At 45.5% G+C, this 129,184-nt stretch overlaps 10 protein-coding genes across 13 annotated transcripts; 7 read left to right on the plus strand and 3 right to left on the minus strand.

The window, feature by feature from the left end:
- Nucleotides 1-18,853: 18,853 nt before the first annotated feature.
- Nucleotides 18,854-28,706, minus strand: orc1 (origin recognition complex, subunit 1). Of its 2 annotated transcripts, XM_026323837.1 has the most exons (17): nucleotides 28,451-28,706; nucleotides 27,615-27,742; nucleotides 26,585-26,757; nucleotides 25,544-25,973; nucleotides 24,892-25,150; nucleotides 23,889-23,951; nucleotides 23,583-23,690; nucleotides 22,792-23,026; nucleotides 22,245-22,351; nucleotides 21,862-21,963; nucleotides 21,491-21,662; nucleotides 20,849-20,956; nucleotides 20,415-20,564; nucleotides 20,144-20,263; nucleotides 19,850-20,019; nucleotides 19,685-19,772; nucleotides 18,854-19,450 (listed from the first exon to the last, which is right to left on the minus strand). In XM_026323837.1, exons 1-17 carry the CDS (start codon nucleotides 28,537-28,539, stop codon nucleotides 19,256-19,258), a joined length of 2,697 nt encoding a protein of 898 aa, XP_026179622.1. In that variant the 5' UTR covers nucleotides 28,540-28,706; the 3' UTR covers nucleotides 18,854-19,255. The 2 variants fall into 2 exon arrangements, with proteins under 2 accessions (XP_026179622.1, XP_026179623.1); XM_026323838.1 differs by lacking the exons at nucleotides 21,491-21,662; nucleotides 21,862-21,963; nucleotides 22,245-22,351.
- Nucleotides 28,707-29,192: 486 nt separating this feature from the next.
- prpf38a (pre-mRNA processing factor 38A) lies at nucleotides 29,193-33,583 on the plus strand. Its single transcript, XM_026323431.1, has 10 exons — nucleotides 29,193-29,395; nucleotides 29,822-29,981; nucleotides 30,431-30,552; nucleotides 30,757-30,842; nucleotides 30,926-31,036; nucleotides 31,156-31,262; nucleotides 31,373-31,399; nucleotides 31,495-31,586; nucleotides 32,076-32,124; nucleotides 33,142-33,583. The coding sequence occupies exons 1-10, from the start codon at nucleotides 29,266-29,268 to the stop codon at nucleotides 33,185-33,187; spliced, it is 930 nt and encodes a 309-aa protein (XP_026179216.1). The 5' UTR covers nucleotides 29,193-29,265; the 3' UTR covers nucleotides 33,188-33,583.
- A 495-nt stretch (nucleotides 33,584-34,078) lies between these two features.
- LOC113140084 (interferon-induced protein with tetratricopeptide repeats 1-like) lies at nucleotides 34,079-36,164 on the minus strand. The gene is made up of 2 exons (XM_026323817.1): nucleotides 36,014-36,164; nucleotides 34,079-35,400 (listed from the first exon to the last, which is right to left on the minus strand). The coding sequence occupies exons 1-2, from the start codon at nucleotides 36,016-36,018 to the stop codon at nucleotides 34,092-34,094; spliced, it is 1,314 nt and encodes a 437-aa protein (XP_026179602.1). The 5' UTR covers nucleotides 36,019-36,164; the 3' UTR covers nucleotides 34,079-34,091.
- A 2,870-nt stretch (nucleotides 36,165-39,034) lies between these two features.
- On the plus strand, nucleotides 39,035-40,955 carry LOC113139925 (phospholipase A2 inhibitor and Ly6/PLAUR domain-containing protein-like). The gene is made up of 5 exons (XM_026323556.2): nucleotides 39,035-39,204; nucleotides 39,436-39,537; nucleotides 39,643-39,810; nucleotides 39,932-40,048; nucleotides 40,593-40,955. The coding sequence occupies exons 1-5, from the start codon at nucleotides 39,156-39,158 to the stop codon at nucleotides 40,808-40,810; spliced, it is 654 nt and encodes a 217-aa protein (XP_026179341.1). The 5' UTR covers nucleotides 39,035-39,155; the 3' UTR covers nucleotides 40,811-40,955.
- Nucleotides 40,956-43,585: 2,630 nt separating this feature from the next.
- Nucleotides 43,586-45,492, plus strand: LOC113139627 (phospholipase A2 inhibitor and Ly6/PLAUR domain-containing protein-like). The gene is made up of 5 exons (XM_026322928.1): nucleotides 43,586-43,741; nucleotides 43,973-44,074; nucleotides 44,180-44,347; nucleotides 44,469-44,585; nucleotides 45,130-45,492. Exons 1-5 carry the CDS (start codon nucleotides 43,693-43,695, stop codon nucleotides 45,345-45,347), a joined length of 654 nt encoding a protein of 217 aa, XP_026178713.1. The 5' UTR covers nucleotides 43,586-43,692; the 3' UTR covers nucleotides 45,348-45,492.
- Nucleotides 45,493-48,135: 2,643 nt separating this feature from the next.
- LOC113139626 (integumentary mucin C.1-like) lies at nucleotides 48,136-50,573 on the plus strand. The gene is made up of 5 exons (XM_026322926.1): nucleotides 48,136-48,290; nucleotides 48,522-48,623; nucleotides 48,729-48,896; nucleotides 49,018-49,134; nucleotides 49,679-50,573. The coding sequence occupies exons 1-5, from the start codon at nucleotides 48,242-48,244 to the stop codon at nucleotides 50,119-50,121; spliced, it is 879 nt and encodes a 292-aa protein (XP_026178711.1). The 5' UTR covers nucleotides 48,136-48,241; the 3' UTR covers nucleotides 50,122-50,573.
- A 1,046-nt stretch (nucleotides 50,574-51,619) lies between these two features.
- trmt1l (tRNA methyltransferase 1-like) lies at nucleotides 51,620-59,428 on the plus strand. 3 transcript variants are annotated; one of them, XM_026323018.2, is made up of 16 exons: nucleotides 51,620-51,680; nucleotides 52,758-53,003; nucleotides 53,434-53,496; nucleotides 53,824-53,937; nucleotides 54,406-54,470; nucleotides 54,982-55,138; nucleotides 55,313-55,436; nucleotides 55,524-55,603; nucleotides 55,885-56,137; nucleotides 56,469-56,681; nucleotides 56,768-56,958; nucleotides 57,379-57,445; nucleotides 57,564-57,727; nucleotides 57,803-57,868; nucleotides 58,681-58,807; nucleotides 58,963-59,428. In XM_026323018.2, the coding sequence occupies exons 1-16, from the start codon at nucleotides 51,620-51,622 to the stop codon at nucleotides 59,147-59,149; spliced, it is 2,178 nt and encodes a 725-aa protein (XP_026178803.1). In that variant the 3' UTR covers nucleotides 59,150-59,428. The 3 variants fall into 3 exon arrangements, with proteins under 3 accessions (XP_026178803.1, XP_026178804.1, XP_026178805.1); XM_026323019.2 differs by having other exon boundaries at nucleotides 55,316-55,436; XM_026323020.2 differs by having other exon boundaries at nucleotides 53,827-53,937.
- A 644-nt stretch (nucleotides 59,429-60,072) lies between these two features.
- Nucleotides 60,073-78,472, plus strand: niban1a (niban apoptosis regulator 1a). Its single transcript, XM_026323016.1, has 14 exons — nucleotides 60,073-60,225; nucleotides 68,410-68,540; nucleotides 68,847-68,975; nucleotides 69,085-69,199; nucleotides 69,291-69,455; nucleotides 69,925-70,040; nucleotides 72,040-72,144; nucleotides 72,269-72,431; nucleotides 72,520-72,707; nucleotides 74,133-74,279; nucleotides 74,655-74,765; nucleotides 75,406-75,513; nucleotides 75,828-75,939; nucleotides 76,029-78,472. The coding sequence occupies exons 1-14, from the start codon at nucleotides 60,171-60,173 to the stop codon at nucleotides 77,270-77,272; spliced, it is 2,889 nt and encodes a 962-aa protein (XP_026178801.1). The 5' UTR covers nucleotides 60,073-60,170; the 3' UTR covers nucleotides 77,273-78,472.
- Nucleotides 78,473-79,128: 656 nt separating this feature from the next.
- Nucleotides 79,129-104,457, minus strand: LOC113139667 (kinesin-associated protein 3-like). Its single transcript, XM_026323017.1, has 20 exons — nucleotides 104,333-104,457; nucleotides 103,025-103,156; nucleotides 102,636-102,781; nucleotides 102,477-102,535; nucleotides 102,161-102,302; nucleotides 100,506-100,605; nucleotides 99,224-99,348; nucleotides 98,994-99,092; nucleotides 98,554-98,732; nucleotides 96,037-96,199; nucleotides 92,198-92,298; nucleotides 89,995-90,103; nucleotides 89,795-89,907; nucleotides 89,225-89,390; nucleotides 88,355-88,480; nucleotides 88,019-88,117; nucleotides 87,504-87,589; nucleotides 85,493-85,679; nucleotides 85,209-85,293; nucleotides 79,129-80,371 (listed from the first exon to the last, which is right to left on the minus strand). The coding sequence occupies exons 1-20, from the start codon at nucleotides 104,371-104,373 to the stop codon at nucleotides 80,281-80,283; spliced, it is 2,349 nt and encodes a 782-aa protein (XP_026178802.1). The 5' UTR covers nucleotides 104,374-104,457; the 3' UTR covers nucleotides 79,129-80,280.
- Nucleotides 104,458-106,968: 2,511 nt separating this feature from the next.
- On the plus strand, nucleotides 106,969-116,566 carry ntmt2 (N-terminal Xaa-Pro-Lys N-methyltransferase). Its single transcript, XM_026322954.2, has 4 exons — nucleotides 106,969-107,378; nucleotides 110,501-110,673; nucleotides 112,917-113,169; nucleotides 113,526-116,566. The coding sequence occupies exons 1-4, from the start codon at nucleotides 107,180-107,182 to the stop codon at nucleotides 113,780-113,782; spliced, it is 882 nt and encodes a 293-aa protein (XP_026178739.1). The 5' UTR covers nucleotides 106,969-107,179; the 3' UTR covers nucleotides 113,783-116,566.
- Nucleotides 116,567-129,184: the final 12,618 nt, after the last annotated feature.

Consider the following 129,184-nt stretch of genomic DNA (forward strand, 5'->3'; position numbering starts at 1 on the left):
TTGCTGTGCTGTGAAGTCGCCCATCGTCATCCTCATGTGCTGCAGTCAGAGGCCACACAAGTACCAGCGCTTTGTGTGTGTGGGCGGGTGAATAGTTGTGATCACTGATGTTGTTATAGTTGGAGAGATAGTAAGAGGTTACACCCTCTCCTCCCCTCTCCTCTCTCTCCTCCCCTCTCCTCTCTCTCCTCTCTCTCCTCCCCTCTCCTCCCCTCTCCTCTCTCTCCTCTCTCTCCTCCCCTCTCCTCTCTCTCCTCCCCTCTCCTCCCCTCTCCTCTCTCTCCTCTCTCTCCTCCCCTCTCCTCTCTCTCCTCTCTCTCCTCCTCCTCTCCTCCCCTCTCCTCTCTCTCCTCTCTCCTCCCTCTCTCTCTCCTCTCTCCTCCTCTCTCCTCCCCTCTCCTCTCTCTCCTCCCCTCTCCTCCCCTCTCCTCCCCTCTCCTCTCTCTCCTCCCCTCATACTCTCTTCCATTGGTCGCCCGACAGTCTCACATCCTCAAACAACGTTCTGCAGACTTTCTCTCCCCCACAGCCTCGGCAGGTCCTTCTTCTCTCGCCCAGTCCCCTCACCGGCACATTCCCTCCCCGCTATCCTCACACCGCAACAGCCAGAAGCCGTCAAGCAGGGAGCCAAGTGCAGCGCAGGGTGAGTGCATGTCTTTTGTCCACCTTTGGTTTAATCTTAAACGAGGGAAAGTCTCCGGGAATCTCGCAGCTCCGGCTGCCCAGGACCAGTTGGGTCAGTCCAGATAGAGGGTCCAGTATGAGGGTTTAACCGGAAAGTCAAGACGCAGATAGAGTCTTAGGGTCTGAAAGAGTCTGGCAGAAAAGTATTAGTTTTCATAATACTCATTAAGTTTGTGCCTGAGCCGGAGCGCGGACCGTGGAAACACTCTCATGTGGGCTCACTATGGTTTTTGGTTAAACAAATACAACTGGACTAAATGTGATGTAAAAACAACAATGTGTTTTTCAGGGTCACTGTCAAATTACTTACTTTTATTACTATTATTTTTGATTATTTATTGATTATTATTCATTTGATTATTTTATTTTATTTTTATTATTTTTATTTATTACTATTATTAATCAAATTACTCACTTCTCAAATGTGGCAGGGAGACAGGGTGTAATGGCTGATGCAGCCTGACAACCTGGTTTCCTGTTTGCTGTGTGTTGGCAGCATGTGTGTGCCCTCTAGAGAATAATGGACTAACTCTGCTCAGTGACACTGTCAAACCACAACGTCCTCAGATGTGGTTTGACAGTGTCACAGCAGGAAAACACAGCTGACAATACGGGGGCATTCCAGCAAACCAGCACAAACCAGCAGGCTCCAGGACCCCGAAAACCGGCTCATATCAATGAAAGGCAGAGACACACCCATGATTTACCTTCTGCAACAGGTCAAATATCTTTAAAATGCAAAAGACAACATGTAACAAAAAATAAACATTAGCTGAACACCAGAAACATCTGTCAGTCCGACACAGGGGTTCCCAATAAACCGACCGGGTCCAACACGGGGGTTCCCAATAAACTGACCGGGTCTGACACAGGGGTTCCTAATAAACTGACTACCCTAACTTCCTTCTTCTCAGTCCCAAGATGAATTTCACCTGCTTCAAATCCCCGGATCCTGCTGCACTGAACGCCACAAAGCTGTATGACTTTGAGGACAATGATCACAATCTCTGGATCAGGCCCAGTCCAGAGGCCCTTCCTGTCTGTTCCTCGCTCCATCCTTCTGGATCCCCTTGTCGAGTCTGTCGCTGGGACCAAGTGGCATTTGCTGTGTGCCAAAACCTGTCGGACAGTGTGAAAATGACAATGGAGGGTTATGGACTCGGGGGGACTCAACGCCCAATAGACCTAGAGAAGACCGGTAAGAAGTCTGACCCCAGTAAGACTGATATGTGTCTTTGCTGTTATTTCCATAAGAAGAATAAATCAGTGGTTAATGAATGAACTAACCTCCTCTCTTCTCTGTTTCAGCCTGTCCACAGCTCATCACTGAGGGTGAGTCAGTTTTTGCTTCTTTTCAGTTTCCTGGTCCCCCAGTCAGTGCTGACAGACGTACTGACGTCCTGTACAAAAGGAGAAATACTCCAGTAAACATGTACTACTACAGTAAACTGGCCAGCAGAGCATCAGCCAATCAACAGAAAATAATTCAAATGGACTCGTTCAAGCAGAAACAACAAATGATGTGAAGGCTGCAGCTTCTTAGACGTGAGACTTTGTCAGGGTTTTTCTGTTAGTTGGCCTGAAACTCTGCAGCAGAAGTTCTCTCTGCTTTTTAACACAAGATCTGCAGCCTTCACAAGGTTCCTGAGCAGCTGTGGTCTTCACTGCTTCCCTCTGTCCAGTCCAAACTTTGCCAAGCTGTAGTACAAGTACCTCTAACCTGTACTTCAGGGCAGTATGGAAATGGCCCCAGGTGGACGTGGGTTTTGTTGATTGGAAACCTGAAGCATCTCTGCATCAAAATGGAGCCAAACTCTTTCTAGTAACAGACAAACGTCGACACCTTCACGTCTTCCTGTTTCGGTCTGTGCATTTTCTCACCTCTCGCGTTTCTGTTTCCTCTGTGTCTGACAGGTGAGTGGAGCTGGGGGCTGCCCCTCATCATCTTCATCATCCTGGCCGTCGTCATCGTCTTGGCGGTGGTTTGCTGGAAACAGAACAAAGGACCAAATGCAGGGTGAGTTTGTGCTTTAAGTGTTTTCTAGTTCAGGATGAACACAAAGTGAATGAGTGCAGCTGCTGACTGACAGCACTGATTCACAGACTTTAGCTCCTTGATGGACAAAGACAGAAACAGCCACAGCCTGATAACTGCTCACTATTAGTGGCTGATGTCCTGACATATTGGCTGTTTCCTCCTCACCTCCAAGTCAAATGTTAGTCTGTGTATCATCATGCTGTGGTTTATGTCGTGATTCTGCTGCTGTCAGATCAGTGCAGAGCAGGAAAATGTCCAGTACTTCCCTCAGGAAAGCAGTGGAGTAAAAGTACACAGAACCACAATGGAAAAACATAAAGTACCTACTTCATTACAGTAAACGTCCTTCAGCACAGGTTGATGTTGGATCTTTTCTGTGTTTCAGACAGCAGCCTCAGGACGACCCTGCTGTGAAGGATCCAATCAATGAATCTCCAGCGTAGATGTTTCTTCTCCTTTACACGTGGGACCATGATTTTTAATCTAATAATAATTTTAAGAATAATATATATCAAATTCATTCATTGATTCACTGTGAATACCAACATCTAATTCTTCTGAATCATAAATAAAGTTAATTAATATTTAAACGTCTCCTTATTTCTTCATGAGCGTTTAAGTTTTCTGTTCCTGTGAATGAGGTGAGCCCATCAGGGGTCTGACTGAGCCCTGGGTCTCTGTGCAGGACAACAAGCCCATAAAGAATCCACTAGAGCTCATGAAGAGGCAGGGTCCTGATCTGGACTCAGTCTGAGACCACATGAAGAGACACTGTGACAGCCTGAATCTACAGAAGAACTGCAGCAACTTCTCCAAAGTACCGGTCCCGTAGATAATATTTGCAAGGCTATCCTCCACCTTTGTGCCTGTGTAACCAGTAAAAGACTTTCCATGTTAAAACGGGACAGAAGCTTATACATTGATCCTGAAACGAGTCCGTTTTCATTTCATCTATTGTACCACTTTGCCTGTAAACACTGTAAGTCTCTTTAAGGGGGTCCTGTCCCCAGTACATTATCATTCTCCACCTTCCTCTATGACTATTCATCTGTGTGGTGGTGGGAGAGGAGCCAGGGTTCATTCTCTATCAGACCCATGTGATCAACGGACTGAATTACCCTCAAACACAACAAACACATTCTGATGGAGCGAATATAGTGTTCATAGATATGCTGTCATTAGTGTGTAATCACTGGGAAATAAGAGGCACTGCTTTTTATTAGTCTGAGATTTAGTCTTTTAAATCTACACAGGGAGCGGGTCCCCTTTCTCAGAGGCAGCCATGTTGCACCGCGATGTTTCTACAGGAGCCCATGTGAGGATTTTCCAACAGAGCAAATGGTCACTGACTTAAACCAATGTGGGGGTTGAATGTTTGCTTGACCCTTTCATGGTATGTGGTTCTGTCTGTTTATTGGTTTAGTGTTTTAGGGTAGAGGCATGTAGATAACTGTCAATTTGTTTCTTTGATGGTAAGAAGACTGAAGCTAGTACCTGAACAAACATGGAGTCTGTTCAAGATTAGTCCACCCCTCTCTTGTCAAAATGTATATAAACTGGTCTTGTAACACAGAAGGGAGAGGACCTGAGATGATTCATCACACTTGTGGTTGTTTTCTGAGAATTAGCAACTCTCAAACTTAAAGAAATTTCTACCACACATGCCACGTTTGTCTTTGAGAAAACAACCTTGTGGTTCTCCCACACGCACAATGGACAAACCAAACACCGGCTCTAAACAGGAAATCATGTGACGATATGGGCGACCATCACCCTCCCTTGTGACTGGAAACAATGGGCTGGGGGACATCCCTGCACCTTTAACTTTCCAAATCTGACACAGTATATTTCCATTGATTTGACCACTCGTGACGATGGCTCTGCTTATTTACACTTCAGCTTTGCACTGAAATCATCGTCCAGCTTCTCCGTGAGGATTTGCTGTTTAATCCGAATCTCTTTGGGTTTTGGGAAAATCATTATGTTAATTCTTCACTAGTTTGTGACACTGAACACAACAATTAACAAACGAACGACGACATGAACCCTTTCAGTCCGGTACCTATGTTCTACCTGCTAAACACTGAACCATGGATCACCTCAGAGGCAGACACAAAAACACAGATAAGACACTTTTACAAACGACCACAAAGAAAGTATTAACAAATAACAAAGCAAGTTAAGTATTGAATCTTGTAAAGACGAGAGTGGGATGCATGAGTCAGCTGCAGATTATAATGAGAGAATGGAAAAAGGTGTGTGTGTGAGAAAGTTGACGTAACTATTAGCATGTAGATTGCTGTGTGTATTGTGAATAAGTAACTGTAAATGCAACGGGGCTTTCCCCAGGGCAGTTTTCTCAATGAGCAGAAACCAGTTAGGATGTGTACGGAAATGGTGTGAAAACCAGTTCAGAAGAGTTTACAACTGAGTGTTGAATGAGCCCCCAGTCACAAAGCGGATCACACTGTGGCACACCCGTGGGCTACATCAGCACAGTCCGGAACAGGGAGCACCGTCGTCGTGACCAGACAGCGTTTTGCAGAGTGTGTAAAGGAGGATTTGTTGTGGGAAAGAAAAACACAATGCAGCATGTACTGAGCAGTGGATTCATGTGAGTGTCAAAGGAGTTTGTCAAGACAGATTCAAGGAAACTCGTAGCTTGTGACAAAACATACACTTAGTTCTATTTGTGTTTAAAACTCAAAGGAGACTGAAGAAAGCTCGTTCACTGACGTTACTTAGTTACTGTCCAGCTGCCGAACACACAGCAGCTATTCAGCCGGTTGTTCCTGCGTGCTCGGTGCGATCCCTTCGGTCTTTTATGAAGCTGTTTGGGCAAACCATCCGTTTTGTCTTTGATTCTAAGAGGTGAAACACTGACATTCTCCATGAGCCTCCTGTGTAGAAGGTTTCACAGGTGAAATGCATGAAGACTCACTGAGCGTCAGAGAAGCAGATATTTAGGAGCCACAGTAACGTTTAAAATATCACACACACAGCTCACACAGCTGCTGTGTCTTCTCAGAGTCAGGTGAGGAAACCTGAACACGCCGTATAATTTATGGAGATAATGAGATCCATGTTCAACGGGCTTGATCTATCAAGTGTCAGAAAACAGATCTGACAACATGAAGTAGCTGCTTTTTAAATCTTTGAAGGAACAATTATTAGAAAAGCTGGAAATAAGAGCAGCAGCTCAGGTCCCTCTGTGCTGAAGGAAAGAGACAGAGGACACACATTCATCTGTGCATGTGCACAGCTGCAACAAATGGGTCCAAAGGCTCCGGTTTGACTCATCAGCGATGAATCCTCTTCTGGGACAGGGGCGAGAGGAAAAGGGCAGGAAAGGACAGGGGGTGACAGGGACACACACACAGTTCAGAGGTCAAATGTGCGACAAGAGGTTGTGTGTCTGAACAAAGAAGCTGCCCTCAAAGCTGCAGGGCACTCCGTTACAACAGCAGCGTGCAGCAGCCAAGAGACGCCGACGCCCCAGGGCCTCAGGACTTTTATGTACAGTAACTACTGTCCTGAAAACACGAGACATCTGCAGAGACTGAAATAAACATCGATTGCTGCAATCTGACACTTCATGTTTTTAACTTAACTTAATTTCCTTTTAGTCCCCCAACAGGGAATTTCCATTTCCACCCACACACACACAGTAGTGTGTTTTATACCACAGTAGTGTGTTTTATACCACGGTTGTGTGTTTTATACCACAGTAGTGTGTTTTATACCACGGTTGTGTGTTTTATACCACGGTTGTGTGTTTTATACCACGGTTGTGTGTTTTATACCACAGTAGTGTGTTTTATACCACGGTTGTGTGTTTTATACCACGGTTGTGTGTTTTATACCACAGTTGTGTGTTTTATACCACAGTTTTATACCTTCATCCTGACAGAACCAAGATCTTCTTTGAAAAGTGAAGTAACTAAAGACCCACAGATGGTCTGCAGACCTCCCTCCACACCTGAGCAGCCTGCGAGGAGGGTCGGCCTCCAGCTGCTGACGGATGGTCCCGACCCTCCGTGGTCATTACACCGAAGCCTCAGAGTGAACCTACTGATTTACTACTTAAGGTGTAGTAATGTTCAGTCAGTGCTGGCTGCAGAGACTCTTACCCTGCCTGGTTCTTTGGGCGTCTGGAGCGTTTGAAGACCATGTAGCACGCCAACCCGATGAGGAGGAGGAAGTTGAAGATGCAGCTGATTTGTTATGGGCAGCAGTACCTGTGGAGCATCTGCCAGACAGAGACAACACCAGAACCAGACTAATGACCTAATTATCAATTCTGTTCCAGAATTGCAGCTGCACAAAGACAAAGTCCAGCAGAGCAGGCTATGACACACAGCTAATAGCAGACTGACACCTCCACCCCCATGTGGGCATCAAACTCTGATTTAATCTGTTGCAATGAAAATGTGTCTGATGATTTCAGTGCAGTGAAACGTGGTGGCTGGTGCTGTGTATGGCCTGACAAATCTCTCTCAGTTTTCCACTCACTCATTCCTGAAAGAGAGAGCTGAAAACCCAGAGGGAGCCATGGTGTCATGGGGCAGATCTCAGTTAGATCTGTGATCTGAAGCCTCCGATCACTGACTGATTATCAATACACAAAGGCGTGAACCAAAACCAGCTCCAGACGTCGAGAACAGCCGTCACTGTTCACAGTCTCTGAAGGAACAAAGAGTCTGCTGGTCTCTGTTTCCACTGCAGCTTCTCTCTGCTCTCAGCAGAGTCTGGAGCTGGTTTTTGGAAAAGACGGGCCTCCCATTGTTGGTGAGGAAGCACCATGTGAGCCAGGTCAGCGGTGTGGCTCCCTGCTGTGGTTTTAATAGTTTTTGGACAACATTGGAGGTCTACGGCTCAGACCCATAAGCTGAACCAGGTTCTGGATTCACACACATTAATTGGTGGTCTCTGGATGGGATCTGGACTCAGTGACACAAACACTGAATCACCTGAATCACCACTGAATCACTGAAGGCCTTTTCTTTTAAATACTGAGGATTCATTTAATGAACACTTACCATCAGAGCCAAGTCTGGGGCATCCTGGAATAAAACCCACGTGATCAGTAACATGTTTTATTTGCCGACACTCAAACCAATATTTCTGCTATTTATCTGAATTCATTGCTGCTGCTGCTGTTACTCTGCAGCTAACGGAGAAATGGGTTCATTCTGAGAAACACACGGGAGGAAAGTTCAAATTTTTCTTTGCTGTTCTACAGAAAGTTCAGAGTAACACAAACCACAGTTTCCTGGCAAAGTCAATTTTTACCTGCTGCTGCAACATCAAGAATCACAAAAAATGTTATTTTGTGAAGAAATGAAGCTGTTCATCTTTGTCTGCTTTTTAAAATAATCAATAAAGCCGGACAAAATAATTTGTTTAAACAATACTGTTACTTATATTCAGCTCATTTTGGATTAGGTGTTAATATAAATTCATGAAGAAAGAAAGAATGAAGTCACTTGTGGCTCTAGCTCTTGCTCACATTGGACTGTGATGACTGATTTGTAGTTGTTATTGAAGTTTCCTGATGCCTCAGTGCAAAGTCAAAGTGAGAGCAGAGGGTCGTGTTATTGTTAGTTTTATTACACAGTAAACTGTTGTTTTTAAACTAAATGTGGACTGAGGATATCTCTATAAAGTGTAATCATCAATAAAAAACAAAAAACACACAGTGTTAAATATTTTTACACATTTCATTGTTAATTTTGACACTGCATCGATTATTATTTGCAGCTCTCTAAGACTTAAACTGACACTAGCGGTGTAAGAAAAGTCAGTTCCAGAGGTGAAGGACTCAGGACAGTGTCTGGATGTGCAACATAAAGAGGAGCAGACACGGTGCTGACTCTTCTCCTAAACTATTTCACTTTGGTTTCAACAGGCCACAAAACATTTTCTCCTGAGCTGCTGTTGACTCAGGACTCACCATCCTGTTTATTAGAATCAATTCTTCATTATAAGGTGGATCACATCAGTGCAATATACTGTGGTATTTATTGATCTATCCATAGATGTCCATATACTGTACACACCTATAGTTTCTGTAGCTTTATAGTTTTATTCCACTTAGTATTTTTAATATTTATAATTTGCTATAATCTGCTGTGTACTTGTACTTTGCTGTTGCCACAATGCAGTTTCCCATTGTGGGACAAATAAAGGTTTTCTTATCTTATTACTATGTTATACTACAAGACTATACTGTGTCTCGTGTGTCTACATGTGCGTGTGTGATATGCTGACAAATAATCGATTGTTAAACTTTCACTCTGACTAGTTTTACACTTGAAACATATTTTCCACGCTTTAATACATCACGCATCAAAATGAGGATGGAGGCAGAAGTCAGTTGGTTATTCACTTTCTGTTTTCACCATTTTAACTCTGCTCTGTGTCTTTTTCCTGGACAAGGCGTTTTCAGACGATTCAGAACAGGAATACCAGTTTACCAGCTCTGCAATAACTGGAACAAAGTTACGATAAGAACAAGAGCAAGAGTTTTGGATTCATCACTGATTTCAAAACAAGTCATACCGGTCTTTCGGGGCGGCCTGACAGGGCCTGAGTAGGCCTGAGTGGGCCTCAGTGGGCCTGAGGGCCGTGGACTCGCAAACTGATTTCTGGGCCCGTCCATCTCACAGACACAGCAGGGCCAGAGGTTCCGACCGGTTCAGCCGCAAATGCGACCTCGAAATATGTTTGGCAATAACGATGCGCCCAGTTTGGCTGCAGAACCAAACCCGGTTTTATTGGTGACAGTCTTCTCCGTGGCGCTGATTTGCGCATCTAAAAACAGAAAGACCGTCATAGTTTCCAGCGGTACCACTGTGGTTCGGAGTCTGATGACCCGGTGCGGCCTGATTCCCACAGTAAACGTCCATCAACCTTCACGACATTTAAAATCATTTCATTTTTACTCACCGATGTGTCTGAATGTCATCCAGATCATCCAGATCATCCAGATCATCGCCTCTTTATTGATCTGGTTTCCGGTGCAGTGTGATTCACATTTTCAATGTGCCCAGTTTGACAAAGACACTGATGTTACAACAATAAATGTACTGTTGTGCCAGGTTCAGACTTCCTATGGATCCTTTCCGAAGACCATTAGACAGGATTGATTAAGTATTGATTACTTTATTGACTATCAAAACATGCTCCCCACATTCTCACAGGAAAATATGAAGTGAAATTCTACTGGGAGCATTTTTTGACAGGGGGAAATATGAAATATAACTGTAACTATAACTGCCCGTTTAGTTCATGTGACAGGGGGAGCAGATCTCGACGGACCAATGTACCCCATCACATTATGCTCCCAGTATAATAAAATACAAGATTTTACTTTGACAGGGTTTTAACTGTGTCTAGAAAAATCCTACCCCTGTAATATGAACCAACATGCTCCCGAGACTCCGACGGTGCTGTCGGCCTTTGTGAAGATGCCATAACACTGAATTATACCTGTAAGGTAGAGGTTCTATAAGTTCTGTCGAGTCGCGCTACCCTATCGAAAAATGCTACCCCTGTAATATGAACTAAATGGGCAGGGGTAGCATGATTTGACAGTCCATTTACCCTATCGAATCATGCTCCCTGTGGTCAAATCTATTTTGAATGTGTCCAACCATTACAGGAATCACACTGCACCTGAAACAAAATCAATGAAAAGGCATGAAGTACAAAAGACTCCACGATGAACTAAAGTCTATGGTAATACACAAACACACATCTGTGAGTAAATTGATCAGACAAAACACAAATGTTTATGCCACTTTACCATGTCGATGATGCTCTTGTCGGGATCATCTTCAGGCGAGGCTCACACCAGGCACTAATCAGCTTCACTTAGTAAATAAACGTTACACTACTCATATTTAAGTTTTTAGTAATAACACAAATACGGTTCATCAAGTATTTATACACACATTTAGTATCCATAGTACACATTTAGTGTACATAGTACACATTTAGTAACCATAGTATATATTTAGTATCCATAGTATACATTTAGTGTACATAGTACACATTTAGTGTACATAGTATACATTTAGTGTACATAGTACACATTTAGTGTATATAGTACACATTTAGTGTATATAGTACACATTTAGTATCCATAGTACACATTTAGTGTACATAGTACACATTTAGTATCCATAGTACACATTTAGTATACATAGTACACATTTAGTGTACATAGTACACATTTAGTATCCATAGTACACATTTAGTATCCATAGTACACATTTAGTGTACATAGTACACATTTAGTATCCATAGTACACATTTAGTGTACATAGTACACATTTAGTATCCATAGTACACATTTAGTGTACATAGTACACATTTAGTATCCATAGTACACATTTAGGGTACATAGTACACATTTAGTATCAATGTCATATGTCAGTCACATTAAATATCAGTACCGTCTATCACAGTTATTCAGATATCGACACAGGCCTAACTTAGACACATACACACACATGCCACGTGTTTGTCTTTGAGATGTTTAGGGCCTGAGTACAGACGAACTGTAACTGTAGCAGCTGCTTATACATCCTTCTTAGTAAACTGGTCAACTCTTACTAGTGAAAGTGAAAGTGACCTATATGGCCAAGTGTGGCGACCCATACTCGGATTTGTGCTCTGCATTTTAACCCATTCCCAAGTGCACACACACCTGCTGCGGCGCCCGGGGAGCAGTTGGGGGTCCGGTGCCTTGCTCAGGGGTCTCATCTCAGTCGTGGTATTGAAGGTGGACAAGGCGCTGGCTGTTCGCTCCGTGCCACCGACAATTTCCTGCCGGACCTGAGACTCGAACCTGCAATTTTCAGGTTACAAGTCTGACTCCCTATGCCCTATCCATTAGACTTGTATCTAATTTTATCCCAGGTCAGCGAGGCTGTTCTTGCTAGAAGCGACTTATACTCTGGGTAAGTCTGATCTCTGGTGAGAGACAAAGCAGCATGAATGAACTCAATCCCAGTCACAGATTATTGACAGACTCCCATACACAACATACAGGGATCAATAAATGACTGTGGTGTGATATTAATGAATATTAAACCACTGTGTTAGGTGTCTATAAGTGCTATAGAAAAGGGATGGATGGATGTTGAACCATCTCACTTCACTCAACACAGACATCTAATACATCCTTAAATATATAAGCATACATTAACAGCTCTAAGTACTTAAGGCATCAACAGTACTCATTACTGTGTACTGATAAACTGATAAAGAGTCAGGTTAGTCAGGTTAACATGAAAGTGACAATATGGCCTATACTAAGGCATCGTGATCTGACTGTGTGGTACATATGAACTGAACCATTTCATTCAGGTTTGTTCCACATTGTACAAATATCAAGAGTCACATCTGTAGAAACAGAAAACTGAAACATGAAGAGATAAGGAGAAGTTGAAATAATTTATTTATGATTCACGTTTGTTTAAGAATTGATGTCGGATTCACAGTCAGCCAATATACAAATTTGATACAAATTATTTTTTAAATTATATTTAAAAACACACTCCATGTGTAAAAGGATCTACATGGTGCCAGTGGAAATTGGACTACTGTTGGTCGAAGAAGGAGAGAAGGAGAGGAGGAAGGCGTGTTCTTGGGCAAAGAGAGAAGAGGAAGGGCAGGAGTGTAGGACTTAGAGTAGGGACTTTGTCAGGGAAAACTAGAGAGTTGGCTGATATGATGGAGAGAAGGTGGATACCTTGTGTGTTCAGGAGACCAGGTGGAAACGTAGAAAGGCCTATAGATTAGGATCAGGGTTCAAGCTGTTTTATCATGGTGTGGATGGAAAGAGGAATGGAGTAGGAGTCATCCTGAAGGAGGATTTTGCTAGGAATGTTCTGGACTCTAAGGAGGGAGAGGTGGATTTGTACAGGTTGGTGAGGCAGAGAGACAGAGATGGGAAGGATGTGCAGCAGGTTAGAGTGATCAAGGACAGGGATGGAAATGTGTTGACAGGTGCCACAAGTGTGATGGAAAGATGGAAGGAATACTTTGAAGAGTTGATGAATGAGGAAAATGTTAGAGAGCACAGAGTAGAAGAGGTGACTGTTGTGGAGCAGGAAGTAGCAAAGATCAGTAGGAATGAAGTGAGGAAGGTGTTGAAGAGGATGAAGAGTGGAAAGGCAGTTGGTCCTGACGACATACCTGTGGAGGTATGGAAGTGTTTAGGAGAGGTGGCAGTAGAGTTTTTGACTGGGCTACTTAACAAGATCTTGGAGAGTGAGAGGATGCCTGAGGAATGGAGGAGAAGTGTACTGATGCCCATCTTTAAGAACAAGGGAGACGTGCGGAGTTGTGGAAACTACAGAGGAATAAAGCTGATGAGTCCCACAATGAAGTGATGGGAAAGAGTAGTGGAGGCTAGGCTGAGGTCAGAAGTGAGCATGTGTGAGCAGCAGTATGGTTTCATGCCAAGAAAGAGAACCACAGAGCAATATTTGCTTTGAGAATGCTGATGGAGAAGTGAGGTTCTTGGATGTAGTGAAGGAGGACATGAGGATAGTTGGTGTGGGTGAGGAGGATACAGAGGATAGGGTTAAATGGAGGCAGATGATTGGCTGTGGAGACCCCTGAAGAGAGCAGCCCAAAGGAGAAGTAGTAGTCCATGTGTAAAAGGGGAGAAAAATCTACACTGGAAATTCATTGATTGGATCCTTCACAGCAGGGTCGTCCTGAGGCTGCTGTCTGAAACACAGAAAAGATCCAACATCAACCTGTGCTGAAGGACGTTTACTGTAATGAAGTAGGTACTTTATGTTTTTCCATTGTGGTTCTGTGTACTTTTACTCCACTGCTTTCCTGAGGGAAGTACTGGACATTTTCCTGCTCTGCATTGATCTGACAGCAGCAGAATCACGACATAAACCACAGCATGTTGATACACAGACTAACATTTGACTTGGAGGTGAGGAGGAAACAGCCAATATGTCAGGACATCAGCCACTAATAGTGAGCAGTTATCAGGCTGTGGCTGTTTCTGTCTTTGTCCATCAAGGAGCTAAAGTCTGTGAATCAGTGCTGTCAGTCAGCAGCTGCACTCATTCACTTTGTGTTCATCCTGAACTAGAAAACACTTAAAGCACAAACTCACCCTGCATTTGGTCCTTTGTTCTGTTTCCAGCAAACCACCGCCAAGACGATGACGACGGCCAGGATGATGAAGATGATGAGGGGCAGCCCCCAGCTCCACTCACCTGTCAGACACAGAGGAAACAGAAACGCGAGAGGTGAGAAAATGCACAGACCGAAACAGGAAGACGTGAAGGTGTCGACGTTTGTCTGTTACTAGAAAGAGTTTGGCTCCATTTTGATGCAGAGATGCTTCAGGTTTCCAATCAACAAAACCCACGTCCACCTGGGGCCATTTCCATACTGCCCTGAAGTACAGGTTAGAGGTACTTGTACTACAGCTTGGCAAAGTTTGGACTGGACAGAGGGAAGCAGTGAAGACCACAGCTGCTCAGGAACCTTGTGAAGGCTGCAGATCTTGTGTTAAAAAGCAGAGAGAACTTCTGCTGCAGAGTTTCAGGCCAACTAACAGAAAAACCCTGACAAAGTCTCACGTCTAAGAAGCTGCAGCCTTCACATCATTTGTTGTTTCTGCTTGAACGAGTCCATTTGAATTCTTTTCTGTTGATTGGCTGATGCTCTGCTGGCCAGTTTACTGTAGTAGTACATGTTTACTGGAGTATTTCTCCTTTTGTACAGGACGTCAGTACGTCTGTCAGCACTGACTGGGGGACCAGGAAACTGAAAAGAAGCAAAAACTGACTCACCCTCAGTGATGAGCTGTGGACAGGCTGAAACAGAGAAGAGAGGAGGGTTAGTTCATTCATTAACCACTGATTTATTCTTCTTATGGAAATAACAGCAAAGACACATATCAGTCTTACTGGGGTCAGACTTCTTACCGGTCTTCTCTAGGTCTATTGGGCGGCCATGACCTTCCATCCTCATTTTCACATGGTCCGACAGGTTCTGGCACACAGCAAAGATCATCTGGTCCAAGCAACAAACAAAACAACTGGATCTAGAAGGATGGAGCGAGGAACAGACAGGAAGGGCCTCTGGACTGGGTCTGACCCACAGATTTTCATTGTCGTGGTTGTCATCATAGAGCAGTGAAGCATTCATTGCTTCTCGGTCCGATGTCTTGAAGCATTGGCTCATCTTGGGTCTCTGAGAAGAAGGAAGTTAGGGCAGTCAGTTTATTAGGAACCCCTGTGTCAGACCCAGTCGGAGGATGTGGTTTGTGTAGTACTGATAAGTGTGCAACCACACACCACCCACAGACCTTTCATTACTACTTAAATCAAAGCTCCGTAAACAGCACAATGTGAAAACTTGGCGATCACATCCTGGGATGAATGTTTGAAGAGTGAATTAACAGACACTCTGGTGGATCATGTTTCGTCTACATTACATGCATCACTAACAACAACTCAAGTTCTGGAACAGTGGGAGGAGACACGTCCACTGACTGAGTCCAGTCTGTTTCCAATCATCTGTCCGCTGACCCACCTCTGCTGTTTTAAGAACGTCTACAGCTGTGTACTACTGAACTAATCACTGAGTCTTGCGTTTTATTGTAGGCTATCTAGAAGACAGGGAGCTGGAAACTACAGCCTCAACGTTCAGGGTGTCTCATGTAAAAGTGCCATCAAGTCCAGCTGAGCACGTTTATTAATGTGGCACCACAGAACCACGTTGCTCGGACTCTACAGCCTGCAGCCGAGTTGTTTGTGTTGAGCATTAAAACCTCAGAGCCCTGCTCCATGACTGAAGACATTTCTCCTTGTAGATGAATGGGAAACATCCAATATCGGATATTGGTACATAATAAAAGCTGTTTGTTTGTTGTTTCCATGGTTTAGTGTTTCTATTACCAATATAAGATAATAATAATATTAACCTGTACCTGAGTTTAACCACAGTAACTTCAGTAGAAGTACCAAACCATAATAAAAACACTCCAATAAAAGCATGTGTCCTGCCTTTAACAGACACTTAAAGAAAGCTGACATATTAATGCAGGAGCATGATGCTGACAACAGACAACGATCAGGAGGATCAGGCAGCAATGGACGACAAACTAATAAAGGTTTGTCCACGGGAATAAAAAAGGGAAACATATGCTTACAGATGTGTTCTCACTTCTGTAAACGAATTTTAAACCCAATACCCACCCTAACTTCCCTAACGTCCCTAACTTCCTTACTGGGACACATGGCTTTCCTGCCACTGAGATACAGCACAATGTGAAAACTTTGTGTGAACCCACTCATCTGTCTGCTGACCCACCCACCTCTTGTTTTATTTAAGAATGTTTACAGCTGTGTGCTACTGAACAAGTGACCCTGAGGCAGCCCATGCCCGGATACTCCAGGTTGATCTGAGCCTGTTTCGAGTAGCTACGTGACACCAGACCGATGTTTTGTGGTCGGTTTTCAACCCACCCTCTTCCCTCTCCAAACCCAAATGCGTAAAGCCAAGCGGCACCCATGGGCGACTGTAAGGCGATGGTCCCTAGCTAAGCACTGACATGTCGGGGTGAGACCCATGAGCCGTGTAGACCGAACAGGTTCGTAAACCGGTCCAAACGGACCCTGCTGTCACTGACCTGCTGCCTGTCGCTCTCTGACCTGCTGACGGAGCAGCTGTGGAGCTAGATCCTTCATAGGCACTGGGACATTTAGCTACTCACCTGTGCTGGACTGGTTCTTCTCGGGACTGTCTATGGACTGCAGGTAGAACTGGTCGGAACTTACAGACTCGAGCACCCGGAGGGGGTGGGGCAGGTCTGCCCTGTTTGTGGGACGGACCATTACAGACACCGACTCTAGGGGGCGCTGTTCTGTGGTCTGAGTGACACGGGCCACTGGCCTGTGTGGCTGCAGTGTGGCCGGTCTGGTCTCTCTAAGATTTTAGGTCTGGTCTGGTCCGTGCCGTGCCGTGCCGTGCCGTGAAACACCCCCAGCGGCCATATTTGGAAACAGCTGCACTTAAACTTTACGTAAAAACACATCAGGTTCCGCAGAGACACAATAATGTCCACGGGGAGAAGGCACCGAGGAGACAGACTGGACATATTCCGGTTTCCAACCGACTTTCGGAGCCAGTGATCCGCCCGACGACGTCCCGGACCCGCAGCGGGAGGGCCGAGAAGCCAACACAGACCGAGGAGGCCATTTTATGTTCCTGTCTCTAGAAACACGACGTCCTCTTCAAAAAACGTCGACGCTATAAAATGTCCAGTTTGTAAAACCTTCACGTTATAAAATGTCCAGTTTGTAAAACCTTCACGCTATAAAATGTCCAGTTAGTGGATCCTCGGTATCTGTCGGTCCTAGTTCGCCCGCACGTCGTCGAGCAGAACAAACCGAGGGGAGGGGGAAAAAGAAGGAAAAGGACGTAGTGACGTGATGGCGTATTCTGGCAATTACGTATCAGCGTGTCTTGAACGTGGCTAACGTCGCCACAAGGGGCGTGTGTTATGTAGCGTCACGCAACACTCTCTCAATCTGCACCCGGTTACGGTAAGTTGGACGTGAGCGAGCCTATCTTCATATCTTCAGTCTATCCCCATAGTTATGAGTGGAGCTCTCTACCACCCCCACCCGATACTTTTGCACTGGAGGTGCAAAGTTGAACCAGTTTAAGGACCTGTGTAAACACCCAGTATAACCGGTGAATTATTCTCCTTGTCAAAAAACCGATTATAGCCGATATGTTTATATTTATTTCATCCTCCTGTATCACAACAGGTGAATACTGTATTTTACTGGTTATACTGGGCCTTTGCAGGGCCTTAAACTGGTTCCAAGGTAATGGGTGGTAATGGACAAGCTTTAGAATATTTTCCACAAGGATGAAATAAATATATTTCCAGGACAAAGAACTGACCCAGGTATTTTTGGCTCAGTGGGCCCAAATCAATTCTGGTATCATGAGCCAAAACATTGATCTAATCATAAACTGGTTTAAATTCGGACTTAAAGTGGGAAAGTATCCCAGACTACCAGTCCGGTGGCACTTGGTCCAGGACTTTGCACAGAGGTTTCTTTATCATCCTGAGTCTCTCCCGTCTGTATCTTACAGTGTTTGTAGAGACAATTAATAAACTACAAACAGGAAAGAGACAGAAGAGACTTTAAATCAGTGAACGAAGCTGCACTTACCTCCTCAGACGCACCCTGTGATGAACGTCTGTGCAGTTATGCTCGGTCGTTCCTTACGTACGTTGGATTCACAACAGTTGGAAATTAAACCTGCGCACTGCCTGTTAGAGTATTAATGTCTACAAAATGAACTGATAGTGGAGGCACCGCCGCAGCCAGTCCTCTGTCACTGAAGCTCATTACAGTCAGATTCACTTTGTTGACCTACGTTTACTCTGAAACGTTCTCACATCCAGATCTACCGCAAACAATCAGCCTTCATCGGCGCAACATGAGATACTGCTCTATTCCTACAACACTTGAACGCCTCACATTGCATGTTGCACGCTGGAACTGTCACTTCATTTTAAAGCAAACCACACTCGTGGTTTCAGTAGAAAAACAAACTAAGACCCGAAAAGCGACAAAGTCGGAGGACACTTTAATGTCAACACTTTTCGCGTTACCAAGTTCTAACTTATAAACGAAGTTTACCCCTTGGTTACTTTGTGGTTTTCCTCCCCTCACTGTTATCTCAGCCTGAGTGCAGATTATTCCATATATACCCACGTTTAGACATTTCTTTATATTATTGAGCTGCTGTTTTAACCAACAGAACTGACTGGTGGAAGAAACAAGTTTAAACCTGAGACTAAAACTGTGAATAGTTCGATGTGCAAATGGAAAAAATCAGCACTTGACAGAGACTGTGACTGATGTCTTACCTGCAGGGCTGTGGTTTTTTGATTCTGTACGAGCAGCAGTGACAGAGACACCCTGATCACCTGAAACCCTGAACCACAGCAGCAACTAACACCCAGAGCAGCTGGTCCCTGATCTTTTCCAAACAAAAATGCTGTTCTTTCCTCATGCAACGCTTGGATTTTTTACTTCAGTGCAAGAAAGAACTAAGTTTATATTAAAGCTGGACTTTTATTGTATACTGAAACATAAAAATTAGACGCACTATATAACATCAACATTGTTAGAGCAGAAACCACACAAACCTCACATTTGAAACAAGAGTCGGGGACAGCTCAATCTCTCCCATCTGAAAAGACCAAAAACCAGACAAAGTCTAATTTTGCAGTAACATGTGTTGAGTCCTGCAGATCTTTGCCTCTGATTCAGGCTGTGATAAAACAAGACGCGAGTGATTTCTGTCTCAGTACTGAAGGAAGTAGCTCCGTTTGTATGACGACTCAGCCTGGACCTGATCAGACCCTGAACCACCAACTCTCCCCTCCATCATAATTCAAAACCCCGCTGTGGTCCCACACTCGTGGTTTAGATAAACAGGTCTGTGGGGCCCCCCTCAATCGGCCTTCAGGGCGTAGAGCACGTCGTCCTGGCTGACGTTGAGGCGGACGCGCTGCAGGACTCCCAGCCGGCTCGGCTCCAGCAGCAGCAGCCTGCAGGCTCCCAGGCGCTGACACACGGCCAGGCCCTCCGACACGCCGATGGGCTGCAGACCCTCCACCCGACACAAAGCCTGGTGCTGCACGAACACCTGCGAGACCAGAGTACAGGACCAGGGTCAGGTTCTGGACCAAACTGCAAATCCCCCACATCGGACCACAGGTCATGAACATTTAGACAGTTTCAGTCAGTTTCTCCAACATTGAAAACTTTAATAAGGTTTAATAATAAAGTCCAGCTCAGTTCTCCAGCTCGTCACAGGAGTTCTCGACCTAAAGTTTTCAATCTGCACTTTTAGCTATGTGGACTCTAGTTTGAGCTTCACCTGTTGGAAAGTGGCCTCCTCCAACCCGAGCCGTCGAAACTCCGCGATGACGGCCCTGAGGAAGAGCTGCTCGTGCACAGACGCACACCTGAAAACACACACCTGTCACTTCATCTGCCCGCGGCCGCCAGCGCACCATTAACGTGAACAAAGGGAGAATCTCACTTGACGGCCGTGATGTAGGAGGAGGAAAACATCTCATTCAGTGCCTCCATTACGTGACTCATTCCCACCAATCCTGTGGCGGAGCGCTCGGCGGCAGAGTGCTCGCAGATCTCTGTCGCCCTACGACAGATGTCCAGGCATCGGCGAGCGTCTCCCGACAGCGCCGCCACCTGCCAGAGGAGAACGACGCTGAAACGTGTGAACGGAGAGCGAACAGAGCTGAGAGCACGCTCAGGTGAGCTGAGAGCACGCTCAGGTGAGCTGAGAGCACGCTCAGGTGAGCGGCTCGCCTACCTTCCTGGACACCAGCTGCAGAGCGTCCTCCTCGAACGCCTTCACCTTGTTCAGCCTCGACATGATGATCTGCTGCAGCTGCTTGAAGCTGTACGGCTGGAACGACATCCGGGTCAATCCCTGCGAACACGCACACACCGGGGTCATCTACAGTCCCCTCCACTCAAAAATACAGTTCCTGGTTCACCGTGAACTCCGAGTCCTGATCAGAGACACGTCAGAGTTGAGATTTGCTGTTTTATGACAGTAAACTGAATATTTTCTCCCTCACCAGCCTGCTGGCCACCCTGTTGATCATGATCCTCTCGGGCAGGTCCATGGTGTTGGCGATGGTCAGCACCACCAGGCGGGCGTGGCGCCGGGTCGGCCAGTCGAACAGGTTGTACATGACGTTCTGCTTCCTCGTCCACAGCAGGTCCAGCTGCAGGCACCAAAACACAAAGTCCAGAGGGTCAGTCTGCTGTGACGAGAAACACTTCATCGTTGTGTTCACGGTGCAAACACAAGACTTGTTAATATGAAAATCACTTGTTTCCAACATGGTCCCAAAGATGTTAGAAACTAAGACATAACATAAAAAATAAATTACACCTGTTCAAAACACATTTTACCTGAGAAAAGCTCAAACCTGCACTGAAACTCCTGCTAAGTGTCTCAGGAACAAACCAAAAGAAATGACCAAGATGGACCAAGTGAGGTTCTTACTTCGTCCACCAGCAGCACGGTGCTCTCCTTCCTGGGCGCCGGGTTACTGAACCTCTTCTCCAGCAGCGAGGCCGCGTGGTCGGCCGTCGCCTTGTGACCCGTCAGCTTCTGCAGAGACGAACAGCTCGGTCAGAGCACAGCAGCGTTTTCACTCAGCGACTGTTTGTTCCTGCCCTTCAACAAACTGTGACATGGATGCATTTGGCCCAGCTTAGCACGAAGACTGGAAGCAGGTGGAAGCGCCTTTTCACCAAAGCTGGAGCCGATTGGAGGTTTGTTATTGTCATTATTGATTAATCTACCCTGCAGTTTCCTGATTGATCGCTTTGTCTATCAAACGTCAGAAAACAGTGAGAGAAGTCTGAGATTCTAACAAACCAAATGAACAATAATACAACTGAGAATCTTCAGTGAAAATATTTATTAATTAAGAAAATAACCAGCTCATTAATCAATAATGAACATAATCAACAAGATGCATACGGGTTTAGATTAGAGAGGTGGAGAAATGCCCTTTGAGTTAAGACCCCTGGTCCTGTGAGCTGCAGAACATTAATGCAGCTTGAAGACACTGACATTTCTGACGCCGCTCAGCTCTGTGAGGTTCAGGTAGAAAAGGTTCAAACTTCCATAACGTCTCACCTGCAGGATCTGGACGTAGGCCTGATGAGGATCCGTCATCTTCATCCCGTTGATCTCAATGAAGGTGAAAGGAGGGATCTCGTCCACGTCGGCGGCGTGCTGCAGGCAGCGCATCACCTCGTGGACTGTGGCCGTCTTCCCTGTGCCCGGCACACCTGAGATATACATACACCTGGAACACAGCGACATGCAGAACAGCTCAGTGGCTGAGGTCAGGACTGAAATCTGTTCTGTCTAAAGAGAACCCCCCCTGACCAGGGATCGATCACAGATGTGGACGAGAAGGAGCAAACACACAAACAGCAGATCTGATGGGAAACAGCAGGACAGTAAGTTCTGGGATGTGGACCAGCCTGAAACTTTGACCTCACCCTCCTGTGCCGTCGATGATCTTACTCTCCACGAAGCTGTAGATGTCCTGAAACTCCTGCTCCCTGCAGGGCAGAGACTCTGGCACCGAGGACACGTGGAGCCTGGTCAGATAGACACACACACTTCAGCGCACAGTTAAATTGTGTAGATGATCTATTTGACTGAGTGTGATGTTCCTTTCATCTTAAACCAAAGGAATCAGGTGAACTAAGAAATCCTCAGGCAGCTGCAGCATCACGTCTGCAGCTTTAGAGCCATTTTTGCAGATTATACTGAATTTATAAAGACTCCAGGTAAACATGAAGAAATCAGACATAAGGGCCTGGCTCTCACATAAACCTGCCTGTAAATGTCAGGTAACTGTTGATCCCCCCCGACTCACCTGATTCTGGCCTCCTCCAGGACATTGCCTGGCTGTCGGGCTGGCAGCGACCGGCTGGGGATGCTGGGAGTGGCATGACGGGGGGTCCGTGGCGTGCTGGAGGTGACCTGTTTGAACAGGAACCAGTCCAGAATTACAACAGGGTGGGCAGAAACAGTGCTGGGTATTCTTCACACAATAAAACCACAAGTCAAACTGTAAATTAAGATATGAAGCCACAAACAGCACATTTCAACATGCACACATGACAACAGCTGCACAAACACTCATGTTCAACATGTCATACACAGCACGTCAGTGAGAAAAGGTCAAATTTATGCATGAATCAGAATTCACTTTCATTCCATCTACTGAATACACCACACTACTGTAAATACACAGACTGTTGTTCCCTGCAGCAGTTTACCATTTCTGCCTTTTTCCCCAATCAGACCTCAGGTGGCAAAGTTAAAAACAACAGCTCCCCCTCCTGGCTGCACTGGAGACGTGCACAGACAACAGCAGTCGCAGCATCAGTTCTAGCACCAGAGTCAGTCTGAACTCTCACCTTCTTGCTCGGAGTTTTCCGTGGCGTCCTGGCTGACGAGCGGCTTTTCTGCTTCGAACGAGGCGTATGAGTCGCAGCAGGTCTGCCCCTCTTCACCACTACTTCATCATCACTGTCCAGCCCTGCATCCTCCTCCTCCTCACTGCTGCTGATCTGCAGCTCCTTCCTCGATGGGACAAACTCATCCTCATCCTCTCCGTCCGAGTTCAGGTCCTGCTGGTTGTCCAGAAGATTCCTGAACAGACAGAGGGTGAAGCTCTGAGGATTGGACACTGGTAATTAAATCAACTTTTGATAACTAACCTGTGTTAAACAACGTGTCTGAGTATTAACGTCCATCAGGTCAGCCTGCACGCTAATGGGAAGTCAAACTGGAAATGCTGATTCCACAGTGGCTGATTAATGTGGGACGACCTTTTGTGGCTATTTAAATAATTAGCATATGGCAGAAAACAGTGAAAATCACAATCTGCCATTTTCTAATTCCTTGTTTTGTTGGAGCAACAGTTAAAACCCAAATAAAGACGGTTTCTAATGATGTAAAACAGAAAAGCCACAAATCCTGAAACTCTAGAAGCTGAAAACAGCAAATGTTATTTCCACTAAGTAGTTTGACTCGGAGTGATTAGTTTGTGCTGATAGTTTAGAGGATAAACTAATCACAGACAGTGCACAATACTGTTTAAAGCACCAATAAAGTGTGAGGAGGAGATGCAACAGATCCCAGCAGATAAACGATAACTAGGCCTTTAGAAAAGCCCAGTCCTGATAGAACCCGTCCCAGCACTCACAGCTGCTTCCTGATGCGAGAGGACACCAGCTGGGCCGACTTCCTCTTAGAGGTCCGAGGTGTGAAGGCGGCTGGCAGAGCCGGGGAGCTCTCATCATCCACCTCAGCCCTGTCGAAACCAAGCGCAAACGTATGACATCAGGCTGTGTGTATTATTTTTTTATCTGAACATGTGACAACAGGTGTGTTTGACCCTCCACTGCACATGAAAGTAGCAACTAAGCTATGTGCAAATATGATTTTCCTAAAAGAGCAGAGGTGTGTTTTCATCGCCCATGTGCCGGGAAAGTGATGATGTCGTACTCACAGCACCCCGAGAGCAGGCTCCCTCTGGGGTTTCATCTCTCTCTTTCGGGAGGGAGTGGGCGCTCTGCAGACACAGAGTGAGATTTTTCAGGTCATATCACTGCTCACGAGCACAGACCACATCTGTCAAAGGTTCATTCAGCGAAACACCACCCACATGACCACAGAAACAAATCACCATGTAAACACATGTGCGAATGGTTTCCAACACGACACCTTCTTGTGCTCCAGAACTCAAACTCCCAGCAGCCTCTGGGCAGCTGAGAGCCCACCCACCCCTGCACTGGTGCTGTGACGTTTACACTGCAGGTTTTAATGCTCGGTCCTGATTTTTCCCTTTTACTCAGATGAAATTTAAAATAATTCCACCTGTTGCTCGAGTAAAGAACAATCAGGACCGAGCGGCAGCACAAGCTCAGCCTGACGCCAGGAAACGTTCAAGTCGACTCACTTCTGCTCTCTGCTGGCACAGTTTCTCCGAGGGGTAGACTTTCTTCTCTTCGGGGTTTTAACCGAGCTGGTGGGCAACTCGGTCTCCTCACCCTGCTGAGGACTGGCAGAGGCACCTGTGTGTGTGTGTGTGTTTTATACAGCTCGCCTCTGGTTTTTAACCAGTTTTAAACACAAATGTTTTTTAATTCAGTGTTAACCAGGTTTATCTCATTTTTCATAGCATTTTTAAACCCATGTAAACCCCTTTGTACCCAGTTTAAACCAGTGTGAAGCCCATTTACACCAGTTTAAAAATTTATTAAAACCAGTGGATCTCTGGTTAAAAATATTTTATAAACAAGTTGGTTGGGGTAAAATAATTTTAAATCAAATTTAAACAAGTTTATTCCAAGTTTAAACTAGTTTAAAGCCACTTTACTCCAGTTGGTTTCAGCTTTAAGCCACTTTCAAATCAATCCTGGCTGATCATGGAAACCAACAGAAATATCTTCAAGCCCACTGACTGGGCCCGAGTGGGCCTGAGTGTGTGGTGTTTTTAGGTGGACTCTGACCTGGTGGAGTCGTCTCTGGCACATGATGGAGGACTGTCCATGACAGAGACGGGAAGTTTGTCGAGGACGATGGTGGACCGTTTCAGGGGGATGGCGTCCTGAGCGGTGGGGGCTCTGTGGGCCTTCCAGAGCGGACTGAGGCTGTGGGTGTGGAGCAGCGTTTGAGGGGGGGAGGAGGACAGCCTCTGGGCCAACATCACGTCCCTCTCCTCATCCAGCAGCTGACCCAGGATGTCCTCTGGGGTCATCTTCTCCGGACCTGAAACAAAAACCTCAGAAACATCAGAAATACATCAGGGAAAAATAAATATTTCTGGGAGCAACAGCTCAAAGTTCACTGAAACTGGAGAACTTGGGACAAATAGTGGAGGAATAATGTATTTAACTAACTGTAGGTAAAATGAATTCTATAAAACGAGCAGATTTGATTGATGACCTCTGAAAAGTATTTGTTTCTAATTTCAAAAGTTGCTTTTTCCCCCCACATTTGAGTCTGGAGTCATTTAGTCAGAAACAGTTACATTAAAATTTTCACCCACAAACTTAAGACTGGATTTTGCTGTAAGTGATATCGATCCCTCAGTATTTGTATTTCTGACAGACCCATTACTGCAGTATCAGCAGTGAGGGCCCCACTGGTTAAAACACTCACTGCTCAGCTCCAGTTTCTTACGGACTCCGGGTGTCCTGGCCGAGGCGTTCCTCCTCTTGGCGCTCAGACACTTTGAGGCCGAAAGTTTGGTGGCCGAGTGCAGGGACTCGGCCTCCATGGCACCAGCCTTCCCCGCGCTCATGGTGGCTCTGCCGTACCTCGATTCCCCTGAGGCCGCCCGATGCATGACGGCAGGGTCCGGAGTGGGCAGGGCGCGGCAAGAGGGGCCTCGAGGTGCCGGCGCAGCAGCGGGTGGCGAGTGGGGAGGGGAGGGGGGCAGGGAGGGTTTGGGATGGGAAGGAGGGGAGGAGGCTGGAACCAGTTCAGGGTCCATCAGTTTAAAACACTTCAAGTCCCAGGCCAGCTTCACGTACAGAGTGTCTGTGTCGTCAGGGTCAGGGAAAGGAGCTGCGCCCTCCAGGTGCTTCACCTGAGGGTCAAAGTTTAAGGGTGATTTCACTCAAATGATTAAACAATTTCTAAATAACATTCATTTCCAATAGTAGTCTATCTCTATATCTATATCTCTAACTTGTGAAGCAAGTCTAACAGTGTGGTGTCTCGATGCCTCGCTATCCCACCCAGAACCTCAATCCACATCAAATGAGACCTTGTGTTGGAGCTGATTTTAAATCTGTAAACTACAATCTCTGTGGGTCTATTCATCACAGCCATAGTGACATAAACTCGGACATAACATCACGGTCATATGAGGTGTCTATAAACCTTATTAAGCAGGCGTTATCACTAAGACGCCTAAGAAACAGAGATCACAGCAGTGTGTTTGTTAATGGCCTGTCTCCTCATGTCGTCCAGCTCAGCTCACTGATAATCGACTTCCTGTCATAATGTCAGTTCAAACCAGAACAGCAGCTGTTTCATTTTTATCTGTTGTATAGATTTTTACATTTTATCACTAAGTGGCAGATTAAACTAAATGTATCTGCCAGTTTGAGTTTGATCTTTGTGAGCTAAAGCCCTACAGCCGCTGCCTCAAAAACAGCTCATAGGTTAGTCCCGCCCGCTCCTCGCCCTCCTCACCTGCACAGGTCTGAGGATGGACTCGACGTCGACCTCGTCGTCACAGCTGCGACCCTGATAGTAGAAGATCTCCTGTGGGTGAGGCTCTCTGCCCAGCAGCTTCAATTTGTTTGGAGGCACCTCAGACACACGAACAAACCACTGAACCGCCGCCTTCTTCTGCTTCCCGCTCTCTGAAACACACACAGGGTCTTCAGGCCCCAACACGATCCAATCCGAGTACTGAGCCTGCCGGAGCAGGTCTCCAGGCACATCTCAGGCACTTAAAACAAAGGCTGAATCTAAATTCTCTTATTTTAACGCTCCTTGTTCAACCTAGAAGTCATTCTAGCCGACCAAGATGAAGGACCATGCAAAACTCTTCTCTCTGCTGAGGACAGAGGAGCGAGGAGGCTGCCTGGAGGAAGATAAACCAGAGAATCCTTTCCTGAAGTCTGATTGAGATTGACAAACCCCTTTACCAGAATTCAGCTGGTGACTGGACCCTGGACCTTAAAGACTGGAGGAGAGGATGTCCCCTATCTAATAACATATGTTTCCTGGCTCCTCTGTCCTTGCACCTTATGTGGACGGGACTAAGCCACAAGGAAAAGACTCAGCTGAAGTCTCAAGTCAGTCAACATGTCCAGTTTGCACTATATCTGTTATACACATACATTATATAAATACTTGATGGTCCCAGAATCTAAAACATGATAAAAACTGGACATTTTTGAGTTTTAACAATGTCACATTGTCCCTACGATGCTACAATAATAAAAAAATAAAGATGCACCTCAATAAAACAATAAATCAATAGTTCGTAAGGAGCTTTGAGAGGTCACAGTACTGCTGAACATATAAAAATAGATGTAATGATTTTAAAATTATCAAGTAAATTAGAACCTATTTGCGTTTTCAGTTACGGTGTCTGTGACAAACTTGATCAATAATCAATCAATAATTTTTAGAAAACAACATGATCATGTGACATCTCAACATGACTCCACCTGAAATCTAAACAGTGACATTAACCTCCGGTCCGACTCACCGTCACCAAACAGCCTGAGGACCTTGGCCACGTAGGGGCTGTCTTCATCCTCCCCCTCTATGAGGATGTGCTGGCCGGTGATGATGAGGGTGGTCCTGGGGAGACCGTCCACGCCGATGACCAAGGAGCTGAGGGACGAGATGAAGAACGACCCACCGCACCGACATGAGTCCAGTTACGGAAACAAAGGCTGGAACTTCACAGTAAAACAGATTTCTCTGGACCCTGCAGATGTTTTTCAGGAGCAGCTGAAGATCTGCTGCTTGTTGTGTCTTATTTACGTCTATTATTCGTGTGTTAGGGCTGAACTGGGTGTGTGTTATATATAAACTATGACAGAAAAAGTTCATAAAGTTTCTGATGTTGAAATGTGCTTTTCTTGAGTTTCTAGTTGTTCTAAAACACACGTTCCCAACATTATTCTACAAATATGATCTATGAAGAGGAGAATCAATGCAGTAAAATGTGATGAACTAAATAAACTTTACTGCCAAAACACAAAACTGAAAGATGTTAAAATGATGGAAACAGCCATTTTCTTTCTATGTGATGAGTTTGACAGAGTCATTGTTCCAGCTGCTGCTCTTTAACCAAATATCTTTAATGAATATCAGCAAAGCTTCTGTCCCATCACTGCCCATGAGTCATAAAAACATATTCCCCTACAGAACAATCGGATTATTATTTAAAGGAAGGTAAATAAAGTAAAATACTGTAGAATAACAACAGAAGAGCCGCTGCAGTAACAGGAAGAGTCACACAAACGAAGGAAAGTGGCCTGATCTTGAGGAAACACCTGACCATACCTGAGAACTACCCAAACCCCCGGTGCTCACCTGTAGTCGTAGGTTTTTAACTTCCTGTTGAAGCTCACAGGTTCCCCGCGCCACCTGTACACGCGCCGGACTCTGGTGAAATATTTCATCCTGCTTCACAAACGTCGGTGACAAACACGGACACGACACCTGCGCTCGGGAATAACGTCTGTCTTCTAATACTTCTCTGTTTTAATCCGGATTAAATGTCGAAAACAGATGAAACTCTACCGACACAAGCACCGACCACCCACAGCATTTCGCGCGAAAAGCTTCTTCTTCTTCTTCTTGTTTCAGTCTATTGGCTTGCAAACCAGCAGGAAGGCGCATGGCGCCACCTAGTGGGGCGGAGTGTTAAGGCCATGGCTCTGGAAATACTTTTTATTCCCAGTTAGTCGAAATAAAATACAAATAAAGATATGTGGTCTCCTAATCCTGTTTCTTGACTTGTACTCAATAATGATTTAAACTCCATTCATGGCCTGCCTCCTGTATTATTCCTCTTAGACTGTCTCCCTCTGTGCTGTAGTAGTAGTATTAGTATTTAGTAGTATTAGTATTTAGTAGTTTTAGTATTTATCTAGTTACCTTGTACTTTTAGTACTTTTAGTTGACATTCACTGTGGACAGCAATGAAATAATTTAATTGTACAGGGAAACATGATTTAAAATCCTTACTGTGCATATGACAAACGATTATTTGAATCTTTGATCCTTAACTGTGTGAATTATCGCGAAAATTGTTTGCGCCGGAAGTGTTTTTTCTACTTCCGCTGACGGGTCACAGGCTCTGCTGTGTCCATGCTAGGAAAGTAATAACATTTTTTTTTATTCCGATGGCGAACAGAACCGTGAAAGATGCGAACAGCATACACGGAACCAACCCGCAGTATCTGGTGGAGAAAATCATCCGGACTCGGATCTACGAGTCCAAATACTGGAAGGAGGAATGTTTCGGCCTCACCGGTTAGTAGCATGTTAGCCAGCGTTAGCTTCCTGTCTGCTAATGTTAGCCGATGATTTATATTTATTTTTTATTGTATTTATTTTTATTTCTCCTTTAATTAGTCTGAAACCTTGTTGAGCAAATTTCCCAAAATATTATCGAGTATGTGAGTCTGATCAAGACTCTGTAGTTCTTCTGCATTGTTGACTTACATACGTATAAATGATAAATATAATGTGTAGTTAACGTGATCAGCTGGTGATTTTATTAATGAGTCAATGTTTCTAAAACATCCACAGATAAAAATCTCACAAGCTGCTTGTTTTATTCCACCAGCTGTCCCAGCCTCCAAATGTTCAGCTTTGGGCCTCCAGCTCTGTGGCCTCAGATTAGTTTGACCTTTTCCCGTTGCTCTCTGAAGTGTAGTGTTGTGTTGTGATTCACAGCCGAGCTGGTTGTTGACAAAGCCATGGAGTTGAAGTACGTTGGAGGAGTTTATGGCGGAAACATCAAGCCCACTCCCTTCCTCTGCCTCACGCTGAAGATGCTGCAGATACAACCAGAGAAAGACATTATTGTGGAGTTCATTAAAAACGAGGACTTCAAGTGAGTTCCCATGTTTTCAACAGCAGTATTACATTCACAAAGTGCCAACACACTGGTCTTCAGATTGAAAACAATGAGTGACTGCAGGTGGAATACCTGGACCTCACCCCCCAAACACACAGGCATGGAAAACATTCAAACCTAAATAGGTTTAAAATTCCACAGATAAATCAACTGGTTAGTGTGAAGCTCTGGAAACATAAATGTAATTGTTTGTTGGATCAAGTCATTGTTGTCTGCATCCCGTCTGTGTTTCACATGCAGTGAAGATTTGTATATTCCTGAAGACATTTATGGTCCTCACAGACGTTTTGAACCCATTAAAACAAAAATATTTTCTCCTCTATAGAGTAAAGATGTGAAGACTGAAATTCTAACCAGCTGCTCATCATGGACCTGCTGAACCAGGTGCTGTGGATTTTTCTCATCACTTCTCTGTGTTTTATTAGATACGTCCGTTTACTGGGAGCCATGTACATGAGATTAACTGGGACAGCGGTGGATTGCTACAAATACCTGGAGCCTCTGTACAACGACTACAGGAAGATCAAGAGTCAGAACAGAAACGGAGGTGAGTCGCTTCGTTAAAAACCTGATGTTTCTGAGTTGAACTGTCAGAGTGACGTCCCTGTTGCATCAGGACTTAAACAGCACTCCAGGTTTATTTAATGCAGAATCAGTTACTTTTGTGTAACTGTATTTACCAGTATATCTCTAGCCCCTGACAGTTACATAAAAGGTCCCTTGTTTTCTTCTGTTTTTTGTTCCGTTCCAGAGTTCGAGATAATGCATGTGGACGAGTTCATCGACGACCTTCTTCACGCAGAGAGGATGTGTGACATCATTCTGCCTCGCCTTCAGGTACCTTTCTGTCGTGTTTGCGTTCACACGGCCGGTTTCACCTGCACACACTGCTCACAGCTGTTTCTGTGTGTGTGTTACAGAAGAGACAGGTCCTGGAGGAGGCCGAGATGTTGGACCCACGGATCAGTGCTCTGGAGGAAGACCTGGACGAAGTTGAGAGCAGTGAAGAAGAAGACGAGGAAGAAGAGAAGGTATGAAGGTTCTTTTCCTTGTTTGGCAGCTATAAAAAAGTGAGTGTGGAGATGTATGTGTCAGCTTGTGGTCCCAGTAAATGGACTTTAAAATGTCTTTTTGTTTGTTTTACCTGCAGCCGGAGCGACTCCAGAGCCCTGAACCCCACAGACGTGGTTACCGTGACAACGACAGACCTCGCCGCTCTCCGTCACCTCGTTACAGACGCAGCCGTTCACCCCGACGGTTTGTCTTCTAATTATCCTTCAACATACCAAGAGAACCATTAATGTAAAGTGTTGTATCAAGTGTCTTTCACTGCTAAATCAAATCCATCGTGTGGTTTTTCCTTCCAGGAGGAGCAGATCTCCAAAGAGGCGAAGGTGCGTCTGCTTTTCTTTGTAATATCAGCTAAAAGCTGGAATTGCTTGTAGTTCGTTCAGGTTATTTTGAATGTGTTGTGTTGTCTTGTACCCAGCCCCTCACCTCGGAGAGACCGGCATCGCAGCAAGAGCCCGCGCCGACACCGCAGCCGGTCCAGAGACAGACGCCACCGCTCCAAATCCCCAGGTAAAGACCACGAGACCAGCTCAGATCCCTGCTGGTCGGCTCAGAAACCACTGCTGCCTGTGGTTGGACTTACATGTCACTTTAGTCTAAATGTAAATGTTTTTCATGTAGTGAACAGTGCCATCTTGTGGCTGCACTGGACTATTGGAATACAAGTTGCAGAACCAGCCTGATGAGCAAAAAAGTCTGAAGCGTTAAAAGATAGCACGTTAACAAGGATCAACAAACTAATAGACATCATATAGAAGATTTATCATGAGGTAAACATCCACGTAGGTCAAAGGTCATAATAACTCATATGGATCACAGGTAATTACAGAAAGATAAACAAACCAAACTGATTTCTGTGTTTCTGTCCTCACTTGCTTTTTGTGATGTGATCAGATTCAAACACCGTTTTCTGTTCACATAAACATCTGTCTAATAATGATTTAGGAGAAAAAACCGTTTGGGACTTTTTCTGAAGTTCTTCTCATTGTTGTGAACCAGGTCACCACAGAAGCCACAGACATCGCAGCCACTCCAAGTCCCCGGAGCGGTGAGTGTTCACATTCACACACTTCATTCTGACAGAATAGACAGGCGTCCTTTTCAAACGGGGGCTGATAGAGTTTCAGCACACACCTTAACTTTTAAGGAAAAAAACTGTTCTGTCCATCCATCATCTACAGCCAGGGTGGGGGGCCTGGAGCCAATCCCAGCATGCAGTGGGTAAGAGGCAGGTGCCCCCTGGTCAGATCAGCAGCCAATCACAGGGCTGACACACACACTCACAATTTAGAGTCACCAACCTTCATGTGTTTGGACTGTGGGAGGAGAAAACCCACACAGACACAGGGACAACATGCAGACTCCACACAGAAAGGCCCCGGGTCCACCTGGGTTCAGACCCTAATCCTGACCTGCATGTGTTTGGACTGTGGGAGGAGAAAACCCACACAGACACAGGGACAACATGCAGACTCCACACAGAAAGGCCCCGGGTCCACCTGGGTTCAGACCCTAATCCTGACCTGCTGCTGGAAGGAGACAGCGCAAACCACTGCTCCACCGTCCCAGCTGAATATAAACATTTTTCTGCACCCCCCTTTATTATTGAAACCGAAACTGTCAAACTTTCTAATTTTGTCTCAGCAGAAGCAGCTGAACAGTAACTCAGTGTGAAATTCACTTTAACAGGAAACTTTGATTCAAATCAGGATCTGTCTTCTCAAAAAAAAAAAAAAAAGCAATTAAGGTACAAATTCAGTATCAAACCCTGCAGCTTTGGATATATGGGCACAGTCTCACCAGAACTCCTTAACTTCAGCTTCCACATGATGTTCAGCTGCAGGTGGAGTTTTCACAGGTGTTCCCATCAGTTCTTTTCTGAATTCCTTAACAACGTCTGGTCCAGTAAGAATCATTGTTCAGCCTGAAAACAGATCAGATCAGATCAGTAGGATGTCCAGGTCACTTTGGCAGCTTTCAGTCGTCTCACGTGATCTTCCTCAGCTGTTGTTGAGTTGTGTCATTTATTACCAGGAATGAGATGTTCATTTGTTTTCTCTCACAGGAGTTCGAAGAAGAGCCACAAGAAGAGTCGAAGAGGAAACGAGTGAACTCTTCTTCTTTTTTTTTCTTTTTTTTACCTGTGAACTGTCAGAAATCTCGACTCTGATGATTCTTAAAATGAAATTTGAGGTTTTTATTTTTAAATGTTAAGTAATTTCAGTTTTACATGTTGGACCACAGGCCTGTGTGTAAGCGGCTGCAGTGCAAACCCTCAGCTCTCAGTGTGTTTGGTTTCTGAGCCCTGGCTCCACCTGACTGAGGCCTTTAAGCCTCCTTCTGTTTCACACCCCCAGGAAGACAAAGGTTGATAATATTCCCAGAGTACACAGACTCACTATTAGAAACTTGTGTAAATATAGAAAAGGTGCTTCTTGTAAACAGTTTTTGTAAAAGTTCCACATTCTGACCTGAGATTTGTTGAAGAAATAAAGACCTGAATCATTTTTTGTGTCATTGTGGAAATTTGATTCCTGAGGAAGACGAGGACCCAGAACTCACCTTTGGTTCTCCTGCAAGACAACAATAACTAAACAATAATGAAGGTGTCTTTGAGTGGTTCTCTGTGTCGTTCTGCAAGAAACTGCCCAGTACGGAGGTTTCGTGGAAAAACGAGAAACACAAGGAAAGATTTCACTGTGTGTTTATTAACTCTGTGTCCAGCTCAGACCAGTTCCCTCTAATATTCAGGTTATATATAGAATCATTACCAGTTTTATTTTCCACTACACCAAACCTACAGCAAAGCAAATGTACAGGTGCAAGAAAAAGACATGACATCGTCTGTAATTTCCTGGTTTTCTGCATCAATTGGTCACAAAATGTGACAAACATCAACAGGCACAATACTTCTAATCAGTTTTCCTAGCATGCATACAGTCAAAGCAAAGGGTGAACAGGGTTTAAACTGAGGGAATCCCCATATTTTTCTCTGGGTCGTGAGGCTGTTAAATACTACGGCTCTTCCAGGTTGGCCAGAAACTCCCTTATTTCTCTGCACATTCGGTTCTTGCCTCTCTCTTGAATCTTCTCCAGGGTTTTGATGCTGTTGTCTCGAAAGAAGGATTGTATTGGCATCGCTGCCGCCTTCATGTGATATTTGACGGACTTGTGGCGGTCCTGTCGATCGAAGTTTAAGTATTTAGCGTAGCTGTTGTAAAGCATCTGTCTGTCTGAGGGTTCCAGGTCACGTTCCAGCAGCTCCTGGTAGATCTGCTCAGCTTTGACCAGGCCGTTTTTGGACTTTGCGTATATATTTGCAAGGTCTATTTTCTTCACAAGTGAAGAGTGAGGGTAGAGAGAGATCAGGTCCTTGTGGAGGCTGATTGCTCTGTCTATCATGCTTTGCTTTGGGTCACTGTCGCTGAAGAAAATGATCTTCCACTTGTAGCAGAGAGCAGCACACCTCTTCAGAAAACGCTCATCTGGGTGTTTTTCCAGAGCCTCCTCAGCCAAATCAATGGCCTCATCAATAGTGTCATGGTGCCTGTACAGCCTTAGTAATGCTTTTATCCCGCTGTCACTGCTGGCAGGATTTCTCAGAACCTTTCTGGCTAACTCACGTGCATCATCTTCAATTTCTTCCCCTCTCTTAGCAAGTTGGCCGAGGTACTGAACAGCCAGGTACAGGTTCTCTGGATCTTGGTCCTTGGCGATTCTCATTTTCTCAAACATGTCAGCATCCAGTTCCTTGTTGCTGTGCTTCAAAGCATTCACCGAGCACAGGACCTGGCTGGTCTGCCACTCCACCATGTCCGGCTGCATCCTGATGGCCCTCTGGAAGTAATCCACAGCCAGCAGCTTTTGGTCTGCCCTGAACTTCATCAGGGTCCAGGCCTTTTCAGCGTAGACCTCCGGGTGCAGCTCGTCCTGGGATGGAGACGGGTATTCACTCATCAGGGCGTCGACCTTTGACAGGTAAGCCCGACTCTCTGCTTCTTCTCCCTGATGGTGGTGCAGCCAAGCCTGGTTCCCGTAGTTCACCAGCAACCAGGGACCCTCATCTGAGCCGGTGTTCCTTATCTGGCGGAAGGCCTCTGCGGCCTTGCTGAAGAATCTGCGGGAGTCATCGATGAGCCCCAGCTGGTAGTGGATGTGCCCCTGCAGGTTGTAAATGTGACCCAGCCAGCGGTTTCCCTCCTCTGTGCCGATGTCCTCCAGCTTGTCCCTGAGACGGAAAAGTTTGGACCTGCTGGGGTCCAAGTCCCAGGTGAAGTGGCACTGCAGGGCCTTCAGTTTGGCCTCCAGACTCTGACTCTGAGCACTAGACGACATGACAGGACATGTTTGGATAATTACCGTTCAGCTTATGTGGAACAAGGAGCAATGAAAAGACAGGAAGGAAATAAAAAGGGAGCAAGTCAAGGAAGTGGGGAAGAAAGGAAAGGATGGAGCAGGAAGCATCGAATAGATGTCAAGGAAATAAGGAGGCCAGGAAGGAAGGAGTGAGGTGGGAAAAAAAGAAAAATAAGGGAACTGAACAGAGAGGAAGCTAAGTGAAGGAGACGAGGAAGGGAGGAAGGAGGAAGAAGGAAGCATTAAATTGACAGCAAGGGAACAAAAAAGGAAGGGATGAGGCTATAAAAAGGAAAGGAGGAAGGAGAAATTAAAATGAAGGAAGGGAAGGATCACTAAATATTAGGAAATAAGGAATGAGGGCAGGAATAAAAAAAGGAAACAAGGGAACAAGTGTTGAAGGAGACAACTGTTTCTGCTTCATATCAAATATTATGGGCTAACGACAACAACAATAATATGAACAATCATCATAATAATGGCTGTAAAGTGGAGCAAAAGCAGGAAACGACAATAAAACATCGTCAGTAATGTCGATAAGTGATAATAACTGAAGCTGCTCAGTAAATACAGTTTCTCACCTCATCGTTGTCCTGATGCTGTTTCAGTGGCTGAGCTGTAAACGGTGGATGTTCAAGCAGCAACTGGAGGCTGGTCAAGGTGGAGCGTTTACTGGGAAACTGGGAACTGACGCGACCTGAAGCGAAAACGTCGGTACGAGCCTTTGGCCGAGCGTGAACGCGCCATAACTTTCGTTTCTCAGCAAACGGAACTGACTGGACCGAAACCAAACTCAGTTACTGCCCTGAAGGTTCCGTTCAGCTCATTTCACCAGAGAAACTGTTTCCCCAAGTCATTACTCAAGTACATAAGTCCAATTCTGATATATTAGTACCTTACCTGAGTATTTCCATGTAGTACTACTTCATCCTTGGACTTCACTACGTGTCAGAGTCAAACCTTGGACTTTTTCCTGCTCTACATTTATCTGATAACTTTAGTTCCTTTTCAGGATCAGATGGATCCAACAAAATGCAGACTGATCATCAAACTTTATTGATCCCTGGGGGGAAATTCCCAAGATACCCAGCAGTATGGAAAGTACTTCAAATTAGAAGTATATGAGGTAGTTAACGTCAGCTACCCAGCGGTATATAAAGTACTTCTAATTAGAAGTATATAAGGTAGTTAACGTCAGCTACCCAGCGGTATGTAAAGTACTTCAGATTAGAAGTATATAAGGTAGTTAACGTCAGCTACCCAGCGGTATATAAAGTACTTCAGATTAGAAGTATATAAGGTAGTTAACGTCAGCTACCCAGCGGTATATAAAGTACTTCAAATTAGAAGAATATAAAGTAGTTAACGTCAGCTACCCAGCGGTATATAAAGTACTTCAAATTAGAAGTATATAAAGTAGTTAACGTCAGCTACCCAGCGGTATATAAAGTACTTCAGATTAGAAGTATATAAAGTAGTTAACGTCAGCTACCCAGCGGTATATAAAGTACTTCAGATTAGAAGTATATAAGGTAGTTAACGTCAGCTACCCAGCGGTATATAAAGTACTTCAGATTAGAAGTATATAAAGTAGTTAACGTCAGCTACCCAGCGGTATATAAAGTACTTCAGATTAGAAGTATATAAAGTAGTTAACGTCAGCTACCCAGCGGTATATAAAGTACTTCAGATTAGAAGTATATAAGGTAGTTAACGTCAGCTACCCAGCGGTATATAAAGTACTTCAGATTAGAAGTATATAAAGTAGTTAACGTCAGCTACCCAGCGGTATATAAAGTACTTCAGATTAGAAGTATATAAAGTAGTTAACGTCAGCTACCCAGCGGTATATAAAGTACTTCAAATTAGAAGTATATAAGGTAGTTAACGTCAGCTACCCAGCGGTATATAAAGTACTTCAGATTAGAAGTATATAAAGTAGTTAACGTCAGCTACCCAGCGGTACATAAAGTACTTCAGATTAGAAGTACTATATATACCCAGCTGATTCAGTCTGGGTTGTGTTCTCACTGATGAGTGAGAGCAGGTGGAATAAGAACCAGTGTGTTTGCTGTCATCCATCCATCCATCATCTAGACCCCCTTAGTCCTAACCAGGGTCCCAGGGATCAGCTGGAGCCTATCCCAGCTCTCTCTGGGTGAAAGGCAGGGGTCCACCCTGGACAGGTCCCCAGTCCATCACAGGGCCACATAGAGACAAACAACCTCACACACTCACACTCACTCCTATGGGCAATTTAGAGTCACCAATCAACCTGACATACATGTTTTTGGACTGTGGGAGGAAACCAGAGGACCTGGAGAAAACCCACACAAGCACAGGGAGAACATGCAGACTCCACACAGGAAGGCCCCTGATGGGTTTCAAACCAGGAACCTTCTTGCTGTGAGGCAACAGTGCTAACCACTAAGCCACCATGCTGCCCTGAGTTTATCATAACATACAGCCTAGCTAACTAACTTTAGCTAAAGTTTACACCGTTGGCCCAAAGCACCGTCTCACACTGAGATACATCTCATACCGAAATATATAAACCAAGAACAATAAAATGTCCGGCTCCATCATTAGCGAGTACTTTAACGCCGCTGTGGAGGTTGCTAGGCAACAGAAACGGGGCTTCGCGGCTCAACGGTATGGACGGGAACAGCTGGTGACGCAAACAGGAAGTCCTCCGTGGACTAGACCATAGACACGTAAAATACATGTATTAATAATAAATACATGTATTTTACATGTCTATGGTCTAGACCGACTCATGTAGGCTCGGCCCAACGTTTGGTCTTTGCGGTCTATGAAGACCACAGAGGCTTTGTAGAAGGATGCAGCCCCTGAACTAGGACAGAGCCAGAAATCCAGACTTGTCAAAGTCTCTTGGGTGAGAGATGAAACTTTCTTCCACCTTTAAAAACCACGTCCATGTGATTTGTTTTTACACCTGGTTTTGAATGTGAGCACCTGGATGACTGAGAACCTTCACGGACATATTGTATAAGATGTTTTTGGATCATTATTGCTGCTGCATGAATGGTTGTGTTGTACTTTAATAATGAACAAGACTTTTCAATTTAGCGTTATTTTGTGGAAATAAACCATCTCAGCGCCTCATGAGCCCTCATGAACGATGTGCAGTGCTGTCGGCGAGTACATGATGTTGTGTATGACAGCATGGTCTGCCTGATGAACAGCTCCACTGAATGCTGTGTACAGATGCTTTGGCAGTTTCACAGCAGGATAGAAAAAGACGCACACAACAAGCAGAAAGTGTCCTAATACAGTGAGAGTAAGGGAGAGTGTCTATTGTCTTCACACAGCCCACCCACTTTTATAGAGAGAGAGAGGGAGAGAGAGAGAGAGAGAGAGAGAGAGAGACGGGGAATTGATCAATCATCCTGTTTTAAACTTGGATACGTTTGTTTTGTCGCACAGCCCTGCACAGCTGGGTATTACTGAGATGAAAACATAAACAGGTGTGGTAAAGTAAACTAACTTGTGTTGACATTATGATTTTCCAAACAACATAAATGCAGGTGACAGTTTGGACAGTCACGCTCTGAAAATGGAAGCACACCCTTTCCATGACAAGTCTATACTCCATGTATCTGTTCAAATTCACCTGCACAGTATATAAAGTGGAGCAGTGGTGATCAGGAGCAGTATCACCATCCAGGAAAAGTCACCTACAGTACTTACCTGTTCATCAGGATGAAGCTGATCCTTTCTCTGCCTCTCATCTGGACGCTCTTCAGCACAGGTACCTCTGCTTATTCTTACACTTCACTCTCTGTAGATACAACACAGGCTGATTTACAACTTTATGGAGCTTTTTATTTCACCACAAATGAATTTTAGAAAGGAATTCAAATCTTTCACGTAACAAGAACAGACACAACTACAATATAATCAGAGATTTATTTGCCATTTGATTCAACGTTTGACTTGTGATGTGAAGATCATTCACTGACTTCTTCTCTCCCTGTTGCAGCTGGAGCTCTGGTGTGTCAAACCTGCACAGATACACAATGTTCAACCACAGCACCACTAACATGTTCCACAGAGACCATGTGTATTACAACTTCTTTTGAAGGTAGTTTGTTCTTCATGTCATCTCCTACTTTTCAGTGAAATACATGTACTGCCAAGTTATGTCTTCTTTCTGTCAACATTAACAAAGTCAACTTTGACCCTGTAGCCACTGCTGCTGGAGCTGCAGTACCTCAGACCTACAAGGCCTGTGCATCGTCCTCCCTGTGTCCAGCCACTGGCTTTCAGACATTATCAGTCAGTTTGGCTGGTTTCCGTGCAATTTTATCTGCTCAGTGCTGCAACTCAGACAACTGCAACTCAGAAACTCTACCTAGTGAGTCCACATGGATAAGTAGCTTGTTAAAGATAAGCAAAGATCTTTTGGCCTGTTTTATTTTATTTTGTGACAGTAAAGTGTTTTCTCCTGCTAAATAAGATTCTGTTTTTCATTCCAGCCCCTATTCCTCAGCCAACTAACACCCTGCAGTGTCTCACCTGTGACGCCACCACCTCTCAGTGCACCAGCCCAGTACAATGTACAGGAGTGCAGGACAGATGCTTTATAGCAACCAGTGAGTTATTATGATACAAAGTTTAACACATGTCTCCAAATATGTTTTATAACCTCACAACATTTGAAATATTACCTTTAAGGTAAATCTGATGTCCTTTTACTCATATTTGTACTAAACATTATTCTACTTCTAATCCATTACATTTCAGAGATAAATATTGGAATATTTTACTGCACTGGATTTCTAAGACAGCTATAGTGACTGATTCATTTACAGATCATTTTACAGAACAAGACAAAAAGTTTATTAGTCTCAACTTGACCAGAAACAAACCATTGGTAGTTATCCAGCCTGGTTATAAACAGAACAATTATTGTCATTGTCTATTCATTAAACAATGATTTTCATTATTATTTTTTATCATAAATGTGACTGTGACACTTGAACCTACAAAAACAGTGTTGTCACCAAGTCCTGGACCTCAGGACACCAGTTTGAATAACAGGAGGGCAGCAAAAACTAAAAGTCCTTGGGGTGTTTAGTGAAAGATCTCAACTGACAACAAGAATTTGTGTAGTAACCCAGTGATTTTTATCTACAGTGACGTATGGATCCATCACTGCTCCAGTCTTGGGATGTGCATCTTCAAACCTGTGTGCTGCTGCTAGTGGCCTGGGTGCCCTGCCTTTCATGCAAAACGTTGGAACCATCATCAGTCGACCAGTTTGCTGTGGGACCAGTTTGTGTAACTCTGCCTGCTCTGTCAGACTGGTCATCATCCATCTGCTGCTTGGACTTCTCGTATTTACCTTCTTTTAGAACAGAAACTAAAGATAAATGACCAATGAAGTGTAATGGAAACATGAGTTTCAGTGATTGATTATTCTTACTGATTATGAATTTGATTGTTTCTTACTGTATTCTTGGTTTTTCAGGGTTCACATTGAATAATTTCCCCCCTTTGTCTCTCTCTCTTTTTTTTTTTTGTCTTTTGGTAGTCAGGTATCCGCCTTGTACAAAACCTGACTCACCATCACACGTATTACCCTCAGTAGCCAATGGTTCGGTAGCCAATGCACATAACATTGATGCCTTGAGTCAGGATTTGGAAAATGTAACTAGTCTAGTCACAGATGTCATGCTTCAATTGACTCACCTGATGCCTATGGTGGCTAATTCTGAATTACAGGACAGGATGGGCTTAGACTACCTGTTGGCTGCTCAGGGGGGTTATGTCATGTAATTGGCCAAGAGTGTTGTAAGTTAGTCCCATCTGATTTTGATAACATGACTGATGTGGTCTCTCATCTGAATAGTCTTCTTCACACACAGCAGTCCAGGGATGTTAAGTACAATTATGGCCCAAAGCACCGTCTCACACTGAGATACATCTCATACCGAAATATATAAACCAAGAACAATAAAATGTCCGGCTCCATCATTAGCGAGTACTTTAACGCCGCTGTGGAGGTTGCTAGGCAACAGAAACGGGGCTTCGCGGCTCAACGGTATGGGCGGGAACAGCTGGTGACGCAAACAGGAAGTCCTCCGTGGACTAGACCATAGACACGTAAAATACATGTGTTAATAATAAATACATGTATTTTACATGTCTATGGTCTAGACCGACTCATGTAGGCTCGGCCCAACGTTTGGTCTTTGCGGTCTATGAAGACCACAGAGGCTTTGTGGAAGGATGCAGCCCCTGAACTAGGACAGAGCCAGAAATCCAGACTTGTCAAAGTCTCTTGGGTGAGAGATGAAACTTTCTTCCACCTTTAAAAACCACGTCCATGTGATTTGTTTTTACACCTGGTTTTGAATGTGAGCACCTGGATGACTGAGAACCTTCACGGACATATTGTATAAGATGTTTTTGGGTCATTATTGCTGCTGCATGAATGGCTGTGTTGTACTTTAACAATGAACAAGACTTTCAATTTAGCGTTATTTTGTGGAAATAAACCATCTCAGCGCTCTCTCCACCCTCAATACCACAACTGAGGTGAGACCCTTGAGCAAGGCACCGAACCCCCAACTGCTCCCAGGGCGCTGCAGCATTGGCTGCTGCCCACTGGCTCCAGGTGTGTGTTCACTGCCACAAGTCACTTCACTTCACATCCAACACTGCTGCACCACATGACCCTGAAAAAAATCTACCACAGAAGGAAAATCCACCTTTTGGGGTGGCCCAGTCAGAGCCCAGACCAGATTTTTATAAGCCACAACTAACAAATAATAAGTGACAAATAATTTGAACAGACTATGTACCATAAAGGCTTACCACTTGTGCTTATTGACGCCATCTGGGGGCCAGTGGTCGGACACACGGAGGATGATGCACAGGTCTTGTGGATCTTAGTTGAGGTAGTTCCAGCTGTTGTTACTGGTATAAGATGAGACAAAGCTTTATTTGTTCCACAGAGAGGAACATGGGACTACAGGGTCAAAGTTGACTTTGTTAATGTTGACAGAAAGAAGACATAACTTGGCAGTACATGTATTTCACTGAAAAGTAGGAGATGACATGAAGAACAAACTACCTAGAATGGAAGCTGTTACACACATGGTCTCTGTGGAACATGTTAGTGTTAGGATTTAGGGGGTTTCTGTGATATGAGCTCAGGTAAGAAGCTTGACCTGAGAGGCTGAGCTTTATCATGATTTATTTTAAAACACAATAAGTGGTTACGGTGAACTTGGCAACATTACATAACTTGAACATGAAACTCATCCAAACTTAAACACACCTGTGAATGGATTAACCCAAACTTGAAACCTGGCTTTGGTTAATACAGGTAGCAAACTAACGGAGGTTGATGAATAGACAACAATTAGCAACCAAGTAACAAAACTAATAGAAGTCTATTAACAGGTAACAATAAGTTCAAAGAAAACAACTCAGATTTACACTTGGTTTGAGTCAAATAGACAATAGGATTCAATACAGCTTCTGGTCAGGTACCTTAGGGAGTAAGATTAGTTTGTTGGGAATCAGATGACCTTCGGACAACAGATAAGGTCCTCAGGAATCAAGTTAGGTCCTCATGAGGCTCTCATGTAACAGGTTAGCTCATAGGGGTCAGGTTGACTTTCAGGAAATAGTTTGAGCCCTCATGGAACGATGTGCAGTGCTGTCGGCGAGTACATGATGTTGTGTATGACAGCATGGTCTGCCTGATGAACAGCTCCACTGAATGCTGTGTACAGATGCTTTGGCAGTTTCACAGCAGGATAGAAAAAGACGCACACAACAAGCAGAAAGTGTCCTAATACAGTGAGAGTAAGGGAGAGTGTCTATTGTCTTCACACAGCCCACCCACTTTTATAGAGAGAGAGAGGGGGAGAGAGAGAGAGAGAGAGAGAGGGAGAAAGAGAGAGAGAGAGACGGCAAATTGATCAATCATCCTGTTTTAAACTTGGATACTTTGGTTTTGTGGTATTACTGAGATGAAAACATAAACAGGTGTGGTAAAGTAAACTAACTTGTGTTGACATTATGATTTTCCAAAGAACATAAATGCAGGTGACAGTTTGGACAGTCACGCTCTGAAAATGGAAGCACACCCTTTCCGTGAGAAGTCTATACTCCATGTATCTGTTCAAATTCACCTGCACAGTATATAAAGTGGAGCAGTGGTGATCAGGAGCAGTATCACCATCCAGGAAAAGTCACCTACAGTACTTACCTGTTCATCAGGATGAAGCTGATCCTTTCTCTGCCTCTCATCTGGACGCTCTTCAGCACAGGTACCTCTGCTTATTCTTACACTTCACTCTCTGTAGATACAACACAGGCTGATTTACAACTTTATGGAGCTTTTTATTTCACCACAAATGAATTTTAGAAAGGAATTCAAATCTTTCACGTAACAAGAACAGACACAACTACAATATAATCAGAGATTTATTTGCCATTTGATTCAACGTTTGACTTGTGATGTGAAGATCATTCACTGACTTCTTCTCTCCCTGTTGCAGCTGGAGCTCTGGTGTGTCAAACCTGCACAGATACACGATGTTCAACCACAGCACCACAAACATGTTCCACAGAGACCATGTGTGTAACAGCTTCCATTCTAGGTAGTTTGTTCTTCATGTCATCTCCTACTTTTCAGTGAAATACATGTACTGCCAAGTTATGTCTTCTTTCTGTCAACATTAACAAAGTCAACTTTGACCCTGTAGCCACTGCTGCTGGAGCTGCAGTACCTCAGACCTACAAGGCCTGTGCATCGTCCTCCCTGTGTCCAGCCACTGGCTTTCAGACATTATCAGTCAGTTTGGCTGGTTTCCGTGCAATTTTATCTGCTCAGTGCTGCAACTCAGACAACTGCAACTCAGAAACTCTACCTAGTGAGTCCACATGGATAAGTAGCTTGTTAAAGATAAGCAAAGATCTTTTGGCCTGTTTTATTTTATTTTGTGACAGTAAAGTGTTTTCTCCTGCTAAATAAGATTCTGTTTTTCATTCCAGCCCCTATTCCTCAGCCAACTAACACCCTGCAGTGTCTCACCTGTGACGCCACCACCTCTCAGTGCACCAGCCCAGTACAATGTACAGGAGTGCAGGACAGATGCTTTATAGCAACCAGTGAGTTATTATGATACAAAGTTTAACACATGTCTCCAAATATGTTTTATAACCTCACAACATTTGAAATATTACCTTTAAGGTAAATCTGATGTCCTTTTACTCATATTTGTACTAAACATTATTCTACTTCTAATCCATTACATTTCAGAGATAAATATTGGAATATTTTACTGCACTGGATTTCTAAGACAGCTATAGTGACTGATTCATTTACAGATCATTTTACAGAACAAGACAAAAAGTTTATTAGTCTCAACTTGACCAGAAACAAACCATTGGTAGTTATCCAGCCTGGTTATAAACAGAACAATTATTGTCATTGTCTATTCATTAAACAATGATTTTCATTATTATTTTTTATCATAAATGTGACTGTGACACTTGAACCTACAAAAACAGTGTTGTCACCAAGTCCTGGACCTCAGGACACCAGTTTGAATAACAGGAGGGCAGCAAAAACTAAAAGTCCTTGGGGTGTTTAGTGAAAGATCTCAACTGACAACAAGAATTTGTGTAGTAACCCAGTGATTTTTATCTACAGTGACGACTGGATCCACCACTGCTCCAGTCTTGGGATGTGCATCTTCAAACCTGTGTGCTGCTGCTAGTGGCCTGGGTGCCCTGCCTTTCATGCAAAACGTTGGAACCATCATCAGTCGACCAGTTTGCTGTGGGACCAGTTTGTGTAACTCTGCCTGCTCTGTCAGACTGGTCATCATCCATCTGCTGCTTGGACTTCTCGTATTTACCTTCTTTTAGAACAGAAACTAAAGATAAATGACCAATGAAGTGTAATGGAAACATGAGTTTCAGTGATTGATTATTCTTACTGATTATGAATTTGATTGTTTCTTACTGTATTCTTGGTTTTTCAGGGTTCACATTGAATAATTTCCCCCCTTTGTCTCTCTCTCTTTTTTTTTTTTGTCTTTTGGTAGTCAGGTATCCGCCTTGTACAAAACCTGACTCACCATCACACGTATTACCCTCAGTAGCCAATGGTTCGGTAGCCAATGCACATAACATTGATGCCTTGAGTCAGGATTTGGAAAATGTAACTAGTCTAGTCACAGATGTCATGCTTCAATTGACTCACCTGATGCCTATGGTGGCTAATTCTGAATTACAGGACAGGATGGGCTTAGACTACCTGTTGGCTGCTCAGGGGGGTTATGTCATGTAATTGGCCAAGAGTGTTGTAAGTTAGTCCCATCTGATTTTGATAACATGACTGATGTGGTCTCTCATCTGAATAGTCTTCTTCACACACAGCAGTCCAGGGATGTTAAGTACAATTATGGCCCAAAGCACCGTCTCACACTGAGATACATCTCATACCGAAATATATAAACCAAGAACAATAAAATGTCCGGCTCCATCATTAGCGAGTACTTTAACGCCGCTGTGGAGGTTGCTAGGCAACAGAAACGGGGCTTCGCGGCTCAACGGTATGGGCGGGAACAGCTGGTGACGCAAACAGGAAGTCCTCCGTGGACTAGACCATAGACATGTAAAATACATGTATTTATTATTAATACATGTATTTTACGTGTCTATGGTCTAGACCGACTCATGTAGGCTCGGCCCAACGTTTGGTCTTTGCGGTCTATGAAGACCACAGAGGCTTTGTGGAAGGATGCAGCCCCTGAACTAGGACAGAGCCAGAAATCCAGACTTGTCAAAGTCTCTTGGGTGAGAGATGAAACTTTCTTCCACCTTTAAAAACCACGTCCATGTGATTTGTTTTTACACCTGGTTTTGAATGTGAGCACCTGGATGACTGAGAACCTTCACGGACATATTGTATAAGATGTTTTTGGGTCATTATTGCTGCTGCATGAATGGCTGTGTTGTACTTTAACAATGAACAAGACTTTCAATTTAGCGTTATTTTGTGGAAATAAACCATCTCAGCGCTCTCTCCACCCTCAATACCACAACTGAGGTGAGACCCTTGAGCAAGGCACCGAACCCCCAACTGCTCCCAGGGCGCTGCAGCATTGGCTGCTGCCCACTGGCTCCAGGTGTGTGTTCACTGCCACAAGTCACTTCACTTCACATCCAACACTGCTGCACCACATGACCCTGAAAAAAATCTACCACAGAAGGAAAATCCACCTTTTGGGGTGGCCCAGTCAGAGCCCAGACCAGATTTTTATAAGCCACAACTAACAAATAATAAGTGACAAATAATTTGAACAGACTATGTACCATAAAGGCTTACCACTTGTGCTTATTGACGCCATCTGGGGGCCAGTGGTCGGACACACGGAGGATGATGCACAGGTCTTGTGGATCTTAGTTGAGGTAGTTCCAGCTGTTGTTACTGGTATAAGATGAGACAAAGCTTTATTTGTTCCACAGAGAGGAACATGGGACTACAGGGTCAAAGTTGACTTTGTTAATGTTGACAGAAAGAAGACATAACTTGGCAGTACATGTATTTCACTGAAAAGTAGGAGATGACATGAAGAACAAACTACCTAGAATGGAAGCTGTAATACACATGGTCTCTGTGGAACATGTTAGTGTTAGGATTTAGGGGGTTTCTGTGATATGAGCTCAGGTAAGAAGCTTGACCTGAGAGGCTGAGCTTTATCATGATTTATTTTAAAACACAATAAGTGGTTACGGTGAACTTGGCAACATTACATAACTTGAACATGAAACTCATCCAAACTTAAACACACCTGTGAATGGATTAACCCAAACTTGAAACCTGGCTTTGGTTAATACAGGTAGCAAACTAACAGAGGTTGATGAATAGACAACAATTAGCAACCAAGTAACAAAACTAATAGAAGTCTATTAACAGGTAACAATAAGTTCAAAGAAAACAACTCAGATTTACACTTGGTTTGAGTCAAATAGACAATAGGATTCAATACAGCTTCTGGTCAGGTACCTTAGGGAGTAAGATTAGTTTGTTGGGAATCAGATGACCTTCGGACAACAGATAAGGTCCTCAGGAATCAAGTTAGGTCCTCATGAGGCTCTCATGTAACAGGTTAGCTCATAGGGGTCAGGTTGACTTTCAGGAAATAGTTTGAGCCCTCATGGAACGATGTGCAGTGCTGTCGGCGAGTACATGATGTTGTGTATGACAGCATGGTCTGCCTGATGAACAGCTCCACTGAATGCTGTGTACAGATGCTTTGGCAGTTTCACAGCAGGATAGAAAAAGACGCACACAACAAGCAGAAAGTGTCCTAATACAGTGAGAGTAAGGGAGAGTGTCTATTGTCTTCACACAGCCCACCCACTTTTATAGAGAGAGAGAGAGAGAGAGGGAGAGAGAGGGAGAAAGAGAGAGAGAGAGACGGGGAATTGATCAATCATCCTGTTTTAAACTTGGGTACGTTTGTTTTGTCGCACAGCCCTGCACAGCTGGGTATTACTGAGATGAAAACATAAACAGGTGTGGTAAAGTAAACTAACTTGTGTTGACATTATGATTTTCCAAAGAACATAAATGCAGGTGACAGTTTGGACAGTCACGCTCTGAAAATGGAAGCACACCCTTTCCGTGAGAAGTCTATACTCCATGTATCTGTTCAAATTCACCTGCACAGTATATAAAGTGGAGCAGTGGTGATCAGGAGCAGTATCACCATCCAGGAAAAGTCACCTACAGTACTTACCTGTTCATCAGGATGAAGCTGATCCTTTCTCTGCCTCTCATCTGGACGCTCTTCAGCACAGGTACCTCTGCTTATTCTTACACTTCACTCTCTGTAGATACAACACAGGCTGATTTACAACTTTATGGAGCTTTTTATTTCACCACAAATGAATTTTAGAAAGGAATTCAAATCTTTCACGTAACAAGAACAGACACAACTACAATATAATCAGAGATTTATTTGCCATTTGATTCAACGTTTGACTTGTGATGTGAAGATCATTCACTGACTTCTTCTCTCCCTGTTGCAGCTGGAGCTCTGGTGTGTCAAACCTGCACAGATACACGATGTTCAACCACAGCACCACAAACATGTTCCACAGAGACCATGTGTATTACAGCTTCCATTCTAGGTAGTTTGTTCTTCATGTCATCTCCTACTTTTCAGTGAAATACATGTACTGCCAAGTTATGTCTTCTTTCTGTCAACATTAACAAAGTCAACTTTGACCCTGTAGCCACTGCTGCTGGAGCTGCAGCACCTCAGACCTACAAGGCCTGTGCATCGTCCTCCCTGTGTCCAGCCACTGGCTTTCAGACATTATCAGTCAGTTTGGCTGGTTTCCGTGCAATTTTATCTGCTCAGTGCTGCAACTCAGACAACTGCAACTCAGAAACTCTACCTAGTGAGTCCACATGGATAAGTAGCTTGTTAAAGATAAGCAAAGATCTTTTGGCCTGTTTTATTTTATTTTGTGACAGTAAAGTGTTTTCTCCTGCTAAATAAGATTCTGTTTTTCATTCCAGCCCCTATTCCTCAGCCAACTAACACCCTGCAGTGTCTCACCTGTGACGCCACCACCTCTCAGTGCACCAGCTCAGTACAATGTACAGGAGTGCAGGACAGATGCTTTATAGCAACCAGTGAGTTATTATGATACAAAGTTTAACACATGTCTTCAAATATGTTTTATAACCTCACAACATTTGAAATATTACCTTTAAGGTAAATCTGATGTCCTTTTACTCATATTTGTACTAAACATTATTCTACTTCTAATCCATTACATTTCAGAGATAAATATTGGAATATTTTACTGCACTGGATTTCTAAGACAGCTATAGTGACTGATTCATTTACAGATCATTTTACAGAACAAGACAAAAAGTTTATTAGTCTCAACTTGACCAGAAACAAACCATTGGTAGTTATCCAGCCTGGTTATAAACAGAACAATTATTGTCATTGTCTATTCATTAAACAATGATTTTCATTATTATTTTTTATCATAAATGTGACTGTGACACTTGAACCTACAAAAACAGTGTTGTCACCAAGTCCTGGACCTCAGGACACCAGTTTGAATAACAGGAGGGCAGCAAAAACTAAAAGTCCTTGGGGTGTTTAGTGAAAGATCTCAACTGACAACAAGAATTTGTGTAGTAACCCAGTGATTTTTATCTACAGTGACGACTGGATCCACCACTGCTCCAGTCTTGGGATGTGCATCTTCAAACCTGTGTGCTGCTGCTAGTGGCCTGGGTGCCCTGCCTTTCATGCAAAATGTTGGAACCATCATCAGTCGACCAGTTTGCTGTGGGACCAGTTTGTGTAATTCTGTCCTAACAACAACAACTACAACGATGACCCCAAAAACAACAACAACCACAACGATGACCCCAAAAACAACAACAACCACAACGATGACCCCAAAAACAACAACAACAACCACAACGATGACCCCAAAAACAACAACAACAACCACCACTGCCCGAAAAACAACTGCTGCGGCAGCAACAACCATGTCAGCAACACAATCAGCCACAACTAAACCTACAAGTGCAGCCTGCTCTGTCAGACTGGTCATCATCCATCTGCTGCTTGGACTTCTCGTATTTACCTTCTTTTAGAACAGAAACTAAAGATAAATGACCAGTGAAGCCACCAAAATATTCTGGAAGCATCTTTAACGGGACTTGGGTTTACTGCTCACTGCTGTCCTTCACAGTTATGGGGGCAACAAAATTCAGTTTGTGGAAAAGTTGAATGGAGTCCTGGTGAAGCTGACATTAACTAGTAAAGCACAGAAGGTCCTGACATGCCCTCTCTTGGTAGAAACTATTTACTGCATGACAGCTAATCCAAATAAACATCATTTCTTATTATAAGACCGGTGGTTTTTAAGGGAACTGTAACTGTAAAACATATAGAATACTGATTAGGGACTATGTACTTAACTGTCAGCAGGCCTGTTTATGTCTGTTTTATTTATCATTGTTTCCTGTTTGTATCTTGCTTTATGAAGAACTTGGTGTTGGCTGGTTTACAAATGTCACATAGAAATAAACTGTACTTCTTTCAGCACAAAAAGACTGAAAACAAACTTTTGTCTTTATAACTTTAATGTGACTTTTGTTCATTTTTACTCATCAGGCTGGTTCTCCTACCTTACTCACATTTTATTAACCCTTTGACCACAGCAAGACTCCCAAAGCCCTATTAGGCCTCTAATTAAAGATCAAATATTTAGGTGGTAACTTTGCTCCAGTCTACATTTGACATTTGTTTACAGCTCCACTATATGTCCAGGATTTCTGCTCAGTTCTTCTGGTTAGATTTAAGACTTTTCAGACCATGTCCAGAGCACACAGGATGTTTCACAGTCTGTCATATGAAGGATGAAAGCCTGATGAAAAACCAGTGGGAGCAGTTTCTGGAGAAACAGGATGTGCCCTGTGGAAATAAATTTCTACTTCAGCAACGTCCCCATATTTACAGGAACAAGAAAAAGTAAGCTCCTGGATTTCTGACTAAAATGCTCAGGAAATGTGATGTGGTCTTCACTAAAGTCTCAAACATCAACAAATTCAATATTTCTAAGTTGATAAAACACAAAGGTGAAAGGCAGGGGTCCACCCTGGACAGGTCCCCAGTCCATCACAGGGCCACATAGAGACCAACAACCTCACACACTCACACTCACTCCTATGGGCAATTTAGAGTCACCAATCAACCTGACATACATGTTTTTGGACTGTGGGAGGAAACCAGAGGACCTGGAGAAAACCCACACAAGCACAGGGAGAACATGCAGACTCCACACAGAAAGGCCCCTGATGGGTTTCTAACCAGGAACCTTCTTGCTGTGAGGCAACAGTGCTAACCACTAAGTCACCATGCTGCCCTAATCTAATCCTATAATGTTCACGCTATAGGATCAATACCAAATGCACTCAATCTGACCATATCTGCTGATGTAATCCTACGGTGGCAATCACGCACACGCACAGAACGTGCAGACGTGTTTATCAATGTTTTCTTTTAACTAATAATTCACTTCATACTGACGTTTATAAACTACGCACTTTACGTAAACGCCGTACGTCATGACGCTGCCCGCAGTTTGTAATGGCGGCGCTTAAAGAGGCGGATGCTGCTCAGCTACACCAGGAGGACGTCGGTACCAAACGTGAGTAAACCGCCGCCGTTTGTCGCTTTTCTCTGACGGTCTGAGCGCAAAGTGCGGCAGAAATTAGCGTCGAATCGCTTTCAGCGCTGTTGCGGGAATTCACGGAGAATTGGAGTTTTTAACTGCTGAACTAAACAAGGGCCTCACCGCGGAGCTCCGCCATAGGACCTAAACAGTCAACAACAACAGCGTCAAACGGGCCGTGGCTAACGGTAGCTAAACCGTTACCGTTACCGGACACCGACATTGGCGTTAACGTGTTCGCCGAGGCTTTGTCAGGGCTAAATGTGTCCGTGCTTCAGTTCGGGATGACACGGTCTCATCACGGAGCTGCACTACGGGACCGTGGGACCGTTTATGACCCGGACGGAAACAAATGAAGACCTGAAATAAATTATATCAACACCTGCATCACAAACGTCAGTTCATTTACTGCAGCCAAATATCTGTTCACCTTTCTGGATCCATGTGGTCTGAGATTTACGGTAACGTTACTCACTGTCGGACTGTGAGAAACAATATGTTTCTGTTTTTAATTTTCTATGGTAATAATTCTGTCTCTGATAAGTTTGTTTACTGTAAGTTAATTCTCTTTACTTGGCTCTTAAACTTTGATGTTTTTTGATATTTTGAGTAGATGGAGGTAGATTTGTTTTTTTTTTTGTATGTGAGTGTGACTAATATATTTATTTATTTTTAACGCTGAACAGAGCAGGCCGATCAATAGATTCACTGTTTAATATCTTTGTCTGTCATGTTTATTTATTGTGTTGTAGCTGTAGCTTGTTTGTGTTATTAATAGTATTATTTTATCCTATTACAGTTTGTAATGTAAAGACTGAAATAAAGCTGCATGTCTTTATTTTTCCTGATGTTTCAGAGACTAAACAATCAAAACTAAGAATAAACACTGATATGAATGAATGTTCCTTGAAGCCTTGACTCATGAGTGTGTTTTTGTTTTGCAGCACTGGGTGGAAAGGAACCAGTTTAATCTCACTTCACTCATTTGTCACCACAGCCTTTAACAACCTGTGTGGCCCAACTGTGAAATATTTATTTCTTTTGTCTGTGCAGGTGATGCTGCTGCAGACGGGGCTGCAGACGGGGCTGCAGACGGGGCTGCAGACGGGGCTGCAGTCGGAGCTGCAGTCGGAGCTGCAGACGGAGCTGCAGACGGAGCTGCAGACGGGGCTGCAGACGGGGCTGCAGACGGGGCTGCAGACGGGGCTGCAGACGGGGCTGCAGACGAGGCTGCAGAACGGGCTGTGAAGGATGGAGCTGCTGCAGATCATGATGGCAAAACCTCCACCACAACTGCTGGTAACTTAGTAACAGCTGAGGTGACAGCTGCATTCCTTTATTGACAGTGGATTAAAGGTTTCTGATAAAACATGTTCTTGGGGGCAGTCGTGGCCTAAATGGATAGGGACTCGGACTTGTAACCTGAAAATTGCAGGTTCGAGTCTCAGGTCCGGCGGGGAAATTGTCAGTGGCACGTAGCGAATAGCCAGCGCCCCGTCCACCTTCAATACCATGACTGAGACCCTTGAGCAAGGCACCGGACCCCCAAGTGCTCCCCGGGCGCCCATTGGCTGCCCACTGCCCCGGGTGTGTGTGCACGGTGTGTGTGTTCACTTGCTGTGTGTGTGCACTTGGGTTTGGGTTAAAAAGCAGAGCACAAATTCCGAGTATGGGTCACCATACTTGGCCAGTTAAGTCACTTTCACTTTCACTTGTTTCCTGCTAACAGAGAGACATATCTCCATCCAGACTAAGCTGGAGGGCCTCGAGCTGCTGGTAGATCTCAATGGTGGTAAGTTCAGTTCTTCAGCGAATCTTCTATTTCAATTTTTAAGTTGATTAAATACACTGGTGACATAGAAGAAGACTCTGTGGACATACTGACTCATTCTCATGCAAAAATGCCAGGAATTATTTAAGGTTCATTTGCTGCTATGTCAACAAAATATCTATAAGGTTTGGATTGAATTACGATGTCATATCTTCTTTAGAAAACTGTAATGTTCACTGTAATTTAACATGTAGTTTTGGGCATTTTTAGATAAATAACTCTGATTAATTAAGAAAATAGTCATAGATAATGGGAATAACGGTTAGTTGCTGTGTCCTCACTGTTCAGCAGGGCGGAAGTCGTGTCCTCTGTGTCCGGAGGAGAAGTTTAAAGCCTGTTACAGCCACAAGCTCCGTCGACACCTGCAGAACCTCCACTGGAAGGTTTACGTGGAGTTTGAAGGTACAAAAGTGAAGCACGTCATCACAGTTCACTTGTGGGGTTTCAGGGTTTGCAGCAGATGTTGAACCAGCTGCAGTCACCAGAGCATCAGGCAGGTCCAGCTCTGATGCTGCTGGTAAGGCCTGTTGATGTCCCAGCTCATCTCAAACATACTGCAGGGGTTTGAGGGTGGGGACTGTGCAGGTCAGTCAGGTCCTTGGGTAACTCTGCCTGTTGCTGTGACAAAATAAGCAGCTTTAGACGTTTCTCATTGTTTTGGTCATTTTCATAGTTTAAATGTATAAAGGCCTAATCCATGGGAACAGCACATAGGCACTTGTCCAAATACTTTTGACCATATTTTATAGAGGGTATGCACAGATCTGGAAAAGTGAGTTGTGCTGACACCTGAGGCCCAGGGAATCAGAGTGACTGTGGAGACATGTATGAAATCATGATTCCAACAACATGACTGCTGCTGTGTGACAGGTCAGAGGATGTGTATCTGCCACCTGCCCTGCAGGAACCTGAAGCCCAGCCTGAGTGGAGACCAGGTGAGACGTCGGACACACTGTGTGTAGATCATGTTAGGGTGGAGCACCACAGACACACTCCTTACTTATTATTTTGTAGTAACTGACTCGTTTGTTTGGTCCTAGTTATAAAGAGAACAGCATTTTAGAGGCAGTGCACTTAGTTAGAACCCAGTTATCAATTCAATAATAAAAGGGTTCTTATTATATTGGCTGGGAGAGTTTGACAGGCATGTTACACAAAAACCAGACAGCAGGAGTTTGGTGCAGCAGCGGCCTGAGTGGAAGGAGGACGACTTAAATGTGAGCACAGGAAATGAGTCCAGTCAGCTTTATGTCTGGGGTGTGTGAGGACCGGGCTTTGGAGAAACATGACATTTGAATGTGAAATCAGAAATAATGCTGCCAAATATAAAGACCCATATTACTGACATAACAACAGCTCAGTCGGATGTTGTGGATACGGTTGGGGACACTGTCTGACCAAAGAACCAGCTGAAGTGATTATGTTTGGTTTCTGACCCCTCCCCAGGTGTTGGGGAGACACGTGGCTCACTACCACTGTGTGGTGTGTTCTGTCACCATCGCCAGAAAGACCGACATGATCAGCCACCTGAAGCGCCACGTCAACAAAGGAGAGACTGAAGCCAGCTACTCAGTCAGCTCCGACGTCCCGTTTCAAGAGGCGGGTAAGGAGCATGACCGTCACCATCAGGTGGACACAGTGTTGACGCAGGGAGATCAGGGGAGAGGATCCATTTTCTGACCATTTTGTGCAGCTGCAACTAACGTAACAGGCAAATGCATAACAATCATTAGTGGTAAGAGACACTGTGATAATCTTTCTTTATTTCATGTGTCAGCAGCGCCGACAGGTCAGGCCTATGAAATCATGAAAGAACTTGGAACAAATGTCCAGCTCCTCCCGAACCACACCACCCCGCAGAAGAGTGACACCTACTTCAACCGCAAGATGAAGAGCAACAGGTCAGCAGGCACAGGAGAGCAGGTCTTCTGCAGCTTTATAGCAAAATCTCTGAGCATCTGTTGAAACTGGGTGTGATGCTGTTTCAGGCAGCTGGTCTTCTGTTCGCTGGCTGTTCTGGCTGAAGAGAGAAACCCGCTCGAGTGTCTGGATGCTTTTGGAGCCACAGGTGGGTCTCTGTTGACCTATTGTTCTAACAAAACACACAGCAAAGGTTTATGTTAAAAACTATTAGTTTCATCAATCACACAAGGAGCTGGAGAACATTAGAACCAATCAGGGGCGTCGTGTCAGAGTGTAAACCCCAAACAGTCAGCACGGTGAGGACCGTTCTGTTGATTCTTACACCAGCACTAACAGACAGTTTCACCACATCTGCTGTAAAGTAAAAAGTCCAAACGCACGAAAACTAAACCTCCGTCTTGTGTCTGCCGCTCCTCTGCCTGTCAGGGATCATGGGCCTGCAGTGGGCGAAGCACCTTCATAATGCCGTCAAAGTGACCATCACAGATATCAGCGAGACCTGCATCAAAATGATCAAAGAGAACTGCAAGCTCAACCACATCAGGGTGGAGGCAGGCTCACGAGGGCCCCGGGGCCCTGACGGGGCCGGCGGCGACGCAGAGGCAGTCCCCATCACTACGGTGGAGGTCGCCAAGATGGACGCCAATGTCATCATGCACCTGCGGCCTTTTGATTACATGTGAGACAGTGTGTGACGAGTTCACCTTCAGACAAAGCAGATAATTTAGAACACACATGATGTCGCCTTTATTTCAAATGTCTTTCTCTGCACTTCTGAACATTCGGACCCTTAAATGTTCAATGAGATAATTCACCAGTAATAGTTTCAATACATTATGATGACGTCAGGTCTTTGAATGAAAGTGGTTTTATGGTTGCACATTATTTAGCACTGACTGGATTATCAGCCCAGCACTAACTGTAGTGGTTTACAGGCTGAAGGTCCTGGACACTTGGAAACTCTGTAGACGAACGTCCTGACTATGTTGTTTGTCTGTTGAACCTTTCAGCCACTTGGATCCGTTCGGTACGGCTGTGAACTACCTTGACGCCGCCTTCAGAAACGTCCGTAACCTGGGCATCATCTCGGTGACGTCCACAGACACCGGCTCCCTGTACGCCAAGTCTCCCAACGTCACCCTGCGTCACTACGGCTGTCACATCGTCCGCACCGAGTACTACAAAGAGCTGGCTGCACGCATGGTGGTCGCCACTGTGGCCAGGTAGAACTTCTCCTAGTTTTTACTTTGTATTAATGTGGACGAGAGCTGTGAGAGCACGATGCTGATTCCATGTGTGTGCTGCCCAGAGCGGCCGCACGCTGTAACAAAGGCATCGAGGTCCTGCTGGCGGTGGCGTTGGAGCATTTCGTGCTGGTGGTGGTGAGAGTGCTCAGAGGTCCCGTGCAGGCGGATGAGTCGGCTAAGAAGCTACGGAAACTGGTCCACTGTCAGTGGTGTGAGGCACGGGTCTTCCTCAAACAAGGAAACATGGTGGACGGTGAGTACTGCAGCTCGGCTCGTCAGGTCCGAAGGAAAAGTTCTGTTTTCGCCTCTTTTCATGCAGTAAACTGGTTATCGGGTGTTTGCTGATACAGGAGCTGATCACACCTGTTCGAGCTCGACTGCAGCTTCTCCCGGAAACATCCACCATATCAGATAATGCCAGTATAATGCACACTAGTCGAGTTGACCGAGTTTTTCTGGGTCCTACTTTTTATTATAACTCGTGAAAAACTTTGGGAACCTTTAGTCAGCAGCTTCCTCACTGGCTGCAGAGACAGAATCCTTGGCACATTTGCTTTGACTAAAACAGAATGAAACTCTGGTCAGCATGCTTGGCTTCGCATGAAGCTGTTGCTGTTTCCACACAGAAAGCCAACTCTGCAAAGTAAAGCACGTCCTAACTTGTTTCTTCCAGACACGCTGCCCTGTAACTGTCACGGGAGTCTGCCTGGGAAGACGGCGGTCCAGCTGGGACCACTGTGGTAAACCTGCACATAGACATACACCTGCTGCTGTTCATTACATCCACCATATTGGTACAGGGAAGCATCCTGCTGGTGTGTCCACGGTCCAATTGTCTGTGTGTGTGTGTGCGTCCAGGTCTGGGCCTCTGTTTAACACGGGCTTCCTGAGGAGGATGCTGTCGGCAGCAGTGCAGCACAACATGAACGACATCCAGCCGCTCGTCAAAAGTCTGATCTGCGAGTCCGAGTGCACCACCCTCAAGGCGTCGGTCCACGGGCCGACGGCCCTCACCAACCAGGGTAACGGTCGACAGCCACGGTTCTGCTGTGATCTGTGTCTGAGCAAACGTGTTCACAGTGTTGTCTCCTCTGCAGTGGAGTGTGGCGTCGTCATTAAGACCCTACAGAGCGGAGAGGAGTCGGCTCCTGCTGAGCACTCTGGTGAGTCGGACTCTGCAGTTCTGTGTAAGTTTGGAGTTGGACTTAAGCCCTTAAAGAGGAAGTCCACAGGTGTGTTTTAAGCTCCAAACTAACCTTGGACTAGGTGTGTGTGAGTGTGTGAGTGTGTGAGTGTGTGAGTGTGTGTGAGGGTGTGTGTGTGTGTGTGTGTGTGTATGTGTGTGTCTTCATGTTGTCTCTGTAAAACACTTTGGACTTCACATGACGTTACATTGTGCTGTCACATAAACATTATAAACAGTGTTCTTACTTGTTCATGTTCTCAGTGGGATCCTGGTGATGTCACAGTGTCCTCTGCTCAGTTTCCATCCACAGGATCTAAGGCCCAAACACTGAAGTTGACGTACTGTATCACTCCTTCTGTCCTCCAGGGGGCAGTGCAGGCCAGCTATGTTTGACTGATAAGAAAAGCTAAATGTGAATCTTTAACTTCTCCCATTTAGCCTTAAATTTCTTCTTTTCCTTCCAAAAAGGGAACTTGCTGTATGTTTTAGATCCACTTGTTCCAACACTTCACTGAAGCTACAGCGCTCCATGTTTTTATGGCTGCACCTTAAACCCTTTTCTACACGTTCCCACATTCAGCACTTGGTGTCTCAAACTTTAGGTGTCTTGTCCACTAGCAGCTTAAAGTCTGTGGGTCTGAGCAGAGGGCTGGGGGCTGCAGCCGTGGGTGGAGCAGAGGGCTGGGGGCTGCAGCCGCAGGTGGAGCAGAGGGCTGGGGGCTGCAGCCGTGGGTGGAGCAGAGGCTGATTTCAGGTGTTTGCCATAAGCTGAGCTGAGTTTTCCTACAGGGAAGAGGAAGAGCGGAGAGGAGTCTGCCACTGTCGTCAAGAAGCTGAAGTCTGACGCGTCTCTGGAACATCCGCCCTTCTACTACAGCATCCACCGCCACAGCATCCGAGGCATGAACATGCCCAAGTGAGTGACCTCCGACCTCTCTTTCAGCAGTGTGTGGCAGGTGGTGACTTCCCAGAATGCACCGTGCTGGCTGCTTTGCCTGGAAAGTGAACTCGTGCTTCAGCTCTGAGCACAGACATGAACCCAGGAACATTTGATGTTATTTCTCTGCACAGGTTGAACAAGTTTCTGCAGTACCTGACGGAGGCCGGCTTCAGGGTGAGCCGCACTCACTTCGACCCGACGGGGGTTCGGACCGATGCCACGCTGGAGCAGTTTAAATCCGTCCTCACCAAGTACAGCGTCCCCACCTACACGAAGGCCACGGCCGCCGAGACGAGCGTGAACGCAGAGAAACTGTGAGACACCTGAGAGGAAACAGAATCAGTCAGTTTGACTCTGCTGCTTCTTCACGCTGAGAAACACCGACCGCTTTGGCCTGGAACACGGACTCTGGGGTCAAACCAGAATCTTTGTTAAAACTGAAGCACAGAGGAGCTAGTTAGGTCTGCCACAAGCTTTTTACTTTCTGTCTGGTGTGTTGATTTTATTGCTCTTATAAAAGAACAATAAAGTTTTATGCTAAAGCCTGAATCTTCCTGATTTGAGTCCGAATCAATAAAACCAACATGTGGAACTTTGTGTCTGTTTGCTCCATTTGTAGTGAGCACAAGCTGCTGGCTCTGACTGGGGCTGCAGGTTTTCTTAAAATGACTGAAACTATATTGAGAACTGATTAGTTTCATATGTTTTACATACAAATGGCTCCACATTCAGCCTTATTCATGTGATGACGTGGACCCAAGCACTTTGACCCCACGACTGTCTCCTAAACCAGTTTATTATTATTATTATTAAAATAAAATGATGTTTAGTTCTGACAGTCACTGTATAAACCACACACAAACCTGCATTTCATGGTTGGTAGTTTGAAAATGTGTGAAAATGTCAAGTCAGACTTCAGCATCCGTGAGGGGGGGCAGCAGTGGAGAGACCTGAGGCCAGGACAGGTGGTTGACAACAGGTGACCTGGTACCTGTTGGTGTGGATCCAGGACCACGAGGTTACTGTTCCTGTCTCTAGATAATTAGAAGTCTGACTAATAATCAGATCAAGGTTGACGCCAGAAGCCAAACTGGGATTTTTCTTTGAGTCCAAAACTTTTCAGGAAGACCTGAAGTGAGTTAGTGGATTTCATCACTGCTGTAATTCATCCCAGAGCTTCATGGTTTGGTTGAGCGTCACTGAATGACACGGAGGAGGAGGCGTGTTCCTCTTCCTCCTCCTCCTCCTCCTCCTCCTCCGCACGGGAACAGACCGATGTGACGGTGTTTGTACCTGAGGACGGAAGCCAACGTGTGGATCGTCTCCCTGCAGCAGCACCATGGGGAACTCGCCGTCCAGTCTTCTGGATGGAAACACATCCACCGTCATCAGAGGTAAAATGGACGCTCGGAGCGCGTTTGGAGCGACGCGGCAAAGACGCGCGCTCTCACCGCGTTTCCCTCAGCACCGAGGACCCGCAGCGGGCTCTTTCTCCTGGTTTGTGCAGGAACTTCCACTTCTCTGACCGGGAAGCTTCGTGTGTAGTTCTCAGTGTCACGGAGAAGTCAGCACTTGGATCAGAGACGCGCGTCTTTGTCTTTGCGCTCCAGAGACTCCGTCAGTCTCAGCGTGTCTGGTTCGGACCCGGTGGCTTGTGTCGTTTTTGGCTTTAACCTCCCGGTAACATCTGTCGGTTCAGGGGAAAAACAGCCCGTTTCTTTTAACTCAGCTTCTTTCCAGGGATCTGAATGTCAGGCGGCGGAGAAACCGGCCCGGCTGGTTCCCGTCTTTCACAGAAACAATCTGCCAAAATCAGCGTCGCGTTGCGGGACTTTGTCTGACAGAGTACACTCAGGGGGGTTTCATGCTGATTGTGGTCTTTTCGGCCCCGTTATGCGCAGGGCAGATCAGGTCTCTCCAGCCTTTCTGGTCCGGCAGGGCCATCAAAGAGTGACAGGTCTGTTCCCCCTTTCTGCTGCTGGGCGTGTGCCGGGGTGGATGTCTCGTCTTGTCCTCTCCAAGACGTTCAGCTCTCACACTCACCGGGTGCATGAGGCGGAGGGTGGTGTGGGCAGGTGCAGGCGCAGGCGCCAGCACAGGTCGTGAAGAAAGTTGCAGCAAAGGAACTCGGTGTTACAGCTGAGCCACTATCGTCCAAATCTGACAAAGAACCAGTCGGTCGTGCTTTTCTGCAGCTCCGCGCAGGATGTGGCCTGTCGCTGTGGTCTGGCAAGAACAGTGGAGCACCTGGACCTGTACACAGCTTTGAGCTGAGAGTCTACTGTTCCCTGCAGTCAGGACCAGATCAGCTGGGCCCATTCTGGGTCTCAGACCAGAACATGTGACACTGGTCCTCTGCAGGGCAGCACCCTCAGATGTTTTCTGTTAACTTTAGAGTTAACTCCTCTGTTTAACTCAATCTGAACCACAGATGGACCTGAGCGTTAGTGAGCGTCAGGTGTTTTCAATAGTTTAATAGAAAATAGATTTTGCTGAGTTTTATGGTGCATATTTCTTTATTGTGTAGCAGGAAGGAGGCCAGAGAGTTGGTGCCCCCACCCCTCAGCCTTAAGAGCTTCCACAGGTCCAGGCTTTTGGTACCGGTCTGCCCCATCAGAGATTGAACAGCATCCGGGGTCAGGGTCAGTCCAAGAGAGAGAACAAGTCCTGAGGATGGAAATGCAGAGAATCTGAAACTAGTCCTCGGGTCTGTTGTTATTGACGCTGTTTTTATTGACACAGCTGTTGCCATGGATACAGTGTCTGGTGTGTTGAGAGCAGAAATGGAAAAATCAAATCACAGATCTGAGGAAAATTGAATTCTTGTGTATCTGACTGGATGTTCGGGACATGTATGTGTTTGCCTCGTCACTTTTTCCTGGCCTGAGCTGCGACTGTGCATGTCCGCCTGTCAGGCTGCAGCGGCTCCAGTCTGGGTGGAGGGTGGAGGTCTGGTGGTCTGTACGGGGGCGTGTGCTGAATATTTGGTGGTGGGACTCAGGCCTGGGTTGGGTGAAGTGGCTGTATGATCCAGTTCTCTCTGTCATTGGTCAAATCAAACTGGCCTTTGTGTCGAAGTCCACCAGTGTCTCTTGACGCCTCCAGCTGTTTGTGTCTCAGACCTCAGGGACAGGAGGAGCAGATTAATGCAGGTTCATCAGACGCAAAGTCAACTCAGAGATTTTAAAACAAGACGAGAGAAACAGACTGAACCAAAGACATGAAATATCAAGTCTCTGTTAAATGACTGGATGTTGGTTTGAACTCTGAGCCTGTAGTCAGCAAACACTCCCTGATGCAGTTTGGGTCCAGGCAGGTCAGGGATCAGCAAGTAGATCGTTAAAGCCAGTTGTGTATTTAAGTGAAGCCAGAGCAGGGATCTGAGGACTGGACTGACATGGTTTGGAGACGCTACCAGAACCATTTTATCCTCTGTCGGTTCTCCCAGTGTCCATGTTCCAAACCGTCCGTGAGGAATGTTCAGTCGTGCTGTTTGGTTGTTGACGTGTCACTGTGGTTTTGTCTTTGATCCACATGTATATTCTGCTGTACGTCAGTTTGGTGCTTTTACTCTCGTCCTCCGTCAGGGAGGGGTGAACCTGGGACCTGTAACGTCTCGCTGTAGTTGGTACCGATGGCCCAAACAACATGTTGGGGACTTTCTGGGTGGCGTGTTAAGGTATATTAACACTCATGATGTCTGATGGGGAGTGTTTGAAAGAGTCTTGGCGTCTTGTATCGTCCGTTTGCAGGAGCTACAGTTGCAGCTGTGTCTTTTTAATGAAAAACCTTCCCCAGCTCCAGCTTGTCATTAGCGAGAAACCAGCGGAGTTTCCCTGATTTTATTTCCAGTTTTGGAATAAATCTGAGGAGAGCAAAGGACCTAGAGACGCAGAAATGAGATGAAAATATAACCTGCAGCTCCATCTTTAAACACTCGATAATGAGGTTCTGGAGGCCACATTTCTCTGATTGTTCCAACATGTGTCTGTGGAGTTTGAAGGATTCTCAGTGGATATTTTCCAGACTGAAACCTCATAAACAACAGTTTGAGAGGCGTAGCTTTGCTCTGTGGTGATATGAAAATGTGGATCCCCAGAAAAGAAACTCCAGACCACAGGTACAGAAGAGCTTTACGACGACGGTCCAGACGTTTGCTGAAAACTCGAGCTGTGCATCATCCACATCTGGAAGAGCCATGATCCATGTTCGGCCGTCACATGTTTTGGCTCTGCAGGGACAACATCTGCTCTGCTGAGCTGTTCCCTTCAGGCCGGTCCTGGTCCTGTTTACAGGCACCATTGTCAGTTTGGTGGCTGCAGACTCATGGTTGTGTCCGCTCCGTGTCCTGTGCAGTGGTCAGGCTGGAACACTGTGACCACAGGGGGCGCTGTGGTCAGGTGGTGGCTGTTGTTAATGTTTCATGATTTCCGACGCTCACACACACGCTGCTCAGTGATTGGTCGGCTGTGTGGAGGTCGACAAAGGGCGATTTCTTCAGTACGTCCATGTGAACGTTTGTCAGGAGGAAGTGTCTGAAGATGTGCAGCGGCTTCTCTCGGCTGACGCCTCTTTGGTTCTTCATTTCTCTCCCCTTTAAAGACTCAAACATAAAGAATGTCAGGGGTTTAGCCCAAGCACCAAATCCTAACAGGGGCCATCAGAAGCTGTGACTTTCCTGTACCTGGATCCAAATATTCAGCCTGAGATGGTGGGTGAGTTATTTGGTCCAAACAATGCAAAGACTCATTATCTCACACACACACACACACACACACACACACACACTCACACACACTCACACACACTCACACACACTCACACACACTCACACACTCACACACACACTCACACACTCACACACACTCACACACACTCACACACACTCACACACACTCACACACACTCACACACACTCACACAGTTTCCCCTGGCAGCTGGGACACACTGCTAACCTCAGCTAAAGGAGAGCACAGGACGTGAAAGTGTCCCTGCTGTCACATGCCAGTGTGTTTGCAAGTTTCCTGAGGGCCTTAAAAGACTCAGCAGAGGACCTGACTTCATGTGTCAGAACTGGGTGTGTGTTGTCCACACATGTATGAAACACAGGCAGTTTATTCCCAGTAACACAGGCTTCCTGAAGTGTCGGGACCATGGCTGCAGCAGCGTTTGTTTTTGCTGTCAGCCGGCCATTCTCCCTGCTGCGTCCCTCTGCCTCCAGCTGCCATTACACAACCGCTCAGACATTCAGAGGAGCTGAGAAACTGAGACTTTCCCCTTTTTTAGATCTGAATCCTCCTCACAAAGAGAGGAAACTGCTGCTCAGGCTCTGCTGGGAAGAAAGCCACCTGTTGTTTGCTCAGCAGCACCAACACTGAAAAGTCTGCTGTTTTTCACCTTTTCACGAGTCTCTGTCTCCACATTAAAGACAGAGAGAGCGACTATGAAGACCTGCCCTGTGGTTGTATAAACACGTACTCTTTAGTCCAGGAGTAGTGGGATACAGACCACTGCTGTGTTTCTGTGCATGTGTGATAGACTGGCAAACAGCTGCATTTAGCCGTAGCTGTTCTCAACCCTGTGCAGCGACTCCAGCTGTGGGACAGTGTCACATCTGTGTCGATGGCGTCGGTTTGCTGATGTTATTTCCAACTCTGGGTGTTTCACGTCAGGTTTCTCTGTGATTTGTGTATCTGTGCTAAGAATAGTCCAAATAAAACGTCTCCCCGCAGCACTGGGCAGGACAAAGTGACATGATCAGTGATCGGTCGTTCAGGCAGAAGTTCATGTGGGTAAAAGCAGAAATGCCAAACTGGGCGTCAGAGTCTTTCATTCTTTCGTACGTCACCCAGGTGGGAGGCATGTGATTGTCAAACAGGCTCTGCAGCTCGTAAAAGTCTGCGGCCGTCTGTCGTTATTGACACTGAGCATATTGAAGGCAAGACAACAAGATCCCTGTGTTTTCCAGCACAGGCCTTATTTGAGTGTGTCAGCAGTTCTGAATGTGTGTTTGTGTGGTGCCAGGGACCTTTTGTTTTTCCATCCTGTTTGTTTGGGAGCAGGAAATCTGAGCATGTGTTCACAGAGCTCAGTCATGTTTGGAGGTTCTGCTCCGGGCTGGAAGTGATGACAAGGTTTGCATGAAAACCATCAGGACTAACTGAAATGTCGTCTTGATGGTTAGTCTTCGGTCTGGACGCACGCTGAAGGTGGAAGAGCAGGTTTCTCTGGTGAAACCAGGGTTTGGAGCCTGCGTCACCCCACATACCAGCGTACGCCTCGTGTCTGTGTTCATGTTGTGGTGAATAAAGTTTGTAGGCCTGACGTCACATCTGAAGACATCACTGTGGGTTCAGTGAGGCTGTCATTGGTTGTCGTCTTGACCATAATGTGTCTCAAAAGCTTTAACGTGTACTGTTTGTCTCTGGATGCTGGTGGACACAGTCACAGAATCACTGAGTCAAAAACATGAAAGTCTAAAAACAGTGACCAACTTCAGCTAAACTGGAAACTTCAGTGTGTGTGTTGCTGAGACCAAATCCCATCCAGAGACCGACAGCAACAGTAAACGTGGTGTTCTCAGATTCAGAAAGAATCAACTGGTCCCTGTTTCCACTGCTCCACTTCGCAGGTCTTTACATTTCCCAATGTTAATGTGCGAATTCAAGAGCGAAAGGTTGTCGGACCCTTGGTCCTGTTGCAGACTGGATGCAGCCGGTCTCTCACCCAGTGGATGAAAACTGATTGGACGCTGCTGGATAATAGCGCGGCTGTTCCTGCACAGCTGGATGGCTCCGGGTTCTGACTCTGTTTAATGCATTTGCATTAATACTGACCATTAACAACTCAAAGCAGCTTCTCAGTCTGTGACGAGCAATTCAAGCTGGCTCTTTTCAGGCAAACACCTGTCTGTGCTTGAGTTGCATTGTGGGTAATGTAGGAGAACACTGGACTGAACAATGTGACAGTTGCAGTGATCCACATTGTTTGTACAGTTTTAGTATCGGCTGTTTTAGATCAGTATAATATATTATACTATAATATTGAATGAGAATGGGCTTTTTGCACCACTTTAATGGTCAGTTCTCACTACATGTACAGAATTACATTTTTTTAGACAGTTTTTTATATCTCAGTCCTTTTCTTTCCAGTTCTCTAACAAGAGCTTTTTAGATCAGCACTGATTAAAAGCCATAATTATTTAGACCAGCATAGTCCTTCACGTTTAATAATCCATAATCTGAGATTGTGGTATGTGGAAGCTTTCCACAGGCCGCCTGAGGTGTGTCTTATTATTTATACCCTCCTCCGGCCACATTTCTCTGTGTGCATCACCACGTTGCCAAAAAGAGAATATAGTAAACAGATTTTACATAAACATCGAAATCAGTCAGACAAGCCCCAAGCAGTATGAACCACGATGAACTCAGAAGAGGGGTCACTGAGACGGAGTTCCTGGGTTAGTGAAGAGAACGAGGACGTTCCAGCAGAAAAAACTCGTGTTGGTCAAACAAGCTGGCAGCAGCTGCACATAGAGTCTCTTCAGGCTGTGGAGCTGCAGGTTCCACTTCCTGTACAATCAAACCTGCTGCTTTTAGGATCCTCCCCTGAGGTTCAAAGCTGAGTGGATGCTGCTGAGCAGGAGCAGGTTCCATCAGTGCACCGACAGTCCCAGTTGCGGTCTGGGTGTTGCCCCACTGGAAATATCTTTTGAGTGATTCACATGGAGGAGAAGGAATGAAGCAGTGCAGGCAACGTATGTAGAGACGTCATGTTGGAAGGGAGTGAAAGCCTGCAGACTGTTGTGTCTGAGCAGCTTAGCCAGTGGGTCAGACTAAAAAACCACCAGAGACACCCTGAAGGTCAAGAGACATGTTTATTATTTATGCAGCTAGTATTTGGCTCCACACACCTGACCTCATCTCTTGAAAAGCCTGGATCCAAAAGTGCAGCTGGTAAAAACATCTGTCTGCATTAGATGAACCAGTAGGATCCATTTGACATATTATTCATATTTGACATATTAAAACATGAGCCTCCTGTGCTCAGGGTCAGGGTTTTTAGATTTATTATGTGTGGACAGTGTTTGGACACACGACCACAACACGTTTCATTTGCTTCAACCTTTTTTGAAAGTGAAACTGTGGGATCATCGATGTGAGGTCGTGTCCATCAAATCTGGAAAAGCTTTATACTCTGGATGAAGGACTGTAAGGTCCCCAGAGAACAAAGTTCTCCCCAAGCACCACGACTGGGGCCGGAAATTAGAGTTTAGCTGATCAGTGTTGGAAAGGCCTCGACCAGCAGGGACACAGGACCAGCTTTTACGCCGAGCATTGTTAGAGCCTGAGGAAAAAACAAGGAGCTCCCCTGAGATCCTCCATCAGCAGCTTCCAACAGCAGCTGCACCAGAAGAAAACTCCAGTCTCCTTTTCCAGAACTTTCCAAAAGTCCTGAAATGGTTTTAAATAGGACACACACATGGACTAAGGGGATTCTACACCGAAATTATTTTTTCCTGTTATAAGTCTGAATTTAAAGATCCAGTCTGTTTCACTCCCGACTGTTTTTCCCGAACATCTTCAGTCCAGACCTGCATTGCGATGCAGGATCTGTTTCCACAGTGACCCGATGCTGGTTCTGGGTGATAATGACATTGCATTATTATTTTTATCCATTCAGTGTAGGATGCGTCACTGAGAATCTCCTGTATTTGATTATGAATATTGAGAATTTCAAGCTGGTGAATAGTCATTGAAAGGATTTCCTCCCTGCTCTGTCTCTGGTGGATGTGATGTGGTTTGCAGATGTGCAGGGAGATGACAGAAAATGAGCAAATGTCTCTGGTGCCTCTGACTTTAGCGTTAGTGTGTCTGTGAGCGAGGCTTTGTTTTGTTTTCCCTAAGAAACTGAATCTCGTCGTGTCAGGAATCTGGCCTGGTTTAGCAGCAACAGAGCGAAACCTGAGAGCAGCTTCTTTTCATGGGAATGTGCTGCCAGGTGCTGCAGGCTGACGGACCACAGGGGGGACGGGATCTGCCGATGCTGTCGAGTCTGACTGGACTCTTGCACTTTGGACAGAAATTAGTGGCATCATGCAGACAGACACAGAAAGCAGCCTGAGTGACCCGGTTCGAGGATAATGCAGGGGCCACCTCAGGGACTGAGTGAGACCATCTGGTTTGTTGTCCGGGCTGGAGGAAACTTCAGCGTGTCTCAGGTTTGGTTTGTAGGGAGCTCTGGTGTGTGTGTGTGTGTGTGCGTGCGTGTGTGTGTGTGTGTGCCTCCTTTTCATGCAGGAGAACTTGTGGTAATGTTTGTATTTGGATCTTTGCATTTGAGAAACATCAAATTTGACTTCCTGGTTCATCTTTCACCTTTTCTCTGTAGCAACACACCCACAGTGGTACAGCCCTGACTGGCAGTCTGACCGCCAGGCTGACACACACCCTGGTTCTCAGAGTCCAGCTCTGATCCGCAAACCCAACACAACATTTTAAAGATCATCTGCTGAATAATAACAGAATCTATTCCTGCTGTTTTTCTCTGTGTGTGTGTGTGTGTGTGTGTGCATGCAGACAAGGCTGCGGCGGAGCTGAGGGACTTCAGTCCGTACTACAGGAAGCAGGTTTCTGTGGCTCGCTTCTCACAGGTGGAGGACGAGCTGGGGCAGCACAAACAGAAGCTCGCCCAGCTGCTCAGACAGAGGGTAGGTCTGAGTCCACACAGTCACACTGTGGTTCCACAGTTCCTCATCCAGTGTCAGTGCATCCAAATCAAACCATCAGGACCACAACACGTTTCATTCAACTTTCAGCCTGAAGAAGTCTGACAGACACTGGTGTGTGTTCACTGCTCTGACGTTTCTCAGCCTGCTCGACAGACAAACATGGTGGTTGTACTGTTGTTATCATGGCTCAGTCATTAGACCGTAGGTTTAGCAGCTGTTCTGATGGGGGCTACTCAGGTGAGACTAGAGCAGATCAAACCTGGTCCTTGCTTGTGTGTCCGGCAGGAGGCTCCGCAGGAGGCCAAGGTGCTGTATGAAGACGCCGTCTTTTACTTTGACGACACCAGGAAGTGGAAGGAGAGGTACGTGGTGGTGAGAGCCAACTATTCCCTGGAGTGTCACGACAGCCTGCAGGTGAGGGGGGCAGGCCGAGACCAGCCGAGACGCCTCTGTTGTAAGATCAGGGCCTCACCTGCCTCTGTTGTCCTCTCACCTCGCTCTTCTTCTTCTGTCCTCTGGTCAGAGTTTTGTTAAAGGGGTTCCTGCACGCTACCTGCTGCTGCCCACTGGGGGCACCGTCCTCACCACAGAGGAAGAGTACATGGCCGTGGTGGACAAGTGTTTCCCTGATGATGCCAGTAAGTGAAACTTAAAACTTAACAGCATCAACTTTGATGACAAAGTATTTTCAGAAACGTGGAGCAGCTTTTCACAGGTTTTCTGTTTCAGATGTGAAGGATGACTTTGGACCTCCTCTGACGGGGATGTCGGATCAGTTTCCAGTCTACCTGCATTTGCCCTACAGGAGGGACTGGTACTTCTGCTTCACACAGCAGGACGACCAGGCCGCTTTCCTCTCCATCCTGTCCGACTGCATCAGGCACCAGAACCAAGGTAGGAGCTTCCCAAAGGTCGGGGCAGATTCGGGTTTTATCAACAGTAAACACGTGAAAGAAGAAGGTTTTTTTTTGTTCTTCATCAAGTGAAATCCTGGGATAGTTTGTCGTTTATTCTGCTTTCAGCTTCTCCAGAGCAAATATCAGCTGGTTTTTATGAGCATAGATGAAAATCTTTGGCTTTGGACTTCTGGACTTTAGACTTTGCCCTGAAATCAGCGTTTGATGCTCAGACACACTTTGCTCACGTACATTGGTTTGAACCAGTTGCCATGGCAACAGCCTCACCACACAGAGCCGAGCGCATTGACAAAGCTCCACGTTTGATTCGGCTGTGACGCACCGTGTCTGCGCTTCATTCAGGATTTATTTCTTGGGTTTCTGTGCCTTGAGATGATTTGGTGCCACGCAAATAAAACTGAATTTCTTACCGTGTTTTAAATCCTGCATGTGTTCCTCTGTGCCAGACTTCCTGAAGAGGACGACGTACGAAGTGCAGGCCTTCCTCAAAGCCGTCCAGCTCTACAGACAGGACAAAGGCAAACACGAGGCCTGGGACATGCTGATAGGAAGTGATGTCAGGGTACGTACCATCCTGCGTTTATTCTGAGAGGAACAACAAACACACAATGATTAACAATCACACTGTGTAGACACTACACTTCTAACAATAACAAAATGATGCAATCATGAGAAAACAGCTGAGTCAGGATGTGGTTAGCCTAGCTTAGCATAAACACTGGAGGCAGAGGGAAACTGTTAGCATGGCTCAGAAACACACTCAGACATTACCATCCTGACTGCACAAACAGAAAGGAACACGATTCCTCACTGTGACTGTGCAGCCTCCTCAGGTCGCTCTCATCACAGTGAGGTTGCCAGGTTTGTTACCTTTATGTCTGCACAATGAGACTGGATCTGGCAACCCTCGAGCTGCTGCACAGATGTGCCGGGCGGATGGATACACTGTTTGTCGACTTCCATCACGTCTCTGTCCCTGAAAGTACAAAGCTCCACTGTCACATTTCTGTTTGTTCATGGATTAAACCAGATAAAAAGTGCTGACTGGTGCTGCAGGAAGTTGGACTTTTAAACTTTAGACAGAGCCTGGGCCACGTTTTCCTGCTTAGTTCCCCTCCATGTTATAAGCTGCAGCTCCAGTCACTGACTGAGCTGAACCCTTCAGCTGTTCCTTTCAGGCCTCAGAGCAAATCAGACAGAAAACATGTTCTGCTTAAGAAAAAAAAAGATAATTGAAGAAGGAAGGAGAGAAACTTTTCTCCTGTTTCAGCCTTTAATTTTTCCTCTTTACTCTCCACTCACTCACTGATGAATCTCGTCTGTCAGAGATAAACTCGATCTTGGACGTAAAGATTCATGGAACAGATGTTCAGCTCAAAGGCTAAAACATTTGTCAGTGGAGCAGCAGCCTGTGGTTTTTTCCTGTAGACAACCAGACGTGTGTTCCTCTGTCTGCAGCAGGCCCACGTATACAGAACGACAGAAATCATCTCGCATCTCGTACATCTGGCAGCTGATTTCCTGCTGTAATGTCACTGACTGCAGTGTGATGTAACGGTGAAAGGTGCGTCCAGATCATCCACAGGCTGTTTGCTGTATTTATGCTTTAAAACACCCGAGTGTGTCACTGAGGAGCTTGTGTTTGTCCCAGTCATCCTCACGCTTCCTCCTTCCCCCCCCCTGGCTCCCTGTCCCCCTCGAAGCAGGAGTCCTCCCACATGATGACAGTATGAGTCCACCATTGTGTTCGCTCACATTGTGTTAGCTCAGAATCAGCTGGAGGTGAAAGGATGTTGGATTAGCTGCAGGAAGCCTTTACTGCCCCCCCCCCCCCCCCCACCCACCACCACACACACACACACACACTAGTCAGTTCCTGTTGTTCATACACAGAAACTCACCATTTTTTTTCTTGCACGTCGGACAGTCAGCGCTGAGAAATGAATGGAATGAGTGAAATGTGGGCAGCCAAGTTTCACTGTCTGACACGCAGCTGCAAAGATCAGACGTCAGACAAACAGTGATAGGGATTAAAAATGTGTGGGGGGGGGGGGGGGGGGGGGGCAGCATCGACCCCAGGCTGTAATCTGAGCCAGTCATTTATTTTTGACCTTTTTGTGGCTTGTTGAAAAGTGTTTTTAAAATAAATTGATATATTATCATCCCCAAATGTTTCAGGATTCAGTTAGTTTTTTTAAAGCTGTAACAAGAGCCAAGATATATCAAATATTTTTGTAATTTTCTCATGAACCACTGGGCTGAAAGAAAAACCGGTCTGGCACACGTGTGACGATCTCAGTCTATTTTGATGCAGATCCAGCTCCCAGTTCTCTCATGTTTGGACCATGTTACAGGACTGGACGACCCACACAGGCCCCAGATTTATTAACCGTATATTGAGCAGATAACTAATTAGATAATAATTCACATGCACAGTATTAACGTGTAAACTCCCTACAGCAGCATGGAACCTTTTACTTTACAGAAAACAGACACTTCAGGTCTGAGCAGACGCCACCGACCCCACTGGCTGTTTGGGTCACGCCTGTGTGTGTTTGCAGGTGATGGCTAACCTGGTGATGGAGCGGCTGCTGCCGTCTCTCAACAAAGATCTGCTGCCTCGTCTCAAAGCCAAGAAGACGGACAAGAAGAGAGTTTGGTTTGCTGTGAGTTTCTTGATGCCAAAACTAAAACACCTGGAGCATGTTTGAGTGGAGAAACCTATTGGACTTTATTGATTAGAATTGGTTTTAATAACTTGTTTGTGGTCAATGCACTGATTGTACTCAGACGGTGGAGGCGGCTTACATCCTGGTCCAGGAGCAGCTGTTGCAGGGAATGTCAGAACTGAAGGAGAAATGTCGGGCGTCAGTCCGGCAGCAGGAGGTGCTGATCCACTCCGACATGGACCAGATCCTCAGCTGCAGACGGCACCTGGAGGAAAAGATCCGAGGTAACGTTCCCATTCAGATCAAGGGACAGACGTGCAGTGGCCTCCTGTCCTCAGGCAGCAGGGATGACCAGCTGTTTTCCTTCTGCAGCCAAAGTGTCTGAGCCGGCGGAGAAGCTGTGCTCTGAGTCCGTGCAGCCGTACCTGGGCCCAGTCCTGGACGAACTCATGGAGCCGATCAGCTCTGGCTTCCAGGAGGGACGGCAGCTGAGTGAGCACATGATGGACCAGGTGTGTCAGGACGTCCTGGCGGGGAAAAAACAGGACTACCTGAAAAAGGTTTGTTCAGATTTACCTGCCACAGTATCATAGTATGAGCTTTTGGTCTGATTCAGTGCTGGCATCCCAAACCTGGGCCAAACTAAGACAGCAGCTAGTACTGCTGCTTTATTATTATGGTCCTCACCAAAATTGGTTCCTTTTTCCTTTGAGACCAACCTGCTGGATCCTGCGATTGTTGTGTTGTGTTGCCTGTGTGTTCAACGCAGCACGTGGTGAAACAGCAGTGACTGTTGTTGACTCTGTTGTTGGTCCTAGATAAATGTTTTACACCCTTACAGCCCATATCGAGGACTTTACAGTGTGAGTTTAAAACCAGGACCCGAGGCTGCAAATGAACTAGATGCCATATTTCATCTGCTGCACAGCAAACAGAGTGTGTATCGTCCCTGTTATATCAGCTGTGTGTATCATGCAGCGTTATGAGCACTGAGCTAACACTGGGTCCACAGGACTTGGCCCTCATGTCACTCTGCAGCTCACTGAGCACCTCCCATAGTCCGACTGTCTGAAGAGGACACGTCTGTCTGTTAGAAATCAGTTTGTAGACAAATTCAAGAGCCTGCCCACTCTGCTCGTTAGCAAATCAACCAATTTCACAAAGACTCAAATAAACGAACCTGTCAAAGTACGAACGGAACGTAAAAGTTGAATCTACAGCAGGTCGACCTCGTCATCAGGGAACCTGTCAGTTCACTGTCCTTCCTTAGACGACGTTCGGGCGGTACCAACCCCCGCAGAGTGGGATCCCCCAGCATGCCCTGCAGTCTGAGAGCTGCTCTGACCCAGCCATCATAGTTTGGTTTGTCACTCAGATCCTGACGCTGCTTCCAGCACTTTAGCACTAAATGTTCACCTGCTGCCTAATATGCCCTTCCCACTGACAGGTGCCATTGTCCTGAGATTATCAGCATTATTCACTTTACCTGTCAGTGCTCAGACTGTTACGGCCGACTGCTGCACATCGGTATATTTGTCAGCCAGTAACAAACTGCAGTGGGCTGGGTCGAGGTGAACAGTTTCAGTTATGGCCTCAAAGCTCCAGGATCTGCCAGGTCCTTGTGGACCAGGTGAGGTCCTTGGACTCAAACGCTGGAATGGGACCTTGAAAAACTACCACTAATAAAACCGCACTGAGTTTTCACCTGCAGTGGCTTCTCACAGTCCAGCTACATGGCCAAATATTCAATTCAATTCAATTCAGTTTTATACAGCACCAAATCACAATACAGTCATCTCAAGGCACTTTACAAAAAACTAAATATTGTTTTTAGACGAGCCATAAATGAAGCAGGAATCCAAACAGAGAGCTATGTAAACAAGTCAACCAGTGTCTGACAATCAAAACACAGCTGCTGCATCCTGGACCTCATTATTTCTCCCTTACGTCAGACCTTCTGCTCACCCTCCCTCTCCCTCCATCAGGCTCTCTGTAACATGGCCAGGCCGAACCTGCTGAGCTGCTACCAGAAGATCAGCTCCGTGCAGGAGAAACTGCAGCACCTGCAGGAGAGATTTGGTTTCTTCAACATCACCAGAGTGATCCACAGCGCTCAGATCGACCTGCAGCAGGTACAGTGCACGCACACACACACCCCTGTCCAGGAACACGGTGTATTCCCGCCCCCATTAACCACCGATCCAGTCACACATCTGGTCAGATCAGCTCCATGTGAACAGTTCAGGTGGACTCTCTGATCAGGATGAGTCCAGTCCATGTGACTGCAGCCACAGACAGAACTCTTACTCACTTTCTCCTCCTGTCAGGCAGCTGAGCTCAACGTCTACGATCCACCTGTGACTAATGTTTCGTCAGAGTCAGCAGCCTGACTCGGTGCTGAATCAATCTCCGCTGTGTGAACACATGAAGAGTCAGATGTGGGCTCTTAATGTTTCACACTAATGAGATTTGAGGCATGTAAACCGGACTGTGTGTTTCTGTTTCAGCTGATGGAGAACGCAATGTACACGTTCGAGCAGCTGCTGTACAAAGCCATGCAGGACCACCCAGCCAACGCCGGCTCTGCTACAGAGAAGGCCAAACACAGAGTCCTCAAGGTCAGACCGTCGTTCCCAACGCGAGGTCACCTGCAGCCTCTACCTGATTATGAGATAACATTGTATTTGTGTTACTGTGAGACACTGATTTAATGTGAGCAATGAGAAAACGAACTGGGATCCAAGAACCACGAGTCACAATTTTAAAAATGTTAGTTACAAACTGAGCTCAGGGACAAAACATGTGCAGAGATATGACAATAACTCTGAACCGTTTATCCAGAGACATAACTGGGGTTCTGTATAATCCATATGCGGGGTGGCTGTAGCTCAGGAGGTAGAGTCCACCAGCTGAAAGGTTGGTGGTTTGATCCCCAGCCTGTCCACATGTTGAAGTGTCTTTGGGGAAGAGACTGAACCCCACGTTGCTCCTGGTGGCCCCTCCACTGGTGCACTCACATGTAAATTACAACAGCCAGGCAGCACAGGTCTCCAGATACCTCAGTGCCTTTATACAGTCACATACAACACCATGAAAGTCAAATCTCAGATAAACCTGAACTATTTTTTATCTAGTCCTTATCTCAGTGTAACTGTGGCCACATCACTGTGATGTTTAGTTCAGAGTAAAACCAGGACAATACACTAACTAGTACAGATGTTCTGACCTTGGACTCCTCGTCTCCCCTGTGTCCTGTAGCAATACGACTATGACAGCAGCACAGTGAGGAAGAGGATCTTCCAGGAGGCTCTAGTTTCCATCACTCTGCCCTTCATCAAGAAGAACCTGGCCCCCACCTGCAAAACTGTGAGCCTCACAATTATGCACCAGTGACCAGACGTACAGAAATACTCAGTGCTTAAAACCAACTGTAAACCAGTATATACACACTCAGTGAAAAGCATGTGCATGCTGTTGTGATAATAGTAAGCAGGTTTTTACTTCAAATAAGTGAACATAGACTAAATATTGATTTGAGAAATGGCCCATGGATGTCCTGAAGTATACCCATCATGCGTATGCAGTTGTTTTGCTTCAGTAAACACAAATTTGCTGCCTCACCTCCTGTTGTTCAGCCCAAACAAAGCAAGTCCTGACCCATGTGTCTCGTCTCTGTGCAGGAGCTCCAAGGTCTGGAGCAGTTCATCTATGCAGAATACTCCAACTTCATCCACGTTGAGAACGTTTACGAACACATCCTCCTGCAAACTCTGGACAAGGAGGTCACCAAAGGTACAGTAGCTGCCAGTAATGGTGATGAAGAAGCGAAACACACAGAGCAGGTCACGTCTGATCCTTCCTGTTTCCTCTCTGTCCTGCAGTGGTTAAGGAGGCGGCCAGCCTGAAGAAGTACAACCTGTTCACAGACAGAAGAGACCTGGTCACTCAGTTCAGCACTGTGAGCATGTCCTCTGTCTTCAGCCCAGAAACCCCCGCCATGGCACTCGCCTCCCCTCTCAAGTCCTCCTTTGAGCCCGAGCCTCCCTCTCCTCTTGTGGTCAACGGCGTGTCCTCCAAGCCCGACGAGCGAGAGCAGGAGAAGGAAGAGGTTAAAGTGGACGGGATGGTGACTGAGACTGAGGCACCTCAAGGAAACGCTGAGCAAAAAGAGATCGTTCCAAGTGCCACTGAGGAGAACGAGATGCCTGCACCCACAGCAGATGAAGTCGTCCAGACTGTGAGGGCAGATGCCCCTGTCGCATGTGAAAAAGCAGACCCCAGCACGCCAAGTAAGACACAGGAATCTAACGTAGCCCCAGAAACTGTGATCCAAGAGGAAGTGATTTCAGTCAGGACAGCAATAGTTGAGACAGCTGCTGAGCCTGAGACGCCAAGTTCAGATGCTCCAAAAGAAAATGTGCTGTCAGAAAGTCCCAGAGCTGCAGAAAGAATAAAGACAGATGCAGAGAAAGCAGCAGCACAAACCGAAGCTCCTGCACCGAGTCCTGATCCGAAACATCAAACCGTGACCACTCCAGCAGAGGCTACTGGTTCCCAGCCTGCAGCAGCCGGCAGCAGCCAAGAGGGACAGTGTGAGCGCTCAGAAGTCAAGTTAGAGGCACCATCTAGTGGTGAAACACCTGTAGTCACACCTGGAGATGCCAGTCTGGACGTGAAGGGAGAGGAAGCAGAGCCGCTTTCCAGCTCAGATCCAAATTCAATGGACGTGTCAGTAGGAAGTCACTCACCCGTCTCAGATGTGGAGTCCATGGAGGAAGCCAAAGTGACACAAAGCAGCGGGGAAGAAGTGCCAGCGGCCTCTGACGCGTTTGAGGCTCACACCCGTAAATCACCTGTGAGCTCAGACGACAACAGCACGAGTGCTGAGCTGTGTCCCCAGGCACAGGTGGAGGCTCGGGGCCCTGATGCTGGAGCCAGTGTGAAGATGGAGGCTGCAGGTCCTACAGCTGCTGTGTCTGCTGAGCCCGTCGGAGAGGAAACCCCGAGCAGCACCGGAGCCCGGCCGCCCGACTGCATCAGGCAGATCCGTGACCTGGTGGTGGAGGTGATTGAGGTGGAGGAGCCGGTGCAGCGCTATCCCACTGGAGTTCCCACAGAGGAATAAAGCTTCATGAGCACACCTGCGTTAGAAGACACATGGACCGAGTTCTTCCAGCCTCGTGAAGGACCAAATAATAAATGATAATTAGAGATGCTCTGGTCTGCCAAAGAATAGAACTGTGGCCTGTCTGCTTCAGAGAAACCATCACCAAAGCTTCCACCAACCTTTACACATATGCATGAAATTATAGTAAATTATTTATACAAATCAGTATCAATGCCACAGATCATTAAGGCAGAAAGCAACACATCTGTTTCATTCAGTGAGTTTGATTTTTTTAACATTACAGTTAATTTAGCACCATATTGTTTGACAAATCCTGGATCTAAACCTATTTTATGACTTGTGCCAATATAACCTATGATTCTATCTTATTTTGAAAAAATAATTTGCTTGTTTCATGAGAGTGGGCTGTGAACATCGATATTATCATGTGGTTAGCTTAGCATAAAGACTACAAGTAGGGGGAACAGCCTGGCTCAGTCCAAAGCTTTAAAACTACATCTCCCAACAACTCTCAAGCTCCTTTTCATGCCATAAACACTAATCATATGAAGTGTATAAAACATACTAATATGAAAAGTAAGTACTGACTATAGCTGTTTTCCTCTGGCATGTAGTAAAGTATGAAGTATTACACATTATACTTGAGTAATGTACTTTACAGTACGTTCCATCAGTAGTCATCAGAGCTGCTGCACCTCAGACTGAACCAGGCTGAATGTTTCCCAATGCTAAGCTAGGCTAACCACACCTTGATTCCAGCTGTGTCCTCACCTGAGAGGAGGCTGATGTCCATCTCTAGGCTTCATGACACGATTCCAGCAGCGTCACAAGTTCATGCGATTTGAAATGGGTGAGTTTAAAAACATATTTTAAAGTATCAGATCACTGAAGCTGAAGGTCTTGAAATAAAAGCACACAGACGTAGTAGCTCACCCTAGTGCCTGTCCAGGACCTCCATGCTGTCCCAGACCTCACAGTGAAGGAAACCAGGATGTGGTTACCATAGAGACTGATCTGTCAACACCTGTGCTCCACTAAGTGCCTTTTACCTGTTGAAGCAGCTTCCACACACAGGATTAGTGACAGTTTGCAGCATGAGTGCACAGAAATACACGTGAACACAAAGTGGGCCCCAGGTTAATGCTGGTTAATGGAAACAGTGTGGAAATATGAATAAAATAAGACTATTAACAAACATGACTTCAAGAATTCTCTGCTTTGAATTTTGGGAAAACACCACAAATGATAAACAGTTTTCTTTGCCAATAAAACAAATACAGCATGATGCTTTTTATTATTTATTCATGGTCCACAACAACTTTAACCAGTAACAGAAAGTGTACTGAGAAATATGAAAACCCTGTAAGTAGTCCTACATCTGTGACACATTAAACACTAAATACACTTTGACTACAATAATAATCCTTCCAGTTATTTGATATATTACCACAGAAGAAGTGTGTTTCATATTTCAGCAGGACAGCCGCGCTCCACGCACATCAAGGACAAGATAATGAATTTAGAAAAACTGCAGCAGACTCTTTAACATTTGTTCATATTTAAAACACATTTTTCAAGACAAGACAATAAAGGCTGTTAACATTTCATCTTAAATTACATTCACATAAAGAAACACGACTGATCCTAATCCAGTGCTAGGGTTTCCTACAGTGCACCGCAGTGTTTTCAGTTAAGAGTCAATGTGTGTGCAAAAGCAAAACAAGAAAACAGCCACTTTTCACTTTACAGCCCATCATTTTCTAATTATTTTCTAAAGTCACTCCTGAAAAGAACTGAGACAAAGGAGTGAGGCCATTCTTAGTTTCCAATTCGATTTGTTTTTGATGAACGAACCTGCTAAGCTGCCATGCATCTACTTTAATATGCTCCAAATTACATTAGAAATGAAACAAAGTTTACCACCTGAACAGTCTACAGTTTATTATTATTATAATAAAGGCCAAAGGACATAGTCATTTTCAGCAGACGTCCTAGGAAGCAATTAGAAAACACTGACTTATGTCACCAACACACAGTGTCCTGCTCTCATCTCAGGTGGAAGTCAGAGGTCATTCTGATGGTAGAGATCACCACACTTCCCCAGATCAATGTCTGAGGTCAGAGGTGAAAACAGCGTTTAGGTTTCAGACAACGAGCTGCCTCCACACTCCACAGAATATTCTCTGTTAAAGGACACGGCAGGAGACGTCCTCTGGTTTTTTTACAGTTAAATCTCAGGTGGAGCCAAACTAACAGTGATGGTATCCCAGCAGGTCCTGATTCCTGTGCCCAGAAACTAAAACCATCAGTGAGACATCACCAGCACTAATGTCCCACGTACAGTGTCCTGCTGCCAACATGACTCACTACAGACCAAAGGTAGATTCATCCACCACTGAAAATAGTCCCCAACTAATGACCTGTTTCCTCCAGTTTGTTTAATGAAAACCTACAGTGAGCAGCTGCTTCAGGAAATTACTGAACCTATTTTAAATCAAACTATATTTGTGATTTGCACCTTCTGAAAGAGACCAACACAGTCAGTTTGGCTCTGCACATGGAATTTGCAAGAAAAATACAGAATAACACCAGATTTTCTTTCAAAACCTACTTCTGTGGTTTGCTTTTTGCCTAGAATAATAATAGTGAGTCATTACATTAGGCAGCCTGTGGTCAAATAGGAACATTCAGTTAAATTAAATCAGATTATTCTTAACACGAGTCAACATTACCCTTTGCTATTATTTACAAAATGTTCTGATTGGATTTAAAGGCTTTTGTCAACATATAAGGTTTGAGGTTTGCAGCACTACATATATTAATCTATATTAATAAGCCACATATTTTCATTTAGAGTATTTAGTAGGATTTTGCATTCTTAAGACAAGAAAATAAATATCTGTAAAGTCTTCAGCTGGGTGAGATCCTTCCACTTGCTCCCAGCACATATGATATCAGGAAAACATGCCGCATTCACTGGATCAATAAGACCGTTAGAGGCAGGTTTACCGAGAGGCAGTGGTGTAGTTGCTGAAGAAATCTTCATAGGGCCGGAAACCGTAGGCACTGAGTGTTACGTCCTCCTGGTCAGGCACACTGGGAGGGCAAGAGAGGAGAGACGGGAAATGTAAACAACAAACTACCTTACCTCATAACATAAAAACAATCTCTGATAATGGCACAATTTCATGTTTTTAAACCCTCGATTTGAATTAGTGGACATACAAGACCAAGACGCTTCAGTATTCAGAGACTAGAGGATGTTTGCTTAAAGCTGTGAAAAGCAATTTTATTATTCACCATATGTTGTGTGACAAAGATAAAATAAAAAATATATAAACAGGATTCTTAAAAACAGGTTCTGATCAAGATCATATTGCAGAGTTTTGTAATTTCATAGATACAGTTTATGATTGTAGGAACATCTGACATCAGATCCATTCTAGACAGCAATGTTTCTCCAGCTTCATGTCAACAGTTTGGCCTTTTCCCTGTTTCAACATAATACCCCTGTGCACAAATCCAGATCCTTACAGAGAAGGCTCGCCCAGGTTGGTCTGGATGAACCCCCTCCAACACCTATGGGATGAACTGGAACAGTGACTGAACCAGACCTGATCACCCAGCCAGTGGTGAGGCTCCGCTGCTGACTGGGAGCAAATCCCTGCACCAGGTTCAACACCTGAAGCAACGACTGAAACCAGCTCATCACATAATCACCTGCTACATACGGAGGGAAAGACTGGCGGTCAATATAATGTGATGTGCAACCACACATTTAACTGTATAACAACACACCACTAGGTGGAGCTCTGACACCAGACATCGCTTGAGGAAACCCCCCACCCCAGGGTCAGACCAATCCCTCATAGCACTGGACAGAAAAAGAAAAGAGTTTGTTCAGCCCATAAAAACTTAATGTAATATTCATCTGCCCTGATGCAGGTGTTGGACATTCACAGTGAGTCTGAGTTACTGACTGCTAATGGCTGCAGGGGTAAACATCAGAGCAGCCAAGCCATAAAACACACAGAGATGTCAAAACACAACGTGGTGACGAAGGTGAAGGCTGACGGCCAAACCTGGAGGACCTGGCTGCCCTCAGCCCGGCAACAGGGGCCTGTTGAGGGGGCCGATAAAAGGCCTGTATCTCCACCGTACACATCAGTTACTATGGGGATGTGGACACAGAGGGAGGGGGCTGATTTCTTGCTCCATCTTCTGACCAGCTGCTGGGAGCTTGTGTCTGGTTCTGGGGTCACGGGGACGAGCTCGGCCACCTCGTCAGGACAGTGCGGCTGATGGATAAACTGGACTCTGATGGATGATACCACGCCCCACAGATTAGGGGTGGGGGGGGGGGGGTTGTGCTGCGCGGCCTGCCGTCCTCTCCCAGCCTTTTAAAATACGAGCTGTTTGCTTTGCCCCTGCAAGCGCCTATAATGACGTGTTGTTTTTAGCCAAATCACTTCCAGCGATCAGTTACACAGCTTGCAGCATATCCCAACCCCCCCCCCCCACCCACCTCGTCTCCTCCTCCTCCGTTTTGCATTTGCCCCCTGCCACCCCTCCCAGCCCACCACCATCTCCTCTCCGGGCAAAAATATGTCTTTTTCCTCTCCGCACGCTACGGCTGTCAGGGGGGATTTGAGAGGCAGGCTAAAGGAGGAGGAACACTGGAGCTCTGAGTCACACCATCCGCCCGCCTGCTTGTCTGCCTGTTTCTGTGGCTGGCTGGCTGGCTGGTTACAACCCCGCCTGCACTTCCAGGATCTGTGCAGGACCTGATGAATGCTGAGGCACAGTCATTGTCCTGACACACACACACGTTTTCTCCAGGTAGTGGCCGGGAGAGAAAAAATGCCCTGCAGAGATCAGGGCCACTGGTTGTGTTTCTCAGTGAGTCATGTGCTAATGATTTTTGACTGATTGTTTGGTCCATAAAAGAGAGTGAACAAAGGCCCATCAGAACTGACCTTTGAGGACCCTGTGGCTGTGGTAGAGTCCATGTCCCAGGCCGCATATGTCCACAGGTTGTCACCAGCTGACATTTGAGTCATTTCATAGAAAAACTATTTCCTGTAACTGGTGCATGTCTTTTTGTTTCTGTCCAGCTAATCATCTGCATCTCTTCAGGTTTAACCCTTAGTGAGTGTCTGCACGGCCAGGTTAGCAACCAAAAATCACTGTCACGTTGACGACTGATATTTCAGCTCGTTTCCCACATGGATTCAGACCTGGACATACAGAACACAGAGGATACTAACAAGACAAATGGGGATGTGTGCTGGGAAACCTCTGCTGTTCCAGGTCATTGTTCCAGGACATGTCTGAAATATTTCTTAAAGTCCAGCAGGTCTGGACTGCAGAGAAGTCTCTGAGCTGCTGTCAGCGGTTATATTTCTCATTATGGACCATGGAAATCGACCGGTCTGCCACCTCATTCACTTTATCTGTCAATAAAATGAGGAGCGGGCAGGTGGGGGTCAATAAGACAAAGGGGTCCAGTGTTGCCACAAATGTTGATCTGGTCCCAGAGGAGCAGCTGCAGGAGCTTCAGGCTGAGCAGCGGGGACGCGTCCCATCCCACAGAGAACACTCCTCGGTAGTGAACAGGAAGGGGAATTGGGCCTTTTTCCTCATTCAGAGTGACCCTGTGGTCGTCTCTTTCAGGGCCCTGACCTGGTCCTGCTTTGATCCTTCCCTGCTGTCAGTGCTCAGGTTACAGAACCTGGTTCCCCATCTCCATGTCTCACCTGATCGTCACATCCTGACAGCCTCGATTCTCCGGTCTGTCTGTTGGACACCTCTCTAACCGACTACCTGACGTCACTTCTCTCCAACCTCAGTGCACAAAACCGTACATTTGATCAGAGCAGGAGACACGCCTCACCGATTAGGTCGATGCCAAAATGTCTAGCAATTAGTCCCCCGGCACTAAAAGCACAGACAGACTAACAGAAATACATGACATCACAACAGAAGAGAAGTCAACAGTGTCAAACTACACTACACACTTCGGTAAAACTGTGAAAACATTAACCCTCCATTAAGAACTGCTGCATTCACTTCAGCTAATACACTGAAAACTGCTGCCATTTGTCTGGAAAACCAGGACAATCCAAAACTATCAGTCCAATAAGTCCCAACATCAGCATAAAGCAACTTTAACCGCATAATAACTTTAACCGAATTTGATGTCTCATAAAATGTGTATTTCTGAATCACCAACCTTTTGCTGCTGGTGTATATGTTGATACTGATGAGGCCGATGTATCAGGATCTCACTGATGTCTACACAAATACCAGTCAATGCACAGTATTAAGTCCATCTCAAAAAGGCCCCATTCACACCATGTTTCACACATAATTTCAAAGAAGAGACTGAGCTGGCTTTGATTATTGTGTTAACCTGGATCACTCAGAGCACAGCGGCCAAATTAAAACAGTCTCTCAGACGCCAATTCCCCCCGCGCTCGCAGTGTATTTAAAAGGTATCAGTTACAAAGGCGAGAGAGAGAGAGAGGGCGAGTGACAGAAAGAGAAAAGAAGCAGAGCGAAAACAGACAAAGAAATGAGCGAAGGGAACACAGATCGGGATTTCTTTCTAAGTCGCTGCCCTCTGGTCGGGCTGACTGTGTCAGGGATTCAGCCACTCGCGGTCGGCAGCCAAGCTAAACATTCCAGCTGGTGAGTGGGGAGAAAGACCATCGCCACAAGCTTTAATCGCACGCAAGCAGAGGTTTGATAATAAATAAGACAAATTACTCCCAATAATCTCTGTATTTCCTCAGCTATTCGTCATCTCAGCAGCATATCGATTTAGCTGCTGCTTGATACTGAGGCTAAAAACAGACACAGTAGAAACTCAAATTCTGTTGTAGTGATAACAGGACTGATTTCTAATTCCCAGGCTTCAGTTTCAGGTTTCACACTGGAATGTCAGAGGTGGAATGGGACTAAAGCAGCTGACATGCTGCTGGAGGGAGACTGTACGAGAGAGAACACGGAGACAGTGAGACAGTCGGAGAGTGTTTGCTCTCAAAGCTGGAGTATTGCTGTTGAGGGTGGAGCAATGCCTTGTGGGACTGGCGGGGGCTGTTGACTCAGGCTCGGCCCGGTTCAATAACACAGATCAGCGAATAGTGATTCGGAATAACAACAAATGGAGAACAGCGCTGGCTGGTGGACGAGCAGAGCTGAAGGTAAACACAGTTCAGTGTTTCCGCTCTGCCACAGCCGCCGGCTCTGGACGAAGACAGCCTGACCTGCTGACAGCCGCCATCACATACGCACATTTACAGTCGTGTGTTTGCACTGCCTGCATGGTTGGGCCTCAGGTAGCTGCTTTGGACTTGGCCCCTGAAGCCCAGAGGCTTGTGAACACTTAATTCAAACACAACAGTGACAACATGATATATTGTTGAGGCGTTGGCCGCTGGTGGTCAGATATAAACCAGCTACTGCAATTATTATTTAGGCCTTTTCCCCATTTCCCTTTTAGAGTATTTGCATAGTTAGATTGTTTATGATGCATGTGAATGAATTATTTGTGTTTGCAAAGCAGCAGCCTGAGCTTCCACATAAAGAGCATTAAGTCATTTTGATTAAATAAACTTACTGAACCTTCCAACCATTGTTTTTTTTTTTTTTTGTTTTTTTTTTTAAAATCAGCAAAGAGCATCAAAACATTTTCTAATTATTTTTAGACAGTGCTGAGACTGGGAAGCAACATCTTTGGCAGCTAGAGCTAATGAAGAACCTGTTACTCAGCCAAAGACTGTTGGTTGAAGATAGAACCGTCCTGTATGTTGTGGTATTACGGTTAAATAAACTGCTGTGTTTCTGTATTTGTATCTAATTTTACACATTGGAGGCTAAACCTAAACAGATCTAATAACATTGATCGACAGCATTGATCATGGCTCAGTACCTGTATCCAGTCTGTCCCAGCTCTCGGCTCTGGAAGTCCATGCAGAACTCGGGGCTGATGGCACCGTCTACGGAGATGATCCCATCTGGAAGGAGAGAAACAAACACACAGTTTTTCTTACGATCAAGCAAAACCCAAGAATTTACATGTCGAGTGAAACACACTGTGCTGCCCTGAAAAATGAAGTGGAATAATGCCTTTAATAAATCAGAATAAAATAAAAACCTTAATCCACAAAACATTAGTATCACCCAGACCCCATGGGTCTTTAAAGCCCTCAGCACCTGGGCTGTAGAACAGGTCCGGTCTCTCCAGTAGGTCTCTGTTCCCAAAGGATTCCCCGTCCTCCCCGTACAGGAAGGGCTCTCCTGTTTCATCCATCTGACGATTCTCCACCATCTCCAGCCACTGGCCATTGTACCAGCGGAACTTCTCAGTCCGGATCTTGTTTCTCCACTCCTCGTCACATTCCTGGAGCGGTGAGGAGGAACAACCAGAGAAATGTATCTGCAGATCAGTGCTAAAACATTCAGCAGGTAACAGCAGAGCTCAGGCTCAGTGTGGTGAATGTCATTACACAGAGTAGGGAAAACTACTGGGAACTGACGAGCACCATAAACCCTGGAAGTTGGTATGAAAAAAAAAAAAAAAGAACAAAATATATTTTCAGTGTGGTTTGGAAACACCTCAGCTTTTCCAATGTGACAGAAATAGTTAGATGTGAGGATTGTCCATTGAAAGTGACTCAGTGTCTCTGGTCTTCTGGTCTGATTGTAAGAAGCGTCTGTCTGAGGTGGCAGGAGGAAACATTCTCTCTTCCTACTGCAGGGAAGGAAAAAGTGACACTTGGAGAATAACAGGAAAACTGTGTGTGTCTGTGTGTTATCTCCATCTTCTTCACTACAGCTAATAAAAACCTTCGCCCAGCAGGCTCGGTCGCTCGCGTGCGTAGCTCGGCGGAGGACGACCAGGAGGGTTGTGTTTTCCTTTCCCTGCAGAGGCTGAAAGGGGGAGCGATAAAGGTGGCCTTTGAGACTTCGACGGCCCGGCCCGAAAGATTAATCATTCAGATGCAAAGCAGAGCCCCGGAGGTCCTGACAGCCACCCGAGGCCAAGGGCTTAAACGGGCCTATTGACCCTCCTCCACCAGCTCCCTGCTGGAGTCGCACTCACGTCCTGTCACTGAACTGATTCACCAGCACCTGAAACAGCATCATGACTCAGGTGTTGACTGAGCCATTAGGCTCTTAAATGTCTTTGAACCTGACTAATCAGTTATTAGCAGCTGAGCTCATTACTGAATGAGCTCATCACAGCAGGGGTGAGGAGATGCATTACAGTGGTGATGGTGCTTTCAACATACCTCTCTGGAAACACAGCCAGGCTAAGAATAGCGCTGTGAATTAGGTCTCTGTCCCAGCTGGAGGACCTACAAACCTTCTCGTGAAGCCACGTGTGTGTTTGTACATGAGCAGGGCCACAGTGATCAAAGGCGAACCTTTCAGGACTGCTCAGTTATGGCGTGTGCTGCCAAAAGGATCCTGCACAGCTAAGGAGTAATGATTGTGTGTGTTTGCGTCCACAGCTCTGCTTTCTCTCCCACTCTGCCGACCAGCTGCTGACACATTCCAGAGCCCGCCGGCCGCTTTCATGTGGTTCACAGCTTAATAGGTCTCACTGATAATTTCAATGAAACACTTCCTTTGCCGTGCTACTCTGCCTGGTTATAATCTTCAGCTAATTATGCTGATCTGAGGTCTGGCAGTGATCACACACTGACCACACCTGTCAGTCACAAGGTGAGTCAGGAATTCATCGGTTAGTTAAACGCCGGCGTCAAATTCGACTAGAGCAGATGAAGAGACAGGAAGGGTCGTTGACTGCACGAGACAATCATGTGCTGACTGAAAGAAAGATCTACATTTATAGTTTCAATGGAAACAACAATGAGCTGGGTGAGAACACAAATGCTCTGAATCTGTGTGTTTGCTAATAGACAGGTTCTACTGAAGGTTTATCTATCTCACGTTCTCACTGAATGACTTGCAGAGAGAGACTACAAACAAAAAGCCTGCTGTTTAAGATTTCCAAAGTTGGATTACCAACCAGACGAAGCAGGCAATTACACTTAGGATCTAGACACCCATATTCCAATATCATCATCTTTCTTCAGTATTTCATTCCCTCTTAGCCCCTTAACTCCTACAGCTGGTTGAGAACATCAATAATTAACTGATCACAACAAAACAGATTCTCTGGGCGAAGCTGTCTCCAAGTGAAATGCTGGACACTCACAGCGATGATGTCCAGCGTGTTGTCGCAGACTTTGCGGATCTCTGCGTTGTTATCGTGCATCAGGTCGATGAGGTAAGCAGGAGCCTCTGGGATTGTGGGTCAAGGGATTTAAATGCAGCATCAATCATTTTCTTGTTGTGCAGGTGAAAGGGGACTCAGAGACTGACACAGGTGCCCTGTGGCTGAGGGAACAGCTTTCTATATTTTCAGGAGTGTGTAAACCAAAAACCCCCGTTACAGTCCTCACACAGAAAAAACATCAGAGCTAACTGACTGTAATTTGACACAAGCTGCCAACAACCACAACTAAGTAAAATTACAGGCAGCTCATAAACGAACCCAGAGGGTTTCAGAAAAACCAATGGAGGGGCGACGGTGTTGGCACGATAAGAACATGCACTAAAGACTGAACAGCACAGTTTCACTGTGACTGTACTAAAAGCTGCTCACACAAACACTTTATGTCTCATCTCACAGCAGCGAAGCGTCGACGTTAGAAAGGAGCAAAAGGATACGTGTGTCTTTGATGATAACGTCCCTTGTAGCTTCGTGAAAAACCATCTGGTAGAAAACATAGAGAATCTGACACACAAACTCATCGTCCTCCTGCTTGGCTGAGACGGAAACAGGAAGAAGGAAAATATGCGGATAAGACATCCCAGAAGATTTTATACAACTGTTTTTCACAGGCTGAGAAGAACAAACAAACTGATCAACACAATCACTTATAATCAGTTCACTCTTTACTATAAATACACAATTTGGGTCATGCTGAACCGACCACGAACCATACTCGACCCTCTGCTTCACAAAGCTTGTAAACCAGCTGAAGTGCAGCATGTTGTTCTCACCGTTAAGCAGAACGATGAGGGCAGGAATGATGCCGGACTTGGCCAGCATGGCTGCACACGAGTCATCCGTGGACACAGTGCCGATCATAATCACCACCTCCAGGATGAGGTCATCCTCAGCAGAACCTGACATCAGGGAAAAGAGCAAGTCGAGTGGATGAATATGAGCAGAACAGAGAGCTGAGCCAGGGAGAACATGCACGTTCAGGGTAAACATCTGCATGGTCCTCAACACCTGTAAGACTTCACTCTCTTGACCTCTATGTCTTAATACCACTGCATACATAAAGCTCTTACTCATTTGTACTGGATGATATGTATTTTATTTTTAAGGATTCGTAGTGGCTCATTTCATAATCAATGAGTGGCTCACATGAAAGCCAATGACGCCATGGGTATCATCTCAATACGTTTTATTACTGGCTAAAGGTGGAGTATCAAAAACAGTTACCGAAGGAAGGAACTGCTCTTTGCATGTTCACTTTTACTCCTCAAAGATAAACATATTAGAAAAGGTGTTTTGGCATTGGAGCTGAAAGTCTTTCACTGCACTTTGAATTCAGCTTAGATAAAGACAAAAAGGAAGAGCCAGGGTTAGGAGGTCAGGGGTCATCAGTGGGTGAAGATAAAGTCCAGACCCTAATGACTGCTCTGTCTTCATATTGTGCATGTCCACTGACATTTCACTGATAGTTAGAGAAAGTAGTGAGAGGTTAAGACAGGGCAGGGCAGAGACCTGATCTTTGGGTTTAAAGAGACAGATGAGAAAACTCTGGCAGGCTTATCCTGCATTTCTGACCCTGTGTCTTCTAATAAGGAATTTCACGGTTTTAAAAGATACTGTTGACTATTGGAAATAAAAGCTGGTACCTGGTTTGAGTCGGTTCTTCAGGTAGGGCACTAGGTTGTACTCTTTGAGCACCAGCTCCCAGTCCAAGTCAGGGATGGTCAGGTTGGCCAACGTACCCAGACACTCGATCACAAACTCCTCGGCTTCCTGCTCACTGATCTGAGCCGCCAGGTCTCCGACGTGGTCCTACCAGCAGACAGGGGACCGAGTGTGGATTAGACAGAGAGACTGTTCAATAGCAATAAAAGCTGATGTTCCCTGACAGGCCTGTGCCCTGATGATGTCCACATTTTGGTAAACCTATAGTGATGCTGCATTAGCTGCTACCAGCTCCTGTTTGCACTGCAACCACTGCACTGAACGTGATAACTGTAAGGGAAGATGTGAAACTGTAAAGGTGGTCTGTTATATGATTCCCAAGCATTTGCTATTAATAGACTAAGATGGACTGGTTCCATCGGTTTGTGTAGTTTAAGATGTTCTGTGTTCAGAATAATAAATACAACAATCAGAAACTATAACAAAAATGCTGAAGGTATTCTCTGGAAACCAGAAGTGTTTTATGTTTTGGTTCTGGTTTAAATACTGACCAGAAAGAGACTCTTGGTGGGTCCATTGTGCTGAGAAAGGTTCCTGATCATCTTCATCACCAGAACATCCTTCAGTTTCACAGCACGCTTCATCAGCATCTTCAGACCAGTGCCTAGGCAATAGGCAGGAAGATATAAAGGTCAGAAGGTTGGATCAAAATGTCTGTGTCCATATCTGTGTCTTCGCCTGGTGTTTGTACCTTCACACATGACCTGGGCGTTACTCTTGTTAGCAGCCAGGTTGATGCACAGGGAGATGAGCTCAACATCAATCTTCTCCTCGCCACGGTCAAACACCATCTTCATCAGCTGTCAACCAGAGGATCGAATGTAGTTAACCAGTTCATTCCTCACTGACACTGAAGCTAAACTACTGCACAAGACGTGTCAGCTCATCCTATTAGAAAAACATCATCATCATCATCATCGTATCAACGTGTTTACGTTTGACGTTTGTCCTCGTCCATCCTGTTCATGGATCAATTCAAACTAACCTCTCCATGGCAGTAAGAAGGTAACCTGTGTTCATGTGACCAACGTGTCACCTTAGGAACTTCGTTTGGTCAAATTTAAGTTTTTGTCCAAATAAAAGAACAATTCATATGTTTCGACATACTGTCATATGTGTCATGCAGAAGAAAGTAATAAAGAGAAAGAGTGGGAGAGATAAAGGGAAACGTCATTCCCTAACCCCCGGTGCTCCCACCTCCTCCTCCCTCCCTGTCTGTGCGTCTCCCTTGTGCTGATTTAACATTAAACAGGAAAAGCTTAGAGCTGGTGGTGGTGGGGGGCAGAGGTGCACTGCTTCCCTGTGAGGACTCAGGAATCAGAGAGAGGAAAAGAAAGCCTGGGCTGGGCCTGGGTTAGGTATCACATACCAGGGGCCCTGGGCCCCAAATCAGCCCCGTCTAGACTCTCTGGCACCTGCCTCTACTTATTTACCACAGACATCCACCGGAGGCCCCATCAGTGCCACAGCAGCACACTGCAACACAGCACCTCCACCTCTATAACCGCTCCTCCCTCACCGCTCTGGAAGCACCAAACTGTGACCCCATTAAAAGGTGGAGAAGGGGAAAGGGGCAGGTCAGTCACTAGCCTGAGAAAGTGATTAAAGAGAGGTCTTCAAAGTACAGCATAGGTGAGAGAGTGAAGGTAAAGCAGCTTGTGAAGGATGCGTTTTTACAAACAGCACAGATGCAGGGACGTGTAGGAGGAGATAAGAGGTCAGGGAAATGTGGGTGGATAAAGGAAATAAAATGAGACGTCTCAGAAAGTGTGAATATGCTGCACAGGCCTATTCTGCAAAGATCTCCATCAACACTAACACCAAAGTGTTAATTACAGCAAACATCTGTTGGACAAACAGTCTCTGCTGCTGAAACCTTTACTCTTTAGCACGGACGAACCCCTAATTCAGTTTTACAGAGTTTCTGTTGTCATCACACTGAGCATAAAATAATTTCTCTCTTTGCTACAGCCTCAGTCAGAGCGTGGCAGTCGAAAGTTGGCTTCTTAATCATAATGCCACAGCCTCTCATTTTGAGTGAGAAGGCATAGATCATCCTTTTCCCAAAGCTTTGGTTTGCTGTTGACACTAAAACACAAACCCATGATTATTCATATGAATCCACTCTGGACACTTCTCCTAAAACTCAGTGTTTCCGTTATGAAAAGCTGATTTAGTGTGAACAAACAGGCTACATGGAGAGGAGAGGTACAGCTCTACGTTTACGACGTAGATGGACAACATTAGAGAAATGAAGGGAGCAGAGAGCAGTGAGGAGAGAGTGAGCAGGCCCAGGGGCAGGGTCAGAGGTCATATCCTGGTCATGCTGTTAGCCTGTGTCCTTTCTAACACAGGAGACACTGATTTTCAGATCTGCTGCTGACGTGACCTCCTGAACAAACAGCCGACCCCCTGACCACATCTGGCCAGCATTTACACCCAATCTCAACAAACAAACACAATGCACATTCAGCTAATCACTGATGATGACTGACCCGGTCAACTCAATCAAGAGAGAACTCGGCAAAAAAAGTTACGACTGAAAGCTGAAAGCAAGCAGCCTGAGGAGGTGAAGGCATTAGGTGTAAAACGACTTTTCTGTTTCAGTTTCGGTGCTCATGTCCCACTTCAGCACAGATAATCAAGATGTTACTATGTGGAAGAACTAATAATGCTGCAGGGATGTTTTCTGGACTCAGTGGAAAGTAAAGGAGAAAAAACAGAGTTGTCATCGCAGTGAACATGAAGACTGAGCAGAAGTCCTCTGGTGGTTTTGGTTCCAGATGTGGTTTGTGTCTCGCTCTTTTTCTCATGCATTATTCCCAAGTCCCGTTAGCTGCTGATGCTAATGTGTCTGTCTTGGTCTGCTGGCGGCGTACATTAGCCAGCCTTACCTGCGGTATGCAGTCTGTGTCGGCAAACATGGACTTGAATCTGTCGTCCATGCTGATGTGGTACAGAATGCACATGCTGAGCTGTCTCTGGCCGTCGTCAGCTGCAACATAAACAGAAGAGGAGGTGGGAAATCAATGGATGAATGACTGGTTGTGCTGTAACACACTCTAGGACGCCAGTGGCCACATCTGGGACAGCTGTGTGTTTTCTGAAAATATTAATGGGCTGAATGGCCTTTTTAACAGCGGTTGCTGATGGAGGTCCGTTGGCAGAGGTGCAGGATCAGCACCAGTCGACTGCAGTTTGTCTCGGCAGCTTAGCAGACAAGGAACAACATTTGTAGGTTAAACATGGAACTGAACCAGGCTGAAGACACAAAGATGCAGTTTACACACAACTAAATATTGTCACATAATTTAGGGATAAGTTTGCTGCTTTTTCCTCACATTGTATTCCTCTATAGCTCTCCATTATTAAAACTTTTTATTTACCATGAACAAACAGTAGTTTCTTTCCACTGCAACACACACACGCACACACTTCGATCGAGTTCTGCTCACCCAGTTACCAAAGCACCAAATGTGGATTGATCCGCCACTAAAAATTGTCCCCAGTTATTGAAATACTTCCTAAAAACCAAACAATATATTTAAGACACGTTTTTAACGACTTGGATCTTCGGTAAGAACCAGAGTGGTTGAGGCTGAGAGCCACAGACAGACCAGGGAAGTCCAACAGTATTGAGAGATTAACTAATTCATTCCTGGTTTGGGACTGCAAATGGGATTTGCTGACAGTCAAACATTCAGAAACATCTCGTTCTCCCACTGGAATGGTGTTCATGTCCAGTTTATGCTCTGGTTTGGTCACCACCGGAGCAAAAATATCTGGTTGTTTAGTAGCAGGCGGGGAGTGTGCAGTGGGTGTTACTGAAGCTGGTTCAAATAAAAACTGCAGCTGGAAACACCAACACTGCACCAGGCAGCAAATGTGATGTAAAACCGGAAGTTGAAGCTTAAACGAGGATTAAAAACGTGACCCGAGCTGAGGTGGGGTGGTGACTGTTCGTCTTTCACATGACATAATTTAACCCATGTTTAATATTAAAATGCAGATTAAGGTAACCTTAAATATTAATATATTATTGTGCTGTTAGCAGAACAGACTAAATCCTCTTCTGTAGTGGAGCCAGAAATTTCACCATCTACTTAGAGAAATGCTAAAGGAAGAAAATGTTTAGTGTAACTTAAGATTTGTCCATTGAAATGAGCTCCCTTACAAAACACTACCATAACTCCCAGGTACTGCAGTATTTAGAGCTTATACAGCTCCAGCTGCAGCAAGCTAGAGATAAAGACAGAATGGAGTGAGTGTTACAACGTTAGTGAGCCCAGGACCCTTATGAGTTTGACCTGTGACCACAGCTGGGGGGGCTGGAGGACTGGAGGAGGAGCCAGCCAGGAAGAATTAATGGAGTTCGGCCTGGACTTTAACCCAGGACTGTTTATTAAGTGAAGTGTTAAGAGAAGACATCAATGGACCAGGACTAAGCAGACCTCCTGTAATGCCCACAGCCTCCAAAGCCCCAAACCAGTTCAGGTAAAACTGGAGCCAACCATGTTCGGTCACGGCCCATCCAGGGAGCTTTATCGGGGACTATCAGATCCAGATGTTCTCAGTGAACCTCTAGAATCACAGGAGGGAGAGAGGGCCGAGGAGAGACGGCTTCTAGCTTTAATTAGGAAAACAGGAGGAAGCATCAATTTTACTGCCTTTAATAAGTTAAAGCTACATTGCTCCGGCCGTGCAGCCTGCGATTGGCCAGAACATGTGCTTCTCATTAGCAATCCTCTCCCTCAACCAGTACTGTAAAGTGCACATGAAACAACCAAACACACACACACACTCAGCTCCTCCAGACCTGCCGGGCTCCCTCACTCTGCTGGTAGGAACATGGAAGATCCTTTACGGGCGAAGAGAGAGATGCCATTAAATGTTCAAAAACGCTAGTAGGGTTGGGGCAGCACAGAGGAAAAAAAAGTGTGTGTGTGTGTGTGTGTGTGGGAGGGGTGGGGGGGGTTAAGAATTAACTAGACTGTTCATGGGCAGTTAGTGGAAGAGCTAAACTCTTGCCTAATTTAAAACTGCCTAACCTTCGTGAAATTGCACCCACACACATTAAGAGGCGCCTGGGCTCGGTTTGTGGACAGCACTCCTCCATTGTCACTACATTTTCTGAACAGATAAACAAGCTGGGTTTGGTCTTCTAGACATCACGCACAACATAACAGGGTAAAATGCTTTTAAAAGGGTCGCCACCCCCACACAAGTCTCCTGATTCGACCTGGCAATCTAACAAATGTCAACACACACCATCCAACAGAAGGTTGTGACGAGCAGCAATGATGGAAATAAGGCTGCAACTATTAATGATTGATTAATGATGAGTTAAAATAAATCTAGTTCACATCAACACTGGCACCAGGTTTGAAGGCTATGAAGAATCACATGCAAAGTCTCAGTTCACTAGTTTTCCTACAACATGGACAACATGTCTACTACAGCAGATCCTGCACCACTTTGTCACCTAAACATTTCCCTACAAACACAAACCAGACAAACTAATTTTACCAACATTACAGAAGTAATATCAACTAAAAATAATCAAATCGATCAATTATTTGTGTTTAAGACATGATCAGAACTGTTAAGGACCCACAGCACCGTTATTCCAATGTTATGTTTAAAACTGTGGTCATGTGGAACATCATTGTACTTTGATTTGTAGTGTTGGTGCAGCACATCTTAAGGATATGCTCACGCTGGCAGGGTTGCTTGATACCTTAAAGTGCTGGTTTTTAAAATGACCTTTTATTGACTAGCTTACTGACAAATTCTGTGTACACTAGCTGTAACACACTGAAGACGCAGATGTCAGAGAAGAACGGTCAGCTGGATCGACGGGGAGGCAACGGTGAAGTCGAGGCACCCGCTCCACTTTCATCTTATCATCGGGGTCGTGACCTGGGGTCAGGTCTGGATGGAGAGAGTGGAGGCTGACAGATCTGCCTCTTCCCTGTCTTCTCTCCTCAGAGATAAGAGCAGAGTGCTCGTGCAGAGTGTGTCAGTTGAAAGGAGGACAGCTGGCAGCCAGAGCGGATGATTAACGACACCTCAGCTCACATAAAGAGCGAATTCCACACAGACGCAAACACACAAATACAGGCAAATTCAACCATGTCAGACCCATGAGCAGGCGTGATATTTCAGTGTTAACTTATATTATGTGTGCGCCTCACTTCCTGACCGAGCAACTCCCACCCCCCACTTCCCAAATAACAGCCTTGGCTAAATCTCTGAAGACCCCTCCACCTCTCCTACAAAAACAACATTTGTGCAGAGGCTCTGGCATGTTATTCTAACAAATATATTATATTAATTATGCGTGGTTACCCGAGCCTCCCTCTGAGAGGCTTCAAAAGCCCGTCAGAGATGCTGCTGACCATGTCACATGACCCGGCGGACGAGACGACGCTCCAATCGCACGCTTCAGAGCTTACAGGAAGTCACTTCTCTAATGGTCACCAGAGGCGGCGTTGTGTCTGGGTGATGTGTGAAAGCTGCACATACACCTCGGTAATAACAAATTAGAGGACGAGCGTTTCTCACGACATGTCTGTTTCAATGAAAACCTGATGGAACGGTTCTCCTGACCCAGAGGCAAATACAGACACACAAACACAATGAAACATTATAAACATATCTGCAGGAGGAAACACAACCATAAACAGCGGCAAAGCTCATACACGATCAGTACCAAGCCGCCGGGCAGATTTACCGAGCAGCGAGGAGAGTTTGGGAACGAAGCTGGCCCGGACCATCTGGCTGCGAAGCGACGTGTCGAAGGAGAGGTTGAGCAGCAGGCGTAAGGTGGTGCTCAGCAGCTCCTCGTGCTCGCAGGGAACCAGCTGAGCCAACTTCTCCACAGCTAATGTTTCAGCCTGTAGACAACACAGATGGCCTCATTTTTTAACCGCTCAACATGAAGAGTGGGACGATCTCTGATAAAACAAACAATATACAGGATACCAAACATGTGCTTAATCACAAAGGAATATTGACTATTTTGTTAAAAATCTGCTTTTTGCTGGCATTAAAAGCCAACTGAATGCCTGTGTTGTTTTAAATGAAGACAAGATGATGGTCTATTCCTGTTCTCTCTCTCCCACCATCTCCAACAATCAATGTCAAAGTGTTTCTCAAACTTATTCCTAAGAAAAACACCAGAAATTTCTACTTTTTTTGTTCTACTTCAGAAAACAATACAGGAAAAAACATGCAATTTAACTTCAAGTCCTGAGGCCAAACGTCAGCACTGTCTCTGGTTAAGTATTTATAGCTTTAACATACAACATGAACTGTAACACTTGCACCACATATATCCTGTAGTACCTCATGTATTATCGTGCCTTCAGTAGTTTAAGAATAAAATGGAAAAATCTGATAAACGTTGTTGCACTAACTCACATCTTGTTGGTTGTAGTCCAAGAGTATTTAGTGGTCTGCGATCCGTCTCGTAATGATGTGGTTGGATTTGGTGTTTATTGGTCATTCACTGCAGATAAAATGTAGCTAATGGCTCACTGACGTGTAAAGCATCTTCTCCTGACATTAATGTTGCTGCACATGGTTTCTTAGAAACGTTAAATAAATACACTGTGATGTAAATGGATTTTATTTTGTTTTCATAAAACTATTTGGGGCCTTGAAAACACAGTGATGAACAGAAAATTAACTTGATGTTATTTTCCAGAAATAAATGAGATCTGGGCAGTAACTACGTTACCTAAACACAGTCATTATGTGCCAAGTGATAAAATGACAACACTCCCAGCATTCACCTTTGGAAGCCGGGCGTTCACAGGACCCGCAGGCAGGTGGAGGTGTTGAGCTGATGACACCAAACGCAAACACATGACTGCTGACTCTGTGCAGGGACCCGGCCTGTGATGTGTGAAGCGTTTTTAGTTTGCAGGCACATGCTGTCGCTGCGACTGTGCTCATCAGTCCAATGCTGCCTGCCTCCCCTGTGGTCTCCCTGCAGCCACACATCATGGTGACGCAACCTGCTCCCAGTTAAAACGCACTCACTGCTACTGTGTGCAGAACCAGCTCCAGTCACACCATCACAAACCAGACCCTGAGCAGCGTAATCAGCTGCAGCTTGTGTCAATTACCACTGACATTCCCCTTCTATTAGTGACAGCAGCAGCAAAAACGCATCACACTGTGTTCGAGTCTTATCTGATTAGGGGAAAGTCACAACATGTTTGCTGAGTAAACAAAACCTGATGGCACTCTGTGTCATTACAGTGTGTGAACAGTCCTTTTTAATTAATTTAACAGTCGTCTCCTTGAACTGAAACCCTTTGTGGAAAGTGAAAAACTCATCTGAGTCAAAGTGTGGAAACGGCCATTTCCCTGCTGGACATTTCTCCAGTGGGCATAACCCCCTGAAGCTTCTTTACTCTGAATCAAAGATACAGTGAAGGGGAAACAAGGAGACAAAACCAGTTCCTAACAGGGTCTGGCTTTGATAAAGACCCACAGACAGAATGAGATTGGAACCAGGTGGGGCTGGATTAGGCAAAGTTGGGGTGGTGAGGTTCCTATACGAGCGCTGTGGGACACGTGGCCAAGAGTGGACCCTCTAAGCATTTTTTAAATTGAAACTCGATAAGCGTGGTTTCAACTGGCATTTCTACAGAGTAGCAGCTATTTGTCAAACGGACCTTTGGAGGGTTTTACTACCAAATTAACAATCTGTTCCCTTTAAACACGACTAAGTTTAAATGTCAAAAAACAATGATATTAACACATTAATGAAAAATGGCCCAATTACACATTTTTATTCTTATATATGTTTAGATTTAAAACTGGACAGCTCAACATTAGACCCATAACTTACGTGAGAGTTAAAGAAATAAACGTGACACCCAACAGCCTCCACAGGGATTTGCTCCCATGCAGACACAGGAGCCTTAGTGAGGCCTGGCTTACAGTCGGCATTCGAGTCGATCATCTTCATACTAACTTCTGATTTGCAAAACACTAGGGGAGGCTACTAAAGCTCTCATGTCCTGCATTTGTGCAGCACTAATGTTTAGATGACCAGCACAACTAAGGGACGTGGACACGTGGAGCCATCATGCGCACACAGTTACCTAACTGTGTGCTAACAGGTGTCAGTCAATTCAGTTATTTAGATTCAAGAAAAAACGGGGGAAGGAAAGAGGAATCAAAGAAACATTTAGTGTAACTCCTCTCCCTTTCACTTCACCCTTTGCTGTCTCACCATGTCGTTCTTGTTCTCCAGAAAGATGGACAGCTTCTTGAGGAAGGAGACGACCATCAGCAGCAGATCCCCGTCCTCCCGGTCAAGCAGCCGAACCAACATATGGACGATGTTTCTGTTCCTCATCTTCAGCTCAGTGCGAGTGTCTTCAGCCAGGTTCAGCAGCAAACACAGAGCGACTGCAGGGTCACACATGACACACACATCGGTCACTTAACTGGACAATTCAGTCGTTACTGTGCTGGTATTTTAATATTTTGTGTTGAACTTCTCATACATTTCTGTTCCCTCTGGTGATTTTGACTGTGACCTGATTTTCCAGAAAATGCACTTTAATCACGACACAAATCTCACACACAATCCCAGCCCTACATGGTGTCATGACGAGTTGCGGGTTAACGTCTACATCCTCAGATGTCTGATTGGAAAGCTGAGCGTACCCCTGAGAAGCTGCTCCTGCTTGATCAGAAGGCTCTGGTATTTTCTCAACGATTTCTCATGTTCTTTCTTCAGATTTTGGTTCTCAGATAATTCTTCATGTGAAATCAGTCAAGGAACTCAAATTTACCATGCTTTTCTGATTTTCCATCAACAAACACACGTAATACCCTTAACATCCTCTCCTTTACATAGAAGGAATAAATTCCCCTTCAGTCAGATGAAAGGATATAGGCCTTCTTCTTCTTCTGCAGCTCGTCTTGCCAGAGGTCATACCTCTTCAGCTCATGCTCGATGATGTTCATACACAGGGCCCCAATCTTGAAATGTGTGACCAGGCCATGAAACTGGGAGAAACTAGAGAAGAAAATTAGGAGAGAGAGAGAGAGAGAGAGAGAGAGAGAGAGAACATAGTTCCATTTATCCAAAAGTGGATTTCTAGAACTGAAATCATATTTGGGACTCCAGCTGTGAGCTGTCATTAAAATGACCCAATCCATCAGCCCTGAAGTAGTTTACAAAGTAAACTGTCAAAGTCGAAACACATTCAGTCAAACAGTATGTCCTGCTTGACTTATAATCAGCCCAACCTGAACCATTTCACAATCCAAATAACATAACACGGAGATGGAGATGAGCCAAGAATGACGATCAGTTTTCAGACGAACACGTCCTCTCGCTGCCTAAACCAGCTCTGACAGACATTTATGTATTATTCTAGCGAGGGCTAATTTTAGTGTTTCCGATTCCCCAGTTGGAGAGTGAAACTTCAGTACGAGGTACGCTGCCAAAGGTGGAGGACTACCGTAAGAGAGGGAGTGCAGTGAAAACAGAAGATACCAAAGGCACCTGACTGTAACGGACAGACAGCCGACACTTTTAAAACTGAAATCTAGACGTGCTCCACACAAGGAGGCAAAATGTTTTGACTGCCTTTACCTGAACTGGTCATGTGCCTCCAAAATAAAAGACTATGCACAACTTGCCAAAAGTATGTGGACAGAGCTTTGATGACTGTTTGGACTGAAACACTTGCTCCTGGTTTGCACTCTTTGGTTCCACTGAAGGGTCAATTTTAATGTTACAACAAACAGCTGCACTTTAGACAACTGTTACTGCTGTTTCTTTTATTTTGTCCACAAAATCCATATCAATTAGGCTCAATCAGAAACATCTCTCTATATATAATGCAGTACCGTTATAGAAATTGTGGGAATGAAGCCCCAAAACAGCTCGGGCCCCGTTTATACTTCAGTCACTCCCTCTATATGCAGATGTGATCACTGGTTTGACCTGCATGTCCATCTTTGTGCTGCACACACATGAAAACTATAAATGAAACTTGAGTCCTTAAAAACTGTGCTATTAGTGCCAATGGAACAAAAAGTGGATTAGCAGATTATGCTGTTATGCTACAAAACCACGGGCACCTTAAAAACCACTGGACACTGTAACTTTAGAACAAGAGACAAATTCTTCAGGCCTTTGCATGAACTAAGAGTCTCCTGGTTTACCTGGAGAAGCAGAAGAAGACGTAAATGATTGTTGTTGCCAGGTCCACACTCTGCTTCCAGTCCTCCCTCAGGACTCTGGCCAGGGCTCCAAGGACTGTCTCTGACCATGGGAACACAAACCAGGAAAGAAAGAAAGAAAGAAAGACACACACACACACACACACACACACACACACACACACACACACACACACACACACACACACACACACACACACACACACACACACACACACACACACACACACACACACACACACACACACACACACACACACACACACACACACACACACACACACACACACACACACACACAAAAGAGGAGTCAGGACATCCAAGAGCAAAGAGCCTGTGTGCGAAAGTCAATCAGAGTCAGGCCGAGCAGAGACGAGTGCAGCTGGAGGTTAGTTCATGAAGCGTGCGGGAATGCGATGAGGTCGGCGGCTCCTGGGGATTCTGAACTATGGGTGCTTCTCATCATAAAGACGTGCGTCCCAGGCTTCGTCTCCTCTTTCCACACTGACCCCACGGCCTCTCGGTTCACACGCACACTCGGCTCTTATCAACAGAGGACCGCTTGATGCGGCGCGACAGACAGAGTGAGCCGACGATGCTTTATGACAGAAACAAATGAAACTGCTCCATCTCCTGAAGTCTGCAGAGGATGATGGCTCCGTGCTGTTGTTGAAGAAACAGCTTCATTGTCATGGAAGGGAGCAGAACTGGATATGAGCTGTGTTTTCATTCCATGTCAGTGAAGACAGAGCGGACAAGCTGATAAAAGTCAGCAGATTCTACACTGCAGCAGTTTTAAGCTGCCAATCTACCGATTTTCATCCAAACAGAGAAAAGTTGAGTAGTTACAATACTGTTGAGATTTGCATTTAGAAAATCAGTTGATTTCCAGGAAATAAAAGAGTTCCAAGTATGGCTACATTCACTTTACGTGCTACAGAAGATGGATGTTTCAGCAGACGTGTGAACAAACCAAACCAGATGTTCTCAGATCAGATCTGGGCCACTTGCATATGTGGTCCCAGATCCGATTCCTATCCAATCTGTGAGTGTGCGAGGATCAGAACCCATGTGTCTTTTTTTACATGTCTCACTCCTCTGTTCAAACAAAGTGAACCAAAAGAGACTCCACATGTGAAAAGACGAGCAACTATCAGTACCTGACACTAACTTTGTGCTCTCTCTATCTCTGCACCTTTTGCAGGTGTCACTGGTCCTGGAGCTGTATATTGCTGATGTGCCGTTATTGGCCCCACCAAACTGAGCCTGGTTCTACTGGAGGTTTCTTCCATTAAAGGGAGTTTTTCCTCTCCACTGTCACCAAGTGCTGCTCATAAGGGATTTGATGGGTTTTTCTCCATAATGCTGTAAGGTCTTGACCTTACTATGTAAAGGACCGTTAGATTTGGCATTAAGTAAATAAAATTGAATTTAATAACAATTAAAAACATCAGAAAACACTTCAGGAGTTCATTTGTAGTATGAGTTGGAAAGATATCAATGGTAGCAGGAAAAACGTCAACATATTGTCAGATTTCTACTGTGTTTCTTTAGAAGTTCCATGTTTTCTCTGTAATTCGACCCAACTAACCTTGTGGTCAAAGGACTAACTGCTAACCACTAAGAGAACAAGGTACCATTCTGTATGAGTTCCTCCAGGTTGTCTGGGTTTCGAGCCAGCTGGAAGATGAGTGTGGCTCCTCTGATCTTATCCTGGATGTCCTCATACAGTAACTCGATATACTCATCGATGCTGCCGATGCTCGCCTCCTCGTCGAGCTGGAGGAACAACGGTAAAGCTCAGTGTCAAGATGGGGAAACTTCGTCAGTCCGAATGCTGTACAGCCATTACTGGGACTCAGGACTTATTACAGGGCTGTTGTATTCTGCTGCATTAGTTTAATCTGCTGTACCTAATAAACCGAGTAAAACCACACGTCTCTCAGTTCATACCTCCACTCCTGTGTAAGGCTTGAAGTCACGAGGTGAGATGTGTTTCTTCTCTTGGTTGTCTGTGAAGGACAAGACTGAGCATCACAAAGAGGCTTCTGATGATACATTAATTAGAAACCCATCACTGCTGTTTGGAATTCACAAAGGACTACTCTGTACCATTTGACTGTTTGCGGTTTTGCAGGTAGAAGAGGAGCTGCTCCACCTCGCGGAGTTTAGACGGATGAATCAACCGACATTCTTCCACCACTTTCCGAGCCAAAGAGGAAGTGTCTGTGTTTGCATTTAAGCTCCTCAGGCGAACACTGAGGGCAGCATGTACACACAAACAAAAAACAGAAAAACATGAGCTCCAGGTTTTCAGACACTGGATCAGAACACCAAACTCACACCATGGGATTTTGGTTATCATGCTACCATAACTTGGTTAAAAAGGTTATCTTTCTCATCCTAAGGGAGTTAAAAACATCTACACTGCTGTGAAGTTTATTTACAGTACTGGAGTCTATTCTAAAATCCTGTATTTCTAGACCAAATGCTTTTCTTACATTTTCTGACACTCTTTGCGTTCTCCGACCATAGGGTCCCCCAGCTCCCCCAGGATAGTTGCCTCCACCTCATAATGAACAACAAGGGCTTTCTCTGTGGGGTGGACGTCCAGAGAACAGACCTTCACTCTCCTGTGGGCCACACGGACAGAAAATAAGCACAAACTCAAAGATGTGAATCCAAAAACAGGTCTTCTGATCTCCCATTTGCCCAGACCACATGCTTTAATGTCTGGGGATGTTTCGTGGTCTGGGCTGGGCCCACTGTTGCACACTGCATGAAACCTCTTCCAGGTTCTGTATATATGCTTGCACCAGACACTAAGACAAATTCCTAGTGCTGTAAAGTGTTCTTTGCTGTACCTGGCAATAAAACTGATTCTGAGGTTCTAGTTTGTGGCTGTTTGATCATGACAACACCCTGAGCACAAAACCAGCTCCATGAAGAAATGGCTTCCTGTTTATTAGAGCAGATCTGACAGACATAAAACCAGTTCACCCCCTGACCTCCCTCAAATACCGTCTAAGAAGCAGGTAACATGATCATGTGATCACAGGGTCACATGATCTGAAACGTTCATGAATTTATAATTTTACTCATAATTCGTGTTATTGTCTTTAAATCATCACTGACCAGCTTTGACTTAAAGAGTGTGTGTCGTTATTTCTCTTCTTTGACACAAACAGCTGTCCTTTGGTAACAAATTAACAGATCGATTTATTGATTCACTGATTGATATTGTGAAGCTATAATAAAATAAATGACATTCTGGATTATTGTTCGAGGTGAGATGCGGGATTCAACGGCTCCAAAAACCCATTACAGGATATAACGCTAATCTGATTTTTTAACAACAACTCGGGGACAAATAACTAAATAAAAACATCTACTAAGCCTAAAAACTCCGCTAACACGCAGTAAAGGTTGTTTTTAGCCAAATTTACCGACAGGAACACGATGACAAACGGATTATTAGACGATATCAGCGGTTCTGACGTTTGTTGTTTGTATCAAATCACGACCGAACCGCGGCCCGTTAGCTACAGGTGCAGCGATGCTAACGTTAGCTACAGGTGAATGCTAACGTTAGCATCGGTCTGAGCAGATGTCTCTCGTTGTTCCTGCGGAAATAAAATCATTCATCATAAATTCTGCTCGGTTTTATTTGCACCTTCTCGTTTAAATGACCCGTCGAGGGATTCGGGACCAGCCGAGCATCTCGCCGGTGTCTGTTTATGGACCGGATAGCTAACGCTAACTCACCGTGACAAACCCGGTAAAGCGGCTCTCGAGCCAGCAGCGGTTACCTTTTCAGATACCGGGGGTCTCCGGGCTTCAGACCGTCCATCCTACAGAAGAAACAACAAACTCATCGGGTTTATCTGCTGCCACACGGTGACACGGGCCGGATGTTGTTTATCTCCCGTTGCCGTGGAGGCTCCTCAGCCTGCAGGGCGGACTGCTGCCCCCTGCAGGGCGGGAGGACGAATAGCTTCCTCACACTGGGAGAATCACAAATTAACTGACATTATTGTCTGACTGTGAACGCACCAGCATACTATTGATAGGCTAATCGATCGGTTCAGCAAAAACGGCCTTATTATCAATACAGAAATCAGAGCTCATATGAAATTTTTTACGTAAAAGTGCAAATACCTTCAAATTCTACTTTTAGGTAGACTACAGTACTTGCATAAATGTACTGAGTTCCTTTCCAGCACTTTCAGCCAGATTGTTGTTGTGTTTGTTATTGATGAGGTTCTGCAGTACTGCCTGGTCTAACAGACTCCACTCAGAATTTCTTCTGAGGATCAATTTCCAACAAACCTCTTTCTCACAATCTAACCAAGCTTGCGTCTCTTCTGACTGTGCATGTGGACAATACCATCTGCACCCTAATGTGTGATTTAGACCTAACCAGCTGAAGAATTATTTTACCCATCAGTTTATTTTGCTGCTTTGACATCAGATAAGATCTGTAGTGTCATGCCTGTCTGGTACATCGAAAGGAGGATGTGTTTTGTGTTGCGTCAGTTGTGTGTCTGACTGAATTTCAGTGTAAAAGTGGTGAATTTAAGCAGCTGGACAACGAATAAAGAAACATTCAAAACCAAACTCTTCAACTATGAAATGCATGTTCAGCTAATACTGACATTACAAATGTAAAGTTGTGCTTTCGTTGTGTGTGCAGGTGTGATGGATGACGTGGCTACAGGGTGAATTCACAGAGGCCAGCAGGGTGAGTCAGGGTTAGGTTAACACTGAACTTGATCTGAAGTAAGTTAAAAAGGATCTGTCACCTTCATGCAGCTTCATTAGCCTTATTATGCACCCTGATACTGGCAGCAGAAGTGGATGGATTCTCACGACAGTTCATGTTTTATAACTTTTGTTTACTGCTTAAACCTTAACACGGGGCACAGTAAATATTTTCTAACACACTTTACTGTTCTGGGTATTGGTATTTTAAATGAAAACAGAATATGATTATTCCCCGGGGAAGACCCAGGACATGCTGGAGTGAGGAACGCCTGGGAGGAGGCCTGGGAACGCCTCGGTGTCCCTCCGGAAGAGCTGGAGGAAGTGTCCAGGGAAAAGGAAGTCTGGGTATCCCTGCTTAGGCTACTGCCCCCGGAACCCGGCCCCAGATAAGCGGAAGAAGATGGATGGATGGAAGGAAGATAATTTATTATTACTTATTACAAGAAAACTTCAGAAAATATTAAATGATTTTCTGTTTTTGAAATCAGCTCAGAAATGACATGAAAAATGACTTAACATGATCAACTCCCCATATGAACACGCTTTGTATCTAGGTATTTAAAGTGAGAAACAAACATCTGACCCATGCATGGACCAGTGGAGGTGGGTGGCACCTGGTAAACCTACACTCCATTTGGCTGTCTCTGCATCAGCCTTTTTACACCTACACGACAGCTGATGTCACCTCTCTAAATTTAGCCTGTGACACACGATGAGAGTATTATTTGTGTTAGGGGTCACAAATATAACTAACTGAATGATAAGGGGAAGTGCTGCACAGTGATAGAAAGGCACTGAGTACATTTATTGTAATTAAAAGCACAGTTTTGAGGAATTTCTACTTTACTTGCGGTGGCATTTGTTGGGGACTATATAATCCACATTTAGTCCCTAGTGATATTTTAATGGCAGCAGAACCTTAAAGTGTGTGTTCATGCTAATGAAGGAACATGTATCTCAACAAGGAAGTTTTCTAAAAGGGGAAAGTCTGGTTGGACCTTTACCGGCATGCACCTTGTTTGTTACACAAACAGAAATGTAAACATATCAGTTTTTGGTTTTGGGAGGAAGTTAAATACTATGACTGTATTTTTCCACTTTAAATTGAATCACACTGTGTTCCACGCTCTATGCTAAGCTAGGCTAGTCAGGTCTACATCTGTACACTATGGAGAGAGGCGTCAGTCTTCTCATCCGACACCCTGAAACAGAGTCAATAAAAGAGTTTTACTGTTTCCTTGAAAGATTACCTTTCAACTTTTATTAATACGGAGGTGGTTCAATCTGGGGTTCAGCAGCACACAGGGTGTTTCATTTCACTGAAAGCATTTTACTTTCAACTTGATTTTTACTGTTTGGGTGTTTCACTTTACAGTTAGATAAAGGGCTGCATTCTCCACAAATCAAAAGTAGTGTTTGGGTCTGCAGATGAGGGGATAAGGTTCTGCTGTCTGAAGATCTGTGGAGTCTTATGGGGAAACATAAGAAGATGCTAATTTTGGCTCCACCTTATAGATCTGGCAGAAATGGCTTAAGGTCAGATGCATGTACGCTCATGTGCTGCTGGTATTTGCTGCCTCTGTGTGTGGCTGTTTGTCCTAAAGGTCTTCAGACAGGAGGTATCTCCCCCGTCCCTCACTCCTCCGAAGTCAGAGCCCCAGCAGTGACCTGTAAATCTGGCGGGACGTCCTGGGCGCTGCCCAGTGTAAAAGATCTGTGCTGGTCACTTGCAGAGACGTGTTTAACACTCGGTCAGACAGATATAGCAGCAGCTGGAGAAACAGTGTCCCAAACAGGCAGCGTCAGTCACAGCGCTACTCTCCTCTACCGTCGCTCAGTCAAACGCCAGCTGAGTAACAGCATCGCTCTGAAGGTGCCACATTACGGCCAAAATGGAGATTTCACTTAAACATGACAGTGGACGCACGTCACCCAACTTAGAGCACAAGGGTGCTCACCAGGCGTTCAGGGATCGCTGGAAACAGACGGATGACACCATGTGCCGCCACAGCATGTCCTTCCACCTGCACCACACGCTGAGGAGCGAGTTCTTTGCCAGCTACCTGTACCTGGTGGAGAAGATTCCTCTGGGTAAGAAGAGCCCCACTCAGACCTCACGCAGCCCAAAGGCCGAGATTTACTGTCTTTTCCTGACCTTTGACTCCAATAAGGAAAGGGCACAGCTGAACAAGCATGCTGGTGGTTTTGCAGCAAATTAATTTACACTGCAGCTGACTATTATCTGAAACCTGCAGTTTTTAAAATATTTACTTCATATTGTGTCCCTTTAAGACAGCCACTGGCCTTCATTCATGAAAATCATAGATTCTTTCAACCTGCACCCCAACAGCTGAAGTCATATATTCTTTATGACGTCCTGCAGGTGAATCTTGATGTGGAGTCTGCACTGATTTTAAATAAAAGCAGACTCGACGTTTGCTGGTCGTTTTCATACTGTAGAGAAATGAAAGGCAGGAAAGTCCTTTGACCTGCGTCCACGTTTGGAAAATGATTAGCACTAATGGAAAGTATTCACAGTATTCAGTGTTAAAGTAGGACACAGTGATGCAAACTACCGATGCCTGAAGTTTGGTCTGACCTGCAATTATTACTATTTTCAATTACAAGTGTGTTATGCAAGTCTGCAGTCTGCCTCCGATTCAAGGTCAAACACATAGAATCGCTTCAAATGTTCATTTGAGAATATATATGAAGATATTGGAGCTTTGTAAAAAGGGTCTTATGTATGAAAAAGCAGGTGCAGCCACAAGTGTCTGAAGTAAAGTGCAGTTAAGGTCCTACATTTTCAAACTGCCATAGAAACGCTGGTCAGAACGGTTCATAATAACCTGCTCTGGTGTAGAAAAGAAAACTTACACTGATGCACAACACCACAAAGAACTAGTCCGACCTACCAGCCTGTGTTCTAGTAGCTGCCATAACAAAATATGTCTTTGGTCTCACTGGAAACCTCAGACATGTTTCACTGGGCAGCACAGTCAAATCTGAACACCTCACCACTTTAAAGCACAGAATGAAATACCATTTTTTCTTTGAGCTGATAAAAACTGTAATCAATAACCAATAAAACACAGCCTCACAGCCTCACTCTTACACAGCAAATAAAAGTATTTTATAAAGTGTTGAATGTATGAACAGGAAACCCCAGTATTTTTCCATAATGAATAATAAAAACAAATCTTTATTGTAAAAACCACGAGTGGGCTTGGCCTGAACACCATGTTTGAACTGCCGGTGCTGGTTTTACTGGTTCTTACTAAAATATGCATCATGTGAGCAGTCGCAGTGTGCTGGGTGCACGGGGCAGAATGAAATTTGTTGGTAGCACTCTAAATAATTTCAGAGGTTTAATAACAAGTAAGCTGAGCCTGCATCTTCCATGTGTTTTGGTTCTCAGTGAATTAACAGGCCTATAACAAGCTCTAACAAGCGCATTGTGACCGTACTCTTCGTTGTTGAGGGTCTTAAGCTCGAGTCAAAAGATTCCTCTCCGGGTTTTGCACTTGTCTCGGTCATGAGACCATAAGCTGCAGAAACAGGAGATGCTGTCCTGCTGGCCATTCTGGCTCTAAGACTTCATAGGCCCATTAATGGGATGGCACGCCAAGCAGGAAGGCATTAACTCATGTCAGCCAGTGCTATACATGACAGCCATGACAGCTTTAAATGGACTGGATTCAATATTTATCTTTTCTTTGACAAGCAAAAGGAGTAAACCGGTAATAAAGGTCAAAGGTCAGCTTCTAATGACTCTGAAGGGGAGAGGTAGGTGGACATGTTGGCGCTGGATCGACACGTGTTTGGCAGGCGTGTGCCTTCGCACTGTATCCCCTCACTCGACGTTTCTATACTTACCCGTCCACACGACATGACGCTGCTCCAATCGAACCTGACGCCCTGACAAAGTCCTTCGACGGATCCTAACTAAGTGGCGTTTGCCTGGAGAGCCAGGGCGTCGTTTGTCTGCTTCCACACCTTGTTTTTAGTGGGACTTCCAGGTGGTGAGTGATTCAGCTCCTTTCCTGGCTCTCTGCCTCTTCCTGATGTTTCTAGGATGGAGGAGGGAGTCTGGCTGGAACGGATCCCCCAGCTTAACGTTTCACTCTGGTGTCATGAATTCTGCCACTGGAGATCCCTTGACAAGCGGACACACATTCCCCCATGACCCCCAACCTCCCCGGCACTCCAGCCCCCTACGCCAGGAACGTGTCATGTAAGCCTGTGGAAATGTTGCGTTCATTCTGCAGGACTTACTGCAACTCAGCAGAACGTGGGTAGTGACAGGCCGAGATAGTCTGAGCTGGAACAGACGCAGCTTAATATCACAGTGTGGAACTGATTCTGGATTACAGAGGAAGAGTGCTGTGGTTCTCTTTCCAAGCTTTCTGGTTGTTAGTTTAGTGAATAGTAACCTCTTACCGCTAAGTTGAAACCTAAACCTGTGAATGCACAGCAGGGGATTTGCATCGAGGGGTGTGTTGTCTAACATAATGTTCTGTAACAGCTGAGCAGAGTGCGTCCTTATTTATAGTCTGGTAATAGAATTATCATTTTACATTTCCCATGAGAGTGGGACCAGTGGTCTCTCCCCTTTCATGGTGTTTGCACCGTCCCCTGTTCCTACAACCTGTAAACCTTAATCCAGCTGTACATTAACATCACCTACTGTTGTTTCGCTCTTATTGTGTGATGGTAACGACCTACTGTGGTTTGTGAGTGTTTACTGTCGATCTTTGTGCTCTGTGTTTTTGGCAGTGCCACCATCAGACCAGGGGCAGTTGTTCTAAAATTGACTCCCCAGAGGACGACCCTTGACCCCCTGGACTTTAATTACCTGTAATTGCCCTTGTGTGCCACCCTCAGGTCAAATCTTACATTTGTACTCATTACTGGTGAGACTCCAAAGGATAACACACACTGGAGGTGAATAAAGAGCACCCTGTCTCTCACCCAGTGTCAGCTGGGACCAGCTCCAGGATCATGCGTGTAGATAATGAGGGTATGGAGTGATCCGGTCTGATCTGGGAGATTTCAGTAACAGAGCAGTGTGACGACTAAAGACTGACTTATGCTCAGGCCTATTTGGACTTGAATCTTAAATCCTGCTCAGGGATTCGACTGGTCTTGACTGGTCCCTGTGTGTGTGTCCAACACTGAATAATGCTGCCTTTACTGGTGTCTGTCCGTCACAGTGAAGCTGTTCCCGGTCACCTGTGAGTACATCAACGGAGAGAAACAGTTCTACTACAGAGCTCAGCAGTTCTACGAGGACGTCCCCGCCTCAGAAGAGGGCATGATGGGAGATTATGTTGAGATATCCAACGTCGATCTGGAGGCTTCCCGGCAGTTTCTGAAGAGGTTTGTGGTGAGTCCCACTATAGTGTCACATCTGAGAAGCTGAGGCCTTCTCTGGTCACACTGTCAGGACTCACTGGGATCAGATATTCTCAGTTTCACTGCAATGTGGAAATATGGAGGAAGAACATGGATCATTTACTTCAGTAATAGTAACAGTACCACACTGTGAAAATACTCCACTACAAGTAGAAGTCCTGCATTCAAATCCTAAGTATTATCAGTAAAATGTACTTATCGAAGTAAAAGTACTCATTGTGCAGTAAACTAGTCCCTGTCGGTGTTTTACTGTCATATCTGATGAGTATTCCAGCTGTTGTAGCTTGATGATGATTTAACCAGTTTGAAGTACTTTATAAACTGTGGGTAACTTCATCTGCAGCAGTGCATCTCATAAATTTGAAGTTTTCACGGGACAGGAAGGGGATAAAAAAGTACCTGCAGCTGTCAGACACATAGTGCAGAAGTACAATATTTACTCTGGACACATGGAGTGTAGTACAAAGTACTATATCTGCCAATCAAAGGGAACGTAGTAGAAGTATAACACTGCAGAAAATATAAATACTCAAATAAAGTATAAGTACCTCAATTTTGTACTTAAATACGTGAGTACTTAGGTTCCACCCCTGGCTCTGTACAACATTAGGTGATGTATTTTCTGTGTTTTATAACCTCTAATCATTTTTCTTTGTGCACACATGGATCATTTTGTGTTGATGTCAGTGGACTGGAGGGTTTTTTTTATATGTTGGGAGAGTCCAAGTGTTAATTCAGGGGAATGGTTCTGGAGGATCAGTTTTACAGGAGCTAATTATAAACTGCTATGGTTGGATGCTTTAAAGGCGCTACAGATGGCTAAGCGGCTAAATTTCCACTAGTGCTAATGTAAACACAACAAGCCCTGATTTAACACAGCTCATGTGTGATACAGTGTCCAACACCACAGGCTGATACAAGACAGTGCAGCCAGTGTGTTACATGTCAGATTTCTATTCCCTGAATGGAGCTTTGACCATGTTACAGCAGGATTAAAGCTGAAACTATCAGTTATTCACTTCATCATTTAATCACTGACTGGTCCTAAAGAGAATAGAGAGAAATCAAAGGGTAATGATCCACAAATGTGAGTGACTTAAATAGTTAATCACTTAGTCAACAGACACTTTTCAGGATAAACAGGACAAACGACAAATCTACAGTTCAATAAATCAGCTCTACACCATTTTGACTAAAAGCTGCAGCAGTAACATGTTAAAATCATCCAGTCATCTCATTTTATAAATCACCTACAGTATCACACGTTGGACCTACAACTAGATTATCACAGAAATATGACAATTATTGCACTGAGAGAGATGCAGTACTTGTTATCAGCTACCACTGCGCTTGTGCTGAACATGCATCTTGTATTGCAGTAAAGTTAAAAGATCAATCTTCCCTTTAATTGATCCTCACACAGACATGAATGTCCCAGCACCTGACACTTGTTTGGCACGTGTCTCTGTAAAGTGAGGTCTGCTTGTCGTTTCTGTTTGATTAAAGTTGGTGCACGTTTATCTCCCTGATTTATGAATGAGAAGAGACTGTCTTCCACCTCCTCTTCTACAAGCGTGTGCTCAGCTACACGTCATGCTCCTCCACAGCCTCCTCCTGGCCGTGAACAGCTCCTGTTTAAACCTGACATCTCCGTTAAAAATAAGTGCAGGGGAAAAGATTTAGAATACGAGCAGATTAAACTGAGCTACATACGCACAGAGCAATGTGGCAATAATTCACAGAAACCAGGAAGCCTTCTGTAACAAGCACACAGCTCCTCGGGGCCCCATCTTTCATACAATCACACAGCGGGGCCCCTGGTGCAGAGGGGTTGGAGTGAGGTCAGAATACCAAATGAAACGGAAGAAAAACTGGTGTGATTCAAGTGAGGTGACTTTCTGTGCTCCTGTGGTGAAGTTCATAGCTTCGTTGCCCTGAGGAACTGGGGTCTCCCTGTTTGTGCTGACATCTGGCAACGCAGAGAGTAAAGTGCAGCCCCCTCCATGACTTATAGATATGGTAATAACATGCTGCAGGGAAACTGAGACTCCAACATACATTTTATTTTCTGTTAAATAAATTCAGGGTTTTGCCTCAGATGTTTATATGTATGTTTTTTTGTTTTTTACCAAAGATAATCTTCAGTGTCAGTATCTAACTTTATAACCCTCTTTAAGAAACCAGGCTGGATTGGTTGTTCTTCTCCACCCACAGGGTCCTGGTAAGGCTGGTACACACTGTGCCCTGGACTGTGGCTCCGGGATCGGCCGCGTCACCAAAGGCGTCCTCCTTCCTGTGTTTGAGAAAATGGAGATGGCAGACATGATGGAGCACTTCCTTCTGCACGCCCACGAGAAATACCTGGGCGACGACGCCGACCGCGTTGAGACCTACTACTGCTACAACCTGCAGGACTTCACGCCCCCAAAGAACAAATACGACGTCATCTGGATGCAGTGGGTTGCATGTAAGTACCAGGGGCTCTACGATGGGGGGACGGGGAAGAAATGCTAAGATATATCTGCATGTCCTGATCACTGGGTGTTGTAGGTCAGGGGTGTCAAACTCTGGTCCTCGAGGGTCACTGTTTCCAACTATCCCTGCCCTAGTCCACTGCTGACTACCTGGATCAGGTGTGTTCAGCCAATCAGAAGCTGCAGGGGCAGGACAGTGGATCTTGAGGACCTGGTACATGACATGTTTTTACGTCAAGTGCTGCTGACTCCTACCAGAGCAGCTTCTGTGCACCAGTAAAAAACTACTGGAAACAGAAGTCCCTGCAGTGACCAGTGTCCTGGGTGTGATTGTCTGTATTCCCTTCAGGTCACCTAACAGACAAGGACCTGATGAACTTCCTGATTCGCTGTAAGAAGAGCCTGCGTCCGAACGGTGTCATTATAATAAAGGACAATATGGCGCGGCAGGGCTGCAAGCTGGACCCCATCGACAGCAGCATCAGCCGCCACCTGGACATCATGAAGTGCATCATTGCCAAGGCCGGCCTGGAGGTCCTGGCTGTCGAGAAGCAGCAGGGCTTCCCTGAGATCATCATGCCTGTGTGGATGATTGCTATGAAATAGAAGTTTGTGCAGTAGTGTAGTGAAGTGGTTTTATATATTAGACCGACGTGTTGGATAATGACGTCTGAGGTTTTTACATTCACACCTGAAAGGAAAGGTCACATGACTGGACGGCCAGTTACAGACCAGAGCGAGGCTGTTTTTTCTCAGTTAGATAGTTAAAGACACAAAGAATACCGTTCTCTGGTTCTGTTTGTTTCAGCGTTAGGTAAAATACCACTTCAGTATTAAAACAAGCTCGCCCAGTGAACACTGCTCCCTCTGCAGACAGCTGATCTGATCTCACCTGAGTGAAGGTGTGTTACAGACACATGTAGACAGCACCGTCACCTGTCAGCATGGCATACAGTTACTGTCGCTTCGTATCGCACGTCGGATAAACTGCTCAGGTGTAAATATTTGGTCTTTATCAACATTTGTTTTATATTTTGCTTTTATTGTTGCAGGTTAATAGATGTGTCACTTTTACAGATTTGTTCTGTGCTGTGTTTAAATGGAGTCGACTCATGTTACTTCAGTGTCAGCACATTTTAGCGCACCTGTAAATTAGTTTCGACTGAGCTGCGGTGGCTTGTTTGAATATAAAACACCAAACTCTGACAGCATATGGATGTAGTTTGATGATTTTTCTCATAATGTTTTTCATCCCATGCTCTAAACAAACAGTAATAGGATTAGAGATGGGTAATCATTGTTAGTGATTATAATCAAGGCTGGAACATAAATACTGACCAATTTTCCCTAAATATTCCTACAGCTGGTCCACACCAAGCTGAAGCCTCAAAACACATGAGATAATTGAGATCCTCTCAAATTGTTATGGTAATTCTCCTAAGCATTATTACCATTATTATTTTTTCAGGCTAACAGTAGAAGCAGCACATTGTTTTGGCCTAATGACTTTCAGCTGGGCCCCTGGGTGGATGGGGGGGTTGATTACTTCCTGGTTTTGACAGACAGTGCCTGCTTTCATATCTGCCCTGGCTTCATTTCAGGCCTGTCAGATGTCGTCTGCACAAAACACATCCAGGAGTCGCCTCAAATATTCAGCAGTTGCGTGCGTAAGCGCTCGACGGGAGCTGTGGAGTTGTTCCTCATGAAGGGGTAGTTTGTCAGCGAGCAGACTGGCACTGACAAAGGACAGAATCGTCGGAGTGCTGAAGGCGAGATGGCGTGAGATGATCTCCACGGCATGTTTCTCTCGTCAGAATGACTCTTTGAGATGGGAGTAGACCAAACACATTTTCCACATCCCGTATGAATTAAAGATCAAAATTCCCCAAAGTTAAACTTGTAGGTATTTTTTCTCTGCCCCAGCAAATAGCAGCCAAATGTGCTGTCACCTTTTCAGGAGTGGTTAGCGTCGCTGACAGTCAAAGCTATCATTTCTAATACTGCTCAATGTCCTCTGCAGCCGCTTGGCAGCAGTTTGAATATATTAGCAGGAGTTACACTAATTTGTCCAGTCATGTCAGCAGAGCAGAGCTTTGGGCCCGAGTCCAGGCCGAGCAAACGTCGGACAGCTCGCGGAGACGAGGAAGAAGAGCTTTGGGAATGTAGCAACCAGGGCAAGTGTGATCACCTTAACATAAAGAGCAGTGCAGGAAGAGTTCAGCTCGAAGCCAGGGCTTCAACTGTAGACGGAACATGTCAAAATATGTGTTAACAGGCTCCTCGAGTGGCAGATGTTGCTTACGAGCAAAGTATTTTGTCTGGTTGGTTTGAAATCCACACACTGGACGTTTCTTTTAGTCTTGATTGGGTCGTGAACAGGGCGGCACAAATGATCACGTTAGAGCCTTTTGTCTTACAGGCTTGTGCAGATGCATCGGTCTGTTACTGTACCAGCATGGAACCAATTGCATTTCCTGTGTAAGTCATGTGACTGTCATCTGTCTCTTCATCACAGCACATTTCTGCACCTTTAATTGTCCAAAAACACTAAAGATGAGCTCTCATGCACTAAACCGGTCTGTTGCTGAGAATCACAGACCAACAGCACTGAAAACGTGCACATGTGATCTGACGCACATCATTAGCTGAAAGTAGCAGAAACAAGGAAGTGGTTGTTTCTTCAACGGCCACGACTATTGGCACCAATTCAGAGCCTGTGCAAAGGTAAATAACTTAGTGTGTACTGTGTATAATGATGTACTGTGTACTGTATAAAATACACATTAGCTCACAGGTTCATCAATAAGCTGCCAAGCAAACTAATGTGATGTTTTAATGTCATAAACATGTTTTGGTGATGTCGGCCCCGTGATAGACAGGTGACCTGTCCAGGGTGGACCCCGCCTCTCACCCGGGGTCAGCTGGGATTGGCTCCAGACCCCTGCGACCCTGGATGTGTCAGGAGTAGATGATGGATGTTTTTATGATCGAATTATCTGCCTGTCTGTCCTGGGAGATGGAAGATGAGCTGAACTTGTCTGTGACAGGAACAAATCAAAGGCCAAACCTTCACTGATGCTCCAAGTCTCTGAACTCGAGGGATGAGCAGCATCTTCCAAAAGCTTTTCCATCGTTTGGTGTCTGATGATGACGGGGGTGGAGAGAGTTGCCTAAACTCTCCCACAATTCAGCTGGGGTGAGACGTGGTGACTGTGAAGGCCACAGCTTCTGGTTCACGTCATTTTGGTTCTTGTTAAATCGTTCAGTGACGTTACGATCGGTATCATGTTCATTCAACATTTCTGATACATATCCAGGGCTGAGATCTCACAGTCACTAAGAACTGGTTTCAAAATAAAATGCTAACAAGCTAATGGTAAGAAATGTAAATGTAGTTGTTGTTTGAGGTCCATGGGACTGACATGGACATGTGAGACACTGAAAATGAGACGTATGATTTCAGCTTTAATGTCCCAGGTCTTTTTGTCTTCCTTATTTTCTGACATACAACAAACTTTCTGACGACATCTGTATGATGCATGGCCATCGTTACACTGGACCACAGCAGCTGTGAGAACAAATCTGTGCAATGAAGACTTCAGCCTCATGGGGCTGCTAACGGGGCTTAGCTCTCCAGCCTTGGGCTTGTTGTAAAGACACAGACACAAAGTGGTGGCAACACCACGGCTTTGCCCCCATGTGACGACAGTAAACACCCCCAGGAAGCAGCAGCCGTGCGTGGGTCATTCAGCTCAGGCTGCTAAACAGAGATAAACTGCAAGCAGTGGGGACGGTTTCAACGAGACATAGAGAGCGAGAGCCCTCTGGTCTCTGGGACAGTTAAAGACCAAAGGAATGTGCTTTTTCCTCCCCTGGTTCTCAGAGTAAATCCTGTTACTGAAAAAATATAGATCTGGTGATTTTTGGGCTGCTCTGTCTGTGGCTGCCCATCCAGGCCTTTAACTCTCCCAGCATGTTTCCAAGGCTTCCCCCCCTCAGCTCCCCTCAGCAAGAGGACAGGGATTAGTTACACTGAGTTATTATAGGCCCGGCCCTGAACATGTCATATTTCATCCAGCAGTGACAGTGACAAATGATGACATCCTTAAAGCACACAGCTCTAAGCTCGGCCTAACACACAGTAGGACCAGTCAGACTGGGAGAAATGAAAGATGAGCACGGCTCAGCAGGAGGTGTCGCTCGCAGCAACAAAAAACAAAGAGTTCATCCCCATCTGGAGCTGGTGTGTGTGTGTGTGTGTGTGTGTGTCTTCCAATTATATTACACAACACAAAAACAACAGTTCTTTTGTTGGAATGTGCTGCTGGGTCGTTCAGCTCCATGAAATTAAAATGGGGCCTCTAGTGTTTTTCTGAGAAACAGGTAAATGAAACGGTTCTTTCCTTCCCTTTCCTCTCATCTTCTTTCTGTTCTGTCTTTCCTTCCTCCTCCTCTTTCTCTTCCTCCTCCATTCCCACTGACTTTATTTTCTCCTTCAGCTGATCCTAAAAGTGAATCTTTGACTCCAGTGGGAAAGAAACCTTAACACTTCCGATCCAAACGGTTTGGTATTTTTGGCCTTGTTATTCCTTTGGTTCCAATAAGGTCTTCCTAATGACACAGCATATACAGACTGGGTTAGGATCATGGTCAATTCTGGGAGGGTCAGATGTGTTTCCCTAGATGTCACAGGGTAGAAACTATAGGACTGCCATGATGCTCAAACTCTCCTAACTTTAACCACGTTATGCAAAACTGTTGTTCCTTAAACCTCAGTTGTTTTTGTGAACAGTTCAGGATTGATTTGAAACGGTTTGGGACGGCACCGAGATCATTGGCCAACAGGTCAGAAAACACGTGTGTGTCACTCGCAGGCCTGGACAAAAAACATACTGACATAGAGAACTAGTTTCATAACTTGGTGTAAAAGCAGATCACAGCAGCAGCCTGCCACGCAATCACGTACACTCTGTCCAAATACTTTTGGCCATGTGGTGTATGTTCTGTGGTGTCATGTTGCCCTCCCCCCGTCCTCCAAAATAAACCGTGCAGGTTGGACTCACACACAACACATCCCAGCTGGAAACAAACAGCGGCGACGGAGGCCTGTGTGTGTGTGGTAAGTGCAAGTGTACACAGAAATTCAGCATAATTTGGTACAACAAACACCTCATTTCACTGCTCTGAGTGAGGTTAGAGCACACAGCCGCCCAATTAGATTTACCCACAATTCATGCCACCGCCTCCACCCCCGCATGTTGCCGTGGAAGCGCGTTGTCTAACAACATGTGGTGCCGCTCCCGGGGCCCGGCGCTCTCGGTGCCCTTGGAAGCTCCGTCCCTCATGCTGGTTTCAATTCCACAACCTTTCAGATCACGGCGTAATGAGTCGAAATGGCTCACACATGCACATTATGCCCAGACGAATCATTTTTCCACCGAGCCAATTTACTCCCTGATTAAATCTTTTTTTCCTACGTGAGTCAGAGCAGAGAGGCAGGCGAGGCCGAGGCCCGAGCCTGTTGTGTGTCTTCAGGGAGTCAAGTGTGTGTTGCATTAGCTGTGCGTCCACTCACATTCAACTACAGTAAACTGTTGTGGGATAAACAGTTTATCTGAGATTTACCTGAGACCGGATTTACATTTCACATCTTTCCCTTTTTCTGTTTCCTCTTTGCTTCCCTTTCCCTTCCTTGCTCCGTCCTTTCCTTCCATCTGTCCTTGTTTATTTTCTTTTCCACAATTTCTTTCCTCAACTGGCTTCAAAGCATGAAAATAGTCCAAACTGGTGGAACAGGGCTCCGTGTCACTGCTAAAGTCGTCCTCATAATAAGCACTTTTACAAAGACATCCCAAGATAAAGCTACGAGGTCAAGTGATGATTCCACTGAACTGAAGTAAGAGCGAGGAGATTCTGTGGTCAGTCCTTCAAATAAAACAACATGAGCAAGAAAAGTCCCTGTGGAACCATGTGGTCTGTCTATAAACCGTTTGATTGATTTGAGCGATTGATTGACTTTAAAGGTGTTTTCAGTCTAAACGGCTGGGAGTCGATGTGTTCAAGTAAAATATTGCAGAAATGTATTTAATGAAGTGCCTTTTCTGTTGTGCTATTTCTATTGGTAATGAAAGAAAAGACATTTGACTGGGAAAAAAGTGTGTGTTTGGCTGTTTGGCCTGGTAGAGAGTGTGACGTGATGTGTTCATGAGCGGGAGGCCAGGGAACCAGGCCCCGCTGCTGGAGCCATTAGCTGCTCCAGTAAATCTGCTGGGACCTGAGAGAGGCAGGTATTTCCTGTCTCTTGATCTCGGGAGGCAGCGCTCATTTCTGCTGGTGGGGGTTCGGCCTCCATAATAAGTCGTGGTTTGATGCCAACAGTTTATTATTCAATTTCGTTATGAGGAGGCCAGTGTGTGTGTGTGTGTGTGTGTATTTTACATAGTGAAACATGCAGCCCATTTGCCAAGTCTAATTGGAGGATTCTGTAAAACTCCATATTAGACTCATTTGCAGACATTTTGAACATTACAACTATAGAATAATAAAGTGTGTGATGATGATGAGGAGGAGGAAAAACTCTCCCACTAAACAAATTTTATATTAAAATGACCACATGTGATGTGGAAGCAGCTTCTCGTTGTAACGAGCACACAGAGATTTTTCAGCCCATTTTAGCTCCAAGTTTTGGTTTCGCTGCTTCAGCCTCAGTGTTTCCAGTGCAACTGACTGGACATTCATCTGATTAGCTACATGCAACCTCCAATCATGTAACTGAAGCCTTGGCACTGGAGCAGTTTGCTGGTGCAGGGAGACCTACTGGCTCTGGGTTGGGCGAGCATCATAGTTTAACTGTAAAACTGAAGTGTTCAGGTTGCAGAACCATCATCATCATGGTTAAAGAATATCTGTGCTCAGCTTACAGGATGATTGTGCTGAAGTTAAGGGCCCAAACATGGTCTGCACAAGAATGTGTGGCCCAGCCACAGAAACCTGCCTGCAGACAAGATGGCAGACAGTCGACCTCAGCAGGAAGTAATCGATAGTAGGTAGAAGTTTATCACCTTGGGAGGTTTTGGGTTAACCATACACGTAACCCTAACATCTGGTAGAGGTTGATGGTTTAGTGAAGTTGGTTGCATCTCTGTCTCCAGCCAGGTCCCTGGGGAACCTCCTCACCTTTCCACAGTCCCTGTCCTAAAGAGGTGATACAGGTTGAGTGAAGCTCAGCGTTTTTAACCAAACCTGTTGTCCTCGAGCTGCAATGCTCAGACTGCAGCTTGGACTTGTGCTTAGATTTTCCAGGTGCGTGATGAGTGAAAGCGATCGGTGTAGTGAAGTGAAGAGGTGAAGAGGTTTAGCAGGACCATAAGAAAGTTACACATCTGTCTTATTTTGAGAATCACACTTTGTCTTGGACATCTGGAGAAGGACCAGTGCTGTTGGTTTTCCACTGAGGACAGTCTGGATGTTCCTGCTGCTTCAATGACACAGAGACGCCTCTTTCAGTCGGAGATGAGTCCTCACTCACTTCCTCCCACAGAGCAAAGGACGGCACCAACTTCAGGCTTGTTTTGTGTGTGTGTGTGCGTGTGCGTGTGTGTGTGTGTGTGTGTGTGTGTGTGTGTGTGTGTGTGTGTGTGTGTGTGTGTGTGTGTGTGTGTGTGTGTTTTTCCTCTCCTGGTCTGTAAACCTCAAGCAGGCTTTTGCATTTTGAAGAAAACAGGATGTGAACTCCAGAGACCACACTAAAGGAGTTTATGATGGAGGGAGACATTGTTCAGTCGTGTTCCTGGGCTTGTATACAAGGGGAACATTGAAACACCCCGGCGGTTAAGATGTGAGGGGGAAATTTATTGGACTCACATGGACGACATTTTTAGTCAAACCTAATAGCAATTTGCCCTTCGTGTGTGCTGTTCCAGGGGAGGAGGACAGGGAACGACTGGGACGATGAGTGACACCAACTGTGATGCTAGTGATCAAGCAGAAACATGCTGCACAGCTAACATCCAAACTGTGATTCATGTGGACAGGAAATACCTTTCTTTGGCTTTTTATTTGCGGTTTATTCTTTAAACAGTCACAAAAGGTTTATTTGTTTGTTTGTTTAGTTTCACATATGAGAAAATAGAAGAATCCAGTGCTGTTAAAAAGGGAACATGAGGAGAATCATAAAACCCCGCTGGGTTTGGTAAGCAAGTGAAAGTTTGAGTGAAAATTTATGTAGCACCTCAGAAGAGCAGACATAAACAGGTTACGTGCATAACAAGTAGGAAAACATCAAGACGTAGACAGAAATGTAAGAAGAACAAACATACCAGACCCAGGTAGACGACTGATTTATCGATGTTCTGACGGGCTGGCACTGTGGCTACAGCAGTGACTTGTCAATGATAACATTTTTAGTTAAAGCTGCATTCACTGATGTTTTTGGCCACTTGGGGGCAGTGCAGCAACATGTAAGCACTGACTTTGTGTTTTGTTAGAAAATCTTTGCCTATTAACACATCCAGCAGCCACAGAGAATCATTCGCTTTCTTCTGGAGCTGTGTTTGTCTTCACTTGGTGACTTCAAGTCCAACAAACCCTCTCTGTTAGCGTAAAGTGTGTAAATGTGAAACCGCCGTCCCGCTGCTGTAATGGAGAACGGAGCTTTGTAGAAACGCTCGTACATCAGTGACCAAGTTGATGGGGGCAGTAGCAGTTTATCCAGCCATCCATTTTCTATACCCCCTTAGTCCTAACCAGGGTCCCAGGGATCAGCTGGAGCCTATCCCAGCTCTCTCTGGGTGAAAGGCAGGGGTCCACCCTGGACAGGTCCCCAGTCCATCACAGGGCCACATAGAGACAAACAACCTCACACACTCACACTCACTCCTATGGGCAATTTAGAGTCACCAATCAACCTGACATACATGTTTTTGGACTGTGGGAGGAAACCAGAGTACCTGGAGAAAACCCACACAAGCACAGGGAGAACATGCAGACTCCACACAGAAAGGCCCCTGATGGGTTTCAAACCAGGAACCTTCTTGCTGTGAGGGAACAGGGCTAACCACTAAACTGAAGGAGAAATAAGAAGGAACACAACAACAATAATCTGCTGCCACAGTCTGCAGAACCTTCGTAGTGTCTTTTGTTGTTTGTGCTAGACACATGCACAGTACGAGCAGAGGTAGCTGATGTGCTGATTCAATGTGGATGCTGGGTAATGCAGTCGGACTCGTGGTTTTGGAAGACGATAATTCTCTGTGAGATCTGAGGCATTGTTAATAAAATATAATGGTAAAATATAATGGTACCTTCCACTTAACATACCTGACGTACCTTCATGTTTGTGGAGGGGGCTGGTCCAGCTAACTGGGAATAAGCTGCACTTTTCAACAAGCTAACCCACAGCTAAATGCTATTATTGACAGTCTATTCCAGCCTCCTGCAGGTCAACAAAACTGTCCTCAGCCTCTTTTACTAAAACAACGATAAGTGCAGGTGATTTGCCTGAGGATGGACTCTCAGGCTGCAGGTGAGTTCAGGCTCTGTCATGTGTGGAAACACAGGAGCCACAACTTAAAGCTGAAGCTGGTGTGACCTGACTGATCCTGACCTGAGATGGCAACCACTAATCCACCTACTAATCTGAAGCAAGTTGGCTGATTTTATGAACTAAGCTGTGAAATATGACTTTAATAATGGCTGCAATTGGCAGTCTGGGCACGTGGGAGGTAGAGGAATATGGCGGGAATGAACGTGTGGAAAATAAAGACGTCAAGACTCCAACACTGGGACCAACACCAGCCGCCTCCCTGGCAGAGCCCGCGAGCTAATGAAATGTGAAAATACTTGTGGGTGCGGCGACTATGGGCTCAGCGAAATCCAGCTCCATAAACTGATGATTAAATCGATGTCCCTGCGGTGTGGGCTTGATTCTGTGTAGATGCTCCACTTTGTGTCGGAGGCTTGTAGGGTGAAGCCTCGGCCTCAGAGAGTCGACCGGCGTCTGACGAGGGGTTTAACGGGTACCGCGGTACGGTTTAATGGGGCACCGTGGCACCACCCTGGCTTCACCCCCTGTCCTGTGGCTGGAGGTTTAAAAACCACGGTGTTGACGCTTGGACTCTTTTACAGCTCTACCCCCTATTTTTAGAAAGTGTGAAATGAACTAAAAATAATGACTCTGCAAACTGCACTAACAAGCGTTTAATCAGCTGAGTTAGTTCTCATGTTGGGAGCTGAAGTGATGTGGGGCGTTTATCACCATTAGAGCAGACACCTCCCCCTGACAACATAAAAAGCACATGTTGGGAAAGTCCCTCTCTCAGCGGCCTCAGGATCCTCCTCTTCCTGTGGACAGATCGATCCTGCCACATTTGCTCGGTGATAGATAACACCAGGCTGCACGTGTCTCCCAGTGAGAAATGAGAATATAACGAGCGCGCCACCATGAGCCGCTCCAGTCGACACAGAGACCTGGGAAAGAGTTAAGGGATGTTGTTCATTGTCACATGACATTAGGAGCACCGACAGAAACTCTGCACCTCCTCCTCCTCCTCCTCCTCCTCCTCTGGACCGCCTCCTCCCCCCGTCCCCTGAACCCCCAGCTCCGTGCGCACATCTTGCCTGCAGATGTGGCGAAACCGCAAACACTTCAAAGTGCCTCTCCTCAGACCAACAGCGTACCCTGACGCCAACTGTAAATGTCCTGGACACAGTGCACGGAAAATATTACCCCCTAACTCGCAAAGAACAGCCTGGCTGAACCGGGCAGGCGAGGGGGGGGGCAGACATCTAAAAAGGCCTCCTAAAAACACTTCATGACTCATCAGTCAGCCACGCAACAACAAGGGAGAGTCATCTCTGCTGTCTGTTTGTCCAGCACAGACACAGGAAGTCTGCGGCGTCTGCTGACGGACGGACACCTGTGCAGCCCACTCAGCGCCGCGTCACACGTTACCTGGCATCACATGCAGGTGTGTCATCGAACATCTCTGCTGCTGAGTCAAACAGGCAAACGAGGCCTGTTGCTGAGATGAATGTTGGACTGAAAGGCCTGGCCTCGGTCGGCCTGGTGGAGCTAATGATGTAATTGGCTAAAGGACTCCATCACATACACCCAGAGACCGCTATTTTAAAAGGCTCTTTGTTGGTCGTTGTGGCCACCATTCTCGTGTGTTATGATAGCATTTTACACAGCAGAGCCCCAGGAACATGGCAGCACAGCTTTACACTGTCCACATGACCAGAAGTCCAATTTAACACAATTACGTAAAGCACGGACTAAAGGTTTAAAGGAGGTGGAGACAGACGAGGCCTTATTACTGTCATTAGAACATTATCCAAACTGTCCTTCTGGTCTCAGAGCCGTGCCGCTACCAAACCTAGCTGAGAGGTTCAATGCGTGACTATAATGGAGGGTTGTGTTCCCAGTAAAAGCTTCAGATAACAGGGTTAAAGCTGACCTTTAAGAAGAGATCACGTTACACTGACATAATGGCCAAAACTACACAAATAACGCCCAGGTTGTAATAGAAGAAAGGAACTGTGAAGATTGAGCAACGTCTTGGTGGGGGTGTGTGTGAAATCATCTGCAGCAGCACATGTGCTCGCTCGCATGCCTGCATATGCATCATATGTTGGATTGCGTGCTTGCACAGACCTCTGCACGCCGTGTGATCGCTAAACTCTGCGCCACCTCAACTGTGCAGCTCTCTGCCGTTTCTCATGGAAGATGAAATGTGCTGCTCGCTATCCCAGAGGGGCTGCTGGGAAGGGTTGAAAAACGAGGGAGGGGGAAACATGGCAACATCTCCTCTGATTCCACATCCCATGGAACTTTGACCTCCAGCAGAGAAACCAAAATAAAAATCCCCTTCTCACCGCCAAACCATCACAACAGGAAGATGGGGTCGTGGAGGAGAGGTGGAGGGAGGGAGAACAATGAAGCCTCTCTCTCTGGCTCCAGATGGGTGCTTTTGACAGCTCAAAGCTTTTGTTCCTCTAAAACAAGGGGGCATTTGCTGTGCTCTGCCAAGCTGCCAGACATTAGGTTGATGCACTGTGCTGGGGCTTAATCTCAGAGAGCGCCGGACCCTCCACCACCAGGGAGCTGTGGTGAGAACCAAACTCCCAGCAGTGTGATGTGTTACTGCTAACTAACACGCAACACACACACACACACACACACTCACACACACTGCTATACATGCATGCAGCCAACAGCAGAGCTGCACATCAGGTCATTAAGTGAACAACATGCAGGAGCCGCATGGACACGTGTTCATGACAAGACGATCACTCAGGTCCACTCAAGGATTTAACATGTGACAACTGTCGTTCTCTTCCTTTCCTTACTTTTCCCTCAGATATGTGTAAACGCCCTGCTAACCGGATAAAGCAAAGATATAATATAGTGCCACATTCTGGGATGTCTGGGCTCCATAACAAATGTTAGGACAGTTTTGTTTATTAGAAACAACAGCTTGGAGTTTTAGGACTGTAGCGAGTAACAAATTTGGTTTTGCACTATAAAAACTGAGTTGACAAAGTCAAGGCCTGCTCTTTTTGGGGGTGTAATAATATATGGGATTAAAACTAATAACAGAGTTGGAGCTTCTTTACTGTGTTGTAGGATTTGACACCGAACATTATTCCAAATATGACGACTAGCGGCTTCAAGATGTGCAGTTAGGAGTCGGGATCTTGGGACTGTTGCAGCAGCACTTGGGTTAATTACAAATAACGAATTTTAGGCGACTCAGACAACATTGAAAAGTCATGGTTCCCTCTGTCTATTTGCACTTTCCACATGAATTAAACTGTACCAGGTGAATAGGGGTTTTTTTTGTTGAGGGTCCCAGTAGGGCCAGGGTTAGGGCCAGTCCTGTGTGTGTGTGTGTGTGTGTGTGTGTGTGTGTGTGTGTGTAGCAGCTGTACAGCAGCTGGATGGATGAGGTGTGATGCTGGCTTTATTCTCCCATGACAGAGGCACAGGGCAGCAACTCACATGTCTCCGTCTCACACGATTCCTCACTCTGACTGACAGAGGAGGCAAATAGTGACTTAACCTCATTATACCTCCCAAAAAAAAAAACTACTATGTGGATTTGTTTTCAATTAAGGTCTAATTTGGAGCCCTCCCCCTCTCCAAACACACACACACACACACACACACACACACACACACACATTAACCTACACTTTTCTCATACTCAGTTAGAAATGTCTGTGTGTAATTAGAAATATTTTATGGCACAAATGGGATTCAGATCTGATTACGGGTTCAGTGAGTGTGTGTGTGTGTGTACGTGTCATAACCTTGGACACTGTTAAACCAACAGATCCTACATTTCTAAAATCAAAGTGGATCCATGTGTTTTTGTTTTCCCTCGTCCTCATAAAGCAGATCACACGTTTGACTCACGTAGGATGCTGTAATCTCCGCTGCAACTCCTTCTTCCTGTGATGGCTTAATGTGTGTGTGTCTGTTTTCATTAAGCTAAGTTCTTGTAATAATCTGCCTTCTGCAGGCCAGAGGTTAGTCAGCCTGTTGTACAAAGCTCTGCAGTCGGGTCAGCGATGGTGGGAACCGTTGCTTTTCACCATAACTCAGGCCATACTCACACTCAGTAACAGACGTGAGCGGTAACAGGTGGCGGACTTTGACGTAATAATTACTTCAGAGCTTGTGTCTTCGGTGTCCATGTGTTTGTTTTTGTGTGTTTTAAAGGGAACAGTGATCAAAGCTCGGCTCGTTCACCATTAGAGACGCACAATCAGGGTTTGTCTCTGCCTTAATGAGACCTGTTCACTCTTCAGATGCCCCCCCCCCATGTGCTTCTGCTTCACTTACTGGCCCATATTCCAGACCAAGTGCTCCTGATGGATCACTGGACCCTCCAGTTGTCTTGTGGTTGAGCAAACATCATTTTGGCTCCAGTGCCCCAGTTTGTCCAGTGGGATGGACCAAATCACCAAGTTTCCCTCTGGGGGCCTGATTTTAAACATGTGGCCCTTTAATTGGGACGCGTGACCTTTGATAGCCCCACCTGGGGATCACTGTGTGCTCTGGTTGGCCCATGCAATGCTATGATTGGCTGAAATGGCGGCGAAAACCGCCTCCTATTGGCCCACATGATTTTCCCCAGGTCTCTGTCACAGGTGCCTCTGAGGTGACCACAGGGCAAAAATAAACCCTTTCCCTATTACCGACACCCTGACCGTGAGTTTGATTTGCTGCAATAAGACGACTATGTAATGACAGCATTAAGGCTTGTTCTGCATATCTAGAGTTTCAGGAAAACGAAGACAGATGCTTCAGTCTTGCTGCTCTTACACGTCAACAGAAATAAGGCAAAAACACATTCCTGGTGGCTTCGCTGGCTGTGTTCAGCCCCGTCTGTGTTCAGCCCCGTCTGTGTGTGTTCTGACACAGCACTTGAAGGGTGCAAATCGCAGCCGATGCTGGTTGTCTTGACTCGAAGCTGAGGCTCCTTGCCATCGTCAGTCGTAACGTGAGTAATGAGCTCTGTCAGACGCTGGAGGCTCACTGATGTTTCCCACCGCAGACCAACCTCCCTGAGAGCATCATGCTCAGGAGCATATCTGACCGGCCCCTGCAGAGGAAGGTGATGAGACGACCGGAGTGATTCGCCTGCTGCAGCCTCGGCTCAGGGTCACGACCCGGCGGACTGGAGATTTGGTGCTGCGTGTCGTTTGGTTGAGATTAGAGCACCAGGGAGAGAGCAGGCCTTCAGGACAAGACGTGACTTTTGTGTCTGAACAGTTTGAAGTTGAAACTGCCAAAGCCTGTTGTGATATCAGAGGGTGTTAATGTGACTTGACTGCTTCAGAGTGGCATTCTGGAGAAACAAGGACGAGGTTCAAAGCTCTGAGGGAGCACAGTAGTGTTTCAGAAAAATACCAGTCAAGAAAATAAGGCTTTTTTTGTGAAACGACTTGGCAGCAGCTGGATTTTACACCAATATGTTTTCAATTTGTCATTAAGGCTCTGACGTACAAGCTGTTGTCTTTCAGCATCTCCTGCGCCTGCAGTGTCCTTGTCTCTAGATTAAAGCCCAGACTGAGGCCTCTTTAACCTAATGTGGGGTTCACCGTGACTCAGGAGAGAAAACTAAATAAGCATTTGTTAGAAACTGTGTTCACGGTGTTCATGGTTACACTGGCAAGCAGTTCTGTGAGTTGTGTTATTTCAGGGTTTGACTTGCAGCTCACATCCTGTTGCAGCGACGATGTGACAGATTTTTCCTCTCAGGGATGAAACCTGCCCGTTTTGCTTCTCATCCTGCTGTGACCCAAACTGACGACGGCTCATTTCTATTCCTGTCATGTGGGAAGCCGTCTGACAAAGACTAATGGCACATTTTGATCCGCAGTTAAAGAAACAACGACACAGCGGAACAAAAAAGCAGATCCTCAGCTGGTTCAGTATGAAGGCCGGGCATTGTCTCTAAAGCTGACACACATCTTCAGTATAGAAATAAAAAAAGACCCATTGCTTCCTCATTAGTTTTACAGTGATGATTGAAACAAAAAGAGCATTAAACAGCTCTGCTGTACAGGACACACCCTTTGTGCTTCGAACACACTAAGGAAACCCTGAGGCCGCTCGTAAAACACAACATCTTTCTCTCTCGGCCATAAAATAAAACAACTGCCTCTGCAAAAAAACACACAGGCAGCACTTTTCTCCCTGTTTTCCTCTGAGAAGAATGATTGTAAATATGTAATTAAATTAATAAAATAGTCCTGGGTAGTAAATCACTGCCCCTGAGGATGCCTGATTGCACAGCTGTGTGTGTGTGTGTGTGTGTGTGTGTCTGTAATTGCATGCAAAACAAGAGGGAGGTGTGTACAGGAGTGTGTGCTAAGGGTTAGCATATTAAAAACAAAATGGCAACACAGTCCGGCGCTCACACAGCGTTTACCCCTGGCGGTTAGCGGGCCGAGGTGGGGGCGGCGTAGCATTAGGCTTCGGAGCGTGGAGCCAGTTTC

This window comes from Mastacembelus armatus, chromosome 4 (genome assembly GCF_900324485.2).
Source record: "Mastacembelus armatus chromosome 4, fMasArm1.2, whole genome shotgun sequence".
In the NCBI taxonomy this organism is placed as follows: domain Eukaryota; kingdom Metazoa; phylum Chordata; class Actinopteri; order Synbranchiformes; family Mastacembelidae; genus Mastacembelus; species Mastacembelus armatus.

Excerpts from the sequence above, each read along its gene's own strand:
- prpf38a (XM_026323431.1), top strand. The coding sequence starts at position 29,266 with ATGGCGAACAGAACCGTGAAAGATGCGAACAGCATACACGGAACCAAC. Across the intron at positions 29,982-30,430 it reads ATTAAAAACGAGGACTTCAA|ATACGTCCGTTTACTGGGAG; the intron begins GTGAGTTCCCAT and ends GTGTTTTATTAG. Across the intron at positions 30,553-30,756 it reads GAGTCAGAACAGAAACGGAG|AGTTCGAGATAATGCATGTG; the intron begins GTGAGTCGCTTC and ends GTTCCGTTCCAG.
- orc1 (XM_026323837.1), bottom strand. The coding sequence starts at position 28,539 with ATGAAATATTTCACCAGAGTCCGGCGCGTGTACAGGTGGCGCGGGGAA. Across the intron at positions 23,691-23,888 it reads GAGCCTGCTCTCGGGGTGCT|GGCTGAGGTGGATGATGAGA; the intron begins GTGAGTACGACA and ends TGGTTTCGACAG. Across the intron at positions 21,663-21,861 it reads ATCATCGACGGCACAGGAGG|GTGTATGTATATCTCAGGTG; the intron begins GTGAGGTCAAAG and ends GCTGTGTTCCAG.
- ntmt2 (XM_026322954.2), top strand. The coding sequence starts at position 107,180 with ATGGAGATTTCACTTAAACATGACAGTGGACGCACGTCACCCAACTTA. Across the intron at positions 107,379-110,500 it reads GGTGGAGAAGATTCCTCTGG|TGAAGCTGTTCCCGGTCACC; the intron begins GTAAGAAGAGCC and ends TGTCCGTCACAG. Across the intron at positions 113,170-113,525 it reads CTGGATGCAGTGGGTTGCAT|GTCACCTAACAGACAAGGAC; the intron begins GTAAGTACCAGG and ends TATTCCCTTCAG.
- LOC113139627 (XM_026322928.1), top strand. The coding sequence starts at position 43,693 with ATGAAGCTGATCCTTTCTCTGCCTCTCATCTGGACGCTCTTCAGCACA. Across the intron at positions 43,742-43,972 it reads CTGGACGCTCTTCAGCACAG|CTGGAGCTCTGGTGTGTCAA; the intron begins GTACCTCTGCTT and ends TCCCTGTTGCAG. Across the intron at positions 44,075-44,179 it reads TGTAACAGCTTCCATTCTAG|CCACTGCTGCTGGAGCTGCA; the intron begins GTAGTTTGTTCT and ends TTGACCCTGTAG.
- LOC113139925 (XM_026323556.2), top strand. The coding sequence starts at position 39,156 with ATGAAGCTGATCCTTTCTCTGCCTCTCATCTGGACGCTCTTCAGCACA. Across the intron at positions 39,538-39,642 it reads TATTACAACTTCTTTTGAAG|CCACTGCTGCTGGAGCTGCA; the intron begins GTAGTTTGTTCT and ends TTGACCCTGTAG. Across the intron at positions 39,811-39,931 it reads CAACTCAGAAACTCTACCTA|CCCCTATTCCTCAGCCAACT; the intron begins GTGAGTCCACAT and ends TTTTCATTCCAG.
- LOC113139626 (XM_026322926.1), top strand. The coding sequence starts at position 48,242 with ATGAAGCTGATCCTTTCTCTGCCTCTCATCTGGACGCTCTTCAGCACA. Across the intron at positions 48,897-49,017 it reads CAACTCAGAAACTCTACCTA|CCCCTATTCCTCAGCCAACT; the intron begins GTGAGTCCACAT and ends TTTTCATTCCAG. Across the intron at positions 49,135-49,678 it reads CAGATGCTTTATAGCAACCA|TGACGACTGGATCCACCACT; the intron begins GTGAGTTATTAT and ends TTTTATCTACAG.
- LOC113139667 (XM_026323017.1), bottom strand. The coding sequence starts at position 104,373 with ATGGACGGTCTGAAGCCCGGAGACCCCCGGTATCTGAAAAG. Across the intron at positions 100,606-102,160 it reads GGAGGAACTCATACAGAATG|AGACAGTCCTTGGAGCCCTG; the intron begins GTACCTTGTTCT and ends TCCCATGGTCAG. Across the intron at positions 90,104-92,197 it reads ACACAGACTGCATACCGCAG|CTGATGAAGATGGTGTTTGA; the intron begins GTAAGGCTGGCT and ends TCTGGTTGACAG.
- trmt1l (XM_026323018.2), top strand. The coding sequence starts at position 51,620 with ATGGCGGCGCTTAAAGAGGCGGATGCTGCTCAGCTACACCAGGAGGAC. Across the intron at positions 55,139-55,312 it reads CGTCCCGTTTCAAGAGGCGG|CAGCGCCGACAGGTCAGGCC; the intron begins GTAAGGAGCATG and ends TTCATGTGTCAG. Across the intron at positions 55,437-55,523 it reads CGCAAGATGAAGAGCAACAG|GCAGCTGGTCTTCTGTTCGC; the intron begins GTCAGCAGGCAC and ends ATGCTGTTTCAG.
- niban1a (XM_026323016.1), top strand. The coding sequence starts at position 60,171 with ATGGGGAACTCGCCGTCCAGTCTTCTGGATGGAAACACATCCACCGTC. Across the intron at positions 72,708-74,132 it reads AACAGGACTACCTGAAAAAG|GCTCTCTGTAACATGGCCAG; the intron begins GTTTGTTCAGAT and ends TCCCTCCATCAG. Across the intron at positions 75,940-76,028 it reads GGACAAGGAGGTCACCAAAG|TGGTTAAGGAGGCGGCCAGC; the intron begins GTACAGTAGCTG and ends TCTGTCCTGCAG.